This window comes from Nymphaea colorata, chromosome 4 (genome assembly GCF_008831285.2).
Source record: "Nymphaea colorata isolate Beijing-Zhang1983 chromosome 4, ASM883128v2, whole genome shotgun sequence".
Classification (NCBI taxonomy): Eukaryota; Viridiplantae; Streptophyta; class Magnoliopsida; order Nymphaeales; family Nymphaeaceae; genus Nymphaea; species Nymphaea colorata.
Window position 1 is genome coordinate 21686211 of NC_045141.1, and position 121896 is coordinate 21808106.

At 39.1% G+C, this 121896-nt stretch overlaps 11 protein-coding genes and 2 long non-coding RNA genes across 17 annotated transcripts in view; 7 read left to right on the forward strand and 6 right to left on the reverse strand.

The window, feature by feature from the left end:
* The window catches only part of LOC116253395 (DNA repair endonuclease UVH1), an 8693-nt gene extending 6527 nt beyond the window's left edge, over positions 1 to 2166 (forward strand). For both annotated transcript variants that reach the window (XM_031628190.2, XM_031628191.2), the window contains exons 7-8: positions 247 to 470; positions 1900 to 2166. In XM_031628190.2, coding sequence (XP_031484050.1) covers positions 247 to 470; positions 1900 to 2110 — 435 coding nt within the window. In that variant the 3' untranslated portion in view covers positions 2111 to 2166. The remainder of the gene's footprint in view (positions 1 to 246; positions 471 to 1899) is intronic.
* A 4699-nt stretch (positions 2167 to 6865) lies between these two features.
* LOC116253546 (phospho-2-dehydro-3-deoxyheptonate aldolase 1, chloroplastic-like) lies at positions 6866 to 9952 on the forward strand. The gene is made up of 5 exons (XM_031628406.2): positions 6866 to 7394; positions 8165 to 8442; positions 8591 to 8867; positions 9166 to 9411; positions 9521 to 9952. The coding sequence occupies exons 1-5, from the start codon at positions 6936 to 6938 to the stop codon at positions 9776 to 9778; spliced, it is 1518 nt and encodes a 505-aa protein (XP_031484266.1). The 5' UTR covers positions 6866 to 6935; the 3' UTR covers positions 9779 to 9952.
* A 6222-nt stretch (positions 9953 to 16174) lies between these two features.
* LOC126409978 (uncharacterized) lies at positions 16175 to 18052 on the forward strand. Its single transcript, XR_007573112.1, has 2 exons — positions 16175 to 16311; positions 17579 to 18052. It is a non-coding gene; the product is annotated as an uncharacterized LOC126409978 (long non-coding RNA).
* A 27686-nt stretch (positions 18053 to 45738) lies between these two features.
* Positions 45739 to 53669, forward strand: LOC116253323 (polyadenylate-binding protein 2-like). The gene is made up of 6 exons (XM_031628095.2): positions 45739 to 45957; positions 46038 to 46140; positions 51096 to 51166; positions 52205 to 52396; positions 52477 to 52601; positions 53436 to 53669. Exons 1-6 carry the CDS (start codon positions 45847 to 45849, stop codon positions 53482 to 53484), a joined length of 651 nt encoding a protein of 216 aa, XP_031483955.1. The 5' UTR covers positions 45739 to 45846; the 3' UTR covers positions 53485 to 53669.
* Positions 53670 to 57034: 3365 nt separating this feature from the next.
* On the reverse strand, positions 57035 to 59217 carry LOC116252238 (trihelix transcription factor ENAP2). The gene has a single exon (XM_031626372.2). The coding sequence runs from the start codon at positions 58659 to 58661 to the stop codon at positions 57846 to 57848; it is 816 nt and encodes a 271-aa protein (XP_031482232.1). The 5' UTR covers positions 58662 to 59217; the 3' UTR covers positions 57035 to 57845.
* A 1988-nt stretch (positions 59218 to 61205) lies between these two features.
* Positions 61206 to 63696, forward strand: LOC116253435 (uncharacterized). 2 transcript variants are annotated; one of them, XR_007573261.1, is made up of 4 exons: positions 61389 to 61437; positions 61541 to 61655; positions 61765 to 61898; positions 62008 to 63696. It is a non-coding gene; the product is annotated as an uncharacterized LOC116253435 (long non-coding RNA). The 2 variants fall into 2 exon arrangements; XR_004172435.2 differs by having other exon boundaries at positions 61206 to 61655.
* A 585-nt stretch (positions 63697 to 64281) lies between these two features.
* LOC116253008 (nucleolin 2-like) lies at positions 64282 to 72706 on the reverse strand. Of its 2 annotated transcripts, XM_031627695.2 has the most exons (23): positions 72560 to 72706; positions 72348 to 72441; positions 72219 to 72264; positions 71990 to 72129; positions 71405 to 71488; positions 70617 to 70751; positions 70353 to 70466; positions 70098 to 70238; positions 69869 to 70009; positions 69668 to 69778; positions 69454 to 69567; positions 69164 to 69283; positions 68883 to 68939; positions 68706 to 68798; positions 68046 to 68144; positions 67476 to 67535; positions 67288 to 67379; positions 67080 to 67197; positions 66827 to 66915; positions 66196 to 66277; positions 66025 to 66116; positions 64990 to 65294; positions 64282 to 64587 (listed from the first exon to the last, which is right to left on the reverse strand). In XM_031627695.2, the coding sequence occupies exons 2-23, from the start codon at positions 72378 to 72380 to the stop codon at positions 64559 to 64561; spliced, it is 2295 nt and encodes a 764-aa protein (XP_031483555.1). In that variant the 5' UTR covers positions 72381 to 72441; positions 72560 to 72706; the 3' UTR covers positions 64282 to 64558. The 2 variants fall into 2 exon arrangements, with proteins under 2 accessions (XP_031483555.1, XP_031483556.1); XM_031627696.2 differs by lacking the exon at positions 68046 to 68144.
* A 2965-nt stretch (positions 72707 to 75671) lies between these two features.
* On the reverse strand, positions 75672 to 81006 carry LOC116252216 ((S)-ureidoglycine aminohydrolase). Its single transcript, XM_031626337.2, has 13 exons — positions 80693 to 81006; positions 80420 to 80539; positions 79975 to 80062; positions 79783 to 79859; positions 79566 to 79605; positions 79043 to 79109; positions 78612 to 78697; positions 78367 to 78448; positions 78104 to 78160; positions 77147 to 77185; positions 76870 to 76940; positions 76067 to 76120; positions 75672 to 75968 (listed from the first exon to the last, which is right to left on the reverse strand). Exons 1-13 carry the CDS (start codon positions 80751 to 80753, stop codon positions 75899 to 75901), a joined length of 912 nt encoding a protein of 303 aa, XP_031482197.1. The 5' UTR covers positions 80754 to 81006; the 3' UTR covers positions 75672 to 75898.
* An 8083-nt stretch (positions 81007 to 89089) lies between these two features.
* On the forward strand, positions 89090 to 90543 carry LOC116252995 (UPF0481 protein At3g47200-like). The gene has a single exon (XM_031627679.2). The coding sequence runs from the start codon at positions 89205 to 89207 to the stop codon at positions 90402 to 90404; it is 1200 nt and encodes a 399-aa protein (XP_031483539.1). The 5' UTR covers positions 89090 to 89204; the 3' UTR covers positions 90405 to 90543.
* A 791-nt stretch (positions 90544 to 91334) lies between these two features.
* LOC116253245 (homeobox-leucine zipper protein ROC7-like) lies at positions 91335 to 93795 on the forward strand. The gene is made up of 7 exons (XM_050077601.1): positions 91335 to 91610; positions 91889 to 91990; positions 92083 to 92295; positions 92469 to 92652; positions 92818 to 93071; positions 93304 to 93420; positions 93526 to 93795. Exons 1-7 carry the CDS (start codon positions 91335 to 91337, stop codon positions 93793 to 93795), a joined length of 1416 nt encoding a protein of 471 aa, XP_049933558.1.
* Positions 93796 to 96094: 2299 nt separating this feature from the next.
* LOC116252169 (cyclin-U4-1-like) lies at positions 96095 to 99215 on the reverse strand. Its single transcript, XM_031626273.2, has 2 exons — positions 98723 to 99215; positions 96095 to 96435 (listed from the first exon to the last, which is right to left on the reverse strand). The coding sequence occupies exons 1-2, from the start codon at positions 99094 to 99096 to the stop codon at positions 96132 to 96134; spliced, it is 678 nt and encodes a 225-aa protein (XP_031482133.1). The 5' UTR covers positions 99097 to 99215; the 3' UTR covers positions 96095 to 96131.
* Positions 99216 to 103591: 4376 nt separating this feature from the next.
* On the reverse strand, positions 103592 to 109935 carry LOC116253397 (WAT1-related protein At4g19185-like). The gene is made up of 7 exons (XM_031628193.2): positions 109456 to 109935; positions 108543 to 108605; positions 108331 to 108447; positions 107963 to 108248; positions 106445 to 106600; positions 105963 to 106114; positions 103592 to 103864 (listed from the first exon to the last, which is right to left on the reverse strand). The coding sequence occupies exons 1-7, from the start codon at positions 109638 to 109640 to the stop codon at positions 103702 to 103704; spliced, it is 1122 nt and encodes a 373-aa protein (XP_031484053.1). The 5' UTR covers positions 109641 to 109935; the 3' UTR covers positions 103592 to 103701.
* Positions 109936 to 112863: 2928 nt separating this feature from the next.
* On the reverse strand, positions 112864 to 121154 carry LOC116252698 (GATA transcription factor 26-like). Of its 2 annotated transcripts, none has more exons than XM_031627141.2 (8): positions 120671 to 121152; positions 118145 to 118513; positions 116969 to 117404; positions 116634 to 116706; positions 116374 to 116477; positions 116108 to 116294; positions 115858 to 115972; positions 112864 to 113701 (listed from the first exon to the last, which is right to left on the reverse strand). In XM_031627141.2, exons 1-8 carry the CDS (start codon positions 120708 to 120710, stop codon positions 113331 to 113333), a joined length of 1695 nt encoding a protein of 564 aa, XP_031483001.1. In that variant the 5' UTR covers positions 120711 to 121152; the 3' UTR covers positions 112864 to 113330. The 2 variants fall into 2 exon arrangements, with proteins under 2 accessions (XP_031483001.1, XP_031483002.1); XM_031627142.2 differs by lacking the exon at positions 112864 to 113701 and adding an exon at positions 113708 to 115542 and having other exon boundaries at positions 120671 to 121154.
* Positions 121155 to 121896: the final 742 nt, after the last annotated feature.

Here is a 121896-nt window from a genome sequence, read left to right on the forward strand (position 1 = left end):
TGTTGTTTCCTTGTGAGTTGTGTGTCTTGTGACTAGTACGGAAAAGGTTTCTGATCTTGTTTGATATAGTTAGTGCTGTTGTGCTTAGTTTGCTGAAAGGTAAATTCACGCTAAATATATGAATGGTACCTTTGAGATGCATGAGAAACCACAGAGTATTTTTGTAAATTTATTTTCCAATGTGTTTTCTTTTTTTTAATTTTTTTTCAATCTCATTTTTTGTTTGATATGCTTTTGCTTATGCAGTCGGCAAGTGATATTGGTGAAGACGTTGTGCCCACAAGCATAATTTCTAAGCTTTCTTTACTGGTCCTGCATTTCCCTCGCCTTCGTCTTGTTTGGTCCCGCAGCTTGCACGCAACTGCTGAAGTTTTTGCTTCCCTCAAGGCTAACCAAGATGAACCCGATGAAGCTGCTGCCATGCGGGTAGGCATCCCTTCTGATGAAGGCATAATCCAAGATGACGTGAGGTAAGCTGCAAATAAACAGCACTCAATGAAAAAAGTTCTGAGAAATATAAGCTGCATAAATAATTTGTGCCTCTGATCCGTTGGGCACCAGATGCTTCCAGATGCTTTTTAACATATACTCTTCATGGATGTCAATGTCCTTTATATTTAGATAGATGGAAAATTGATGAAAAAATCTCATTTGCACTAAGCTTTTCAGCTGCATGATACTGTAGTTTAATTCCATTGGAGGACTTCCAAATAAGTTCCTTCCCGTCCTCTATACCCTCGGTGGTAACAGGCATATGCAAGGGTGCAGTCTCCTGTCTGCTTGTTCAAAGTCCATTTTGCTCATGGGGTTGCCTTTGGCAGTTGGGTCTGCCTTCCTAGTGAGGTTGATACTAAGAAAAAATTTTCCTGCTTTTTCCTTTTTTATGCTTATATACTTTACTATGTAAGCTTCTTTCCTAGCCTATCTTGGACGCGTTATGCTTCTACTCGAGCAAAGTTTGTCTTCTGTGGACGAGATCATTGCTGGAATGGGCTATAGAGGATTCTTTGATGGGATCCTGAAGATCTTTCTGAGAAGCTTGTTCAGGAAAAAAAGGAACAGAAAAAAGGAAGTTCCTAGTTATCGTTTTGTCAAGCACAGTTTGCACTTTGCTCCAGCAAAACGCATTCTTCTCCATAACCATTAGAAAGCCTATTAAGTTCCTAGACTTCTTGTCTTCTCCCTCCTGTTACCACTTTGGTATTTTCCTGTTCTCTAGCCATGCCTTATCTGACTTTTTTCCTTTTGATGTATTATCTGCACAGCCTTTTCTCTCATGTGAATGTAACAAAAGATTTATCAAGTAATCACCTCATATAAAACACCTGCCACCCGGTGATGGCCGATTGAAATCAAACCAGTGGCAAACCAATTTGATTCATTGGGCGACACATGGATGTTACATGTACACATACTTTTCATTTTTTTTTATTTTTAAAATTATTTTTTTATTTTAATTATTTCTACATATTTTATTTATGTAATTGTTCAACAAATGACCTTTTTTTTTGCCCATTCACAACCGGTTCATCTGAATCACTGTATCGGCAATTTGGCCGATTCAGTTCAACTGCTAATTTTTATTCCACTGCAAGACAGGAGTGGACTGGTATGCAATATTTGGAACGCGCGTGGATTTACTGGACCATCTGCAGAACATTGACTCTTTATTGCTTCATTTTCTTTCCCATTATGGTGCTGACAACTGACATCTTCGATCGTTTCTTTTGCATGTATAATACTGAAGTGCTCTACGCTTGCCATGTACATTAGATTCAATAGCTTTTTTCTGCTGCATATTTTGCTGTGCATGTGGACATGTTTTTCTATAATGGTCACATGATGAAGTGGCAGTACACGTCCATCTGATTTGGGTTATGTTGTTTGTTGCTGCTCCAGAGCCGAAAATTACAACACATCTGCCGTGGAGTTCCTAAGAAGTCTCCCAGGCGTCACTGATTCTAATTATAGGAAAATCATGGACGGATGCAAGAGCCTGGCTGATCTTGCCATTCTTCCCGTGGAGGAGCTTGCCGAGCTCATGGGTGGTCAAAGGGCAGCTCACACACTAAGGGATTTTCTAGATGCCAAATTCCCAACGTTGTTGTAATTATCAGAAGTACTATTTATATTGCTGAAGCATCAGGTAGCTTCCTCGACATCTCATTGTCAGTGTCTGTAAAAGCAGTCTGTGAGTTACCGCACGGTAGTGAGTTGGTGCTACGTTCGAACCGTTTCTTCTGGAGAGAGAGAGAGAGTTGCTTCTGCCATCAGAGAGAGGTGCTCCTGCCATCGCCCGTCGTTTTCAGGTAGGTGTATGGTACTGGATATGGCTGCTTTTAGTTTAGCCTTTCTTACAAAGTCAAGGTGATGAAATTCTTTCTAAAGCGAGCATTTCCTCTCCGCGTAATTTGCAGGAAAACTGTCAAACGCAATGACTGAAACGATATACGGCGTCATATATAATCCTTGTGTAGACCTCCATAACTTTTTAACTATTGGTAAGAATTCGTTCATTAAACAACCTACACATGCTTAATCAATGCCAACATCTGTCTAGAGCCTGCGTGAGTATATATCATAAGCCCATTCTTGACATGATATTTAAAGTTCAACCAAGTGACATTGGTGATCTGATGGTCACTTCAGAAGTCGTTTGGCTGTAAGAATATTAACATGTTTCATGTACTTGCTCTAAGATTCATAAAAACATTATGATACAATGTTTAATGAATTTATCTCCGCCTACCTCTGAAAAGATACATGGAACTGTATGTTTTTGTTCTCATTATCGAACAGCCCTTAATCATGCTTCTGTTTTTTTTTTGGGTGACAAACTTTTTAATGAGGCAGACGAGGCCGTATATGTGAGACAGAATTGACCTAGTTTTTCAATGGCATTAGAGAAAAACCCGGGCCACTTGGGTGTGTCTCCTAGACTTCAAGTACACACTATGATTTGGCTTCCAAAAGGAGGTGATCTATAATTTTAAGATTATATTATGCTTTGGCTTCCGAAAGGGGTTGACTGTCTCCTATCTGTCGTGCCCTTCCCTTCTATGTTGACCCCCATTTTTTTCCTACTCATTATCTAACTTTACACCTTTGAACTTCAGGGTCTAGAGTCTAACATACTGATTAACATGCGGCAAAATATGTCTTGCTTTATGTAATTCGTCCTTCAGTGTCCACTTGTATTTTGCATTGTATTATTTAATTCAGATATTTAGAAGACTATTGTTAATCTTCTATTACATTATAATAGCTATAACAAAGCTATTACTTGTTTTTCAGAAGGATGTAGGTCAAAGACACTCATATTTTAGGGTTATAACAAATTGTATAGATAAGGTTGTTGTATTTAAATGTACTGCAAAAAAAAAAAAAATCTTCGAACGAACTATTTTCCCTTTCCAAAGTGTAATCATACTTTCCAATGACTTTAGAATTTTTTGTTTTTCATGATAGGTCATATTGCAGACACTATTCCTTCTCAGCTTATGAAACATTAATTGTATTATAAAAAAACATGACTTAGAATTGATTTCGAGATCGCATTAAAGTCTAGTAATCTTTTGGGACCATTTGGATGACAGCGCAAAATGAAGGACGTCCAAGGAACGTGACGTTTCTCAACTTATTCACAAAAAATTGTATTTTGAGCATGTCCCTAAACATATAAATTATTTTTAATAAGTCATTAAAAATATTAACTTTCATAAAACTAAATTTTCTCATTCAAATGCCCGATAACCAGTCTTGATAATTTTGTAATTTGTGTGGGAGTGTTTTTTTTTTTTTTTTTTTTTTTTTTGTGTGAGTGGTTCATCTTCGCCGAAAGAGGCAACTGCTTTCCCATTGTACCCATCACTTTTACAGTTCATAAAGCTTGTGTCAAAACTTATTATTGTCCAAAGGATGAGTGCAAATGCAATAAGTTGTGGACGGGATTTAAACTCAACCCTTAATGTGAGGGAGTAAATTAATAAAGGGGCAAAACTACTATAAAAGAGAGGTTGCCTCATCTTACTACTACTGTTATTAGAGAATGATTCCTGTGTTATGTCTTAACAAACCTGTGTCCCCATAGTTTAAAGTCAAGGGGTTCATTTAAAAAAAAAAATTGAGACTCACGCCGGTTTTTAACTTCATATAGGCTTGTTACGTTTAGTCAATAAAAATATTTTAATCATTTTTAATCCATAAAACATGATCGCTATTATGAGCCGTAACGTTTTTCATTGCAATAATGAAATGTCGGGCCGGGACCCAGCCCGGGTACCGGGCCGACATCCTTCAAACCAAGGCCCGGCCCGGCTGGAGTAGCCATAACCACAGGACAGCAGGTTTTCCGGCGAGACCACCAGCTGCCAGTCACACGCTTCTGATGGGGCATGTCGGTGGAAACAGACTAGAGCAACGTCAATAGCCACGCCTTGCATCGAGGAGCTATCTCCTGATCTGCTCCTGCGTGGTGCGCAAAGAAGATGATGAAGGCGAAAAGGGGGAAGACATGGAGGAAGGGATCGCCCATCACTCGTTCTTCATCAGCATCATCTTCCTTCTCCTGCGGTTCTCTTAATTTCTGCTTTCTTCTTCTGCTGTAGGTAATTAGGTAATAGATGGAAGCTAGAAGATTTGAGTGCCCCTGCAAGTCGGCGGCAGCAGGGAAACCCTGCTCTCTGAAACGGTAGGTCGAGTTTTGACCTAACGGGCCAATCGGGCCTCCGAGTAGCCGGTTCTGCTATTTGCCTGGGTCAGACTGAGTACCGGGTACCCGGTGACGGCCCGACTCAAGGCTTACGTATTACGAATGACCTATTTGTTATGCCGTTATTTTCAATTGTTTTTAATTAATAATTTTGAACCCTGATTCCCACGATTAGAGTACGACAAAGTCTGACAAGGGATGGATTTCAGGCATAGTAGCCGCCGAGTACGACCACCCCAAAGTTACGTCAAGCTCCCAAATCTTGACGTATTTATTAAACGCGGATGAATATTTCGGAAATATTCATACAAGTGCTCATCTTTACATAAAATTATATTCATGTGGAGCCCCGATTTGAGTAAATTCAAATACTTCATCTTTTCCCGTGTCTCTCTCTCTCTCTACACATGTAATATATACTTTGCAGATTTGAGTAAATTCAAATACTTCTTCTTTTCCCGTGCCCCTCTCTCTCTCTCTCTCTCTCTACACATGTAATATATACTTTGCAGATGTATATGTGTATTTATTGGTATATTTTAACTTTTCATACTGTGTTGTCAATTTTCATACTCGTGGGAAAAGCGGTTTAAGTCCGCGGTTGAGTATATTTTATCTTCAAATATTTGATTGTTTGTATATACATATCGGTGTTCATAAAGACATTGAAGCTGTTGAATTAGTACCCAAAATTTTTAGTTCTGCTAGTCGCTTGGTCTTTGTGTTGCTCACATTAATGGGCTGTTGCCTGACAAATCACATCTGAGATGGAATTAAGGGCGATGACTGCTCTTTATTAGTATTAATGATTTTACCTTTTTGGAGGGCCCTCATCCTTTTGGCTTGGATGAGACCAGCTTAGAAGCATTATGTGACATATAATATATTTGTAGCGGAGTTATGATATTTCTGGTTGAAGGGCACTTGAGTCACTGATTTAGGTTTGGTGCGGGCACATATTTAATTTTTGAGTTATCACTATTTCATCTTAAGCTCTTGGCATGAAATCTTTTATAGTTAGTGTACGCAGTATCCCGCACTAGTCCTTATGTATCCCTGTCACTATTGGTATATATGTGTATAAAACTACTTTTAGATAAATTAAGATTTTTGGAAAACTGTTTTAAATATAATAAATAAAAGTGTGTAATGTTGTCTTTTACTTTTTTTTTTAATTACTTTCTTCCACTTTAAATCAAAAAATTGAGCTATGTCATGATGCATCCATAATGAAAAAATTTTGAGGTGAAAGCCGAAAAAAAAAAGATTTTCAAAAATCTCAATCTCAATCAAGATGAGAACAAAGCAGAGAATGATCGACCTTTCCTGATGAGTTCAATATAGCTCCATGATGGGATGCGCAGTAAGGCGACCCACGTTGAATCCGTGGGAGAGGGCCAAGGGATGTCCCCTTTTTTGGATGTGCAATGCCGTCGAAAAAAAAAGTCGAAAAGGATGGTTCTCTATCTGGAATATCAACAAAAATTTAGGACTTCAAATGAAAATCCGTATCTACCTACCCCTTCCAATTCCGTTTCTCTGCTTGAAAGATTCCAATATATTTCCAACGCGCCATAAACCCTGCAGATTCATGTGAATCCGGATCATTATTTCCAGATACGAATTTAAGTACATTATCCAAAGTTTCGCGTGCACATGACAACTAAATTATTTTTGGGATTGTTATACAAATAAGGATATGTAGTTTGGAATTATATGAATCCAAGCTTTGACATTGAAGAGAAAATTGACATAATTAACAACTATATTAAATGAGGTTTAATTTAAATAGAACCCACCGGGTCGGGTGTCTTTCAAAATCACTTACCCAATTAGACAAATTAGCAAAGGCAAATGCAAACTGGATTAGTATCTAATCACTGCGAATGAGTAATGAAAATTTGGATCCGATATGAGTTGGATGGTGAAACTGGATCTAGGTTCTATTTGGTTGCATAAAAGACGTGTTCAATAGTCGAAAACCGAATTGGTAATGCATATTTGGATTTTTTTCTATCTAAGTCAAGGACAGAATCAGAACCCAAACCCGAGCCTAGTCCGCCCCGATTAACGTCCCAGCAGTGGCTTGCTCGAAAAATTTTTCAGAAACAATGGCGATGAAAAATCTACGAAGATATAAAGGGTGAGAAAGCGAGTGAAGGCGAGAGAGACCAGAGGGCGGGGAAGGGAGAACTCGCTGTTGAGATACGAACTTTGTGGGGGAATGGCGATTTCTGCAAATGGGTGCCTCTCAAAAACTCCTCTCATGCCACAAAGCCCCAAAATCCGGCCTAAGTCCGTCGTTTCCGTCCGGGCCGTGCGGTCGACTGAACCATTGAAGCCCGGGACGGCTGATCTGGGAGGGAATAAGGGCGGGAATTGGACGATCGATAGCTGGAAGTTGAAGAAGGCACTCCAGATTCCGCAGTACCCCAACAAACAAGAGCTCGAGGAGGTTCTCAGCCGCATCGAGAGCTTTCCCCCCCTCGTCTTCGCTGGCGAGGCGAGGAAGCTTGAGGAGCGCCTCGCGGAAGCGGCCGTCGGGAGGGCGTTCCTGCTTCAGGGAGGTGATTGTGCCGAGAGCTTCAAAGAGTTTAATGCCGATAACATCCGGGACACCTTCCGGGTTCTCCTTCAGATGGGGGTCGTCCTCATGTTCGGAGGCCAGATGCCCGTCATCAAGGTTTGGTATTTCTTTCGTTTTTTGCTGATTTCCGTTCCGATTTAGGATGGTATTCTTTTCGTTAGTAAATTTTGTGTTTTTTCGTCGATTCATTTCTTTGATCTATTCAATTTATTTTAGTACGGATAGGCCGTGTCTTGGATTCTAGCCAGGACGTTGGATATTTAAACGTGAACGATTTGATTTTTCATTTGGTTCGCGTTTTCGGTTTTCGAAAGGGAATTTGCTTTTTCATTCGTTTTATGTCTTCTGTTTTTTATTGGGTGGGATTTTCGGCAACGTATTCGACGTTTTCTAAGGTTGACAATTATTTTCTAATGATCTCTTTGTATGCGATTATTCTTTTGCTTCTACTTTTGATCGCACATCGTTGATGGTCTTTTAGAGTTTTGATCTTGGTCTATGAATTTTCCGTTTATGTTTTCTGCTGAAACTTACTAATGTACAGGAGATTGTAGCTTGTTAACGTTTGTAAGCGTTCAGTTGTACATACCTTTTGCAATCTTGGACAAGAAAAACCTTGCACTACGGGTGGTTGTCGACTTGCCTTTGATTGAATTTGTGTACCATCTTCTTTTCTTGGGAAGTGGACATATATGCTCCCAGTGTGTTCGTTTATCACTTGGTTTATCCATTTTCTCTCCTGTGCGAGCAGTCTTTCTTGCAATTCTCGCAGCTGGATATTAGCACAACCTGAATCGTTTTATTTCCTTTGGGAGTTGGGACGCCTGACCCTGGATACTGAAATGTGGTTTTTTACTGAAGAGCAGGTGGGACGAATGGCTGGTCAATTTGCCAAGCCCAGATCAGAGCCCACCGAGACTAAGGACGGGGTGACGCTTCCTAGTTACCAGGGAGATAACATCAATGCTGATGCCTTCGATGAGAAATCTAGAATCCCAGATCCTCAGAGGTTGATCAGTGCCTATACCCAGTCTGCAGCTACCGTGAATCTTCTTCGTGCTTTTGCTACTGGAGGATATGCTGCTATGCAGAGAGTCACCCAGTGGAACTTGGATTTCACTCAACATAGTGAACAAGGCGAGAGGTATCTGATACTTAATGGCTTATGCCTCTCATACTGGAGATTTCCATTCGGATTTTGCTAAGACCAAGAAGTTAAATAAACTACCTTTTTCTTTATGAGTTCATAGTGTTGATATTTGAGTCTTATGGAACTTACCTATCTATAACAGGTTTATGGAGCTTGCCCAGAGAGTGGATGAAGCTTTGGGATTTATGGCGGCTGCTGGTCTGACCATGGATCACCCCATAATGACAACCACCGAGTTCTGGACTTCCCATGAGTGTCTTCACCTCCCCTATGAGCAATCCTTAACAAGACTGGATTCCACATCCGGACTTTTCTATGATTGTTCTGCTCACTTCGTTTGGGTAGGGGAGAGGACAAGACAGTTAGATGGCGCTCATGTAGAGTTTCTACGGGGTATTGCCAATCCTCTTGGTATAAAGGTGATGCCTTGGTCATAATATTTTCTACCTTTTCTTTTTCCCCTGGTTCTCTTTTAGTTGCAATCGTCATGTTCTTGCAACTTTCATGTGGTTACGCTGGGTGTCGAAATACTTTATATTATGAATACCTTTTTCATTCTTTGGGCACTTCTTTTTCGAGCACATCGCCGTTTTGGTGATTTACTAATTCAAGAGTTCGTTTGAGAACTTTTGCTTGAATTCCATTATATATTTTATCGAATTTCATTTTGCTCAATTATCTGAGCTATCTTCTCTGTAATTCGTCTCTGGTGTACAGGTAAGTGATAAAATGGATCCTAAGGAGCTTGTGAGACTCTGTGAGATCCTAAACCCTCATAACAAGCCTGGGAGGCTTACCATAATCACTCGGATGGGAGCAGAAAATATGCGTGTCAAGCTGCCACACCTGATCAGGGCCATGCGTCAGGCAGGGCTCATCGTGACCTGGGTCAGTGATCCAATGCATGGAAACACAATTAAGGCGCCATGTGGCTTGAAAACACGTTCCTTTGATGCAATCAGAGTAAGTTAAACATGGTATTTATTAATGGTTGATGCTCTTTAGGAATCACTGCCTTTCTATTTCCAATCTTATTTAGAAATCTAATGAATTTCTTTCTTTCCTTGTGTAGTCTGAACTTAGAGCTTTCTTTGACGTGCATCAGCAAGAGGGTAGTTATCCAGGAGGAGTGCATTTGGAAATGACCGGGCAGAATGTCACTGAGTGCATTGGAGGATCAAAAACAATTACTTATGATGACTTGAATTCCAGATACCACAGCCACTGTGATCCTAGGCTTAATGCTTCTCAGTCTCTAGAACTGGCGTTTGCAATTGCTGAGAGGTTGAGGAAAAGAAGGATCAAGGCTGGCATGTCTCTTTTCAAATAGACAGATTCTTCTCTCCTTGATGCTAAAGAGATGTTTGGTTTTCTGACTTTCCATCCTTTTTGTCGCTGTAGTGGCATTGTAATATGAGAAAATAAGCCTATGATGTCTTATTGGGTTTGGGACTACAGGTAGACTCCATCCTCTGTTTAAACATTTGATCGTACTTACTATGCAGTGAAGATGCAATGTTTCGTCCAAGTAAAACTTTATTTTATAGTTATAAATAAGCTTTCTAGGGCCTCATTCATGCTTTTAAAACATACAATTAGATGGCAAGAAAACTTGACGTTTTACTGGTAAAAGGCAGCTTATTATTCAATTCTTGATAAGTGCATTCATATAGGTTTGTGTCGCAACAGCAGCAGCTTTTCCCTCTTTATAAAGTACAAAGGCCGCATATCACTTGTCTACAAAAGGCTGCTATCCTCTAAATATTACATAGGCTCATCGCTTTTGGCATCCAAACCTACTGTTGCTTCTGCGTGTTCGGCAATATTGACACCTGATCAGCCAGCTAGTTCAGTCCATCAGGGAACTGCTGTTCAGCGCATCCAACATAAGACTGGCCTCGACCATTAAACAGCCAGCCCATGTAACAAATGTGGGAGGACCTTATCCCAACAAAGCCACCCCTTTAGATGTCATCGTATTATTTTCATTATTTGATATATTTACGTGTCACTGTTTTCCTTAGTATGTTTAAAGATTCTCTTAAGTCATGAGAGGAACATACATCAATATCTAACCAAGTTGTTAAAGCAATAGCTACTAACAGACCCTATTTGCTTCCTTGATGCTATTCTTTCTTCACCTTCTTTGTGGACTAAAATCCTGTAGATATGATCTCTACAATTGTATATGCGAGCAACTTGTCCTGGATTGTCTTGGAGTGAATAGACGGTTTGTAAGAATTTCAAAATCAAGGGCCACATTGCACTGACTTTTCTATCTTAAAAAAAAAAATCAAGATCTTAAGATAGCACACTTCAGAGTGGCCTCCTTGTAAGAATACTATGCTAAATGGATATGTGAGGTTAGGTTGATCAAGCAGCTAACAAACAGCTTTCTACTAGATGATAAAACACTGAAAACCTGTTTAACTTTCATCCTCATTCACGCAAATATATGCATGCTCGTATGCATTGTGTATTAAAAATATGATATAACTATGCATGTAGGTATGCAATATGCTTGTGTATGCAAAATACTACATGGCAGACAGATAGACAGGTATCATGCACAAGTAGTGAATATTAGAAGTTAGAACCTTTGTTATTATCTGTCTTTAGTTTCATGGTTTCCTAAGTTCAACAAAGAATATACCTTTTTCATGTGACTGCAATGTGTAAAAAGGATTCGGAGTAAGAAAAAAACGATGGCACGAAATTCGTTGACTTCAAAAAATCGTTATTTTTACAAAGCACAATATGAAGTATATTTTATAGCAAACAATCTCATGGTAAAATGTCCTTGGATAGATTGAAATCAATGAGAGATTTTTTGTCTTCATGCACAATGAATGCACATTTACATACACACACACATGTACATGCACATTGGATATGAAAAATATGTTCATATAGTATCAAGTAGCTCCAAAGTTGTTTCCATATGAGCATTGTCTACGTTCCCTCCATATAAATTAAAAAGAAATGGCTCCTTCAAATCCCAAAATATAACCTTTGCACTTAGAGATTAAAAAAGGAAAGCATAAGTTGTTAGAGATTTTTTGTCTTCATGCACAATGAATGCACATTTACATACACACACACACATGTACATGCACATTGGATATGAAAAATATGTTCATATAGTATCAAGTAGCTCCAAAGTTGTTTCCATATGAGCATTGTCTACGTTCCCTCCATATAAATTAAACAGAAATGGCTCCTTCAAATCCCAAAATATAACCTTTGCACCTAGAGATTAAAAAAGGAAAGCATAAGTTGTTGCTAACTTATAGACAAGAGACAAACTAGAAAAAAGATAGAATTTGAACCGTGCATAATATGTCAGAGAGAGTTACTTTGTCATAAATATTTCCTTAAGGGACTGTTTGATGGCATGGAAATCTGGAATTGAAAATATATTTTTAGAAATATATTTTCTAGAAAAAATGAAATGAGAAAAATCTTTTTGATTCCCATTTTGATTCCCATTTTGATGTGTTTGTGTGATGACTGAGAAATATATTTCTAGAATTATATTTCTTAGTTTGATAAAAAAAACAAATATATTTCCTATTTTTTTAACAAGAGAACCACATCCTACTTTGGCCGTTCAACTGCTTGCTTTTTGTGGATATTGTGTAGAGTTACTGAAAGCAAAGCAACCAAATAAAAACCCTAAACCCTAACTTAAGATAGAGAAGAGGGAGCAGTCGGAGAGAGCAATTGACTGATCCTTTCAGACAAGGAGAGCCGGAGAGGACGAAGCCTTGCAGAGAGAGAGAGAGAGGGAGAGAGAAAAAGCTCGAATGAGATATGACTTTGGGAGGGAAATGAGTCTCTCTTTTTCCTTCCCTTTTCTTTTTCTTTGTTATTGTTTTCGCCTTTCATCCCTCCTCCTTTCCTGCTTTAACAGAATGAGAACAAGGCAGCGGTGGAGGACGAAGATTAGAAGAGGAAGGTGAGGCAGCGGTGGAGGACGAAGAAGAAAAGGAAGATGAGGGGAGACCGAAGCGAAGAGCCCTAACGAGCAAAAAAATAATTCCGAAAATATTTTTCCACCTCTCGCGGTGGAAACATATTTCTGGAAAAATCTTTTCGATTCCAGCCTCAATGGTCTAAAAAAAAATTCCACGTTTGATAAACCAGAAAAAATTTAAAATTTTGAATTTTTTTTTCCTGGGCTACAATAGATTTCCAGCCCATCAAATGGGCCCTAAGAGAGTACAAACTATAATATGTAGCAAGAATAAGATGTCCTTGTAATTCGAGTAATGGGTTCAAAATTTTCTCAATGCGCATAGCACATTCATTTGGAAAAAACAACAGCATTATTTCCTTAGAATGGTTACTGAAGTTCAATGAAAAGAGAATCCTTCACCATCCAGCAAGGCAACACGAAAACCAGTCATTTACAATTGCCGCTTCTATTCAATCATTCCTTCAACTTTAGTTTCAGGGCTTCCTTATTTGTTGCTCAAAGTGGAGCCCCTCAAATATGACATATCATCGACTGATGTCAACAATGAGAAAGTTATGCACATGTATTATGTGTGGTACCTGCTTTATACATAGTATAGACTACATAAACATATATATTTTTACCCTGTAATTCATTTTCTTTTATACTTTTATTTTTTCAATTATAAGGTTTTCAACTAGTTGTTGCATTTGCCAAACGTTTGTTTATAGCTCTTGAATAGCCCAATGGCTATATTTTGTCTGCCATTCGTTGTACATAAAAGTTTCTGAACCCACTTTATACATTTTCTTGTGTATCTTATGTCAAATATATATTTTTCTATTTTCATGTGTTGTGCACTCAAATTAGTTTTTATTACTTGATGTACAAGCACTTGTTCATGAGGTTTTACTTTTTGTATAATATTTTTTCGGATTCCTTGAGCATGTTAATTTGAGCTCTTGCTTCATTATACATAAGCACAAAAAATTATATTAAACAAGACTGCAGAAGATACAAACTGATTAGTTCACAAACTTACCAACAAAGTCGTATATTTGGTTGGTAGTATCATTTGCAATTTTCTTGTGCCCGATCAAATGGATCCAAAAGCTCTTGAATGAGTTTATCATGTGATAGTAAGTCCTTATCTCAACCTTCCACAGGATGACAAACATAGATAGAGTCAAAATTCTCAGTAGTCAGTAATGAATAAGACAAGAGAAACTTGTTATTGTGCTTCTGCATCTCAACCAACATAAAGAAATCTCTAACAAGGTCCGTAAGTCAAACACACATACATGTTTAATAACATGTAAAGTTAGAAAACAAATAGATCATAAGGTAGTGCAAGATGATTAGATTACTCAGCAGAAAAGTAATGTGCATTAGGCAAAACACACTGCACACATCGCTTGCACACATGCACACAATGTTAAATGAGGTACTTATATGTGCTACATATGTACATTGTTATAACACTACATATAAAGACATAGTATATATCATTTATAATCAGCGTTTTTTCTGTTTTTTGGTTTTCTGTACTTTTGTTCTGATTCTGCTTTTTTCTGGTCTGTTAAACAATCTGTTTGGAGGATCCAACAGATAGTTAATAGTCAACCGAACTACCCATCAGAGCCTCCAATGGATAGCTTGCTTGGGGCTCATTCCTGCTTATATATATATAATTATATATATTCCCTATTGAGCGTTAATCTACACCCGGCATCTCCTCCTTCCATTGATGCCTCTTAGAATTTCTTCTTCAGGCTCAACATGACACAGCACAGAAGCAGATGTCTGGCAGTGGGGGGGCTTCACTGACCGGCGGCAACCGGCAATGGATGGCAGCAGTCTTCAGCATTGCCATTTGCCGGCAGAGGATTTTTTTTTTGTTTCTATTTTTCGTTTGATCTCTTCAGAGCATCTTCTCTTCATCTCTTCAGAGCATCTTAGAGCAATGGACTTGTATGGACAGGTATAGGGAGCCTTACTGGTTTCCTTCTCCTTCCATAAAAGGGTTTGCAGGGTCAAGGTCGGAGAACATACTGAAATATTCGAGAAGACGAACTGCAGAACCCAAGTCATTTGGGTCAAGGTCGGAGAACATACTGAAATATTCAAGAAGACGGACTGCAGAGTCCGTCTTCTTGAATATTTCAGTATGTTCTCCGACCTTGACCCAAATGGCTTGGGTTCTACAGTCCGTCCTCTGGAATATTTTAGTATGTTCTTCAACCTTCCCTGCAAACCCTTTTGTGAAAGGAGAACTCCCTGTACCTGTGGATACAGGTCCATTGCTCTAAGATGCTCTGAAGAGAATAAGAGTGTACATTGCTTTTCTTTAATATAAGCCAAATGTTTGGTAATAATTACAAAAACCGGCCTTCACTTTTTACGCTTCCAATTAAAACTTATTCCTCTCTATAAACTCACAACTCAGAAGCATTTGATTGAAACCATAATAATGTAGTTTTTCTGCTATTATCAAAACTAACAAGCATTTTAAATTAAAAAAAAAAGAAACAAATTAACGTTTTCAGTATATCAACCTTCTAATTCCATTTCTAGCAAAATACAGTTTTAAAGTTTGTAATCTGAAGTCTAATTTATCATTACGATGAATATTTGGATGAAAAGTAAAAAGTTTTAAAAATAGAAAAAGTCTTCCGGTAGCCGTCCAAAACAGCCAGGCTCCTGCTTCAGAACTATAATATTTAATAGTGGTGTAACCATGTGCTCATGCCCCCTTTCCCTTGGGAGTTTTGTGGGAAGGTGGAACTGCTCCGGTTCCACAACTCCAGTCAGATATACCTTTATTAGATTCGATTTTAGTTGGACCTTTCTCGATTGGGTTTGGATTTAGATTTGGACTTTGACTTGTACTGGGATATTAAATGTGGCCCAGATCAGATCCAATGGCCAGTCTCTACAACTATGATTGTGTTCTTTTTGTTTTGTCTCAACCAGGTCGGGCAAACTTTTTTCTAAGGAATAATCCATTGGATTCTGAGTCCAAAAAACACAAGTTTGATTCCTCAAGATTTTCTTCACAGAATCGAGTTTTGCTTTGGCGAAGAAGGCAGCGATGTATTTGGTCATGTGCAGTCCACTTATGGTCTTCATTCTTTTTCATCAGACATCCTCCTGCTTTGATGCCAAATTTAAAAATAAAGAAGAAGCAAAACAAATAAAAACCAACAACGAAAAGATTCTTTTCGTGCATGGTTTTTTACCATGGAAGGCCACCATAGTTACACAATGCATAGAACGAGCTTAAATAGTTGAAGTTCCTATAATCTTGATAAAAATTAAACATGAGAAACTAATTCAATAAAAATACAGATATTGTATAGATGAGTATCAATATTGAAAGGAAAAAGAAATTAACATAACATATATAGGCATAACGACATCTTATTATTTTAACTCAAACTTTATTAATATTTATGTTTTACATGGAAATCAACACAAAAGTCAATTTTATAAACTTAAAAAGGATGTTATTTATTTTTAAAATATCGCAATGTCACTTTAGGTAGATTTCTATTGTTTTTAAGGGTGAACAACGAGTCGAGCAACTCGAGCTCGGCTAAAACTCGGCTCAAAATCAAGTTCGATTCAGCTGTTTTAGTACACGAGCCGAGCTCACAGTCGTATTTCGTCGAGCCAAGTTGAAGTTCACTGAGCTCGACTCGGCTCGAGTAAAAATTGAATAGCAAAATGCAATTACTACTTATTTTGTTTCTTCCATTTTGAGTTTCATTTCTCGACGTGTGTTCTCTTTCCTCACTTTTCTTTGTTTTCATCCAAATGGGAGGGCGTCACCGTCTCACCAACGACGGGCGATCGGTGAGGCTGCAAATCTCTTCTCCTCTGCTGCAGATCAGCCAATGCCCAAGGTGCTATACTTCCTCCGTCTCTCAATCTCTCTCTCAATCTTAGGGTTTTAGAAGTCCTCACTCAACCAGGGTTGAGTGAGTGAGGGTTTCTCTCCGCTACCCTCGCTTGCTTGAGCGAGGATTTCTAAAACAGGGTTTCTGAAACCCTATCGCTCAAGCGAGTGCGGGTTTCTTGAACCCCTTGCTCAAAGGGTTTCTCTTTCTAAAAGCCTTAAAAACTCACGCTTGACAAGGATTGAGCGAGCGAGGGTTTCTTGAAACCCCATTGCTGGAGCGGGTGAGAGGGTTTGAGAGTCTGAGCTTTTCCCATTTCAGAAACCATCATGGGAGGGAGTGACAGTTTCTGTTCGTAGAGTCCTTTGGATTTTTTTTTTTTACATTTATTTTTCTAAAGTTAGATTCTTCCTTCTTCCTCTGCAAATCGACCTTCCCCTGTTGCTGTAAACGAGTTTATCGAGCCTTAGACTAGAGCCCGAGCTGAACAAGAAACTGTTGAGTCGAGCTCAAGTAACTTCATCTAGCCATTCTCAAGCTCGAGCCGAGCTCGAGCTGGCTGAACTTGAGCTCGACTCCGCTCATGTTCACCCCTAATTGTTTTGATGACTGAGATTCATGTCTACATTTTGTACGAAAACAGTATGAAATGTTAAAGAGCGCAACACGCTGCTTATAATCATCTTTTGCAAAAGACCTTATGGATTCCCCAAGCACTAACTTCCAAAATTTATGTCCAAAGAAAACAAAAAGTGTGACATGACAGGTGCAAAAAGCAAGAGGAGAGACGACTCCACCGCTATACATGTCGATGATGCAATTCAACGGAAAAAAAATAAATGCAGATGGCAGATCCTCTAATAATTAAAATCATTTTACAGATCTCGTGGATCTAATAATCAGCTCTTGCATGGCTGCAGAATTTTATTTTCCTCTAGTTTTGGCACTTCTGTTTTCTTTTCTCCATGTGTTGTGCATTTCATGTTTCTCTCTCTTAATTTGTTGAAACCAATATTGTCTAAGATCTTAAAAACATGCCTGCAGCATTTTTCTGAGATGATTTTTCTTTGATACATGGATATTACTGTGGGTGTTATCAACGGAAGCATGCGACGTTTAAAAAATGGAGTACCACTGTTAACTTCTTTAAACTTTTGGACCGGAAAGGTTAAGTACATAACTTAGTGGCTTATCACTTTTTTTTTTTTGGGTACGTATCCTTCGATCAATCCACACTGTGTCCATCTATTCAAGTAAGTACTTTTGTTGGCAGGTAGTGCTTGAAGAAATGGAAAACGAAATGAAAAATCAGGCGCTTTCAGGCAAAGGAGAATGTACATCTGAAGAACTTGATCATGGAGCAAATCTGGTAGCCTGTAAGGATGAACGATCTTGCATGCAGCTACAGGATTGCATGCCAAAGGGGGCTCGGCGGGTAGCAGACATGTGCTTAAGGACGTTTGCTTTGTGAGATATAATCGGGCCTTTTCTTCTAGAGTATAGTCTGATTGCTTGTTTGATTGTGACATGCCTATAGGTTGCCTTCTAGAATGGTGAACCTCATGATGTATGCATAACTCATACTGGAACTACACATAGTTTTACATTGCATGCACTGTAAAATTATGGATATTGGATGCCATATGCAACCAAAAAAACCAGTTATTGTAACATACGTACTTCCGTCAGGTGTACGTTTGCATGCAGATGGTGCTCTCCATATAAAGTATGCTCTGAGCTCTTTGAATTCTGGTGTGACATGGGGGAAAAAAAAAAACTGCTGGCTGTCTTGTTGTAATGCATTCTGTGTATACATCATGAGGTACTCTATGTGGCTTGTATGCATTGTGTATTAAAAATATGACATAACTATGCATGTAAGTATGCAGTATGCTTGCGTGTGCATAACACTACATGGCAGGCAGATAGACAGGTATCATGCACAACCTATGAATGTTTGATCTTTGTAGTAAATAGACTGCATTAGACAATCGTACTTAAAATCCATTGTCTGAAACCTTTAATGCATTCTGTTTTCTGGGTACTTTCTCGAAAGGGTCCACAACAACATCAACTCCAAAAGCCACATAGAGTTTTGAAGTTAATATAAATTCAAAAAGATGTCTCACATGTCCTCCTTTAACATATACATCAGCTTCTTTGGGCTGATGAGTGCATTATTAAAGGAGGACATGTGAGACATCTCTTTCGGTTTATATTAACTTCAAAACTCTATGTGGCTTTTCGAGTTGATGTTGTTGTGGACCCTTTCCAGAAAGTACCAAGAAAGCAGAATGCATTAAATGCTTCAGACAATGGATTTTAAGTACGATAGTGTTTGCAGTTGGTGGAGGGTCTTGGGCTTGGGCGAGCACATTAAGCAACAGACTACCTTCTCTCATTTCTCTATGAACATGGCTCTTAACATTGCGAGGATCTTTCAATACATATGGCGTCGATGTCTTGGAGCATGACTACCAGTCGCTGTTTTTCACTCGATCAACCATGTTGGTGCCCATTAACTGAATCCTACTTATAATGTTATGTATCATCATGTAATAAAGTGGATACATTAATATGTCTATCTCTGTTTCTCTGTTTAAAGATTGAAGCAATCAAGCACCGCTAGCAATGGGGGTTCGAATCCTTTTCGTTCTGACACTTTAATTGATAACACTCTGTTTTAAATCAACCAATTGGTTCGCTCATAGCAAAGCACTAGCGCGTGCGAAAATGGGTCCAAGGTATTCAGATGTGACCTAATCGAATTGTATTTGGGTACAATATCAGATGTGATTATCTGAATCTTATTTCAATGTTCTACCATCGTTTCACAGATGACGGCATAGTGAAAGTCATGTTTTTTAATTTGGTTTTGCATGTACTGCGCTGAGGAAAAATTGATCCCTTGGGACATTGTTTGAGCAGGCTTTTGTGTTTGCTTCGGCAGAATCTGATCAATCGCACTGGTACAGAAGAGAGAAAAAAAACAGTTTACGTTCTCAATCAAACACCTCAACGAAAGAAAGAAAATCAATTTGTTCATGTCCTGTTCTTCAAAAAAGAAAGGCACGAGACCGAATCAGTATTGTATTTGGAGAGTGGCTGTGACTAGTTCTTGACTCGAGGAGACACCAAGGAGAAACGCTCTGCCTCTCCATGACTTGAATAGCAAGAGACAGAGGGGAGCCCTTTGGTTTGGTCATTACCGGGGGCTCACATTTAACAGTTTACCGGCTGAAGGGTAGTAGTGCAACACTCTAATTGATAACAGTACCATAGGTTCACGTAGGTCCCAAATACCAAACCTGATGAAAGGAAATGCATGGGAAGGGTTTTTGCCCTTTTTTCCATAGGCAAACTCACAAAAAGTGCAAAAACATGAGGCTTATAACAGCATTATTCTATTCTATGGCCCTTGATTTTGAAATAAAAGAAAATTTATCAACTTCCTCACGTCGACGCAGTTGGTCTTTGATTAGCTTTTCTCATGAGGCCACAGTGGCATGAAACATGAACTTGATTAGCTTTTCTTATAACGTCTTTTAATATTAAATGCATTTTGCAGCAGGCAAAATGGTATTTCAAGAACTTGCGGTGGCCTTTCTTTTGGATATGAATGTTGTCTGGATCTGTTTTTTTGGGTAATTGCAGTAGAAAGCTGGAATCAAGAAAATGGAAAATGCAAATGTGAGTTTTGGTTGTACTGAAGCAACGTTTTGCCCTCGGCTCTTGGTTGTCGTGGGGGTTCGAGTCCTTCTATCGACTTTTCATGTAATGAGAAAAACCGTGTTAAACTTTTCATCATCCTCGTAGTCGTGCTCCTTCCTTTCCTTCTTGTTACTACAGATCCATCCCTTATTAGAATTCCATCTTTTGCTGTTTTAACTTTGTGAACTCAATGCACAATGTGTTAGAATTCTCAAAGAATTACTAGTGGCTGATGTGCATTGGCAAAGCCCTATATTACTGCCAACAGCTTTTGCTGTTGGAAATTGAAATTGAAATTCCCCATGGACGGCCGTGGATCCATGGGAAATTCATTTTACCTTGGGTTTAATAAGGAGGTTTGCCAATGGTTCAAGCCTTTGCTGAAAACCAACATTGTTCTTGTGAGTGTTACATGAGCCTGCGTCAATCTTATCTTTGGGTTTGATTCAAGAGACACTCTCACAAAGTGTTCCATCTGCCAGACGACCCCTACTTAGAATGTGTCTTTCTTAATTTGTATGTTAACTATCATATATTTGAAAATCGAGAATGCTTTTGAGCAATCAAATGCAGTCAAATTTTTTCTCAAGTTTACTTCCAAGTTCGCCTGAATGGATTTTTAATGTGTCTGCCTAAATGGAATATTTACAACATCCTCAAAGGGGGAAAGATTAATGTGGTAGAGTGCCTAATGAGGTAGTCCTTGTTATTAAAAACTCTATTTGCTAAATACTTTACAAAGGCTTGAAAGTAATTTAATAACATAAGCAGGAAAAAGGATTATACCAATTTGCTTGGTGGAGCTGCACAGACCAGGACGGCAACCACAGAACGGATACCTCCCAGGAAAACATGTTTGCTTTTTCTTTAGAGAGAGAGAGAGAGAGTGTGTGTGTGTGAGAGAGAGAGAGAGAGAGAGAGAGAGAGAGAGAGAGAGAGAGAGAGAGAGAGACTAGTAATATTCTAAAAGCTACAAGTTCCTTTTCAGCCATTTCTGATCACGTAAAAGGGACTAAACTTGTTTGCAAGCTTCTTCACAGCAAGTCTGAACAGTGAACAGGCAAGATGATGGCACACTTTGGAAGGTAACAAGTAGAATGACAAAAGCAAACACATAGACCCTGAAAAAACTAGCTTTGATACCATGTGATGAAGTTGTCCTTGCTCAAAAACTAATCTTACAAGGTTCATAGGAGTAGGAAAGGAATAACTAACAAAAGCACTCACTCGACACACTCAAGGTAAAATAATTTTTTTTAATTATATTATAGCTGAAAAAACGTAAGAACATGCCTAGATCGTTCGTACGTCTTAAGTCACATAGTTAAGCGTATGGGTATGGGTACGTTGAAAAGTGTATATATATATATATATATATATATATATATATATATATATATATATATATATATATATATATATATATATATATATATATATATATATATATATATCATCGTCACAAATAACATTTCAGAGTTTTAAACGGTGAGGTTTTTCTCAGATATAATACGGCAAGCTTGAAAAAAATGAAAAAAATATGGTAAATTTTTAAAAATTAAAAACAATGAGTAAATAATAGTACCAACATTAAAAGATAAGTAGATTTGCAACAGATAAAAACAGGAAAATGAGAAAAAAACTTTTTGACACTAAAAAGGTGAAAAAAGGGAAAAAAACTAAAAAAAATAAAAAAAACGTGTTAAAAACGCTTTTTTCGTTTTTAACATTTAAAAAAAATTTTTTTTTTTAAGTTAAAAACAGTCAGTTAATTTATCACATTTTTTATTTTTTTACAAAAGAACGCATTTTCTATGACTATGATATATATATATATATATATATATATATATATATATATATATGGGGTTCTGGAAGCTTGTGTAGTTCATACTTCATACTCGTCTCATTACTAAGACACACAAAGAATATTGAAAAAAGAAAGGGAAAAAATTACAGAAAACAATCTACACAGGCCCACACATAGCCCCAATAGGCCTCCACACGGTAATAAAATAGCTTTCTTTGACAGGTAACTGCTACAAAACAACAGTATCTGCTGGTCCACAGCTTCCAAACCCCAGACCTCAAACAATCATTTTGAAGTGATAAAAAATTTATTGTTTAGTATATATTTGATCTATAAAATATTTAGCTACAAGAAAAATATACGGTTATATTTTACCTTCCCCAATTAAATATAGCTGTATATTTTTCATGCCGTTACTAAAGAAAAGGAAAATTAATCTGAAGGGTATGAAGCGACAGACTTTGGATCAAGTCTCAGCAACCTTGCTATGTGTGTGCTATATAATGGCGATGAATATGGTGATCACTTGTGGAACATTTTTGAAGTGCATAGAGGGAGGGATGAGAGGAAGAGGAAGATAAATATGTATATATATTCTGCAACACATCCTACGAGGTTAATAAACATAATGGGCATGTTAACACCCTTTATAAGCCACCCATAATGAGTGATAGTGACAAGTGTTCCTCTTTTTCACTTATGAGAAGTCGAGGTTTCAGCATCACCCAGATGAATTTGCCAATAATTTCTTACCTTGTTAGTATTTGCTCTTGTTGCCATATAGCCATTTGAGTATCGTTGACGCCTTCCTTGTTCGTCTTCCTCTGCGTGATAAACATGGGAAACGTCGACTATAGAGGGTGTTAGCATGCATTGTTTTTCACCATGGAAGGCCACCATGAGCCTTAGTTACACAATGTATAGAACAACCTTAAATAGTTGAAGTTCCTATAATCTTGGTAACGATAAACATGAGAAACTAAATCTGATTTTTGTGGAAAGATTTTCTTTTCCCTTTATCATTAACTTGCTGAGATTTTTTCCTTGAATTGCTCTAGAACAGTTGCCTTTCAACATTATCGTTAACACACTATAATCTTGGCAACGATAAACATGAGAAACTAAATCTAATTTTTATGGAAAGATTTTTTTTCCTTTATCATTAATTTTGATTGATCTTGTAAGAATTTTTTCCTTAAATCTCTTTAAAACGGTTATCTTTCAACCTTGACATTAACAGAACGAGACAAGGGTAGTGGAGGAGCAAGGATGACAACACATAAGGGACTTGCTAAAGTATGCATGGAGGATGCTGAACACGGAGCAGCTCACGTCATAGTAGCAACAATAACAAACCGTCTTCTCTCGTTCCTTCATGAACGTGGCTCTCAACATTGTGAGGTTCTCCCAGTGCCTGTACGACTATGAACATGGCCTTGGTGTCTTGGAGCATGAGTCCTTGTGCCGTGTCTACTCTCTTACTGCTGAGCCCATCCAAACTGCCTGAGCAAATCACCAGGCGTTGTTTCTCACTTTCAACCATGTTGGTGCCCATCAACTGAATCCTACTTATGATGCTATGTATCATCATGTAATAAAATAGATACATTAATACATTAAATTTTGTACTCTCTCTCTCTCTCTCTCTCTCTCTCTCTCTCACATGTATGCACACTGTCTTAATTTGTCTGCGTACGTGCTTCCAATCTCACCTTTACTGTCATTAGAACTATTTGGATTTAAATGAATGGTGTTCTTGTTTGGCACCTTGAACAAAAAACTAATTCAGTAAAAATACAGATCTTGTACAAATTGGTCTAGGTTTATATCAATATAAAAGGCAAAATTAACAAAACGTATATATACGTAACGACCACTTATTATTTTTACTCAAACTTTATTAATTTTTATGTTTTACACAATGGAAATCAACACAAAAGTGAATTTTATAAGCTTAAAAGGATGTTATTGACTCTTAAGATCTTATTTCCACATTGCTACGCCACTTTAGGTAGATTTCTATTATTTTGATGACCAAAATTCATGTCTACATTTTGTCCAAAAAAGGTATAAAATGTTAAAGAGGGCAACACTGGATTTCCCAAGCATTAACTTCCATAATTCATGTCCAAAGAAAACAAAAAGTGCCTCTCCAAAAGAACTTGACAGGTGCAAAAAGCAAGAGGAGAGACGACTCCTTCACTGCTACACATGTCGATGATGCAATTCAATGGTAAAAAAAAAATGCAGATGGCAAATCCTCTAATAATTAAAATCATTTTACAGATATAGACAGTTCTGAAACTACATTACACAACACTCTCCCTTTAGCATATGTGCAGAAAAAAATGATCTGAACCACCCACCTTTCGTCGGCGACCGGACACCTCCTTCTCCACCACCATCACTACCAAGGTTCACAGCGAGACTCCCCCCAAGACCTCAGCAATAATGGTAGGAGTCTCGGCGTGGGAGTACACCGCCTCTCTCACCCTCTTTAGCACCTCCAACTTGAAGGCCCTCTTCTCCCTTTGCCTCAGCCCCTGCTCCACATCCAACTGTATAGCAAACTTGGCCACGCACCCATCAAATGGGTGTTGCTCCAACCACCCCTCCTCCTCCTCCTTCATAGAAGGGTCGCCACCATCTCCACAAGGAGTGAAGAAATCTTGCATTTCTTCACCACTTGCACTGTCCAGCTCTTTCTCTTTACCATGCCCGCAAGATTTTGACCTCTGCAAGAGCACCAGCTTTCTTACCAGATCCTCCTCCATCATGGCCTCGATTGCCTCCTTTCGCGGATCTAATAATCAGCTCTTGCATGGCTGCAAAATTTCATTTTCCTCTAATTTTAGCACTTCTGTTTCTTGTCTCCATGTGTTGTGCATTTCATGTTTCTATCTCTTAATTTGTTGAAACCAATATTGTCTAAGATCTTAAAAACATGCCTGCAGCATTTTTCTGAGATGAATTTTCTTTGATACATGGATATTACTGTGGGTGTTGGCAAAATTTATGTTATGTTATCAACGGGGGTATGCGATGTTTAAAAAATGGAGTATCACTGTTAACTTCTTTAATCTTTTCGACCCCAAATGTTAAGTACATAACTTAGTGGCTTATCACTTTTTTTCTTTTGGTACGTGTCCTTCGATCAATCCACACTGTGTCCATCCATTCAAGTAAGTACTTTTGTTGGCAGGGAGTGCTTGAAGAAATGGAAAACGAAATGAAAAATCAGGCGCTTTCAGGCAAAGGTGCTTTCTCAAATTTGCTTCCAAATCTGAGTTCCTGGTTTGTGTAAGGTTTGGCTTTTATGATCTATGGATTGCTCAAGTGTTGTTTACTCTAACTGGCAACTGTTGTTATCTTATAGATTTCTGCTGTGAGAAACTGTCAAAGGCTCGACATTTTTTCGATGAATTATTAAAACCTTAAAATTGTTGAATGCGAGGGTCAGTTAGAAACCAAGAATTTAGGCTGTTTGTCTCTGACTCCATCTATCATTGATCTGCAAAGGGAGTTGCTTTTGCATGGTTTATCTTCTTCATCTACGAATCAGTTTCATGCTGTGGGTAGGAGTTCTAATTTTTTTCGGATTTGTAGGTCATGAATGAAGAGTGGGAGAAGTATTTAGCAGGAAGGATAGAGTTGCATGGATTAAGAACACAAAGCAAAGGAAGAAAAAACCTGCAGGGCTTGGCATATTAAATGGGACAGTCCCAGCAGGGCCAATCCAATGGAAACTACTGAAACTGGTAACCCTAAAAGTTCGAGATCGCATTTTGTGTGCCGAATAAGTACACTGGATCAAACTGGTAACCCTAAAAGTTCGTATTTGGATGATTAAAAAAAAAAAGGACTTAGAATTGAGTTCGAGATCGCATTAACGTAACGTATAGTCATCTTTTGGACCATTTGGATGACAGCTCAAAATGAAAGACATGCAAGCAACATGACGTTTCTCAACTTATTCACAAAAAAAAAGTATTTTGATCATGTCCCTAAACACATAAATTATTTTCAATAAGTAATTAAAAATAGTAACTTTCTTAAAACTAAATTTTCTCATCCAAATACCCTGATAATTTTGTGATTTGTGTGGGAGTGTTTTTTTTTTCTTTTTTTTGTTTGAGTGGTTCATCTTTGACCAAAGGAGGGGCAACTGCCTTGTACCCATCACTTTTAGGGTTCATAAAAAACTTATTAATGAGAAAGACAAAGGCAGACAAGGAATGGATTTCAGAGCCATCAGTGGCCGCGGAGTACGACCACCCAGAAGTTAACATCGCCAGCCCAAAGTTACGTCAAGCACCCAAATCTTGACGTATTTATTAAACGCGCATGCATATTTAGAAAATATTCATACAAGTGCTCAACTTTACAAAAAATTATACTCATGTGGAGCCTCCATTTGAGTAAATTCAAATACTTCCTCTTTCTCCGTCTCTCTCTCTCCACATGTAATATATACTTTCTCATATGTATATATGTATTTATAGGGAGAGAAAGAGAAAAAAAAAAGTCAACATAATTTCTAGCTAATAAGTATATTTTAACTTCTCATACTGTGTTGTCAATTTTCATACTGGTGGGAAAAGCGGTTTAAGCCCGTGGCACAATTGAGTATATTTATCTTCAAATATTTGATTGTTTTTATATATATATATATATATATGTGTGTGTTCCTATGAAGCTATTGAATTAGTGCCTAAAATTTTTAGCTCTCCTAGCCGTTTAACATAACTTGCTTGGTCTTCGTGTTGCTCGCATTAATGGGCAGTTGCCTGACAAATCACATCTGAGATAGAATTAAGGGCGATGACTGCTCTTTATTAGTATTAATGGTTTTACCTTTTCGAGGGCCCTCATCCTTTTGGCTTCAACTGGGAATGACTTAGACGAGACCAGCTTAAAAGCATTATGTGACATATTATATATTTCTAGCGGAGTTATGATATTTCTGGTTGAAGGACACTTGAGTCACTAATTCAGGTTTGGTGTGGGCATATATTTAATTTTTGAGTTATCACTATTTCATGAGCATGAAATCTTTTATAGTTAGTGTATGCAGTATCCCGCACTAGCCCTTACGTATCTCTACCACTATTGGTATATGTGTGTATAAAACTACTTGTAGATAAAATTAAGATTAGAAGAATTGATTTAAAGATAATAAAAATCTGTAATGTTTTCTTTTACTTTTTCAATTACTTTCTTCCACATTAAATCAAAAAATTGAGCTATGATGCATCCATACTGAAAAACTTTGAGGTGAAAGCCTAAAAAAAAAGATTATCAAAAATCTCAATGAAGATGAGAACAAAGCAGAGAATGATGGACCTTTCGACGTCTGTCCGCATGGCTCCATGCCATGATCATTATTCCCAGATACGAATTTAGTACCGAATAAGTACATTATCCAAAGTTTCGAGTTCACACGACAAAGAATTTTTGTTTAGGATTGTTATACAGATAAGGATATGTCGTTTGGAATTATATGAATCCAAGCTTTGACATTGAAGAGAAAATTGACATCATTAACAACTATATTAAATGAGGTTTAATTTAAATACGGATCTGAAACCGGAATTACTTACTGCAACCAGGCACGCTAATGCAGTTACAAAATTCATAATGTATCATCTACGGTCATCGACGGACCCACCGGGTCGGGCGTCTTTCCAAATCTCTTATCCAATTAGACAAATTAGCGAAGGCAAATGCAAACTGGATTAGTATCTAATCAGTGCCAACGAATGAGTAATGCAAACATGACGTGCACATTCCTGAAACTTCATTTGCTGAAAGGGAGAGTTGAGTGGGCTGATGCGATCCGAAAGGCAAGCTATTATGGACCAGAGGATGTATCGACTGCAGGTTTCTTTCCACAGAAAGGTGAGCAGGGTCAAGGTCGGAGAGCATATTGGGACATTGAAGAGGACCGACTGCAGATGCTAAGTGCAGCAATGAGTGAGTGAGGGTGGATTATCTGCACCATGTTGAAGTCCAGCCTCGCAAACTCATGCTCCACTTGGCATCTGCAGTCGGTCCTCTCCAATGTCTCAGGATGCTCTCCTACCTTGACCCTGCTCACCTTTGTGGAAGGAAACCTGCAGTCGACACATCCTCTAGTCCATAATTGCTTGCCTTTCCGATCGCATCAGCCCACTCAGCTCTCCCTTTCAGCAAATGAAGTTTCAGGAATGTGCACGTCCCCTCAATCTCTCTCAAGGAATTGTGATTGTCCCCAACACGACATCTCATTCCTTCTCACTTAACAGCATCACTCTTTCCTGATATATTTTCACCCTACCCATTTAAAAGTCTTTCCTTATCAAGAATGCTTCTCTTAGGACGCAATGAGACTCTTTAATATGACAGATAGACACCTCCAAGAGCAAAAGTTGCCTTCACCAGAGAGAAAGGTGTAGGGTTCAGACTTTGAGTTTAATTGAGATTGAAAACAAACCAGTCTCATTTTTTTGTTAGTTTTCTTTTCTTCTTGTTCGTTTAGTCCTTCTGCGAGAGATCTGGTTAGTTTTAAGCTTAGTTTTACTTTAATCGTGAATTACGGTTACAAATAGAATGCAATAAGGATAGCATGAGTAGAAAAAGATTTCGAAAACAAAATCCCATCTAACTCTACACAAAACGAAGGACAGAGTTAGGAGGTTCACCGGCTCAATCCTTCAGTTCAGCCACGGGTCCAGGATAGACAATCTACAAGATGGACATTCAAACGGAAATACAATATCAGAAAGCAAACCGAATCAAACGTTGATGTGAGCACCTTAAATGCGATGTGAGCACATTGCCGCCCGATGTAATATGCTATGCCTCTTGAGTCGAGTCATATATACATTGGAGGAAAACGTTGACACAAGCTGTCGCTTGTTAAAACAAAAAACATTAGTGTTGATGCGGCAAAGGTATCGTCGGTGTAGATAGTCTTTTCTTTTCTTTTAGGACCTGCAGGAAGATCAGCCTACGTCCTTCAAGTTGAAAGAGAATAGTGTAAGCTTATTGGAACAATGAAGCTATCCCTAACTTGCCAATTAGGAAAAATTTGGAGAAATATCGGTTATTGGATGTATTGTATCGGATGGACGATTTTAGCGTGGTGTCTGCAGCCCACTTGTGGGCTTCATTCTTCTTCGTCAAACATATACTCTGATACCAAGTTAAAAATTAAAGAAGAAGCAAAAAAAATAAAAACCAACAATGAAAAGATTTTTTTCATTAGACGTGCATGGTTTTTCACCATGGAAGGCCACCATGAGCGATGATTACACAATGCATAAAACAAGCTTAAATAGTTGAAGTTCCTATAATCTTGGTAACGATAAACATAAGAAACTAAATCTGATTTTTGTAGAAAGTTTTTTTTTTCTCTTTATTATTAATGTTGATTGATCTTGCTGGGATTTTTTCCTTGAATTCCTGTAGAACGGTTGCCTTTGAACGTTATCATTAACACTATAATCTTGGCGACGATAAACATGAGAAATTAAATTGGAAACTAAATCTGATTTTTGTGTAAAGATTTCTTTTTTCCTTTATCATTAATTTTGATTAATCTTGTTGGAATTCTTTCCTTAAATCTCTCTAAAATTATTGTCTTTCAACCTTATCGTTAACAGAATGAAACAAGGGTAGCAGAGGAGCAAGCATGACAGCCCATAAGAGACTTGCTAAAGTATGCATGGAGGAGGCTGAACAAGGTGCAACTCTCGGCACAACAACATCATCAACAAAACGCATTCTCTCGTTCATTCATGAACGTGGCTCTGAACATTGTGAGGGTCTCTCAATGCATGTACGATTATGAAGATGGCGTTGGTGTCTTGGAGCATGAATCCATGGACTTTGCCGAGTCCATGGACATTGTGAGGGTCTCTCAGTGCATCTACTCTCTCTTTGCCGAGCCTAAGCAAACCACTAGTCACTATTTTCCACTTTCAACCATTGGTGCCCATTAATTGAATCCTACTTATAATGTTATGTACCATCATGTAATAAAATGGGTACATTAAGACACTAAATTCAGTACCCTCTCTCTTTCTTTCTCTATCTCTCTCTCTCTCACACATGTATGCACACAATCATAATTTGTCTGCGTATGTACTTCCAATTTCACCTTTACTATCATTAGAACTGTTTGAATTTAGATGGATTGTGTTCTTGTTTGATAACTTGAACCAAAAAACTAATTCAGTAAAAATACAGATATTGTACAAATGGGTCTAGGTCTGTATCAATATGAAAGGCATAAAAAATTAACAAAGCATATATATACATAACGACCACTTATTATTTTAACTAAAACTTTATTAATTTTATGTTTTACATTATGGAAATCAACACAAAAGTGAGTTTTATAAGCTTAAAATGATGTTATTGACTCTTAAGATCTTATTTCTGCATCGCTACGCCACTTTAGGTAGATTTCTACTGTTTTGATGACCGAAATTCATGTCTACATTTTGTACAAAAAAAGGTATGAAATGTTAAAGAGCGCTGTTGATAATCATTTTTTGCAAGAGACCTTCTGGATTCCCCAAGCATTAACTTTCATAATTCATGTCCAAAGAAAACAAAAAGTGCCTCTCCAAAAGAACCTCACAGGTGCAAAAAGCAATATGAGAGACAACTCCTTCATCGCTACACATGTCAAAGATGCAATTCAATGGGAAAAAATAAATGTAGATGGCAAATCCTCTAATAGTTAAAATAATTTTACAGATCTAGATAACTCTGAAGCTACAATTACACAATACTCTCCATTTAGCATATGTGTAAAAAAAAAGATCTAAACCACCCACCGGCTGCCTGTGACCAGACACCTCCTTCTCCACCACCACCACCACTAAGGTTCACGGTGAATCTCCCCACAAGACCTCAGAAATAATGGTAGCAGCCACAGCGTCGGAGTCCACCGACTCTCTCACACTTTTCAACACCTCCAGCTTGAAGGCTCTCTTCTCCCTCTTCCTCAGCCCCTGCCCCACATCCAACTGTATCGCAAACTTGGCCACGCACCCATCAAATGGGTGTTGCTCCAACCAACCCTCCTCCTCCTCCTTCATAGAAGGGTGGCCACCATCTCCACAAGGAGTGAAGAAATCTTGCATTTCTTCACCACTTGCACTGCCTAACTCTTTCTATTCACCGTGCCCGTGAGATTTCGACCTCTGCAAGAGCACCTGCTTCCTTACTAGATCCTCCTCCATCATGGCCTCGATTGCCTCCTTTCGTGGATCTAATAATCAGCTCTTGCATGGCTGCAGAATTTTATTTTCCTCTAATTTTAGCACTTCTGTTTTCTTTTCTCCATGTGTTGTGCATTTCATGTTTCTATCTCTTAATTTGTTGAAACCAATATTGTCTAAGATCTTAAAAACATGCCTGCAGCATTTTTCTGAGATGAATTTTCTTTGATACATGGATATTACTGTGGGTGTTGGCAAAATTTTTGTTATGTTATCAACGGGAGTATGCGATGTTTACAAAATGGAGTACCACTGTTAACTTCTTTAAACTTTTCGACCCGAAAGGTTAAGTACATAACTTAGTGGCTTATCACTTTTTTTTTTGGTACGTGTCCTTCGATCAATCCACACTGTGTCCATCCATTCAAGTAAGTACTTTTGTTGGCAGGGAGTGCTTGAAGAAATGGAAAACGAAATGAAAAATCAGGCGCTTTCAGGGAAAGGTGCTTTCTCAAATTTGCTTCCAAATCTGAGTTCCTGGTTTGTGTAAAGTTTGGCTTTTATGATCTATGGATTGCTCAAGGGTTGTTAATTCTGACTGCAACTGTTGTTATCTTATAGATTTCTGCTGTGAGAAACTGTCAAAGGCTCGACATTTTTTCGATGAATTGTTAAAACCTTTAAATTGTTGAATGCGAGGGTCAGTTAGAAACCAAGAATTTAGGCTGTTTGTCTCTGACTCCATCTATCATTGATCTGCAAAGGGAATTGCTTTTGCATGGTTTATCTTCTTCATCTACGAATCAGTTTCATGCTATGGGTAGGTGTTCTAATTTTTTTCGGATTTGTAGGTCATGAATGAAGAGTGGGAGAAGTATTTAGCAGGAAGGATAGAGTTGCATGGATTAAGAACACAAAGCAAAGGAAGAAAGAACCGGCAGGGTTTGGCATATTAAATGGGACAGTCCCAGCAGGGCTAATCCAATGGAAACTACTGAAACTGGTAACCCTAAAAGTTCGAGATCGCATTTTTTGTGCCGAATAAGTACACTGGATCAAACTGGTAAGTGGTAACCCTAAAAGTTCGTATTTGGATGATTAAAAAAAAAGACTTAGAATTGATTTCGAAATTGCATTAACGTAAAGTCTAATCATGACGCTTCTCAACTTATTCACAAAAAAAATTGTATTTTGATCATGTCCATAAACACATAAATTATTTTCAACAAGTCAGTAAAAATATTAACTTTCTTAAAACTAAATTTTCTCATCCAAATACCCTTTTTTTTTTTTGGGTGTGAGTGGTTCATCTTTTACCAAAAGAGGGGCAACTGCCTTTCCCTTTACTCATCACTTTTAGGGTCATAGAAGACTTATTATTATTAAACGCGCATGCATATTTAGAAAATATTCATACAAGTGCTCAACTTTACACAAAATTATATTCATGTGGAGCCTCGATTTGAGTAAATTCAAAGACTTCCTCTTTTCCCGTGTCTCTCTTTCTCTGCACATGCAATATATACTTTTGCAGATGTATATATGTATTTATAGGGAGAGAGAGAGAAAAAAAAGTCAACATAATTTCTTGCTAATAGGTATATTTTAACTTCTCTAATAGGTATATTTTAACTTCTCATACTGTGTTGTCAATTTTAATTTTCATACTGGTGGGGAAAGCAGTTTAAGCCCGCGGCAGGGAATTGGTGTCAACAGTTGATTTATCTTCAAATATTTGATTGTTTGTATATATATTGGTGTTTCTAAAGACATTGAAGCTGTTGAATTAGTACCCAAAATTTTTAGCTCTGCAAGTCGTTTAACATAACTTGCTTGGTCTTTGTGATAACTTGCTTGGACTTTGTGCTGCTCACATTAATGGGCAGTTGCCTGACAAATAAATCACATTTGAGATAGAGTTAAGAACTATGACTGCTCTTTATTAGTATTTAATGGTTTTACCTTTTTGGAGGGCCCTCATCCTTTTGGCTTCAACTGGGAATGGCATAGACGAGACCAGCTTAGAAGCATTATGTGAAAATATATCAGGAAAGAGTGATGCTGTTAAGTGAGAAGGAATGAGATGTGGTGTTGGGGACAATCACAATTCCTTGAGAGTTGATGATTAGTCAGATTGAGGGGACGTGCACATTCCTGAAACTTCATTTGCTGAAAGGGAGAGTTGAGTGGGCTGATGCGATGCGAAAGGCAAGCTATTATGGACCAGAGGATGTATCGACTGCAGGTTTCTTTCCACAGAAAGGTGAGCAGGGTCAAGGTCGGAGAGCATATTGGGACATTGAAGAGGACCGACTGCAGATGCTAAGTGCAGCAATGAGTGAGGGTGGATTTTCTGCACCATGTTGAACTCCAGCCTCGCAAACTCATGCTGCACTTGGCATCTGCAGTCGGTCCTCTCCAATGTCTCAGTATGCTCTCCAACCTTGACCCTGCTCACCTTTGTGGAAGGAAACCTGCAGTCGACACATCCTCTGGTCCATAACTGCTTGCCTTTCGGATCGCATCAGCCCACTCAACTCTCCCTTTCAGCAAATGAAGTTTCAGGAATGTGCACGTCCCCTCAATCTGACTAATCATCAACTCTCAAGGAATTGTGATTGTCCCCAACACGACATCTCATTCCTTCTCACTTAACAGCATCACTCTTTCCTGATATATTTTCACCCTACCCATTTAAAAGTCTTTCCTTATCAAGAATTCTTCTCTTACGACGCAATGAGACTATTTAATATGACAGATAGACACCTCCAAGAGCAAAAGTTGCCTTCACCACAGAGAAAGGTGAAGGGTTTAGACTTTGAGTTTAATTGAGATTGAAAACAAACCAGTCTCATTTTTTTGTTAGTTTTCTTTTCTTCTTGTTCGTTTAGTCCTTCTGCGAGAGATCTGGTTAGTTTTAAGCTTAGTTTTACTTTAATCGTGAATTACGGTTACAAATAGAATGCAATAAGGATAGCATGAGTAGAAAAAGATTTCGAAAACAAAATCCCATCTAACTCTATACAAAACGAAGGACAGAGTTATGAGGTTCACCGGCTCAATCCTTCAGTTCAGCCACGGGTCCAGGATAGGCAATCTACAAGATGGACATTCAAACGGAAATACAATATCAGAAAGCAAACTGAATCAAACGTTGATGTGAGCACCTTAAATGCGATGTGAGCACATTGCCGCCCGATGTAATATGTTATGCCTCTTGAGTCGAGTCATATATACATTTGAGGAAAACGTTGACAAGCTGTCGCTTGTTAAAACAAAAAACATTAGTGTTGATGCGGCAAAGGTATCGTCGGTGTAGATAGTCTTTTCTTTTCTTTTAAGACCTGCCAGGAAGACCAGCCTACATCCTTCAAGTTGAAAGAGAATAGTGTATGCTTACTGGAACAAAGTAGGTATCCCTAATTTGCCAATTAGGAAAATTTTGAAGAAATATCGGTTATTGGATGTATTGTATGGGATGGACGATTTTAGTGTGTGTGTCTTGAGCCCACTTATGGGCTTCATTCTTCTTCATCAAACATCTACTCGACTTTGATACCAAGTTAAAAATTGAAGAAGAAGCAAAACAAATAAAAACAAACAATGAAAAGATTTTTTTCATTAGACGTGCATGGTTTTTCACTAAGGAGGCCACCATGAGCCATGATTACACAATGCATAGAACAAGCTTAAATAGTTGAAGTTCTTATAATCTTGGTAACGATAAACATGAGAAACTAAATCTGATTTTTGTAGAAAGATTTTTTTCCCCTTTATCATTAATTTTGATTGATCTTGCTGAGATATTTTCCTTGAATTTTTGTAGAACGGTTGCCTTTGAACGTTATCATTAACACTATAATCTTGGCGACGATAAACATAAGAAACTAAATTGGAAACTAAATCTGATTTTTGTGAAAAGATTTTTTTTTTCCTTTATCATTAATTTTGATTGATCTTGCTGTGATTCTTTCCTTAAATCTCTCTAAAATATTGTCTTTCAACCTTATCGTTAACAGAATGAGACAAGGGTAGCAGAGGAGCAAGCATGACAACCCATAAGAGACTTGCTAAAGTATGCATGGAGGAGGCTAAACAAGGTGCAACTCTCGGCACAGCAGCAGCATCAACAAAATGCCTTCTCTCGTTCCTTCATGAACGTGGCTCTGAACATTGTGAGGGTCTCTCAGTGCATGTACAATTATGAAGATGGCGTTGGTGTCTTGGAACATGAGTCCATGGACTTTGCCGAGTCCATGGACTTTGTGAGGGTCTCTCAGTGCATCTACTCTCTCTTTGCCGAGCCTAAGCAAACCACTAGTCACTATTTCCCACTTTCAACCATGTTGGTGCCCATTAACCGAATCCTACTTAAAATGTTATGTACCATCATGTAATAAAATGGGTACATTAAGACATTAAATTCAGTACCCTCTCTCTCTCTCTCTCTCATGTATGCACACAATCATAATTTGTCTGCGTATGTGCTTCCAATTTCACCTTTATTATCATTAGAACTGTTTGGATTTAGATGGATTGTGTTCTTGTTTGATAACTTGAACCAAAAACTAATTCAGTAAAAATGCAGATATTGTACAAATGGGTCTAGGTTTGTATATGAAAGGCAAAAAAAATTAACAAAGCATATATATACATAACGACCACTTATTATTTTAACTAAAACTTTATTAATTTTATGTTTTACATTATGGAAATCAACACAAAAGTGAGTTTTATAAGCTTAAAATGATGTTATTGACTCTTAAGATCTTATTTCTACATTGCAACGCCACTTTAGGTAGATTTTTATTGTTTTGATGACCAAGATTCATGTCTACATTTTGTACGAAAAGGGCATGGAATGTTAAAGAGGCAACATGCTGTTTATAATCATTTTTTGCAAGAGACCTTTTGGATCCCCCAAACACTAACTTCCATAATTCATGTTTAAAGAAAACAAAAAGTGCCTCTCCAGAAGAACCTCAGAGGTGCAAAAAGCAATAGGAGAGACAACTCCTTCATCGCTACGCATGTCAAAGATGCAATTCAACGGAAAAAAATAAATGCAGATGGCAAATCCTCTAATAATTAAAATAATTTTACAGATCTAGATAATTCTGAAGCTACAATTACATAATACTCTCCCTTTAGCATATGTGTAGAAAAAAATGATCTAAACCACCCACCGGCTGCCTGTGACCAGACACCTCCTTCTCCACTACCACCACCACCAAGGTTCATGGCGAGGCTCCCCACAAGACCTCAGAAATAATGGTAGCAGCCACAGTGTCGGAGTCTACCGACTCTCTCACCCTCTTCAACATTTCCAGCTTGAAGGCCCTCTTCTCCCTCTACATCAGCTCCTGCCCCACCTCCAACTGTATAGCAAACTTAGCCACGCACCCATCAAATGGGTTCTGCTCCAACCACCCCTCCTCCTCCTCCTTCATAGAAGGGGACCCTCCATCGCCACCATCTCCACAAGGAGTGGAGAAATCCTACATTTCTTCACCACTTGCACTGCCCAGCTCTTTCTCTTCACCATGCCTGCGAAATTTTGACCTCTGCAAGAGCACCAGATCCTCCTCCATCATGGCCTCGATTGCCTCCTTTTTGCCAAAGTACTTAATCTCCAAAATACAATCCAAAGCAGACGATTTCAACCCCTGGTCTTCTGAATCCAAGGCCTTTATGATCTTGGGGTCCCTGCTTTGATGGATCTAATCGACAAAGGGGCTTTTAATGGCAATGATCAAGCTAAAGAAGACCCTGAGGCCATCGGCGGAGCCCAATTGCACCAAGATTGTAGCCATTAGGCTCATCACCACTTAACCCACAAACACGTCCTTGTTGATCCTTTTCCCATGCCTCCTTTTACCGTCTTGAGAAGTCCCATATAAATATATTTTTAGATTTTTTTTAGGTTAAATCGATTGAGAAGATAGTCAAAAATTGTAATTGTTTCATAATTTAAAAGGAGCATGAGAAATTAACATATCTGCATTTTAAATGCACCTAAAAGGTCCTTTCACAAATTTATAGATCCAATATAAAACATGAGGGAAATTGGTAGATTACATGCCGCCAGGTTAGGATAAAAACCAGACCCTCTAATTTTTTGCTAAAATAAAATCATCATAATTTGTTTATGAAAACTAATTTGATATAAAACATGTTTTATTTTTAATTGTTTTTACAAACAATGAAGTTTTTTCCATGGTTAAAATTTGGATGTTATGTTAGCCATTCAGTTTTATGTTTTATCAATACATGATTAAATTCAAAAAATAGTTAACTTAATCTGAGTTTATTCATGAGACCATAGCAATAAGTAAGTTTAGATCACAAAAAGGAAAAGTACTCTAATCATTGCATTTAAGCAGTCTCGTTTTTATCCCTAACCTAGTAATATAGGACATAAAAATTGCTTATGTAGTTACCTAACTAATTTTAATATTAATAAAAATAACTAATTTGAATAGTTAAAAAAGAATTAGTAATCCTATATTGTATAATTATAGAGGCCAATGAAAATCAGTCAACATACAACTTGTTGATATATATGTTATTTTAATAGAATTTTCCATCAACCCAACTAATTTTAGCATAACCTTGGCCTTAAAATCAATATTAAAATACATTAATTTATTTGTAAAACTCATAAAATCTAAAAATAGGCAATATGAGCCGATTCCTAGCCGAACAACAGTACTACTTGACAAAAAGTTTATCCCGGTTGACAAATCCAAAATTTATGTGTATGGTTTTAATAATATCAAGAGGTGAGGCGTGTTTTCTGTTATTTTAACTTTTTATGTGTTGTTCACCAAGACCGACTATTGCACAATTAAAATATCTCACAGCAACGACGTGATCGATATACCTCACCTTGTGGTTAAATATTTTTTAACATATTGTTTTAAAAGAATTAACATAAATTTTAATTGACTGAATTTACTGAGTCAATTAAAAGACGCCATTTACTTGGTTGACTCTTGGACAATTCTTACGCATTTCATCAGTAAATCAACTTTGTATTTGCCTTCTTTTACAGAAAGTAAAAAGAACTAGTGATCAAGCTTCCTAGCAGTTGATCAGGCCTTGATCACTTCAAGAATCTTTTAGCAACATGCTTATAATTTGTTGATGGCATTTGAATCATGTTAGTAATGTGAAAATGGTAGTTATTATAGTCATAGACTATGTTACCAGGGTGTGGCAGGAGAGAACACGCACCCGCGTCTATGCGACGCAGGTTCGGGTGCGACCCAAATTCGCACCCAAGCCGCACCACATTAATTTGAGTTTATTTTTTTGGTTTTTTTTAATAAATTTGATATTATTAATATATTATAATAATAAATTAATAATAATAATAAATATGTTTGCCACACCGTCACACCTAAATTTTTGAGATGTGCCAGGCCAACACCCGCCTGCATCTTGGTGACATAGGTCATAGATCTAGTTACTGACCAGTCGTGTCTGGTTTAAACAGGAGCTACATAGAGATGGAGAAGATGCTGAAGATAGGATCTATAGGGAAGGGGAGCCACCCATTTTCCATGACGGGTCTAGCATGGGAGTGTACTCGTTCGAGGGCCATTTCATCCAAGAGATGGACAAGCAGAGGCTGCCCTTTATCACCATTGATCCAGAGCAGGCCTTGCTCGACTTCCTCCCTTTCAGTGTTCAAAGAATGAGAAGGTTTGTCGCATCCAAGGCCGGCGTTGTGGATCTTCATCGAATGTGAGCAGTTATCAGTGACTACATCCAAATCATAGCAAACAAGTACCCATGTTGGAACAGCACAAATGGTGCAGATCATTTCATGGCCGCCTGCCATGACTGGGTGAGTAAAAATCTCCACCACTTTCCTTCAGTTTTTCTTTACTTCTTCACGCATTATTCCAAGCCATTGAGAAAAGCACATTTGCACCTGCCATTATTGCTCACGTAAACAGTGATTGGAAGCAGTAAGTTTGCATGTGCTAATTCCAATGCTACATTCTGCAAACTATAAAATATTAATATCAAAATCATCCTTCAGTCATGCACTTAATTTAGTTTTAATGACTAACCACTGCATCCTTGTCATTGCACTCGTGGTGGTGAAAAGGAGGTTAACAATCCACCACCCAAAAAAGAGGCCCAAAGGTACCCTCGATTCTCCATACCTTCAGGGTTCTAGACTTCTTTAACATCACCGACGGTAATGGTGCCCCCTTCAACTTAGATACAGTGTCACATCACTTATAACACAAACGAGAATCAAAATAGAAACGTACCTTTCACATGCCCTTAACTCGACCAACTATGTCCTATCTTATAATGCAATTTAATTGCACTCTTGAGGCAATAAATTTTTAACTAAGATTCGCTTAAGTTGTACGATCAATAGAACAACACAGGACCTCATCCCTCCATAAAGACATTGATAAAGTAGATTTGCGCCCTCACAGAGTCACCAGCACGAGCATAGTCTCCACCTAACCGGGCTACTAAAATCCACTCATTAATTAATGTTGATCTCAATGAATTCATCCTAAAATCACTTTTCCCAATGGGTATTATGGTTTCCTAACATAAAAGTATGAGTTGTCCATCCATTTTTCTAGAGCAGGCCAAGGAAGGCATTGCGTGCACATTCAGATTCAGCTATTATTTCAATAGTATAGTGGCCTATGGCTGATTCAAATCAGTTGTCCAACATGAACATAATATGACTATATATATATATATACATATATATATATATATATATATATACATGGGTGCATGTTGAACTTATTATCTTGAATACATTTTATATATCAAGTCGATATCAATATGAATTGGGCTATTTCTGGTCATGTTTAGGCACTGTATGTCCCTATAAAGCAAGAGCTCGTCGAAAGTTTGATCAGGGTGTTGTGCAGTGCCAACATCTCAGAAGGCTTCAATCCAAGAAAGGACGCGCCACTCCTAGAATTCTACTTCAGGTTTCGTCTCTGAAGAGCCTTCAGAACCACAACTCCACCTTCCTCGAAAAGGATGTTAGCATTTGTTGCCAAAGGCAACCATGGCTCCATCAGAAAGTTCCTCTTCAAACAGTGGGATGGCAACGACCCCCAAATTCAAATCTTTCAACGCTTGTCTAGAGGCCAAAGCTATAAGGAGCACATGATGAAGCCAAGTAATGCCTCTGCCCAAGTGTGTATGAAGTTGCCAGTGCAGGCTCTGAATCCATACTAGCTGGTTGCGTGCCGGTGCCGATTTTTGATGGCTACGTGCTCCCCTTCAGTGATGTTCTAGATTAGTCTCATTTTTCAGTTCAAAAGATACATGAACTTAAAGAGATTGTAACTAACATTCCTGAACATTCATACTTAAAGTTGCAAGCAAATGTTATGATGGTTCAGGTTTGATGTCGTACATATGTTGTTTCATTCTATATGGATCACCAGACTTAATGTGAGGTTATATTCTTCACTTGTTTGTCTATTCTCTATTGTTAGCATTCCCTTCCAACACCGAAAAGCAAATCAAACGTACCTCATCAGTTCCACCATTGAGACTTTCTTGGGAAAGGCATAGTGATTCACCTGAATTAAATAATAATAGCAGTATTAGTATGTTAAATGAACGGCAATGCAAGAAGCAACATGATTCATTCCTTTTTATCAAGAACATGACATAAAATATGGCTTTCTTCCATTAAAAATAAACTATTTAAGTTTAGGATTTGCATGCTACCGTTGACCTAAAGCAGCAACTCTAGATCCTCGAATGTTTGGAAAAGCTGTCAAGAGCTCTAGATCCTCGAATGTTTGGAAAAGCTGTCAAGAGCTAAAATAACTAATCTGATCACTTGCCCTAAACTCTCAACTCGATGATGGGTGGAAGAAAAGTGGATCCCTAGCAGTCATCGGCAGAGGGAGCCACCGTGGTTGTGGGAGGAAGAAGGGGAGAGGAAGGAAGAACAAGAGAGGGACATAGAGAGAGAAGAGGGAAGATTTGGGTGACTTGATTGCATATCAAATGGTTCAGGTTTGATGTATATTAAACCTATAGTCATCGTTCAATATATATATATATATATATATAAGAGGGTGGTGGGGAGAGAGGCAGAGAAAAAGGAAGATTTTTGATATATATATATATATATATATATATATATATGTGTGTGTGTGTGTGTGTGTGTGTGTGTGTGTGAATCTTATGTAATTATATAAACATTAGAAACATGATGGAAAGTTTTAGAATTAGCTGAACATTACATTAAGCCCCAAATGGGCGCAACTTAGAGACCGATTGCAAAGTTCAGTTCCGCAACATTCAGAAACCTTCCAAAAACCCAATGGCTGTAACTCAGCACGCAGTATACATCTGATCCAATAATTAATTTTACAGACAGAAACCAAGTGAAAAATAAAAAAGAGGAGAGATGATCGACTTCATGAGGAAAGAACAGTAATGTGCGGAGATGTTACCAAATGTTATGAGGAAAGCAAAACCTTTTTTTTTTCTAGCAGCTTCTATTATATTGGAGAAACCTTAATTTGGAAACTATTTAGTGGAAGCCAACGGAAGAAGGGACCAAAAGCCTCCCCTATTTCTTCCGCTCCAAGGTGCAGAGCAGCTTTGGGATTTGGGTGATCTCATGGTACACCGATCAACTAGATACCGATGTTAATTTTTCCGATTTGGATTGGATATCATATCAACATGTTCTAAAAAAAGACGTAGAAAAGAAATTAATATCTTATTACGAAGTTGGATCAAATTCGGACCTAAGAAATGACATCCGATTGTATTCAAATTTAGATTTGGATATATAAATACCCGATTGGATTTGAATTCAGATTCAGATTTGAGCATGAGTTAGTTTTAAATAAATATCACATATTCAATGCTCTTATATTTTGAAATCAGCTAGTCTCGGTTCAAAATTTGGATTCGAACATGAATACAAAATCAGATTAGGATCATATTTGGATAGTGAAATTTGACTTCAATTTGGATATAACTTTTCTTTGTTCGTATTTGAATCTGAATATGTGAATATCTGAACAAGCATATACGGTATGTTCGAATCGAATCTGATCTATCAACAGCTCTACAACTAGAGTACCTCGTTGTCACTGTTTGCAGTCTAGAGAAATAGAGCTTGTAGGAATCGAACCGAAGGTCAGGTACTCTCGCCGTCCTGCTAGCCCAACCATGAGATGCCCCTCGGGGCAAATTTGACAAGTGTTTAGAGATCCATTATGAATAAAAAGTTATTGTACTAAGTCTAATGGTGGCCTTCATGTGTAAAGAAATTGCTCAATGCAGGCTCCCCTTTCCCTCTGGCCCTGTGCCCCATATTTTGGGATGGATTTATGAGACCATAACAAAGTGTTACCATTGCAAAACTGCTCCTTAAGAGTTGTATAACATTAACAATTTGTTACTGATCCATGAATCTATCATAAAGAACCAAATTGTTATACGAATCTTCTTCTTTACGGTAGATTCATGGAGTAGTAACAAACTGTTTTGATTGTCAAACGACCTCTTAACTCCCCATCTCCATCAATTGCAAGACAACTAACATATTGCTCAACCAACATATATATACTGCGAAGTGAGGCATAGCTGGCTAGGATCTTCAGCCTCCATCTTGATTTACTCTCTTGAAGTAACCTCTTCTCTGTTTGCTTTATGCATAGCAAATTAAGTCGAACCACATAATCAAATTAACTTATCAAACATGCAATTTTCTTGATTTGAAGCATATTATCTCTCTTGATTTCAGTATTGGAGATAAACCTAGGCATGCTATTTTTCTTGTTTCTGATTAATTTATATCTATAATGATGCCTTGGAATTTACATGTAGCTTGTGTATATGTGATCTACATGGTTGGTTTTGTAAGAATCAACCAACAAATCATTTTTTGTGAATAAACATGCCAAAATAAAAACAAAAAGGAAAATCGTGGGAGTATTTGTTACGGTCCACTCTTTGAGGTGTTGTCAACTTCGTACACCAATCATGCAACTGGCGTTTGTCTTATGAGATGAACCACTAAGTGAAATTATACTGCTATAATTGACGAAAACAACTTGCACTCTTGAGATTTGAGATAGGGCTAAATCCTGCACCAACTCCTAAGTGTGTGTCTCACGATTCAATTGTTATTGGAACTCGTCTTTCAATAATATCAATTTGTTGAAAGCCTGAAAAATTCCTTTCCAGGTGCTCAACAATCAGCAGGATAATGAAAACCTTTTTTTCCTAATGCAACCAATCCTATTATAGTACAGTTCTTACGATCCAAATCCGGGAAACAAGACCCGGGATCTTGCTTATTTCACTAAAGAACCAAAAGTTTGGGTATTTTGCTACCTAGCATCTTAGAGTATGTTTATTTTGCAGAATAGGACATCGATCTTGCATATTTTACTACAGATATCAATATTTGGGTTTGGGTATCTCTCACTCAGGCTTTTAGAGTATGTTTGTTTCACTAGTTCTCATAATAGGACATCCTACCCCAAGGGGCATGTCGTAGTTGGGCGAATTGACAAAACAGGGAAGCGGCCGGTCACCATTTCGATTCCTTTAAACACTAAAAACTTCATTGGACTGCAAACGATGAATATGTGCATGTGATGCTTAGTTGACAGGTGTTCCGCTTCCCACCAAGGACCCTAAGGCTAAGGAAAAAAGGAGAAAAAGTTTCAGTCTTTTCGAGAGATCTCTCCCCAAAAATAGGACATCATGTGCCTTCATTCACCAAAAAGAGAAAAGGAAAAAGAGAAGGTTATACCTTTTTCTTGAGTAAAAAGTATAATTCAACGCACCAGCTTTTCTTGAATTGCACTTGATTTCTTTATTCAATAGTGCTGGTGTTCCATTCAAACACCCTACAAGAAATCAAACATATTGTCACTACTACAGGACACCTTTGCTCAACCACTTGGATCAACAGGAAGGAGGCATAATTTTTGGAAATGTCTTGTAGTTTTTGAACATATGGATGACGTACAGGAACTTTTTTCTTCTAGCAAAAGGGTGAAGTATATTATATGGGAAGCTAGATAAAATCAGCCGGACTCCACGGATTTAACAAGAACATTTATACATGAATTGGCAATTCTTTTTCTAAGAAGAAAGGAAGAACATGATATGAAACATAGAATATGAAATTTCAGTGGCGCTCATCGGAGCGTTACTCAAAGTCTTTAGAGGAGTACATGCTGTGTCACATAAAGTGCCACTAAAAGTGGTAGCGGCAGTCCTTTCCTTCCATATCATTATTTGTATATGCCAAACTTTTGAAAACCTTCCAGTGACGCTCAACACTTGTCATTATAGATTCCTTTACGCCTTTGAAATGTTCCAAGACTGAATCAAATTGATTGGCCAAGGATTCCATTTGAATGGACCAATTTTGGAAAAATACTTTTCTACAATTATATCATATTCCATTGCTTTAACGAAATGTTTGGTTGGACGAAAAGGAATGAAAAAAGAGGGAAATGGTTGTCAATCCGGTGTTTGGTTGGTTAATTAAGAATGAGGGGAAGGAAAGCAAAGCAAAAAAACCATGTTAATTGGTTGCAAAGGAAAATAAAGGAAATGAAATAATAACTCAATGCAAATCCAATCCCTCCAAAATTCGAGAGATTGGGATGAAAAGAAAAAGTATCTAAACAAGTTTTATAATCATCTATTTTCTTCCTTTTTCTTTACTCTCATTTCTCTCCTTATTTCCTTTTCCTCCTTTTTCATTTCTTTTCATCACTCCCTGAGGAGTCCAAAGCTTAATTAAAACATGTTCTCCACTTTCACATCTTTCAAGCAACATTTAGTTAATTCCTCTTAGATTTTTGTTAAAGAAATGGTTTTTGTCTAAAATCATTCTTTAGAAGAATTTAGAAGACATTAGTGATCTGGGATATATATATATATATATATATATATATATATATATATATATATATATATATATATATATATATATATATATATATATATATATATATATATATATGTGTGTGTTTTCTGCCCTTGCATCCATCAAAGTGGTTGGAAGTCTGCCCATTATCGAGCCTCAACCCAGCCAATCTCTTGAAATCCAAGTTGGACCCGACCGTATCCATTTCCCCTCTCACTACGATTGCGATTTGTGAATCGATAATGATTATGTCTACATCAATCTGCGGCCACCTTCAAACGCGAGAAACAATTTAGTGTTCATTTTCAGACGCAAGACGGCTGGTACTCTCAGATCCGGATAAGTTTTCTATAGTCGCTTTGCGTCGGAGAAATTATTACAAAAACCGCTCAACTTATTCACTTTTAACCAACGCCTCGCAGATTTTGGTTCGTTATCGTTTTTGCGCTTCTCTTCTTTTGGAATGGATCACATCTTCTATCTTGCTGTCATATAAAATGTCATTTTTCTCTTCTGAACCAAACACACAAATCAAGTTTAATATATACATATATCATATGTATGTGTGAATATGCTAACCAAAAAATGAAAGAGGCGATTGCTTGTACCCTCATTTACATGTGAGGGGGGAAACAAACTGACCCATCGTACCTGCACACGCAATTTGTGTTTATAGAAACTTTTTGGGGGTCAAGGAATATTTCTCTTGGTTTAGAGGTTATTTGAAATTCATAGAAGAGAACGAGTTAAAGGGAAAGGACTTCAGCCTCCGCTGTCTCCCCGCCTCCCTCTCTCTCTCTCTCTCTCTCCCCACCCCCACTTCTCTCTCGCGCGCGCGCTCTCTCTCTCTTCTGAAGGTTGAAGCGGAGGCAGGTCGGGGCATGGAGGGGCTGCCGGAAAATGAGGTCTATAGCGAGGACGGCGTGCAGGAGGAGGGCGAGATGGACGCGGATATGGTCGCAGCTGAAGACGGCGAGCCTTCATTTTCCAAGGTTAGAGTTAGGGTTTCTTTCATTTGCGACTCTTCGGCGCGGTTTCACAACACGGCAGAAATTGGATTTTTTTTATTTAGGAATTGGGTCAGATGAAGAGGAGGCTTAAGGAGATCGAGGACGAGGCCGGTGCTCTCCGCGAAATGCAGGCCAAGATAGAGAAGGAGATGGGCCCAGGGCAAGGTGTGAGCAAATGTGTCGTTTTTTTTTGCTTATCCTGCGGAGATCCTTTTTCGTTCAGTTCGTTTTTGTAGAAAATTGATTTTTGAAATTTTTGTACACTTTAGTCTTGCTGAATTCCTTGTCAAGTTGCTTTTTGTGTGAACTGGTATCCTTTTTAGTGAGTTGAGATGTTGGTGTTTCCTAATTTTGTGTCAGTACACACTTGTTTAAGTTCAATACAATACTTTGTGATGGTGACTATTGAAAACAAGTTACAATCTGCATCTTTTTCTAGCTTGGTTGTGTTGTTTGTCAATGGTTTTAGAGCTGCGATACGTGAAATGGTCGTTCTTTCCGCAAGCTAATACGCCGTTATATTGGATTTATCTTCCCCTAGATATTAACACAATTGATCCTCCTATTGGTTTTGAAAATGTGTGGTTGATTGGTATACGAATTTCCTGTAATCAAAAACTAAGTAGCTGTATTAAGACTGACTATAATAAGGTAAGGATTGGACATGCCTCTCTTGATTCTCTGCAGTTCATTTTCTCATCGTTCTTGCCACGGTCAATCTACTGGATCATAGGCACGTATATGTAGGTTTTCTCTATTTTTCCTAGAACTAAATAGCTCATTGGTTATATAAATTTTTTGTTGCGCTTTTTGCTTCTAGGCACTTAGCTTTTTGAGAATCATAAGCCACCTGAGTATTTGTCAAATTTACGGTGGGATAGAAATCTCACTGGTGCATTTCCGTGTTAGGTTTCTCAATAGTTTTGATGGGCTTGGAGACTGATGACCTGGCTGTATGCTGATTTGTTTGTGTCTAATATCTTCATTACTTTACTCTAGCATGACCTAGCTATTCTTTTGTAAAGGCTGGAGGACTGGTTTGCTGGTCGGCCTGATTCTTGGCCAATGGCCAGTAAAGGACTGATTTATCACCGAGAACTTCAAGAGGTTGACCTGATCATTATAGGACTGGGGCTGGTGCCAGGAAATGAAATTTTTCCAAAGCTATATATATGAAACTATCAACTGATCAGAATAACAAATAAAGTGTGTGTGTTTTGGTTTTAAATATCAAAAGCAAATAAAATTCGGAGATGTTAGATGGAAAAAACATAAAATTTTTTTGCAAGAATGAATTATTAAGGTATGAAGCTTATACCAATTTGGCTGCAGTCAGCTTAAGTTAAGAGATAAGACTCAAAGGTAAGCTCACCCCAACATGGATGAGTTTGGATGGCTGTGGCTGATTTGACCTGCATAGTTGGCTACTGAATTTAGCGAGCTGGACTGCCTTACGCACCCTTGACAGTACGCAGTGCTTGCATGATGTAGGTGCTGAGAACAACTTGAAAAAGTATGTCATGTTTGCCTGTTTATGCTAGGTCTTGACGTGCAGATGATAAATAATGAATAAGCTAGTGTCCAATGCTAATCTATATTAGTATATTCTAGGTCTACTTTGGGCTGAAGGACAATGTTTCAACCAGTGGCTTTGAATAAATGATGAACATTGACCAAAATTTTTTAACAACTTCGGAAAATAACATTTTGAAAAAACGTGATACATTAATAAAATAACTGAAGATATTAGTGCATGGTATTTTTTGGTTATTTCTTTCTCGCTTGGTGGTGGAGTGCCAAGTACTTCAGCTTACATATGTAAAATGGCCACGTCCTAATTTTGGCAATATGTATGCGGAAAGTGCCATAGACAAATGTCAGGAATCAAGGTGAAAATGAAATGCTGTTCTATTTTTTTTGTTGATGAGCATTGTTGTCGTCAGTATTATGCTCAGTGGAGCATTCAGATCGTGATTAAGCTTTTGCTTGCATAAACCTTCTCTAGTGAAACCACTTGTTCTTGTTAAAACATTTGAAGCCATCAAGAGGTCACTGAACATCCTGGGCAAGTAAGAGTGCCTTTCCAGATGAACCTTCTTTACTTACTCCAAAACAAACATCAAACATCAACTTCATCTTAAGTAGTGACCATGGACCACTGGTTGCCATATGTGGGTCTAGCTTTTTATTTGAGTTGGCATTGAATGAGGTTTCATGAGATTTATTAGACTTTTAAGATTTATTTTGAGCTAATAGTTAATTCATTTGTCAAGTGGGAAGAAGAACTATCAGAAATCACAATCAATCTCAGTTAACTTAACCTGCCAATCTGCTGGTGCTTGAAGGTTTAAATGCAAGCATTATTTGATTGCCAACGGGAATTTCCTCTGACTTCCCTTGTGATCTTCTTTTGGGCGAACTGAAACAAGTTTGTTGGATCTATGTCCAATGGACGATTGTGATTAAATTATTTTTTGATGGAGCTAACTGTTATCATTTAGTAAACGTTGCTCCATGAAATCTCAGATATGTTGACATCCTGTTCAAAAGATTAGTTGCTTTGTAAAATTTTAGACGTATTGTTAGTTTACATCAGAAATCACCATCTTGGTAATATGATTATGCTTGCTGACATAGGTCTGTATCTGTTTACCTTAGGTTGCATCGTCACTGGTATACTAGTGCAATTTCGCAAAATGCCTAATGTAATCCTTATCAGTTGGATACATAATGTAACAAAGATTTTTTTTTATTAAAAATTACATAAAAAAACTCAAAAGTAAGAAAATTTCATGGAAAAAATAGAAAAAAAAAATCTCTTTATGAAAACAAAATCACTGGTACATGTTTCCTACAACATGGGTGTGCTCTCATTAGGAACAATTAAAATTGACTGCTTGCACCAATGTTATAAAAGGCGTAGCGTATCGCGTATCGGTCGGGCTGACCTATACGCTGTATCGTAACGTATCGTAAACGTAGCGTAGCGTATCGTAAAATTAATTTTTTAATTTTAAAAAATATTTAAAAATCAGAAAAAATAGAGAAAAATTATTAAAAATCTGAAAAAATAAACAAAAAATCAGAAATCAAGAAAAATATATTCAAATATAAAAAAGATCATACATAAGGAACATTCATGTGTGTCAACAACGCATTCAAAAATTAGAAATTAGATATTCAAAATAACATAATAAGCATCCATCACAATTTTAAACTTGAAAATTTTATAGAATCTTAAGACTTAGAGTCTTAGGACTTTGAGTTTTAGGACTTATATTACATCACAATTTTATAAGTTCAAAACATATAGTTATCAACTTATCATCTTTCATGATTTAACGATAATATTTTCCAAATCGATGAATCCTTGGTTATTTTTGATGAAAATGTGCAAAATCTCTCCCTCCTACGTCTCTTGGAGTCTTTAAATACAAGAAGAGAGAGAGGGAGGAGTATTTTAACTTTAAAAAATAAAAAATTTTGTGTTTTAACCCGTATCGTACGACACGGGGGTGTATCGCCCGTATCGTACGATACGGCCCCCGTATCGCACGTATCGTGCGATACGTGTACGATACAGACGCGTATCGTCTTTAAACAGCGTATCGTATAGGTTTTCTTGACCTATACGATACGTATCGTACGATACGCGTCCGTATCGTACGATACGGATAACATTGGCTTGCACTATTCTCAATACTTAAATGGGTGTCAAAATAAGTAAGTTTTTGTAGTGTATAACGTAATCCTTGGAGTCTTGAAACAATTTAGTGGTCATAAAATTTGGATATTTTTCTTTTGGAGAAATAGACACAAACAGTTGTAAAAGAACCACGAAAGTACTAATTTGTTGCATGAAGTCAACCCTAAACTTTATTGTTTTACTTTGAATTGTTCAAGAATGCCTTTTGTTACAAACTTAATGTGCAACTTGAAAAAATTATGTAACTTTCAGTTCAAAAAGAACTTTTTTTGTCACTTTCTTTTTTCTTTTGAAAGTGTAATCTAAGTTACAACCCACATGGTACCATATCATATGATACATGGGCATATCGTGAGTTACATAGAAAGTATCATATTGTTACTTTGAAAGGTGTATCGTTTCATTTTTCTTCATAGTTATATTAATTAGACAACATAATGTATCATGTTTCATATGCTATGTTACATACAAGACCGACTTAATGAATTCACTTCACATGCTTAGCCATTACAAGTCATTGAATTATACACTATGCTCTGTACTTGATCATGCAGCACCGTGGACACTATGAATACTTGTGCAATTTGTGAGAGGTAGGGAACATGGATGAAGGTATGGATGTGGGTGTGAGTACGGATTATGGATTCTGACATAACAATTTTGGAAAATGTGGGTATGGAGCATGACGGAGTATTTATAGATATATCATACGTAATCCACGCAAATTCAAAATTTATTGCTGCTGAGGAAGGAGGAAGAAGCCATTGATTGAGGAGGGGGAATGAAGGCTTCAAGGAGACAAAAGAGGGCAGCGATGTGTTATTTTAATACTTAAAAGTGATCATTTTTTATAGGTCTGTGCTGGACCTGGTCCAACATGTACCCAATTGCCCAGTCTTTCCTGTTGTAAAAAAACAGCATGCCACCATGGGTATGCCTAGGCAAGTCCTATTCCGATGGTACTTGGTGTAAGAGCCTTATTGATAGATGCCTTGATGCTCTAGTTCTGACTCTGTATGTTCTTTGGGGTTTTGACAAGGAGAATGCTTTAGGCCACATGTTGATGGGATGAGTTTGTTCAAATGAAAAGAAAGTTCTCTATTATGGATCTAAAATCTTGTTTTTCTTATGATTAGGCTTTTATGATATATAAGAAGCCTGTTGGTTTTGAAGGAGACTGCATTTACTTCTAAAAGTGGACATTTGCATGCTCATGCACATCTTTGAAATTGTCTCCAAAAGATTCACTAAAATGTAGTCATACATGCTCATGTAAATTTGCAATCCCTGCTTTAGCAGTGGTTGTTTGGATGCTAGACATGTCTGCACATGCTTTCTCTGGGGATTAGATACTGAACATTCCTCAGTAGTTTAATTTCTCTTTCTGACCATTGACCAAGTGATGCTTTTGCAGATTCTTCTAGTGCTGCAGCAACACAAGCAAGCAAAGAGGAGGTGGATGCCAGGTCCATCTATGTTGGCAACGTGAGTTCCAAAATGTGTCTCTCTCTTGAATCTAATTGCTTATCAATTTGTTTCTTTGATGTAGATCTATGTTGGGCTAATGAGTTTTGCTTATCTATTGTTTTAAAGTTTTTTAAAGATATTTTTTAGATACGGTTGGCATAATAAGGTTTATGGGGAACTTCTCAATTCTGGTGCTTATAACGTATGAGGATGAAATTGGGTTTGTAATGTGTCTGGATTTGCTACAAGGACAAAAGTGATTCATGTGAAGCCAGTACGACATTGTCCAATTCCCTTGTGTTGTATATACTCTCCTTTCTGAGGTGACACATGGATCTTTTCTTGGTTTTGTTGGACTTGCCAAACTATCTATACTGAAAATAAAAAGGACATATATGGATATGGTGAAACTATAAGAGCAAATGCTCTTATTATTTAGTTCCTAATAGGAAGGTATATGACCAGGTATGAAATAAAATCATATATACCAAATCTGTTCATCTTAATACCTGACCACCTAATTGAAGCACGTCAAGAAGTGTCATCCTGTGCCTATACCTGAGGTGATTATCAGAGGATTATACTTACTGTTGTTTGTGCTAAGCAACAGATGCCACCACATCGTCAAAGGCCATCGCCAGTGCATAGGAGACGGAGAAGTGGGATACAATCAAGAGGTGCTGAGGTAGTGGTGTTGTGGTCATACCATGCTTGATTTAGGAGCGGTGGAGAATCTGTATATGAGCTGAACAGATGGTCAGGGTTTCTGAAGGCTCTGCTTGTACAGCAAGCTAACTCAAAGCCCTTGGATATGAGGTATCCTGAATGCTGATTTTGTTGTGGAAATACCTATCCAAAGATCACGGCATGCAGAAAAGGGTGAAACTAACTTTTTTGTTGTGATGATATTCCATGCTATCTAACTTAGCAATTCAAATCCAGCATATAACAGGTCTTTTACAGAATAAAAAATTATCATGAAGTTCATGCCGTTGATAAAACTTCAGTTTATACAAATTCACTATATCGAGTTAACTTGTCGTTCAAAAATGTCAGGTGGATTATGCTTGTACACCAGAGGAAGTCCAGCAGCATTTCCAGTCATGTGGTACAGTCAATAGAGTGACCATTTTGACAGACAAATTTGGCCAGCCCAAGGGCTTTGCTTATGTTGAGTTTGATGAAACTGATGCTGTCCAGAATGCGCTCCTCTTAAATGAGTCCGAGTTGCATGGCCGCCAGTTAAAGGTTCATTTTGGTTTAGCTTCCATGTTACTTGATGGGTATCTATTATGCTGGTCTTCAGGAGAGTTTCTATTTGTTGGCAGGTGTCAGCAAAAAGAACAAACGTCCCTGGAATGAAACAATACAGAGGTCGGCGGCCAAACCCATACTTTGGTTCTCGATTTCAGAGGCCCTTTGCGCCGGCTGTATATTCTCCTTATGGATATGGGTAAGCTCAGCTTTTTATTTTCCCTTTTTGTTGGTTAGTAGGAACTCATCATGCATTTTATGTCAAGTGATAGTGCACTAGGTGATGCGGTCCTTTTTGAAGTGTTTTGCCGACCTCTTATTTTCTTGTCCCTTTGGATGCATCCGATAAATGTTGGAAGCTTCGTTAGATGATATTACAAACTTCTCAGACTAAGGACAGGACTTCCCACCCTATCACTGGCAATGCTGGAATGCATGTGCTGGTAGTAGTAAACTGCACAATTGGCACATCCAGCTTTGATTGTGCCTAGAATGAGCAGACTGTTAGTTGCAGAATGAATATGTTAAGTCTGTCTGCCTCAATGGAATTCAAAATGAAGTGCTGTTTCCACAATGGGTACACGACGACACATACTTGTTTCACAAGATACTCTGTGGGTTGTTTGAAGGTTATTAACTTTTGGTACCCTTGATGGTGCATACTCTCTAGCGGTCTGATCAGTTTTCCAATTTCCACTGGATGTTTTCTGGATAACTGTAGTACTGTACATTTATCATCTCCATCTCTCCTACTGAGAACATACATCAGACTGCAGAGGAATTTCTGATGAGTGATGACCACGCCGGGTTTGTAAAGTCATCTAAGATTCTAAAGGCAACTGCTCACAGTGTGCCAAAGCTACAAAAGGTAATAAAAGAAAATCATTAGGGTTATTTAACGAAACAATAGCTGCAGCCGGGTTGTTGGATGAAACAATAGCTGCAGCCATAGCCCATAGGTTTCAGCCGCAAGTATCGTTCTCTTAAGTGTAACAAAGACAAGTTCCTCACAATTCAATTGTCTTGTACACAGGAAGGCTCCTCGATTCAGGCGTCCAATGAGGTACAGGCCTTACTATTGACGACAGTTTTCAAGCTGACAGAATTCGAATGTATTGTCACTTCAGCAATTTTACATCATCTTGTAAACACATTATTATGCCCTTCTACTTGGATCAAAGTGATTTTTTCGGCTTTTGTAACGTGCAACTTAAGTCTAAGATGTTTCACTGATTAATTTACAGTTGAAATGGCTTTTTCTTCAAAATTTCCTCTTCTACAGCAGTGTTTGGTTAGCATAATACGTGTCCCTATGTTCAAATTGCTCCTTTTTTTTATTTTGCTGCTAGTTTATGGCAATCATTCTACTGAAGTATTACTAAATTTTCGATGAAATCTGGTCGCCGAGAAGACTACTGTGAAATTGCCTATTTTTACTTGTTCCCCTTTATCTGGTCTGATTAATCTTAGACCAACATTTTAGGTTCAGTTAATATGTTTGGCTGGTGGTTTTGGAAGCCAGTTGGTATCGCTGACCGTGACTGCTCATCCTACCTACTAGGCAACTGTACTTTCACTGGTGGATGAAATCTTAGGTTCCATCAGCCTCCTGTTAAAATATCCAATTAATAGGAGAACATAGTATACTAGTATTACTTATCTTTTCCGTTTTTCATTCCTCCTGTTGTAAAGAAAAGAAGAAAGATTCTCAACGCCATCGGTTGCATGTCGTCTAACGTTGATGGGTTTGTGCTGGCTGTGTTCGTAGAGTGATATTAACTGGATCGGACTTTTGTATACAAACTCAACTTCAGATCCTATTGGGCTTTCCATGAGAATGCAGGAATGTAACTGGACTGGATACAAACGACGGTTGATCTCATTCTTTAATACGTTTAGTCGAATCTGGTAAGGGAGTTCAGATTTTATTAGATTCTTGTTACGGATGCAGTTTGAATACCAAAATTCAAATTTGAGTCTGAGATATGACTGGTCCAATAAATATATGACCTGGTTACATATAAATATTAAATCTCATAATAGTTGGATCTTGAAAAAAGGAAGGTCCATATATTAACCAAACTCCCTGCTCTCCTCCTTATCTATAATGATGCATGCAGCAACTGTATCTCTTGATCTAGACCATAGAGGGGCCATCAGGTGATAGATGTTTTTCAGTATTTGGCTATTATTTTAGTCATCATACCTTATTCGTCGTTTTCATTGTCATCTCCTACGTATTTCAACCGGTACCTGTCAAAGTTATCACAATCATCGTTTTTTTTATTTATGTTTTCTCCCGTTCACTTCCTATACGCCATCTCTTATTACAGTAGGGTCGGTCGTTCGCCAAAGTTTTACCATCGTCACCGCCATCCATCGTGATCAGCTGCCATTTCCTATCCACCTCATTTCCACTACTGAACGGTGTCCACTTGATAACGCTCCTTTCCTTCGCGCCGTTTGTTTTTTTGGTTCACCGCCTTGAATGTGCTGCAATCGATATAACAAGTGCGGTTGGATTGGTCAGGTAGAGTTTGCCGAGTGGCGCATCAAAGAAGGTGGTGGTCGTGCTGATGGTGGGCAGCGGAATGAGCGAGGTGCCTGCCATAGCAAGTGGTGAAATAAACGGCGAGGAATTAAAAGGTTTGGTAGTGGAGATGGTGATGGACGAGAAGTGGTGAACAGCGAAAAGTGGTAGTAAATTCGAGGGGCTGATATATGATATAGGGGAAGCGATGAACAGTAAAAAATAGGCTGTGGGAAGAAATTGCTGCCGGATTCATATGCTTTCTTTGTGTCGTGGTTGGCCTATGTCCATTTTTACAAAGTCACGGACCTTACGGCAGCATTAAACCACAGACAAGAAGCAGGAATTTCGGAGAAGCCACCGCACTGCTGACAACCGCCCACCTCCACCTCCACCTCCACCGCCTCCTGCTCCTCCTCCACCACGACCACGTGATTGTACCGGCCACCACCACCGACGCCACGCTCTCCACCATTCCCCTTTTATGCTCCACCACCACCAAAAGGCAATGCGCTCACCACTTACTGTTTCTTTATTTCTTTGTTTAATATCGCCACGACAAAACAAGCTCCGTGACCAACCACCCACCATCACCACCACCATTATCACCACCAAACCTCATCCCCCCTACCACCTCCACCACTAGACGCCATCTCAGCTCAACCGCCCAAGCCCATTGCTCATCTCCCCACAAATAGCCACCTCCACCGGTCGCATTCACCACACTTCCGTGCCCCACCCTCTCCATCACCACGGCCATTATTCATCCCATTCACATGGTTGATGCCGTTGCCACCACCCCCCACCTCTCCTCAGCTAAACCCACATCCTTCCCCACCTTCCTACCATCAGTGTCAGCACCTACGCCCACCAACAGCAACCACCAACTCCAATATCCAAAAGAAGGATTACCATAGAGAGATACGCAAGAACATGTGATTAGAAACTTCTTCATTACGGATAATGAGAATGGTCATTCTGCATATCATCCCCGAATTAAGATATGGTCAAAATCTGTGTGTTGCCCATCAAAATCCAGACAAAAGGCTCTTGTAGCCGAGCAATTAGACGAGGTGAAATGAGTGGTGACCTGATTTCCACTCATGATATCCCTATACTAACCAAACCATCTCTCTCTCTCCCCCCTTCAAATTCCCTGAAAGGGGGCAAATTACCTTCATATTTTACTGGAAGCAGATGATAATCAAGATTTCCAAAAACTCGGAAATGAAACATGGGAAAACTTTATCATACAACAATTGCTTGGTAATCGCAAGGTTGCAGACAAGGAAAAACCTCGTCATATAATAATTTTTTTTACAATAACAACGGCTAGTTGCATCTACAGCAGTTACAATCATGGCTGACTTGTGCTGTTTACTTGAATAAAGCGACCACCACCAGGACGTAAAACTACCAAGAGATTTACGGAAAATATGATGGACAAGATTCAAGTCACGATTTGATGCCTAGCATTACCACTAGATCCTTAATTCCTGCTGGCAAAAAATAGAGTCAAATCTCATCGGATCTGTTCTTGACCAAAGCCGCATTCTTGAGGACGGTATCCAATGGCAAGATGGTTTCACCCTCGCTAGAAATTAAATTTCATATTACCAATTGATAATAATTATCATGTTATTATGGGCAACTGAATAATCCACCAACTAGAATCTTCAAGTCGTTGGTCACCACCGCGGGTGATGCATGGAGATAGCATGAACTGAGTAGCATCTGCTCCTGCTCAATCCATAGCAGAAAAGCAGGCTTATCTTCAGATACTTCAGAAAAAGATTTCGTGTAATATGACAATTTTGTTTTCAGGCACTCTTCGATAATATCCTCGTATTTTCAGTTACCACTTCTAAGTCAGGACACAAACCTGCAGTCTCGACTTTACAACTTGCAAAGAGTAGTCAAAACCAAGACAAACTTCTCAAACCTTGTTTTTTTTTTTTCTCAATATAATTGTTTTGAGGATCACAGCGAAGGTTTTCCTTACAGGATTAATGCAAATGAAGAATCACAACAGTCATCAAAATTATGCAGCAGGGCGTCTACGATGAATAACTTTGTGCTTCAAGGAGGGAGGAAATGACCGTGGACAAACTACAGGAAAAGCAAACTGAAATTAGATTCTTCATGAGGAAGAATTATCAACCTGGGCCATTTATGCATCAAATTGGTAGAAAGGTTAACAATGTGCAAGATATTTTATCATTTGAACGTCAACATTTAGTTGCGATCAAGCACACGATTTCATGTTCGAAGAACTTATCCACTAGAATTAAGAGGGCAGATGGCAACAGCATATTCAGCCTTGCAAAAACTAAAGATAGCTCACATAAAGCATGCTGCTGGGAATTTATCAAACAGAAAAGGTACGATGGTTTCCACAGATCAAATAGAGATTACGGGAACTTGGAAAACCAAATTATTGGATGTTTCAACTCGATCTTATTGGATATGCATGGCTGAATTCACATTGTGGCATCAAATTTCCCTCAGAATTGCCTCTGCTGACGGGAAAACAGGAAGAAGAAAAAAAAGAAACTGGTGTGCCATCTTTTACCGCTTTTGTGCAACAGAGCACTTTCAAGTTCCTCAACCGCTCTCAACTCGTCCTTCACCTTCATCATGTCCACCATAGGGCAAACGATAAACACCACTCCTTATATCGATTTCAAATGCCATATCGATCTTATCCTTCCACTCCAAAATAATCGTGTTTTCGCCAGCAAAATCCCGATAGAATTCTGTGCCAGGGGTTCAATTTCCTCGAAAGGAATCAGCAAGAAGGTGGCAACTTTCAGTCTCTGCGAGAGCACCTATGTCAACTTCTCACCAAACCAGCAAATGGCGACAGGAGACACCAAATTCCAAAAGATTCTAAACGCACATCCAGAATCTCCCTTATGAATCAGGTGAAGACATCCTCTTGAGCTTCTTTTTCGCGTAGAGCGCGTCAGCGAACACGTCTGCAATCTGCTGCTGAGACTCAATTATCATCTCCGTCCGCTTCATCTCCATCTCCATCCTCATCCTTTCCACCTCTCTCATCATCTCCATCTTCATCTGCTCCAACTTCATGAATCCATCGCCCAGAGACTTGATCGCCGACGTCAGTTCCGAGATTGGGTTCGTTTGCTTAAACCCCAACTTCGACGAGGAGCAGCTCCGAAATACCCTGGGTAGGAAGTCGGTCTCTCCGGGATCGGGGCAGTGATCGCCAGCCGTCTCCCGAGCCGCAGAAGCAGTACGGCCATCGAGCGGAACCCTGAGTTTGCCATTAGACATTAAGAAATGGAGGCTTCTGGTGTTAGCGGTGCCATTCTCCGTGGTGTTATCAGAGTCTTCCTTGGGCGGCGGCAGCGAGACCTTGGGGGGTCCGTTTTCCATGAGGTCCATCTTCTTGAAGAAGATCCAAGGAGAATTGTCGGTGAAGCCCTTCTGTTTGTCCGTCCTGTACCTCTTGCGGAGCTTCTCCATCTTGTGACGGCATTGGGTGGAGGTCTTGGTTTGCTCCGGAAAGCCGCAGCGGAGACGCACCGCCTCCGCCACCTCCTCCCAATGGGAGGCCCTAAGTTGCCCCCTCTTGAGGGAGTACCACTTCCCCTGGTAGGCGTCGATGAGGTTGCTGGTTTCCTCGTGCGTCCATGGACCAGGAATTATCCTCCTAGCTTGGGCCGGCGGTGACGGCTCCCCCCCAGATGAAGAAGAGGCAGCCATTCTAAGCGGAAGCGGATGGTAGTGCTGGAAGTACAAGGAGGTTCGCTTCTTCCCTCTCTCTCTCTCCCCCTCCCCTCAGGTAACAAAGTCCAATGGTAGCGATCCTGTTTGCTCAAACCGACTCACTCTCTCTCTCTCTCTCTCTCTTCCTCTCTTGGTGAAAGAGAGAATATACAACAAATATATAGCGCTGCCTGGCTGTTGGTCCGCTTCCCCCCCACCGCACCAAGAAAACTTTTTTCCCCCTCAGGGCCAGGTGGTGGCGGTGGGGATAGGGATTGGGTACTTATTTGGAGGTCGCCGCCTATAGTACTACCAACCCTCTCTCTCTCTCTCTTGCTCTGATCCGTTTAGTTGCATTTACCATCTCTACAATCCCATCTAAACATGACTGCATGAGGGTAAACAGAAAAACTTTTCCGGTAGGGAAGACCTGAACCTTTGCTGTTTCTGGTTCACCTAAGAAATTCTGTGTCATGTATGCTGCTCTGTAATTAATATAAAGCAGCTTAGCGACCTAACAGATGGTTTGCTGCTCTTAAACAATATCTTCGTGTACATTGAGCCCTTGAGGCGGCTGCATTCGTATAGAGAACCTTTTTCTGTTTCTTTGTTTCTCCAGGAGGGTCTGGCCTTTTCTGCTGCTCTGTAATTAATATAAAGCACCTTTTAGCGAACTAACACATGGTTTTCTGGATTTTCGGTCTTGTACGCGGAGGGTTGGCAAACCAGGACGAGATCGGAAGTGACAGTCGTTCGTCGATCTTAATTATTACAGTAATGTTCACTGTTTGAAATTAAAAATGCTTACCGATGTACGATAACGAAGCGTCTTCTGGCAACTTTTTTCTAAAGTTTTCTAGCCCATCGGCGGTTATTAAAAGTAAAATAGCACTGACTTGAAAATTAACGTGTACCTGCTGCACCCCTCGAGGGCGACTTATACGACCTTCCACCATCACAGTGAAACCCATAACAAACAACCTGCTCCAGCACAACCCTGCTTGAAAGCATTTTTTTATGTTATTTTATAATTATCTGCATTTCCATGAAAAGTGAACTCTTGTTTAAAATAAAAGTGGACATTAGTTGGATGCACTTTTTTGAAATTTTACATCGGCACTTTAACCACCAACGAACGCATAAACTTAAAAAGACCGTGTTTTTCCTGTAAGCAAGTTGGTTTCACAAGGATTTAGAGCCAAGCTTTGTGTCTTTTTGCCTAGGATATCCATGGGGTTGTTTGCCAACCAGGACTGATGCATGAACCTTTTCCGTCATGGACCACTAATTGAATCTGCTTCATCATGGAACTAAGTTACTCTATTCTACAAATCTGCCTTAATTTTTCAAGGTAGATTGATTGAGTAGTTTGTTATCGTTCTCATTGTTAAATGGTTTGTATAAAATGCTAATAGTGATGGTGGTGGTAGCTATGGAGTGTTCAACAGATCAAATATCTATAACTAAAATTTTTACCATTTATGATGTTTTTTTCTAAATTTTGGTGTGAGCTCTATGGTGGTTCAACATTGATATATTGGAAATCTTGCAGATCTTTGGCTCATACCCACTTCGCCACACGAGCTTCTCAGATCTTTGGACTTGGTAAGGTTAAGAGGGGTTAGATGTAGTGAGCAGGTTTTTCTGTTACTCTTTGAAAGCCTTACATTCAAACGGGAATATGTTATTAAAATATCAATGTTGCAGAAATTTCAAATTTGTCAAGTTGCAAACTTCTTAAGTACTAGTTGCGACATAATTTTGGCCTATAGAATTTCCAGGCCTGCAGTCAAAGGGAGTTCCGTAGACACATTCTTATTCTTTTGAGCATTAAGCCACATCGAAGCATGACAATGACTACTAGTTCAGGATGGCATTGAAATATGGTTTCGATGATGAAGTGGCATTGGCAACTTTATTTACAATGAAACGCCGCTTACAAGTAACTCTAGGAGTTGGCCATACTTCTTGTGTCCAGCTCGTTTCGACTCAATTCAATAAGCTAACAAGCTGAACATGAGCCGGATTGATGGAGGTATATGCTTTGTGGGAAGACAAACATATTGTGTTTGGAGATTTTGCTCATTGAAGCTTGTTGGTCAAACAATCTGTTAAAGAGGTGTTCATGGGGAAAAATTAAATTTTTTCTAGTCTCATGGGTGCAAAGCTTGCTCGTTAAAGCTTCTTAGCCAAACAATCAGTTGATCAGCAGTTGTTCATGGGGAAGAATTTTCTGTCCTCATGGGTTCAAAGCCCTCTAATTGAAAGTGATGTTTGGATTTAGTTTTCACAAACTGAACCATGCAAAACTGTTTGTATGTCTTAAACATGGCAATCATTATGTTTTTTGAACTCAAAAATCAGATCCAGATTTTATAAGCTAAAAGAGTCGGCTAAGCTGCAAGCCAATCTGGCTAAGCTACACGGATATTTTTATTAGGCAAGTTCAACCGTGTCTTGTTTGGTTCATTCAGATCATTTCTCGGTCCTACTAACTGGAAATTGAACCTTACTGTTCTTGACTTGAGAAATTTTGTTTACATAAGCTCCATGCTTTTTTCTCGTCAGCGGAGCCTTTATGCTTTTAAGATGGAACAGGCCTGTATTCCACCGATTCTTTTTCTTTTGTTTATGCCTTTGGATTCCATGTTGCCTTTTGATTGCACCATCTAGCGTGGTGGACATGATGGTGGTAGTGACGGTGATTGGCAGTAATGCCGGCCACGGCGGTAGATGTGGTGGTGGTGGCGGTGGTGGTGGCGATGGCAGACAGGTGGTAACCGGCAACTGTGCTTGATGTAGCATGGATGATAATGCAGGTAGTCGTGGCGACGACAAAAAGTATCTTTGATCTCATGTGCTTCTTCTTCCTGCAGAAGAAAAATCCTGTTCATGCCTTCATCATCGGTAAAACATGGAATATGATTCCTCCATACGAAAAAGCACATTGCCATGCTCAGGTCCTGGACTGTCGACCAATGGTTTGTGGAGGTAGGCAGACCGTTGCCTGTTTAATTTTAGGAGATGCGTCTATACATTAAATTCATTGGCATTGAATTACGGCTTTCTTTGCTGATACTGATGCAGTTCTGAACACTAGATGCAGGAGAAAGGTAGGCAGACCATTGCCAGTTGAATTTTAGGAGATGCGTCTATACATTGAACTCATTGGCATTGAATTACGGCTTTCTTTGCTGATACTGATGCAGTTCTGAACACTAGATGCAGAGAAAGGTAGGCAGGCCATTGCCAGTTCAATTTTAGGAGATGCGTCCATACATTAAACTCATTGGCATTTAATTCCGGCTTTCTTTGCTGATACTGATGCAGTTCTGAACACTAGATGCAGGAGAAATAGGGGGGCCTTGGGTTCTTTGCTGAGAACTGGGTTGCATTCCTCTCACTCACTCGAAAAAGATGGCAACTGTCCATAATAACCGCCATGAGTAGTTGCTTCTACGGTGGGAAGCCCGAAGGCTTAAGACACATATTGTTTCCTGACATTGATTAGGATGTGTCCGGATTTTCATAGGAATTCTGGAGAACAGCTTTTGGGGGTAGGCTTCTTGCCTTTATCAAGCAAAAATGGGGTAAGTATATACATCAAGAAATGCAAAATATCCCACTCTCTTGCTCTGGAAACAGAAAAGGTTGGATGCAACTTCCTTTGGGGTGATTATGAGAATGTCTATGAATTTCATTTAATTAGTTGGTCTAATCAGTATTCCCCTTTGGAGATTGAAAAATTTGTCCCACTGAGCAAAGCATAAATGATCTACTTGTCCGATAGAGCATGGACAGAAGTGAACCGTGCGCAGATTTTATAAGAAGCACTTAAGATCTCAAATTACTTTTGGTCTTGGAAAGGAATGTTGCGGGATGGGAAGATTGGGAGTGATTTGATTTCTCGAAAGACTGGAAAATAGTAAGCTTGGGGTTGGGGCATCCGGCTTTGTGCTCCGAATGGTCTCGATTTGAAGACCCATGCCTCTTGTCGATCAGCGTCAATTTCCCATATTCCAATCGCCGTCCGATCCTTGGAATGCCCCCTGTTGTTGCTCGTGTTTCTCTTGAAGGGTCCAAGAACACGGTGATGCGGGCGGGTTTAAGAGGGCGAAAGACATTACTAGAAGTGAGAGAGATGTTCAGATGGTGGTGCGCAAATGTCTGCTCAGACATTTGGAGCGGTCCTAAAAGGCATCGTTTTCATCTCATACTGGGCGAAAGCTGTAAAGGGGGAATGAACAGGCTTGAGTTCTGACCCTTGGCTGCCTTCGATGAAAATTGAGTTTATAGCTTCAGTTTCATCCATTTATAGTGCACGGAAGGTTAGTAGGGAAGAAGGAAAGGAGGCTTTCCTGAAGGTGGAGATGTCCTTCCTTAATTCGGATTTCCTCTGGGCTGAATTTGTTACGTCGCAATCCATCCAGTTGATTACCACATCCGAAGCATTTTGGGCTTTTTTAGTGCGCATTGTGGACTCCTGGCACTAGAGAACCGTTACGCAGAGGGTTTAGAGGTTGTTTCTCAGCGGTAATGGGATGTTTTTATTCCATGTATCTGCCCCAAAATTGATTGAGGCAGATACCTTAAATACAGAATTGTCCCATCAATCTGCCCAGATTGATGAACCAATGCCTCGCATCTAACATCGCTTACTTTCACCCTATCAGTACTCCGTTTTGGAGGACAAGCGCTGCCATTATCATCGCCTAGACTTGACGGCCTTCATTTTCCGGTTGCCGGCTTACCTCATTATCAGCCTTCAGGTCAGGCTTGCTGGTTTATCGGCTTCATGGAGGAGAATCCTTCCCTTCGAGTTCTTGAGTACTAAAAAGTTCGTGCGTCAACACCAAGAAAGGGACTCGATTTTTTCTTTTATGGCATGGGCTTCATCGGTTCGCATGTGGGGAGATGGCGATCTTCTTCAACAAAGCTGAATATCATGATACCGATGTCTTCAGTCGCATGTTTCCGACGCTGCACAACTGGAATCCCTTTTCAAGGAATGTAATTGGTAAAATGGATTTAGTTTCTCTTCTGACCACATGTTTCTGTGATTGGACAGTATGATTCATGGGAAGAAGTGGTTTCTATAAATTAAAGGAAGAACCAATACACCCTCCCACTTAATCAACATATAAATTGATCACACGATGTATTAAGAAAGAAATTATGACATGCAACCTCCCACTCAAGGAGATGTAGAACAACCTTCCTCCCAGGTCTAACGGAGACAGTCGCTCTAGGCCATCGGCTTTCTGGATCACCGATCGACCCGTCCAGGCAAGTAATCACATTTATTATTTAGCTTTCACGGAACTTCAATGGTTTTGCACGAACAGTATTCCCAACTGAACATTCGAAAACCCAAAATCCAAATGCAACGAATACTTTCCAAAATTACCAACGGAATATACATAATACATATATATAAAGGGGGAGACTAACCCGTAGTAGAAGCTTTTGCCCAGAAAGAAAATTAAAAACCAATTAAAAAAATAGCTCATTATCCATCACATTAAATACCAATTAAAAAAATATCTAATTCATTATCGATTCACATTCCCATCCGGCGAAACATCCACCAGTCTCGCATCCAACCGAGTAGAAAGAATTCACGATGCAAAATGCATATGCTGCCATAATCTGGTAAGTAGTACAGGGTAATGTCACTCCTATTGAAACACGTAGGTTCGAATATAATTAGCAAACAGACCTTCCAACAATTTCCCAGGTTACCTCGTAAAAAATTATCATAGAAACAAAACAGCTCAACAGTTTGCCTCAGATATCCAGTACGTCAATACTTAAAAGGGGGGGAGAGTAAAATGTGAACAGAAGTAATAAAACTACCCAAAAAAGATCCCAACCAGCCATCCTCTTTGAACCACTCAATCCTCATCGAACGTTGTCTTCTTTCCTGCATAATGCCAATTATTACATTAGACAGATTTGCAGTTATTTTGAAGAGAAAACTAAAGAAAATGCATACAATGGGCTGGAATTGGCTCCAACAAGCACTCCAATAGTCCAATCCGCAAATCAAAGTGTATCACCATATATGTACAAAAAACATGAAATTGGCAGGTGGAACAATTTCCGTCATGTCACAACCCAACCTAGTGTTTCTAACCAATTTCATACCAAACTGATGATAGTAAAAGAATGTTTTCCTTTTTATGTTAATGCTTCTATGGCAGAACAAAATCCCTACAAAGTGGTGTGCAGCAGACCCGCATTTACACAAGGCACTCCGATGGTACACCTACATGCAACAGCCTTTCTCAAACTGCTTTAGTTTGAGAAACAAAATGAAACTAACCTGTACCAGCAGCAGCCAGGTTTGGCTTATTAGGAGTACCACGTCCCCTGCCTCCTCCACGACCACCGAAGCGACCACCTCTAGGAGTGCCACCTCTCCCACCACTGCGACCACCAAATCGACCACCACTATCAAAAGATCGCCTTCCACCGCTCCGGCCCCCACCATCACCACGACCACCACCGCCGCCGCTACTTCTAGGATTTGCAGCATCCACTGATAAGGTGTAATCACCTAGGTATGAACCATTAAGTTCTAATGCTTTCGAAAAGGCATCGCTGGATGCAAAATCTATGTATGCAAACCTGTTCACAATAACGAGCACACAAAAAGCTCACCATCAAAAAGCAAAAGATGCACAGAACAATGGAACTTCAGATGGAATTGACCTATCAAAAAAGTGCAAAATTCATAATTTTATAATACAGGCCCGACAAAAGAATTCACTGCAATCCTGCAGTGTTATTGAGTGATATGACGATAGGACAATGGACAGGTAAAAAATGGGCCAACATTCATGCCTTACTTGTGATGTCGGATTAGTCACAAAATCAGACTACCTCATTCAATATTTGGTTTATGAACGTTTTAGGCTTTCATACAAACAGCATAGTGGGAATACATCACTGATTGGAAACTGCAAGCTTGAGGTAAGTTTGGCATCTGGAGAAAAATAGTTATAGAAGGCAAAATTTTTAATGAAAATAGAACTTTTGAGAATAAAACAAAAAATAGGTACTAAAAAATATTTGCATTTAGCCAGCTCATTAAACTTAAAATTATAAAAACTGGAGCATAATTTTTGAAGTGCATTAAAATTAGTTGTCCTTCCGTGCAATATTATTCTTGGAACAGTGACAGCTGCCAATTGCTGGACGTAGCAGCCTAATAACTAGTGGTGGCAACTTGAAGAAGATTGTGCGACCTTTCATGCAAAACCAAAACATATTTTTAGTTCAACACCAAATGCCTATATCATTTGTCATCCATAAACGAGAACACACATCTGTGGAACCTTGTAGAAGTAAAGATTACCCCTTAACACCACCAGATTCATAATCCTTGGGAATAGAAATCCTTGTAACCTCTCCACATTCCCCAAAATGCTCTTGTAGATTGTTCCGGATCTGCAGTTGGCAGTAGAAGATTAAGGGGAACCATGGACAAAGTCGGGAAAAAAATGTAATAAAGTAGTAGCATAAATACCTGGTCCTCCTCAAGGGACTTATCAAAACCTTTCACAAAAATGGTCTGTCCATTCGATGAATTCTGGAAAGATCTTTCTTTCCTGAGATTGAACATCATTTGAAAAGTTATGAAGCAGGAAATGAACTGATGAATCTGTAGTTACTAGGTGTAACTGAAGCGACAGATTTTGTACAAGCAGCAATGATGTCACAAAATGTGCCCAAGCCTTTTGTCATTTCATTTGGTCCAGATCAGATAGGTGACCTGCTTGAGCATGATTGATCAGGATTTCTCTATGGAATCAAACTAGGATTTTGGTTTCCCAATTGAACTAGGTCAGTTTCTTACAGATAATAAATGAAATTTTTAATAAGTGTAATTTACCAACAGTTCTACAAATTATATAGACATGGTCGACCACACTTGTACATTAAGATAGACTTCAGGCCAGTTTCAGTTGTTTTATTTACAGTCAGTACACGATCAGTTTAAGAACCCCTTGTTCAAGTCTGCATACAAATCAAATTAAGATGCAATAATTGGTCACACATGAGCAATCCTGAATTTAACCCTCATTTAAGGGGTTGAAGAGTGTAAGTAAAAAAAATCCTCGCATGGTAAGCATGTTAAATATCAGTTTGAGCTATACCCGCTGCCTGGTGTCTGTGCACCCCTTTCAAGGGCAAAGTCAAGCCTAACAGGACGTCCAAGTAGTTCTTTGCCATTCAGTTCCATAGCCTACATAGAAGATAGAGAAACAATAAAGCGAATGTGAAGAAATCAGGATACACACACACACCAATATATATAGAAACACTCGTATAAAAGCTCATCACCAGCACAGAAACCCTATACTTAAAATACACAAATTAAAGCAATTATGTTGAAGTAAAAGGGCTCACCTTTTGAGCTGCAGATTCAGTGGCAAATTGCACATGTCCGAAACCCCTGAATTGGCCATCTTGATTAGAAGCAAATCGAACATCAACAACCTCACCAGCGTCCTGAAAGAACTGCACCCTAAATAATTGCAAAAGGTAACATCTTAATAGTGAAAGAGGGCAGGTAAACTATTGAATAAAGGATATGGAAGAATACGACAGAACATACATGTCTTCTCTTTCAATGGAGAAAGACAAGTTCCCAACAAACAAGGTCTTTGACCCAGAAGCAGTAGATTTGGGAGTAACTGGAGTCTTTGCCTGCCAAAGAACAATTAAAATAAACATAAGATAATTACTATTTTAAGATAATTAAAAGAAATGGGGTTGAAATAACTTTTTGACGAGCTTATTTACCCCTTTCTTATCAGCCTTTGATGCAAGTTCTGTATCTTTTGTCTTGACATCAGCCTTGCCCTATAAATCATCAGGTGATAGCATAAAGACAAAAGGACAAAAAGAAACCATTTTCAGTTTCATACGACCAGGAATCAGCCAATCAGCATCACATAAATAAGAGTTACAGAAAGATTTAGATCTAGGATGCACTTTTATCACTCAGCCTGAAAGGTTTCAGCAAAATATCCCCTCCAAGGAGAGTGAGAATAGACATAAAATAAAAGAATTATCATCAGTGCAAATATATCTAGTATGAAATTCAGTAAGACTGATAGGAATATAAAAATATGATTATTGCTTATTAAAGACTAAAAAAACACCTTTAAGAGTATGAAACCCTATAAAAAAAATGTGGGGTGGATATGTTAGAACTTACAACTAAAAGAAAGAACCAAAAAGGGCTTTTTTACAGAGAAAAAAACTGTAAACTAAAATACAATATATGGAACTAAAACCAGAAAGCACAAAGGCAACAATATCTGCCTCCATGAAGCATATAAAACAGAGACGTGTAAATCATGTACGCACTCTCTCTGTTGTGGTTTTAGGAGGTTGCTCATCCTCACTCTCCTCACTCTCTTCCTCTGACGAAGAATCATCCTCACGGATAATACTTGCCTTCGGTTTCTACACATGCGGAAGGGAGAAGAATATGAATAAATACCACAATGTAAACTTCATAAAGCAGCTATCATTAAACTAAAGTTCAATGACAGGAAATGCATGCTTTATAAACATCAATAACATGCTGGGCTGATGAATCACACATCAAACATTAAGGTTGTGTCTTGTCAAACCAAATGAATAATACAATCACCCTAGGCCGAGAACTCATAGAAAGAATAAAGAGCAGGACTGAACATAGGAATACCAAATCAAGATCACCCGTCCAAGTGCATGCGTTATAATCTTTAGCATTTTCCAACACTCACCCATAAAGTGTCTGATACTGATACCAAAGTGTGGTCAGTATCCGTGTCATAGATACGAAGCATATGTCTATGCAGAGACAGACATTGATAAGAACATTCAACCAATGGTTATACTGGACCATAACCATAATCAGGACAGATTCAACCAATGATTAAACGAGCAAATAAAGAACTAAACTTTTAAACAAGCATGTACAAAAATAAAGAAGCAAAGGAATAAGCACAGTTTGAAAGGATGACATTTCAGAAAAGATACCTTCTTATCATCTTCACTTTCATCTGAACTGTCTTCATCACTGCTACTCTCCTCTTGAACAACCTTTTTAATTGAGTTTGAAACAGGGTTGACCTGAAATAATAGCACTTGTGTGAAAGGAGAGTGATAAGGCAGTAATTAGGCATCATATGCAAAGAATAAGACAAGAAAACTAACTGGTGTTTTCATCTTTTTCTTAGGAGATTCTTCATCATCACTTTCAGAGCTTTCCTCCTGAAAGAAGCATGACTATTAGACTGAGACAACAAACACTAGTCAAGGATTTAATTTACCAAAAAAGTCAAGGATTTAATTTACCAAAAAAAAAACACTACCAAGTAAAACCACTTAGTTTAATATATTGGTGATCAACAAGACGTAACTATGTAAATGTTACAGGTACTATTAGCTTTCAAATTTCATGGTCTGCGGAAAAGCAAAAAAAATAAGCTTCCAACCTCTTCAGACTCATCTGATGTCTCTGAACTTTCATTTTTCCCTTGCTTGGCCTTTTGAGATGCAGCAACCTTGGCCATTTCTGTCTCTTTTTTGGCTGGTGCAACTTTGACCATGGTTTCCTGCAAAAAAAAATTATATAAACTTGAGATAAGTTCAATAATGCCACTAGTCTCCATTTACGAAAAATAGAAACATCAACCAACATCTGTATAGCAACAATAACAAACAATTTAGCACAGAACTTGTATAGTTGTATGGTACAAGCAACAGCTGAGTATCATTAACTCACGTTCTCATCCTCAGAATCACTATCTGACTCTGAGGTTTCGCTTGATTCTTCAGCTACCTTTTTAGAAGCAGGTGGCAAACCCTTTCCAGGAGCAGAAACTTTGGCAACTGGCTCCTAAACAAGAACAAACATGCAATTTTCCACAATATCAAACATAAGCCACTGAACTGACTCAATAAGCATATATTTGTTAACTATCAAGTTCAATACTCACCTCATCCTCATCTGAGCTGCTTTCTGAACTTGAGCTATCAGTTGATTCATCCTTCTTTTTGGAGGCAGCAAGAGGCTGTGTAGATGAAACCTTCTTTGAAGGCAGAACCACCTTTCCATATAAAAAATGTACATCCTGATTAAATTAACACCATTCATGCAGGATGATTTATAAACAGATAAAAGAAAAGCTGCACAGTACCTCATCCTCATCAGAGCTGCTCTCTGAACCTGAGCTATCACTTGATTCAACTTTCTTTTTGGGTGCAGTTGCAGGCCCAGTCTTTGCAACACTTGCTGATGGAGCTTTCTTTAGAGGCACAGCAGGCTTTCCTGCACCTACCTGTGCAGATACCAATATTATCATGTTACCTAACCACTACATAATTTTATAGTTTTTTTATTGCAAATTAATGAAAAGCAGCATATACCTCGTCCTCTTCTGAGCTGCTATCTGAACTTGAACTATCACTGGATTCATCCTTCTTTTTGGAGGCTGCCCCAGCCCCAGTCTTTGAGGTGATTGTTGATGGCACCTTCTTTGAAGGCACAGGAACCTTTTTTACATCTTCCTGCACACACAAAGATATTGCACTGACTGTGAAACACCTCACAAAGATGGATCATTCACCAGATATTGATTAATAAAAGCATATGATTTAGCATTTCAGAGCTCTCTAACTCACCATATCCTCGTCTGAGCTACCATCCGTGCTCGAACTATCATTGGTGTCACGCTTGCGTTTGGGACCTGAAACAAGCCCATTCTTTGAAGAGGCCACTACCTTAGCAGCAGGCGCCTGCAAAAGAAAACCTTGATAAACTAATCGCCAGACAAACAATATAAAATGTCAAACATATCTTAAAAGCATCGGCAACCAATATAATCATATGTGCTTATCTTGGAAAAAAAATTATTTCATCTACTACTAAAAATATTATCCATGCACCTTATCCTCATCTGAGCTATCCTCTGAGCTTGAACTATCACTTGACTCATCTTGCTGCTTGGAAGCTGACAACGTCCCATTCCTTGAAGCACTCTGAGGCAATTTCGTCACAGAAGGTGCCTTAGTTGCAGGTTCCTGCATAGACAGGATTCAAAACTAGTGGCGTATAATGACCAAAAACAGATGACAAAGAGAAACGGCACTCATACAAGAAAGGAACCCATTTAAATATCATAAAAAAAAAGAAAGGGAAGGATCTTCGTTATAGTACATCACTTATCATGATCACTTCCATTTCCCCTCCTTAGCAACTTGTCATGAGTTATGATAAGACTAATGTAATGTACCACTTAATGCAGGTCAAAGCATTAAGTGGATGCACATTGCATTAACAAAGGTAACGATGTGTTTCCTAAATAGGGTTTCTATAGAGAACAAAAAATTCATGAGATAAATGAAACACATCATCAAGAATCCGAATTAAGTTCTGTACTCCTGTTAGAACTTAGACCCTCTCCTGTTGGTGCCAATCCAGCATTTAATTAAGCAGCCTTAGCTGAAGCAACAGCTTCAGTTTTAAGTATCAAGCTCTCAAAAAATAGTGCATGGGGTTTAACTGTAACATAAAACTCAAAAGAAAAATGATGAAACTGACATAAACAAGCAAATCAGAAATGGCAGAATCACAAAGTTACAAGCAGATGATATGAACCTCCATTTGCCTAACCTTCAGACAAAGTTCAAGACCTGCAAAATAAAATACGTGCTGATAAGTGGAAGTTTCTTACCTCATCGGAAGACGAATCATCACTACTGCTCTCCTTAGCTGGTATTTTAGCTGGAGCTTTAACCTTCTTCACTGAGATCTTCACCTGGATTACACATAACCAAATCATTGAAGGCCAATAATATATATATATATATATATATATATGTGTGTGTGTGTGTGTGTGTGTGTGTGTGTGTGTGAGTGTGTGTGTGTCAAAAAAAGTTAAAAACTGCTAAAATAGAATCAGGATTTGTAAGCAGATGTGTGCACACACCTACACATGCTCGTAGATTCAACAGTGGAGAAAGACACTTGGCAGGAGATTTACTAAAGCCTATTGAATAAATGAATATTTTATAGTAAATCGAGGAAAAGTAAGCTAAAATGCTTGTTTCAATACAAAAACTAAAAAAAAAAAGATACGCTTCCAGAGTATGGTGCCGGGACTGGAAAAAAGATTGCCCCTGCATATTGAAGAATGAAGCTGGAAAAACATGGTTTTCATATCGAAGAAACGGAGATTTAGAATAAAGTAGGGGAACTTTCTTTCAACCACTCGTTATAATAAAATGACGTTAACGGGAATGGCTTATAAGTCAATTACCTTTTCTTCAGACTCGGAAGAAGAAGAATCCTCCGAGGAACTCGTTTCCTCCTTCTTCTTCTTCGGCACATCAGCATGATTAACTTTCAATTTCTTAGCACTAGCTTGTTTCTTGACCTCTTCCTCAGCCTCCCTCTTTCCTGTGAACATCCGTACCCATTCTAAGATACCGCCTATGAGAAACCCATAACCCAATAAGCATTAAGGAAAAAAAAAATGGCTCGCTCACCTTTTTTCAAAGCTTTTTGCGGAACTGCAGCAGGAGCGACCGCAACCTGATCCGACACTTTCACATAATCAAATAACCGAACGCAATAACAACAAACAAATGATTAAAACATCACCGCAAAAAGAATACCGTAGCGTTTGACTTCTTATTGGATTTCCCCATTGCAACAGATTCACGAAGATGGTCCAAAATAAGCCTGAAAAAATCGCAGAGCTACTATACCCTGCAAACACAATAAAATTACTTCCCCACTGGACGAAACAAAGAAACAAACGCAGAGATGAAAAACTGAACGGACAAGTGAAGTGAGACGACCGACAGAGGAGAAGAACAACGCTCACCGATCGGAAGGTAGAGTAAAGAAGAACCAAGGGAAAACTGGAGCCGTTCTAAAACCCTAAACCCTATGGTTTCAGGGTTTTACGAGATGGGAGACGCGGGCCACTTGGAGAATCGCACTTATATAAGTGGAGAATCGCTAAGAAACCCTAAACAGTCGCACAATCGGTCCAAATTTTGATCTTCGGGTTTGGGTCTTCACCGATGTATTTGACCCGATCCCTGCTAATAACCAAGTTCGGGTTTTCAAAAGAAAAAAATCTATCAAGTCAGATATCCGGTTTTTCGAAGAAGAAAAGAAATCCCAAGACGTGATGTGGGTGACAGGCTTAAACGTTGTTTTCATTCTATTTAAGGCTTCTTTGTATAAGGGCCGAAATTGAGTTTGTGAAAAGGTTAATTCTATTAAAATGATGTTTTCATTAATAGTCTAACCTTATGAAGCATTTGAAAATAACAATACAGATACAGTTTTTTGTAAAGTTATTATAGTAGATTTTAGAAACATTATATTAGTATTTCAGTTGTTTCGGTCACCAAATGTCTCCTGAGTATTTGCCATCTAATAGACTAATACACTTTATGATTGAGAGACAGGTTGGGATATCCGTTCTAATGTCTGATGTTTAATGAACCTACACTTATTATATTTGTGGCATATTCATAAGAAACTCACAAAATGTTTCTATTATCAAATGATCATTTCACAACAGCAACAAATTGTTATTGTCTCATAAATCTACCTCAAAAATTGAGATACATTCATGCACTATTGTAACATAGTGATTTATGAATCTACCTCAATTTTTAAAAGTATATTCGTGAAACAATAATAGCTTGTTACTATTGTCAAACATGTCTTTTGAGTTTTTAGAGAAAACATTATTTTAGTCGTGTCACATAAACATACAAAATGTCTTTGTTTAAAAACGAAGATGCCAAAGCAACTGAATTTTGCATAATGTTTTATTTCTCTTTTTTCATCCTAACACAACCTTAATAGTTTTGTGTTTTTAATATTTCCTTTCACCACATATCAAAATTTGATTGCTGCCTCTTTTGAGGGGCTTCCAATTGATAATTCTTACAAACTAAAATTATTATTTTTTAATATCACAAGAGTAATGACTAATCTTAAACACTCTCACTTGATTGTAGTTGAAGAAAGTCGACATTTTCTTCACTTGCTTTACTTTATTTCAGAGGGAAATACTAGTGAATACATTTACTGGCTTGTTTGTTGAAGGTGTTTGGATGACACTCTAAAATGATGTTCTGGGGCCTCGTTTTACTTCCAAACAAAGGTTGTGAAGTGTTTCTGTGAAGGGAAAGTGAAGGAAAGAGATGGGTAAAAAGAAAAGAAAAAAAAAGAGAGGGAAAGAGAATGAGAAATGAACGATAAAAAATGAAATGAAAGGAAAGAGGTAATTATAATGCTTGTTTGGATAGAAATGAATTAATTGTTGAAATCATGTTTATTTAGACTGCATAAATAAAGAAAATGATATAATTTACATTATTTTACAATAATATTACTACACAAGATGATGAAAACGAAGAAGGGGGCATCGTGAAAGGTGGTAAAAAGATAGATAGAGAAGAGAAGAAAGACGAACCTGAAGAAACTTTTTTGTTGTGATGATTCACATGAACGGTAGCAAAAAGAGATTCTTGATCAAAAAAGATGTTGTGATCATGTAAAACCATGTTTATGCATGCACTAAAAGAAAAAAAGGGCATATACAGTAGACAGTGATAACCCTTTCTTGTCCTTCTCAATCCCTTCAATTTTGGATGGATTGGATTTACATTAGAGCATCATTTCCATTTCCATCTTTTCCTTTACCTCCCTTTGCAGCCAAACAAGTTTTTTACTTTCCTTTCCTTTCACTTATTTTTAATTAATCAACCAAATTGTTCTCTCCTTCCCTTTCCCTCAATCCAAATATGGCGTAAGGTTATTCACATAAAACTTTGTTTTGGGTGTCACCCCAAAAACAATAACCAATCTTTAAAAATTCATTAAAAAATTTGGTAGTTACGTTAAACTTTACAAAGGTTATAAAATCGACAATATTAACCTTATGAATTCGTTTAATGTAATTAATCACTAGACAGCACAGCCAAGTTGTTACTTTCAGGTTTATTTTTTTCGTGAGAAGATCTGAAATGCAGTTCAGTATGTGGTGTTACTGAGAACGGGTTTTAGTTTTTTACAGGCCAAAACATCATTTTAACATTTTTACCTGTAATAGTACTAGAAATGTTTAGCCATAAAGTGAGAAATCACGTGTATGAACAAAGCTGAATCCGGATCCAACCTTGAATAGACCCGAAACCAATAGTGGAGTTCACCACATCTAACCTGCTAATACTCGACCATGCTATAACTTGAACTTACCACATTGGTCAAACTTTGGCTATATTCAGATGATTCAAATGGAAATAATTTGACATCAGATCCCGACCTTGTATGACATGTATATTCGAGTGACACTGTAATATTGATTGGGTATGAGTCTTGTTATGAGGTTCAAATCCGACAGAAATCTACCATGAACCTGACCAGAATCAGAGTCACTTGCCATGGTGCAACATGCTGCAACAAGGCAGGAATCAACGCATTATTCGACCATAGATTCGACATTGAAGAAAGATCATTATTTTTTGTTATTTTTTGGTTTTTCCACAAACCAGAAAAGGGGTTTCCTGGTGTTTCAGGAACGAGAATCAAACACCTTCTTAGAGGAACCAAGAAAAAAGCATTCCCTAACAGGCAACAGAAACCAAACTGCTAGAGGCCTTCAAATTTCTTCACCACAGTATTGAAATGAAAGCAAATAAACTGTATTACTTAATTTGGATCCATTTTTTGCTAATGAACAATAATTGCACGATGTAAGGAGGTCAAGAGTTCAATACCAAGATCATGCCTGAACCGGTAAAGTACAAACAAGCACACTACAAATAGTGTCTCCTGAAACTGTTGCTGCTGCTGGTGGTGGTGGTAGACGACAAAGGAGGGATAGGGGCAAGGTGGTGGTAGAAGAGGAGGAGGAGGGAGTGAGAGAGGCATGGTAGCAGTAATAGCAGATATTTTTAGAGAATGGGCGATTTTAGCAGGTGAAGTTTGGATATATCAGAAAATAGTTTGCACTTAGCAAATTGAATCACTCCACCAAATTATACAAACACAGAGAAAGTCAGGAGAGTATTATTAACCGTGGAAAACTTTTTTTGGTCCCTGCTCTGGCAAGTGACCATATTATACAAGCACAGAGAAAGCCGGGAGAGTGTTGTTAACCATGGAAGTCTTTTTTTCAGTTACTTCCCATTTTCAATCATAACGGGTCCCTGTTGACATCCTTATAAAGTAGATACCTCGACCTAGTCTTCCCAAGCGCCGCATACCTGTAAAAACATTGTGACCACGGTAATGTAATAAGAACCAGCCTTCTTTATGATCAGACAAACAAGAAAGTTACATTGGCCACATATTTTATTCTTACCACTGAGGTACAAATGGTGCCATCCAGATTGCATCCCCAGCTTGGATAGGGTACCTTTTCCAAGACACAGTGACAAGCTCATTAGATCGTCGGAAGCATTAACATGCATGTATAATAAACAAAAAATGGAAAAATAAGGATACTGATGACAAAGGAATAGTCAATCACCACAAAAGGATCACAGTTTTTGTTCTAATAACCAGAGACAAACTCTCAGATCAAGAGTTCAAATTTTTTCAATCATGCACAGACATGTAGATAGAGAAAACCTGTGTTAAATCCACCAGTATCCCATGCCATATCTTGATGTGTGCAATAATAAGATAAACAAAGGTCTGACAATTACAGATTTGTTGAAAAATCAGAATAATCGTAACAGATCTAATGAGTCAAATGGAAAATGTGAAATACCAAGACATGCAGGGAAAGTTCTGCCTAACACCCAGCCCAAAATTTGATATGACTTTGATGTCCTAACATCCAAAGCCACTTGAGAGCTTCCCTCTTGGTCCCATATAAACTCATTAAATTGAAAAGGCCAGCAGGAAACTAGCACGAAATTTCTCATGTCAAGTTAGCAGTAAGAAGCGATGGCAGTGACGCCATAGGGCTATACACGGTATTAACTATTAAGTATTAACCATCAATGCACCGGCCATACGTTGATGTAAGCTCACCACTCTCAAAAGGCTTGTCCCTTTGTGAATAAAGAATGTAACATTATTTAGTTCACAAACCTCTAAGTAATATTCTTCTCATAGGGTGACAAATGCAATTAGGTGTCATGGATAGAAAACACTAACCAGCTGTCACCGAGCCGGTATATTCCACGGCCCTCTAGCAGCAGCAAACCATGTTGATTATAATGAACCTCCTGTGCCATTGAATCACAAAAGAAAGTCAAACAATTTCCACTGTGACATAAGAACTAAAAAACATCCAAGAAACAATGTATGGCACAAGACATGAGAAAAACAGAAACAATACTTGCAATTGACTAGAGCATGATGAAAATATGAATGAGTTTGGTTAAATAATCAAAATAAATAGATATACAGGAAAGCTGTTTATCCTACAGACCTTCACATTAAGATACTCCCCTGGCTGAAAATCCATAATCTGCAAGGCATGCATAACATTTCAGCTTATTGTAGCACCAATAACTTTTTGAAAGACTCTAAAGCTATCTAAAACAACCAGCACCGTGAAACCAAGTTAGCCTTAAGATCACCGTGAAACTATCTCTATTTTTACAGGAGAAATAGCAAATACGAGAGGTTTGCAAAGGAAATGTTACTAACAAAGATCAAAGTACTGCAGCAAGTTGGTGTCATATGCTTCAAAGAGACGCAATTAAAGGACATAAAGCAAGGAATCTGCTCTTCAACAAACTTGAGATGCAGGAAATAAATCTTTCTGAAAAGGGAATTTGTATTTCATTGAACAGGCTAGCCAAATAACATAGCAACAGGGAACAACTAAATTATAAGCAAGCACCTAGAAAATAATTCTATAATCTACAAAGAGACAAAAAAACACAGCCACATAATTCGTTGTTATCAGAGAATAACACAAGGACAATAAAATAAAGAAAAAACACGTCAAGAATGAGATATACTGCAGGGCACAGGATAGACGCTTGGACTGAGAGAAAGAAAGGGCGAAACAAAAAGCTTGACAATACAAAAAACAGCTGGAGGTAAAATGCACACGTCTGAGCAAAGAGCTCTGTGAAACTTCTGGGCACACATCCAAGGTCCTCAGTCAAAAGCTTCAATCTTTAGCCTTCTCATGGAAGTGGAATAGAATAACAGTTTGCGTCAGCATTATTAAATCTAACACTTGGGAAGAAAGTACAAAAAGGCTCCTCCAGATTAAGAAAATGAGAATATTCTGAAGTTCACAGTTAAAAGACTTGCATGATCCCACAAAACATAATTCAACCAAATCAATGACATTAATATAGAGATAATGCTGATAGAATTCAATTGTTTAACTATCAGATTTGAAATAATCAATGTCCTTCAAATGTCTCACATGGATGTTGAAGTCATAAGCAGCAGTTGTTGGCAGCAGCTTCCGCAGTTCAAACACCTGAATTTAACCAGTAAATATTACTGAACCAAATGGTAACTGTGACTATCCAATGTAATTCCATAGAAAATGGCTTAAGCAATATGCATCAATGGGATTTTATCATGTCATGTGGGTAAAAAATTGATGAATTGCAAACTAAGGTACCAAGGTCACATGACATGTTCCAGCTGCTAGAAATAAAGTACAATGACAGAGTAAAGTACCTCTCCTGGGGTCTCCAGAAGTTTTTGTAATTGTGTTGAGCTAACGACAGCCTCAGGGGAATGATTTTCCAAATATTCATACCTAAAATTGAAAACATCTGGATTCTAAATAGATTATTTTAATAAATAAACCAACCAAAGTGACTTGAGAAAGGGATAAGATAAAATGAGAAGAAAAAAGGCTAACAGGACAAGATCAGTAACAAATGTGCAGCACATTGCCTCTCAAAAGTAGAAACACGAACCTGCGTTCAAAGACAACTACAAAAGCTGATGTGTCACATGTGAAAGCATGCACATAGTTGGCTGGTAGATATGCATAGGAGTCTACCTACAATCAACAAAAGGAAAAGCAATAACTGCAAATATAGAAATATCAAATAGTTACAGGAGGTGGAACCCATGTGCACAGATTAATAAAATTAGAGAAACATATGTGAAGACAAATAAAGCCATATGTTCCAGGGAATGAAGTTTCATAATATCTTGCCTATGCCCTTATTTGGCCATCGATATAGGGACATAAGAACCCCATATGGGACATAGTCCATATATAATTATATATTAATCAAGTTGCTCCTTACAAAACAGACAGCTGAATCATTGTTCATCAGTCCTAAGCTACAGACATTTTTAAGAGAATTCATGCCAAGAAAGATGCTCATGTATTACTCACATCTAGAACATGTCTCATTCCTGACCCATTTGACATCATCAAATTTCCTTGCAGGACAAACACGAACCTGGATGCCAAATCATCAAATTATGTGGTATAAGATGAACATATATATGAAATATCTGCATGCTGCAAACAAATGTTGAATGAGCAGAAGAAATGTTGCATCCCAATGAACAGGAATGAAAGGAGATACAAGCATGAGCTGGACCAAAGGTCGAAGACCAACCAGCATGGAGTTGAGAGTGAAACTGGCTCAGTTTGAAATTTTGAATAAATTAAGGGACTTGGTAGAACAACGATGAAAAAGAAAGTGACAGTAAGACATCCCTTAAATAAAATAAAAGAAAATTACTTCGCAGGCTAGAAAAATCAGTAGGAAACTCCACATCTCTACAATGTTTCTGTCAAAGCAAAACATGTGATGCCCTCATAGAGAACAACATTTTTCCAATTACATAGACAAAGGTATACTGCAACAGTGCAACGACAACCATTTGAAGTAAGAAGATAAGTTATGCACCTTTCGACATCTTTTGCAGGTAATGCAGACTCCGAATTCACTACAGCAACCAAGATAATGAGAACCCAATGGTTAATCACAAAGAGAATGAAATAGAAAGAAAAGAACATGCACCAACTAAGATCAACTAACAAACGTTCTTCAGTCGATTTCTTGTAATTGGCAAATAAGCCGAACTGAAAAATACCACTTTCATGCACATATAAGTAAATCGAACCTGTCATTTTAGCCAAATACATTACAAAATGTGCACCCGTGGCTGGGGTGATCAAATAAGCTCCCAGAGTGTTCTTCCTGCATGTAACCACAATTATGCCAATAAAGCAGATCATCCTAAAAAACAATAAACATCTAAACATGAAAAGCAATTCAATTAGATTGGCTCCAGCAAAGATATTGCTCCACCTACCAATCAGGAAGAGGGCTAAAAACATGGCTTTCAGGGGTAATTACAGCGTGGTCTCTTCGGTAGACGCTGCGGGTGAAGCCCGGCAAATCTGCCATCAGAGAGAATAAAGTTTATACTCAGTTATTCAAATGAAACGCGAAAACGGACAGCTTAAAACATGAACTAGGACATTCTCTTTAACCCACCCCCACCTTTCCCCCACATTCAACCTCACCACACAGATTTAGACAAATTATTGCCATAGATTAGTCACACAAACTTATGTAACCGCGAGTTGCGTTTCACATACCAAAGCATGTCAAAAATTTTACAAACAAAACGGACACTTGACGTCGGAGGACATATGCGTATTGAACTACTAACCAACCAAATTACAATTAAAAACTATTTCCAGCAAAAGAAGGCTCTCGCCTCTTCAAATTGCTTCAATCAATTGATCTCTCACCTTGGAGATGTTGGGGCGACAGGGTAGGATTCACGACTTTGGCATAAAGAGGGTTCTCAAAAGGAGCAGCCAGAAGGGAAGCAGATGAGCAGAGGCCCTCGTGGCCATATTGGCACCGAACTGTACATGCATGACCAACGAGTTGAGTGGCAATCGTGGAACAAGCAGATTATGTCAAGATGACCACCAATAATGAATTAAGATATAAAATTCTTTGGTGGGGAGATGATTAAGTGAATGCCCGAAAACAGAAGTTAAGAGACGATTGAGTACCGGAGCGATGCAGGTCGACAAGAAGAACAATGAAGAAGGCTGTTTCAAACACTTTCCGCATTGTGGGTTTGCCGGAAAAGGACTGCGCCTGCGATAGAACTAACGATACTCCTGTTTCAGGCCCCTACGGTTGCCCAAATGGGTCTCCTCCTAGGTGGAACTACTGCTGGAAGTGCTCCGTCCTATCTGATCAGTGATTACGTTTTAGTTTTTGATTTCTTGCAACTTTCCGTTCAAGTATTTTATCAGGAGCATTGCTGGACATGCTTGTCGCTAGCAGGGGCTCGCCGTCCCAGTTTCACCGTCAAGTGCCAACTGCCCAGAAATCGCGTTTATGGCTCGGATGTAAATCCGACGGTAACCAGAACCGGCAGGTGCAAACTTTTTTTTAATTTTTCGTTTTGTTTCCTAGCGCGTATTTACTCAAAGAATGCGCGTTTGCAGTGTTGGTTTTATCTTCGCTGTAAAAACTTTGGGCAAAGATAGAATGGGTGGAGGAGCTGACCAACTACTGATATGAATGGGCTCAATTGGACCTGGGTAGCTGTCTGAAACTTACTGCATTAACGCATCTTTCAAAGCGTAGGTTGGAAACGAACGAAAGCCATTTTCCCCCAATACCGTGATCAAATTGTGTAATTGAAGAAAAAGCGAATGATATAGTTCATTATCAAATCCATTATTTATATCCAAACGATCAAGATCTTAAGTTAATTCTTAATTCTGAAAGAATGAACAGACCATATTCATGTGAAACAGTCATGCACGCAAAATTATCTAAACAATAATACAGTTTAACATTGTGGCAAATGGGTCGCACCCTACCAATATTGGACCATGCGCTTGCTTCAACTTCAATGCTTCAAGAAGAGCAGTCGAACTAAAAAAATGGATGGCGGCGCCCATGCCATTATTTGCAACATTGAAAAAGAGTGCTGTGAAAAGGCAAACTAAAACAAATACCATTATCGATCAATTGAATCGGTTGAAGAAGAGGGCTATCGATTAATGGCCATACTGAAGTCACAGGGATGGCAGGACTAAGGTTGAGGTCCTTGAGAAAGTGTCTAGACAGTTGAGTGTTGACTACCAGTTCAATTCGATTTTCTGTTTTAGCTAAATAGATCTAATGGGCACATACCCATAAACACATGTTTATTTGCGGTGGAGCCACATGTGGGCAGTAGCCCACACAGTCTCACAAAATTCTCCAATTTATATAATAGTTGACCCCAACCATGCATTGGCATTTTCATATATAGTTAACTTATTTATACGTGGTGCCCTCAATCATTTTGCTATATATTTGAAGGGTCTAAGATATTTTAAATTAGTGCTCCTCAGCCAAAGTTTCTAACTCTCCCACTGATTCTTTGCATGCAACTTTACCATGCTCTTGCTAGTTGGTATTGGCACTTATCTCTCAAAATTCTTGATTGGACAAGAGAGAAGGTATATTCACCATAGTTCTGCAATTTCTTTCATGTTTTCAGTAACAATCTGATTCTTTTATCAAAATCACGTTCGTGTAACATCATGCACTTGTTTAGGACATATCTAAGTTTAATCTTCTTGAAGTCATGCTTGTTGTTTGAATCAAACACCATCTCCCGGAAGAAAAAAAAAAAACAGGTGAAAGAGCGTAGATTCCAAACATTGAGCAGACCAAAGAAGTTGTTGGTTTATGTAAGGGCATATATGTTATTTTGTATAAATGCGGGTTTGCCTTAATCCTTATGTTTTGAGGATGACCGCCGCTTGTGAGTGTCTGTTTGTGTGTTCTTCTTAGAGAAAGAATACAAGAGATCTGTGCGACCGTGGACGTTCCTGATTATTGCTCCGAACCACGTAAATCGTTGTCTTCTTCCTTGTTGCTTCTAACCCCCTCTTGAGAGTGTGAGATGAGAGTTTATTGTGCGTTGTTCCTAACAGAAGTTTGAAACATATAGTTTCGAGTAAAAAATTACTGACAGAAGGCTACACAAAGAGCGAAAAGCTGCGGAGTTTGGCCTAAGAACTGCAGGATAGCGCAGGCTGCACGGCCCCCTGGCTGGTGGTCTGGGCACTGAAGCAGTAGGAAGAAGCTGTTGTTCCTGTGGTTGTCTCCGCCAGGTTGACGTCGTTGAAGACAACGCCGGTGCAGGGTGAGCTCTTGGAGCAGGCCAGGTTGATGGAGACGTCAGCAGCAGAGGTGCCCCTTAGGCCCATGTACCTCACATCGCTCACCTTCACAGCTGAGGTCTTCACCATTTATGAGAACAAAAAAATATCAGGATTTATGAAAGCTATATACCGAATTGTTCAGACAAATCAGTTTGGATCGGTGTTGGCCCGGGCAATGGCAGAGAGGGTGTGGGCAGTTGCCCACCTTGTCCCACATTGTTTATTTTCTTTATACATTGTCGCCTTCACATAATTGTAGCTTATTACATAATTTTGGTGCTCTTCAAATCTAAAGTTTTTAAAGGAACTAAAATCAGGTCACCATATATTTGCGTCCCTCTGCCAAATATTTCAAAGGACATTCAATCTTGGCATTCTCACCAGCGGAGAATTAATGCAGATTTCAGTCTGGCTGTGCATTAGATTGAACTTCATAAGGGAATACAAGCTCCTATTGAACGATAAACAGGGATAAAGAATATTCATTCATAAACGACGGTTTTACCCGTTGGAAAGTGAGAAATATAAAAAATATAAGGCAACTGCTCCATCTCAGTGAAGTCCATCTTTAGAAAGTTGGATTGACCTTGCACTGGCTGAGAATCGAACATAGTAGTGTTTGATAGTCTCGGATCTCAGATTCTAAGTGTGCATTGTAAGATCAGCATTACAATTAAAAACCATTCCAACTTTAAATTCATAGATCTGAGATCACTGTGGATCTCAGATATATGGTGAAACAAGCATAGGATGTCGATGGCTGGTCAGATTATCTGATTGTAGATTGAACTCGAGATCCTGTAATACAAAAAAAGTCAGGATAATAGCTCATTTTTGTAACTCAATTTGGGTATGAGTTGAAGATCGGGCCGGATTACAACTGAGTGCTCAATGTTTTGTTTGTGACTTCTTGTGTTAATTGACACGTACTTCGACGAATGCACGTGTATGCCGTCGGTGTTCGGACTGCCGCCGGGCGACGAGATGTGGTCGCCGGACACGTGGACGATGTCGGGATTGTATGAAAACATGAAACAGTAGGTGATTCCACTGAGAACGGCGTTGCTGCATGCTTCTAACGTCAGGGCCTTCCTTACACAATCAAACTTCTTTCAAGTCTCAACTCTGCACTTTCACACACTAAGAATGTAAGTGATTCAAATTTGGATAACTTGGATGCATATCAAATTACATCTACTCCAATTTTGTATAACCAAAAGACCAATCTCATTGTGACATACATAAGAATAGTTGGCAAGTTAAAAAAAGCCTAATATTTATGAGTGTGTATATATATACATATACACACTGGTACTGTCGCCAAACAATCCCTAAAGGTGCCAATTTCGGCAAATAAGAAACCAATAGACTTGATCTTGGTCTCGATCAACAACACAAAGTAAAATGAAAATTAACAAGATAATAAAAGTTTGAAGAGAAAAAGAAGACAATTAAAAGAGAGAAAGAGAAGAGTTTAGTTAATTGATCACCTGGACATGAATAGTCGAAGCAGTGCAAGGCCCGTGGAATGCTGATGGGCCTACGAGAAATGTCTTGCCTTGAGGAACTGTGAGAGTACCAGTGCCAGTAGAGCTGCAAGCTGCTTTCCATGCAGCCATGAACGCCTGCACACAAGCAGATCTAGCAGTTCTGTGGTTCTTTTATTTCGATTGTATTGAATAAACATATATGTATGGTACCTGAGTGTCATCTCCATTACCGTCACCAACGGCACCGAAGCTGAGAACGTCGAAGGAGCTTCCATGCAACGGACGACCTTCAACCACATTCCGTAGACAGCCTCCTAAAGATGTCAGTGAAAGCAGCAGGCAGGATCACGTTACTGATCGAAGCAAGTCTGCAGTGAAACAGTGATGACGAAGGCTCAAACATGTTGGCTAGAGAGAGAAAGAGAGAGAGAGCCGATAAAATGAGAATATATAACAAAATTTGGGGACAAGAGGTCCCCTAAATATAAAAACAATCCGCAAAGAACAAAATTACGCAAGCAGAAGGAACAAATAAACAATACAATGTACAGAAAAATAAGAGAAAAGAAGAAAGACGAAACGGCACAGTCACCCAACCGCAGTCAGGCGGCGGCGCTTTATCCGAATGGCGAACTGGATATCCCCTTGCACAAGACGAGCCATAAAATCTGGTGAAGAGAAGGTGCTCCTGAAGACCCTGTTGTTGCGCTCCACCCAAATGCGCCACCAAGCTGAAATGAGCCACGGCCTCCAGACATGACCCCAAGAAGCAGTCAGGTGGGGGGAAGGACAAAAGAGGACAAAAGAGAAAGAGAGAGAGAGTAGATATTTCCATCTCAGTAATTTTCCTGCCGTCTTTATAAACCAAGCTAGTGAGCTCACCGTACTCCAAAATCTTAATTACATTTACCTGGGTTAAATATTTTGGCCTTAAAAAGATTAGTACGACTTTATTTGCCATAATTTTCTTTTCTTTCTTGGAGATGTTGTCGTGGCTATTGTGATTGGAATCATTCTATAAGATTTTCTTTCCTTCTTTCCTTAGCAGCTTCGTCCGTTTCCAAATGACAAAACAAGCACTGTGGTAGTTTCTAGGCAATCTCGATCCTTCAATATATATATATATATAGAATGACAATTTTTCTTTTTGAGAGTTACCCAGTCATCTACTCAGGGTCTTTTAGAGAGTTACCCAGTCATCCACTCAGGGTCTTTTAATCTAACCTGTGAAATAGTTAGAATAAAAATAAAGAGAAAAAAATGATGAATATTTTCGGTATTTAATATTAGTTCACACATTTTTTTCTTGTTTCTTTTTACCTATTCATATGTTTCAATGAATAGTCCTAATTAGATGACTAAATGACTCAATATACATAAAGTTTTGCTTCCCCTAACTTAAATTAAACTGCACCTAGTTTTAAGTTTTTTGCCATGGGTTTAATGTCATGTTCATCATGCTGCCCAAGAGAACATTTGATGTCACGATATTATACGTTGGGCCACATAGCCCATTTTTAGTTATTTTCGTAGCCCATTATATATGTATGAAAGTTGAATGACCACTCTAACTTTTCTTAACATCAGGGACATCAAATTTGATCAGTCTAATTTTAGATTGGATGACACATGTCTCCTCTCAGCCTCTCCTTCCTCTCTTTCTCTCCCTCTCCTCCTCCTCTTGCAAGGGAGAGCTGAGATGGTTCTCTCTTGCAGGAAGAGATGGTTCTCTCTTGCAGGAAGAGGAGTGAATGAGAGGGAAGAGTTCATGGGGAGAGAGGGGAGATCTGGACAGTCTAATAGAATCAGATGGCTCATATTTGATGCCCCTGAATGTCAAAGACAAGCTAGAGTGAGGATGTAGCTAATTTACTAATCAAAACTTGACTTACAAAAATCCAATTTACTAATGAAATTAAGCCCACAAGCGCTACAGATGGGTCGGGCCTCCTCTCCCCACCTGTGCCTTCGTGTTCATGCTCATCTTTGACGGCTACTGCTAGCTGGAGTTCATCGGCGGCAAGATCCTCAGCTCTGTCCCTTACTTGAAGCTCCAACAGCTTCTGATGGACGTGCTGAAGCTTGAGAGACAGATCCCGATGTTAGTGCTGCGGGAGCACTGTAAGTTGGAGCACGGCTACAACCCGGTGCAAAAGTTGCTTCTCAATTTCATGTTCACGTCCGCCAACTTCTCGGGAATGCAAGCTGGTCTGCTTCAGAAGATGCGCGACGCGAGCCATGTTCTTGACGCCATGAGAATCAAGATGTTTCCCGGTATGATCGTGACCAAAAGAGCAGAGCCCCATCTGTCGTCTCTGCAGAAGAGCGCTTCCACCAAGCCAGACTTTGCCTTCGGCGCCCTCCACAGTGCGACGGAGATCCTCGATGCTGGCATCGTCCTGTCTTTCGACAGTTCCGGCGCAGTAGAGTGGGTAGAGGCCTCCTCTACCCTCAGCCTCCCTCCCGTCACCGTCGCACCGGCAATGGACGTCCCGTTTCTTAACATGGCGGCTTTCGACCGCGGCGCTGGCGACCTCCTGCTTTCGGCTCTTCAAACGGCTCATGCGCACCGCCGATGACGTCGGGCTCTGCGCTGTAAAGACGTATAGGATGGCGTGGGCAGTTGCCCACCCTACGTACAAATTTTATTTATTTATTTTTATATATTTTTATATAAATTTCTTACAATTATTTACTTATTAATATATCAAAATGAAAATTTCTATAACAATGCCCCCTGACAAAAAAACTTGTGATGGTCAACTTGTTCCAAAAGCTCAAGCTCAGGATCATTGTTGGGAGAATTGCACCTGGTTCCTTTCTCTACTATTTGGCCTACACTTATTTTAGCTTATTTTGGCTTTACCGTACCCGTTAAGGGTGGGAATTTTTTTTTATGGACAAAAAATGGAAATAAAAAAATAAAAAAACTATAAAAGACATTTTTTTTTTCAAAAATTACCAAAATACCTATTTCTCTTGAGCCCAACTTTTTCTAAGGGCATTACAGTACGTGACTTTAACTCATCCGAATGTCACCTTCATTGTTAACCTAGCTTGTCAATTAATGCATAAATCATTGGAGGCCAAGCACGGGGTCGGGTACTCAGTGCTCGGTCTGACTCGAGCTCAAAAATTAAGTACTGGTCCAGCTCGATAACTTATTGATTTGGGCCAGGTTGACTCAACTAGGTCCGATAACTTAGGTTGACTCGACCAGGTCCGATAACTTACTTTTAATATTATTTTCACTAGGAACCATAAAGTTGGAAGAAGTTAGAAGCAAACTGGGCATTGTCCCAACCACACTTAGCTTGAAGGGCTGATACAAGGACAGCACTCATGGCAACGGAAAAGTTAAAGGAGATGTTGAAAGATTCATGGAGATAAACAAGTCAAGGATACATTCTGATTGTAATCGTGAAGATACGACTGTATTAAATGCATTGTAATTACCTTGGATTCTCACGAATCAATATGTGGTAACTAATGTATTCGAATTTTGTAATTCAGCTATATATCTCAATGATTCATTGCTTTAAGAAAAAGAATTTGCATGTGCCATCCATAGCCAGCAATGTGATTTCAGTGGGAAAATTTATTTCATAAAGCAATTGTATTTTTGAGTTCATGCCATTAGAATTTCTTATTAAGGATCTCAAACTGGCATGGGTGCTGCTCAAAGGATCGAAAAAACACGACAAGCTGTATCTGGTACATGTGACCTTTAGATTTGATGAAGTTTTCAAGAAGGGCTACTTGGTGCAGAGAGCAAGTTTGGATACAAATATTTCTTGCTTGTGGTGGATAATTTTTCTCGATTTTTCTTGGTTTTTTCCATTGAAAAGAAAATCAGATGTGCATCAATATTTTGTGAATTTCAAGTGGGTAGTGGAAAAACAATTGGGAGAAACCATTGGTGGGGAGTTTTGAGGAAAAGAATTTGAAGGATTTTTAGAATCCAATGAGATTGTTCACAGATTTTTGTGCCCTTGAGTGCCTTCCTTATCAAGAGAGCTATCTCCCATAATCCTGTTATTGCCCAAAAAAAAGGGAATAAATGTACATAACTTGGTACAAAAATATAAAAACTGAAAAATAAGATCTAGTTAACAATTACCTTTTCCTACTCAACTGCTATGCACTGCCGAGTAACAATTCAATCTTCTTGCAAGATTATATGTATGTATCATCATGCACTTCTTTGTAACTCACCTATCTAAAGTGGTATCTTATTGAAGTCATTTTCATTGATTTTTCTCAAAAACCGTCTCTACAAGTTCGATCAAATGACAGGCAAAAATGAAGATGCATATTCTAGGTGTTTTGCAGAGTGCCAGTTGTTGGCAGTCTGGAATCTTCAGTATATAGAAATTCAAATAAACCAGCCCTTATATATGCTGCAGGGTTAGACGATTGGATTTTTAAGATTTTTTCAATCAGCTTAATGACACATTCATCTTGAGCTGCCCAATCGATCTGCGGCAGTTCCATTGTACAAACGACAATATAATTCAAATGTACTGAAAGACCATGTTCCGATGTATATTTAGTTTCATATGAGAAAGAAACAGAGATAATCTGATTCCAAAGGTAAGAAAGAAGAGGAGATCAGGACGACAGGATCAAGTAAGCCAAAAATTCTTCAGCTTTATGCCTTTTCTTGTTTTCAAGCTTAATCAAAGCACATAAACCTCTTCCATTTTAGCACTCCCAATGATAGGATGTAATTAAGACTCTCCCCTTCTAGCTACCCCTGCCACTATATAGCTCGCCATGGTGGTTGCACTGCAGCAGCAGATCACAAGACGCTGTAAATCAATTCAAGTTGAGGGCAGCCATTAATTATAGATCTAACCATGGAAGCTCCTTCCATCTTCCAGGTCGACGATCGCATGCGCTCCAAAAGAAGAGAAGCGTTCGAGCCTCAGAAGATAGCGTTGGGGCCCTACCACCCTTCCTGGCCACCAGTCAACCAGCTGAAGGACCAGGCGTGCAGGAAGCTGGTGGACAGAAGCAGATGGAGCCGCGACGCCTTCACCAACGCCGTGCTCAGCAAAGAAGCGGAAGCGAGCAAGTGCTACAGATGGGACGGCGGCCATCCTCCAGCCAGCCAGGCCTTCAGAGACATGCTCTTGTTAGACGGCTGCTTCTTGCTGGAGATCATCAGCGGCAAGATCATCAGCTCCGTCCCTTACTTGGAGCACCAGCAGATGCTGATGGACGTGCTGAAGCTCGAGAACCAGATCCCGATGGTGGTGCTGCGGGAGCTCTACAAGTTTGAGCACAGCAACGACCGGGTGGAAGAGTTGCTTCTCAACTTCTTGTTCACGCCCGCCAACTACTCGGGAATGTTCGCTCGTCTGCTTCAGAAGATGCACGACGCGAGCCATGTTCTTGACGCCATGAGAATCAAGATGTTTCCCGGCATGATCTTGACCAAAGGAGCAGAGCCCGGACTGTTGTCTCTGCGGAAGAGCGCTTCCACCAAGCCAGGCTTTGCCTTCGCCGCCCTCTACAGTGCCACGGAACTCCTCGATGCTGGCATCGTCCTGTCGCCCGACAGTTCCGGCGCAGTAGAGTGGGCGGAGGACTCCTCCACCCTCAGCCTTCCTCCCGTCACCGTCGCACCGGGAATGGACGTCCTGTTTCTGAACATGGTGGCCTTCGAACGCGGCACCGGCGACTGGCGGCAGCCGGCGACCTCCTGCTTTCGGCTCTTCAAAGACCTAGTGCGCACCGCCGACGACGTTCGAGCTCTGCGCTCTAAAGGCGTCCTTGTCAACGCCCTCCCCACGGACGACAGCGGGGTGGTGGACTTCTTCCGGGAGCTCAAGCTGGGCGACGACACCTACGACGTCGATATGCTGTGCGGCACTAAAATGGCGGTGAACGCTAAAGTGGGCTCGAGAAAGATGGCTCGATATTCTTCCATCGGCAACGCCTGCTTCAAAATGCCAAGCCCTTCCGAGTCCCTCGCCTTTGCCGCTGGCCTGGTTTTGCTTCTGCAAACGGTTCATCTCATCCAACTTTATACCAACTCTCCTAAGAGCACTTGAAAAATTCATATACATCTATACTGTGATACCTTACGACTGTATACTCCCATAAGTCATATGCATTTGTTTTACTTGACCGGTTGCCATGTCAATTGGTTTAATGACTTCAAATAAATCTTGCAAATATTGTTCTTGATCCCATGACACGCCATTGGCTCACAACTCCTCAATCTGATCTGCTTATACGAGTCACGACTGTGTTTTTGTGCGAGAAAATAAGAAGTGAATTGTATAAATTAAGCATGGAGCAAGTGTGACTTTTTGTTTGTTTGGGATTGGAATTATGAAAAAAAAATTGTGTATGTGTGTGCATGTAGCCACTCTCCTTTGTATCTTAATTTGTATTCTCCAATAATATTTGATACACTTTCAGGCTTATCACTAATTATTTCATTCAAGTTTGTCCTAATAACTAAATGTCGTGTGTTTACGTGTCAAAGATCTTAGATCTCTTTTGTAATATTTGGACGGCTAGGATTTTCGTTTTTATATTATTTTTAAATTATTTTTTAAACTCATTTTTTTTTTTGAAAAATAAGCTAATAATTGGGCCACAGAATTCGTTAAGGAGCCTGACTCTACGCAGTGGCCGTCACATAATGATACCAACATCTGTATCTTATTAAAAAACTGTTTCTCATAATTATTTTCAATAATTTAGGAAAAAACAAAAAACCACTCTAAATATGTCACCTGTCCGTTAACTTTGTGAAATCGATGACTAGTGACAGTCCCTAATGTCGAGATCATGACTGACACTTGCGTGTGAGACCAAACAAATTAATGAGAAAGAAGATCCTCTTGATTACAATGCTACTATTCAAGATCACCAGAAATATGGCGTCTGCATATTTGCCAATACATAAATAATCTCCACTCCACATACAAGGCAAGGCAGGGGAAGGTCTAAGATCATTTCCAGGAGGAGAGATGGGGAAGGAGAAGGGCCGCAAGGGAAGCATGCTGAAGCTGGCAAAGGCAGCACAGAAGGACCTGTTGGCTATGGCCAGGGAGAGAAGTTTCTGGGCTCCAGCCTGCCATGGATGGATGCAGGTGCTCTCGAGAGAGGCGCTCACCATGGCTGGCAGCAATGCATGTCCCCTGGGGTTGGCTCCAGCCAGGCCAGGAATGAGAGTTGAGGCCTCCTTGGCCCACTTGACAGTCCACATGAGCCCTTATGCGCTCGTTGAAATCCTGATGAATACTGTAAGACTTTCCACTCCCGATCTTCTTTCTTTCCTTCTCCTTTTTAGGAATTTCGAAGCGCCATGCCACATGCATGTTGGTGCGGGAGAGCCCTCCTTAATTGGCAATTCTTTGAAAAGTACAGATGTTTCTGCATCTTGGGACGCATGATATCGTATTAATTTCCCTTATAGCTCCAGTGAAGTTGAAGCGAAGCGTACTTGTTGCATGCTACATAGAAACAATTAACTCCGATTATTGTCGTGCATTAACTTCGATTGACCATCTGCTGTACGCAGAGTCTGTGGGAGAAGGCCTTCTCGACCATGGTCGTCAAGGCACAGGAGAGCACCCTCCAACAAGGCGCAGCCGATGACAATTACGATGGCGCACTCAAATGGGTCTCGTCTCTCTCCCTCTCTCACACAACATACTCAATCTGTTTCCCATTCACCACATCCTTAATCACCATGAATTGGACTCTGTTCTTCAGATTACTGCTGAATTTCTGACGCCGGCGCCAATGGCGCCAAGACGGCACTTCAGCTTCGTGAGATTCTGCATGAAACTGATCACCGCCAAGAGTGAACACCACACCTGGGTGGTGGTGGATGTCTCGAAAAGAAGCAGCTCCCTCCTTCACCTTTCCCATAGGAGACGGCCATCCGGATGGATCATAGCGGTCGACCACAATGGCTACACCGTGGTAAGGCACTACCCATCCCGCCAGTTACAATATTTTCCTTCGCCTGAAAGAAAGAATCTTCATAGGCATCACCGATTCTTTTGCAGTCTTTTTGAATCCTCAAGATTCTGCAGTCATTTTTCCCCTTGCTAATCAGGCGGTCATTGATCTCTTGCACTTGTAATATGTATAAGGTGACGTTGGTGGAGAACGTCGAGGTTGAGGACATCAACGGCGGGGCTACTGAAGGTGGGTCGTCGGCGTATCAGAGCACGGTAGAAAGTTGTGTAGCTTTCGGTGCCAGGCGATGGGCCTCCGCTCTCGAGCGGTACGATGGGCGTCGCCATAGCTTCTTCCTCGCCGAGCTCCCTTGTGGAGGTGAGCACCATTCATGTTATTGTCGGGAAAAATCTCTCCACAGACGCAGAATTTAGGTGTTTTTTTAAGCACAAATTGGTGGGCATAGTAGCTTTTTGTGACCACCAGGAAAGTGCATGCTGCCATGGATCGATTATTACTATTATGATGGATGGATTGTTGCAGTTGTGCAAGATTTTGAGATGCTGGGAAGAATGTCAAAGCTAGGGGAAGATATGGTGACTGCACTCTACAGGAACCTGAACAACTCGCCGACTCAGGGGACGCGGTCGGCTGCAGATCATCATCGTGGGTCCGAGCACATGGTGCTGGTAGTGCACGGTCCAAAAGATAAGCCCGTGTCCACCGCTGTGGTGACCCTCCCCTACCGGCCCATCGACGTCTTCAGGTTCATCATCACCAAATACATGAAGATTAGAGTAAGTCGATCCTGACCGTTTATTTTCTGTCATCGACGGCTGAGACAACTGAACTCTCATCGATTGGTCGCTGCTCTTCCAACAGTGACTTGGATCTAAAGCAGAATCCAACTTAAAATGCTGATCCGAATCCAAATACAGTCGAGAATTGAGAAATCTGATCCCAACCAGCATGCATTTGGATCTCATATCTAGTTAATGTTCTTCTTGACCTTGTTGTTTGGTGAAACAGACGGGAGGGGAGGTGGAGGTATTGGCTCATTTCCCTATATGTGTGGAGGGCAGATCCTGTCTTTCCCAAGGACCAACTAATCTGTTCCATTTCATGGATCTTCTGAGAACCACAAAGGTTCTCTCTCTCTCTCTATATATATAAATGGTAGCCCACAGTCTGATTGTTATTCTTATTGCTTCCCTGAATGTCTCATACGTATACATCTTTTAATTTTGTTAGGAAGGAAGCATTGAAACCATAGTTCAAGAAGCCTTCTTCAATTCATTTGAATCCTTTGTGGTGTACAATCGAGTTGCTGAGAACTTTGGTAGCATGGGAGATGCCCCTGTTTCTCCTTTTGGCTTCATCATCTTTCCTTGCGACATGAACATGAACAGATCGATTTTGACCTTTAGTACACCAATCGTTCGACCGGTGGACAGCAGCCCGGAAAAGCAGCTAAATGAGGAGTTGGCAAGAATTGTGAGTGGCATCAAGACGGGACTTTGATCAGCATTTCAGTTCACTGCTACTGATCTGTTTATGCTTTTTTCTGCTAAAATATTTTGACATTGGTAGTATCCATGTAGATGTTGTCCTAGTATTCTTCTTGGCTCTTCAGATGAAGAGTCAGCGAGGATGATTTATTGATCAAGCACAACTTGCTTTATCATTGACGCCATCAGCCTCTCGATTCATTTACCAGTCCTGATCTTGATTCTCAACGCCATTCCTCTCCCGTTTAATTTGACGAGAGTGCTTCCTGTAATAGTTTTATGGAGCTACAAAGTTCCATATATCCTCAAGAATGATCATGTACATATAAATTAACATCCTCCAGCCATTTCTTTTAAACTTCGAATGAAAATTAAACGATATCACAACTGTTGAGATTTTCTTAATATCATAAACAGGTTTGGAACTACACTGCATACAACCCAAAACTCTCATCCGATTTCTCCCACATCAATAGAGAATTCATGTCTAACTTACAAAATCCTGAACCTGATCCAAATGAACAGTTAGTCTGACAATTCTTTGAGTCCAAAAATGCCACATTAGATTCAGATCTTCTGGTCCAATCCTTTTGCCACCATATGAGTTGATAGAGACAATGAATTAAAGAGGGTGGGGCTGACCACCAAGCCTTATGGCTTGGGGTAGGGGCTGGTAAGCGGCTAGTCTTTATTTCAAGTGTCAAGGACGTCAGGCAACCTTCTATTCTGGATCACAATCACAGTGGAAACAAACCCTGAAGAACAAAAAATAAACCTTATACTCTCCAGAGAGAAGGGATTGAGTGAGAGTTTCGACTCTTTGCTGGGTATTGGTTTCCTCCGCTCAACCGAAGAAAAAAGAGAATGACAAGACACAAGCTTGAACCAATGTCTTCAACTTGACACTTCTCACATTCACCTATTCATGTTGGTGGTATGTGGGTAGGCTTGCAAACAAACACGCAGTGATCTGTGGGTAAGGTTTCAAATCTTATGGATTTCGTATAACTAAAATATAGTAAATACCAAAATCCTACACAATAAAATTATTGGTGGAACTTCAAGTCCATTTGCAACCTATTGCTGGTGGGCCAAGTTACTTGTTGAGATGGAATGTCAACCGCATTGCACGTAACCAATAGCATAGCCAACTACTTAGAGGCTACCGCTCTACTATCTTATTTAAAATATGGAGGCCAATATGGGGCCGAGTTGGTTTATACAAGACAAAATTTAGCATATAAGCCCCCACGTTGCGGTTGCAGTGGTATGACCTGTATTGGCTGATGTAGGCCGATACTGACATTGATAAAGTCTTTTTTTTCAAAGTTGTTCGAATATAAACTAATGCCTTTTTAAATTTAAGGGTCTATGGCCCCTTGTTTTTCGCCCCTAGACACAGAATCCGGCAAATCTACCTCAGATTGCTTTATTTGGAAATACGGACACAGTTTTCATAGAGGGTGTTGGATAACACGGATGCTGTTTTTTTTTTTACAGTGTTTTGTTTTATGAATCTGTTCACTCTTTTATAACACATTTGTATAACAATATGTTCCAAGGATGCAACATTCCTGTAAACCAATACCAAATACCCTTATATGTATTAACATGTTTGAACTTTCACAAGTTCTGTAGTCTATATACGTGCCCAAGTAAATCTTATGACCAGACTTTTGAAAACAAATGACTTCAGAAAATGCAAATATAATTGTACAATCGTCTGCAAAACAAATATTCTGTATGTTTATATGGTGATTGTGAACTTGGAGAATGTGTTTGGGTTGATTCTTAGATGACGTTCATATGCAACTATCTTGTCTATGAAGTAGGAGATTGCGGTGTAATCCAAGCAAAGCTGCCCTTTGTGGTATGAATGGTTTGGATATAATCCCTTGACGATTGAAGTTTGAATTCAAATAGTCAGGCTGGATATCAAACTTTTACATGAGACAGTGATCAGACTCACATGCTGCATATGGTTTTGCTCACAAAGCCATTGGATATCCAAGTCTGACCCCCAGCCATACCAAAGCTATCTCCAATTTGATCCGAATACATATAGGATCATTCCCTCTGCAGACTCTCTCTCTCTCTCTCTCACACACACACACACACACAAAACCTAGGGGCAGCCCAGATATCTCCGGAAAGGAGGACATTGAGAAAGAGAAAGGGTTGGTTGCTTATACTCCAAGTCCCCATGAGCACCGAATAAAGAAAATGCATCCGAGGAAAAGTTGCTAGCTTCTCATCCTTTGGAAACAAGCAATTCACAGGCAAAAGGAAGAAAGGAAAGGAAAAGGAAGAAAGAAGAAAAGAGAGAATCAATAACCATAAGCTGTCTATTTACACAGACTTGTTTGTACAGCAAGCAACTAACTGTTGGGTACTCTGAGAATTGGATTCATCAGAGCTGGGAGAAGAGAAAGGGAAGCGGCCATGGATCTTGAGGGGCCTCTGTATACAAGCGCCAAGACTGGCGGACTCAAACTCTAGCATCTCCCTCTGCAAGTACTTGCAGTAAGCGTGGAAGGTGGAAGGCGTGACATTCAATTGGAACCCAATTCCGAAGAGGAAATCAATCTCCAAACAGTTCATCTCTTGGGTGCTGATCCCACCCACTTTCGCATAATATGCATTGTTGTAATACCTGCAACAGGCACCATTTTCTTTGATCAGAAACTGCAAATGATAAAATCTTTTATTTAGTCACTCGCTGTCGTGTAACCTAAGCAGCCAAATGGAAGAATTCAAAATCTAAACGAGTTTCTGTAAAACTATGAGAGATGAATAGTCCCCAAGTAGATGTGCGGTGGTGATTGAAAACAGATCGTCGGCAAAAGTATAATATGACCAGATCAGCCGTCGGTTGGATTTCTAATGCAACACGTGAGTGCATCCTTTGCCGACAATTTATATGGTGGCAATTGCTGCTCATCACAACACACTTTTTGGCGCTTTATGGAAGGGCCAAGTAGCGGCGATAAGGACTCCGGTTGTTTGGTAGGAGGAGACTTGTCAATGCCGCAGAGTTGATGTAACGTCACAGAATATAGAGACAGACTTGTGAACATCACCATGTTTGATCCAATGCGGAGTTTGAAGCTCACAGGAAAAGTGTTCCGTTGCCCAAGCGAAAAGCTCATTTATTGCCAAGAAATCAAATTACTGAAATTGACGTATCCCACTATAATTTTCCTAACAGGTAATCTATTAAACCGATCGAAACAAAAAGACTTGCGAGTTTTCCAACAGATGATGGAAGAAGAGAAAGCAGAGAAGCAGCCAATTGGTTAGTGACTGTGGTAGACAATATAATATGCTAAATCATCTTCTCAAGAGAGATTTATAGCTTCAACCATTCACTTTTTACGGTAGACAGGCGCCACTGTATGCATTAATGGCGTACTTTCGTCTGCATTATAAATGATTGCATGAGCCCCACTGGCTCCAGTTGGTGGCATGAATTTCTTTCCCCTTATCATGCTAAAGCAAATAACGTAAAATAAAGAACAGAGCTTGCAAGAAACGAACCCTATTGAAATAAAATAAATTCTTATATTGAATGGCTCCATTGACAATGCAAATATAATATGTGGAGGTCATTAGAAAAGAAAAACAATAAAAAGGGCAAAGCCTCTCTGCCATGTGCCTGGGTTGCTGCACCAGAAAGGCTACAACCCAGACCAGGCTGACGTCCCACTTCAGACTCTCACCTCAAAAAACCACCGGTTCCAGACGGGCCAACTCTACCGAACCTGCGCCATTAATGTTCTTAGTCACCGCTTATCACTTTATTAAAAGTGCAGGGTGAAAACTGTAGATCTCTTTGCAAAGGCGAGTTACAGATCAACTTCAAAATTACCAAATTGTCCAACCATATTTTTTTGCCTCATTCTTTTTGCATTTTGACACTAAGGGGCGGAAGTTGATGCATTTTGAGATTGCCAAACTGACTAAATGTTTTAAGCAGTTTTACCAACTATAATATTTTCGAATAATGACATACATAGTGCTCTGTTGAAATAAAATAATGTAAGTGACGTTGACAAGGAACCTGAGTGGTTGCCAGAATGGCAGGCGTCGTTTGGACATGAAATTGACCCCACGGCCACATGGCTCGCCAACAACACACCATAAGTACCATTTACTAGAAAAAAAGATGCTAACATGAGAATTCAGCTTTAGAAAAGTAATAAATGTTAAATAATGAGTATCATACGTTTAGAAAAGATGTTAATGTAGTTTTAAGTGAGATTAGTGCTGAATCTTATTTTCATATGAGCAAAAAATGATTAAATAGATATACGGAGTACAACTACTATTGATTCTAATCATGGGACATGAAATGCCAAATATTTTAAGGCTTGGACAGCTGTGGTTGGGTAGAAAGAGCAACAACACACTGGGCCATTTATTTATTTTCTTGTGAAGAATGCGATTTTGTTGATGGTAGAAATGCAGCGGTTCATGGTTGGAAAATTGTACTTGAATGATACATCTCCTACACTATATATCAGTTTCTGATTTGGGATTTGGCCCTTTCTTTAGAAATTATGCTGCTGAAATTAAGTTCTGTAAACTTTCGGCAGAAAAGTATAAAGGAAATACAAAGTTAACGCAAAATTTCTATCTTTTGTTCCTACCGACCACCTGATGAGTAATTCCATCTATTCTACATTCATTAAGTGCTTGGCAGAAAAAACAGAGCGAAATTCCCTTGTCATTTCCACTTTCTAATAGGTATGGTACTGTGACTACTGCCGACGGCAATACCACGGCTATGGACGGACGAGCCAGGCACTGGCTCTGGCTAGGAAGCTAACGACTCGTAAAGATCCGAGACAAAAAGGCAAAACCCGATAAAGAAATCCGAATCGTTCACTATCCAGTAATGAGAAAGGGAAATGAAGGGCGGGAAGGGGGAATCTACTTACAGGTCGTCCATGAACTTAGCTGCGACCAAGACGCTGGTGATGAGGAGGCGGTGGACGTTGTAGGAGGTGATGGGGATGGCCGGCTGACGGCTCACGAAGCGATCGAGGTAGATGTAGGCGACAATGAAGCAGGATGGACTGCAATTGGCATAGCGGAAAATACGCTCCAGGTAGCTCTGGATGGAGATCACGGGCTTGCACAGGCCGTGGAAGACGGAGACCTTCTGGGGAGGCGGAGGGACCGAATCCAGCGGCGAAGTGGGGGAAGTGAGGGTGGCGGCCGACGAGTCGTTGGCCTCCGCCACTCTCTGCAACAGGGAGGAGAGGTAGGTGACCACCTTGGGGATGGCCTCCGGTTGGTAGATCTCCGCCATCTCTGCCCCAATTTTTGGCCCTCTCCCCCCTGTTTAGTGAGAGAGAGAGAGAGAGAGAGAGAAAGGGAGAGAGAGAGGGAAGGTGAGCGCTACGTGGAATAGGAAAAGGCGGGTTCGCTCCTTATATGCATTGTCGTGTGGCCTTACTTTATGTGAATCTTTCTGGTTTTTTTTATCCACTCAGTTCACACACAGCAAGTGTCGGCATTCTCATTTTTATCAAATCCACCTTTCGTTGTTAATAGGAACGTACCAATTTGTTCAAGTGTCAAATCCTAATAAGAATATATATATAGTTATATATATACCAATGTCAGTCTACATCGTCCACGAAATTAGTCAAAACATTGACAGATCCTGAAAATTGTGAAAATTACGAAGATGGTAAACTGTAACTTGCAGTAAAACCTGTTTAAAAGCTCGCTTCAAGTGAAGTAGACGACCGGAGAATGAATGTTCAAACGAAAAGTGCGATTGGTAAGCAAGATCTTCTTTTTTTAAGAAGCTGAAAGGCCAAAACCAGACAGAGAGATGAAAGAATAAATTTTAACTTCAGAACTCAGATCTCGGTAGCTCCATTTTTCTTCGGTGCAGTTTTCAAGGTAGAAGTTAATGCACTTCTCAAAATCAATGTCTTGGTTTCAAGGATAACTCTTCTTCCCATTCGTGCTTAAGTGGCGGAAAGAATTGTTCCACAAGCTTCATTTATTATTTTTTCAGGAGTTGCGGGTTGAGATAACTTTGTTGGCGAAGCTTCATGTTCAAGCGAATCCGGCTTGATTTGATATTTACTTGAGGAGCGTGGGGCGGATCGAAGATGGGCCTGTGACCCGCCTGCATTTTGGAACTTCGAATCTGTTATGGTTACGGATCGTGTTGTCGGTGGCATCTTAGGCAGTAATCAATAATGTTATGTTATCCGGTTTAGCATAAAAAAATCGGATCCTTTCACGCAAATTTTTTTATAAAGTCGTCTATTTGAGGATTGGTATTGGTTATTTGATTCCGTAAACTGAATCTGAATCTGAATCCAAGTCCAATATCCAAATGAAGAACGATAAAAATCTGACCTGGTTCGTATAATTGTAGGATCTTATGCCCAAAACATAAAATCTAATTAAGTTTGGATCCGACCCGAATCCGAACTAGGGTCAATCCTGCAACAGGCAAGGCAGTAGCAGCAATGCTGGCAGTGAGCAGGCTACGGCCACAGCTATGTTGTTGCTACACTCGATCGCCTGTTTCCCATTTGAAAAATACACACACACACATGGGCCTGCACAATTCACAGTTGTCTCAAACCAACAAAGACTTTACTGTTTCTCAAGCAGACCAAGATGACAAACTGGCAATGGCTACTTTATATCAAAAGAACGTGACCCATCTCTCTCTCACATTCATATCTTTAAGGCCAATGCAACAGTTGCTGTGATAATAATGTAAAAGGACAAGGCAAAGGAGAGAGTGAAACTCATCAGTAAATTTTCTTTACCTTGTGATTTCTGAGCTTCTACATGTCCCTGTAATTGCTCATCAGGAACATAGGAAAGCCATAGTTCAGAAAAGCGTGAAAAGTTCAACACGTTATTACTCTTCAATAGAAGTCGTGGGCCTCGTGGATATTGGCCTCAGGCGTGGCCCTGTGGCTGAGAATCACAGGCTGACCAGATGTGACTGCTCATCATGCTTGATTGCCAACCCGCGATGAAAACAGTGGCAGAGCCGCAGAAAGCAGCATGTGCTAAAGCATTTTTCCTGATAACCAAATTCATTGCGAAAAGGGTAAACATATCTAAAGAGAAAAATACTAATCAGCAACCACATATCGACAGGGCTGGAGTTGGAAAATACTGTAGAAATTAGACATGCCAAACTCGAATCTTTCAGCAGAGAAGCCAGTGCCATGAGTTGAGCAACTCATTGCACCGCACCAACTTGGTGGGATTCAGAAGCCACCACTCTTTTTCTGTAAGTTAATGAATGAACTTCACTTCAGTTTGCATATAATTTTAATCTTGTTCTCTCATTAGAAGCAGGACCAACCGGCTGCAGAAGATGGCAATTGGCAGAAAGACTCATCAGAGTACCACGAAAAAAGCTAAAATGAACAAACAAATCAACAGATCCAAACAAGGACGAAAAGTATTTTGGTGATCACAGGATGACACGAGAACAAATTCCTTCTAGTTTTCTTGCAGAAAAAAATGGCAGATAGTCTTGCCTATAACTGACAAAAGATGGATGGAGGGTGAGATTGTGTTGAGCTGTGAACTCAGCATTGAACAAGGCATGTGAGAGGATGGGGGCAACAGTTGGCTCCCAACAAGGCTCGAGCCACACCTCAAAACAAAAGATCAATGACCCTGTTACTAGAATCCAACTTCCATTCACATTGGCATAGTGCCAAACTGTGGCAGAGCTCTCGGCGAAGAACTCGGGGCCTAACTGCGGGCCCAATTTGACCTGGATCTTATTGTCATTAAACAAACAAGATCTGAGTTTGGCCATAAGGGGAATTTCCAAGCAGTATCCAGGTCGGATCCACTGGGTCCAAATTAAATTATATGTATGGAATTGCTTTGAGAAGCTTTACATCAGATCTAGGTCCCATTTACAGTCAAGAAAATGGGTCAAGTATGAAACTGGGTTACAGTTTGCGTCTGTCGCTTATGATCGCCTCTAGCTGTTCGGTTTGAGCATGAGCAGATGCCAAATATATTTTTCTCGCACAAGATTGATTCATCTCTCTGTAACTCGAGCTTTCAGATTCTATCCAATCACACAGGGCAGGTCAGCCCTTCATCATCAAGTGGGCATCTGGAGAAAATGAAGGTGTTTAACAGTAGAGCTTGCAGAGAATGGTTCTTTTGATGTCTGTTTCACCTAAAAGATAAATCAAACTATAGCTAAACAGTTTTAGATTTTGAAAGAACACTGAAACGAACGAGACTTAAACAAAGCGAGAAAGTAAAATTCTGCAGCGAAAGAGTCTCTTTTCCACCTAAAAGCACGAATGAAGAGGCCAAGTTAAGAATCTAGTTTGTCACATGGCGTGATCGTTGAGATTTGAGAGGCACCACATAAACCATACACGTGAAGAAGACGACACCGGGGAGGGTCCATAAACAATACTTGCTGTAAGCCATTTAGGAATATGGAGGGGCATCTTTGCGAACTATACAGCTAGGCTTCCGCCTCACAAAGGTCGCCGTTCCTTACTAGGTAGTTTTGAATGTCACGGTTCAATGTCTTGGCAATGCCACAATTCAGCTGATCTGCAATAGCAGACTTATTGATCATCTGGTTCCCCAAGGACCAATGTAGGTTCAACTAGGAAACTATCAAGTATAAAGCGCAGAGAAAGTAGAGTAACCGCACAGTGCTGCTCCGTTTACTGTTTTCATTGTGTGAGTCCTTCAGATGCCAAATGCTGATCTTAACCAATCAGATGAATCTGCGGGAGCTCTCTTGAAAAGCTCTCCCGGCTTTATATATATGTTCATTGATAGGCAACCTGGACTAGGTAAGCCTTATCATTTTATGACAGAGACACCCGGCGTTCCATACTCTCCATCTTTTTCAACTTGAAGATCTTAAGTCTAAGCCTAGCAAGGTGGGTGGATGGAGCTTTTGTTGGCATCTACTAGTGTTCTCGATAACTAGGCCTACTATCACAACATTGTATGATGAATTGAACTGATCACAACATTGTATGATGAATTGAATTGGAGACTCGACCGAATTATCTTAATCTCACATTTTTGGATGCTACGTACACATTAAAGGCAAATAGCGTAGACCAAAATCACATCCTCAAGAAAAACCCCGTACAAGCGAAGAACTTGTGGTATTTTTCAAAACATTGTTTTTTTCCCAGAAAAAAATTATGAGAAAAGTTGGTATCATGTTTTCTGGAGATGATATTTGATATAAATCATGTTATTTATTATGTTTAAGACATCAAGTCTTTCTCATGTCATATGGGTTTCCGGAATCTCCAGAGAGAATTGGAAGATTTAAGAAGAATTGCATGCGACTAGAGCAGACACCGGTACCAGATCAAACCCACTCCTTTTTGCCTCCCTAACTTCCCACAAGTCAGTAGTAGTTGGGCCTCGAGTCTTTAGGCAAGATGACTGAGACTGAAATGCCCTGCGACACAACATCCTCAAACAAATGAAAGTAATTTCTCTATCAGAACTTTTTCGTTCACCATCTTCGACGAATCTTGCCTCCTGGACTCACATGAAATGCTCAGGAGGACTCAATGGGGGTTCTGGCAAATGACGCACATCTGGGCCACTCTCAAGGGAGCCCACAACTATAGTGTGCAAAGAAAAGGAACGGAAGAGCAAAGACTAAAGCAAGTTGCAACAAATAATTTTCATAATAGAAAAAATTTCAGTATTACTGGGAAAATCATCTGTTCAATACAGGTATAAATGACTCTCTCTCTCTCTTCCCCCTCCCCTCAAACCCACCCCCACCCCCCCAACCTTCTTTGAATCCCGTCCTTGTCTGTGCTTGTGTCCGCATGCATGTGGATGTGCTCCTCCAACGGAATCGAAAACCAGAAACAAGAATACATACGCTGTCTGCCAACATTCAAGTGATTCTTTTTTCATCCATACTGTTGCCCGTGGGTGATGAAATTTTAAGTAATGGTGCAAGTTCATGAACATGTAGCCCTACACTTGCAAGTCGCTCTCTATAGCGTGCCCATGTCACAATATATAAACCAGCGACTATAAGAGATCCTCCAAAAATACTGTCACAAGCAGGAAACGAGATTAATATTGCTTTTTTTGTGTTTTTATTCCCTTCAGTAGCCATGAGCAACTCAAAAAGCAAAGAAGAAAGTTTACTCAAATGCTGTTTGAATTTTGAAAATGTTATTCTTTGTATATCAAATTTTAATTCTTCATCCTGAATTCACTACCACTAAAAAGAGAAGGAAAGACCAAAAATAATAAACCACAGTAAAAAGAATTCCCTATTAGTCCCATTGGCACAAAGTGATGGGAGAACGTCATAAACGGTCAGTGCACCAGGCATATTACATCTCAGTATCTAGAGGATTCGGAGAAATCCCAAGACCATTTTGTCATAAATACTCGTCTATGACAGAAAAAACAATAGAACATGTGGAAACAAAAATTTCTCAATTACATTGTCAAACAAGAGCAGAAAATCACGTCAGAGATCACCAGTAAGCAATCACGAATTCAAAGAACCCCTACAGTACCTCTGCTGTTCTCAAACATAAGTTTCAATTTTTCTATTTTACAGTTGTCTGTCTACTAAACCATATGTGTCCTAAGTACATACTTAAACCTTACTCCAAAGTTTTAGGACTAACAAAACATGAAACCTATTAGCAGCATGCAGGCCTTTCAAATTTTCATTTTCTTCCATTTTACATATTAGCCAACATTTATCCTGGATTTTACATGCTTCACCATGTCCATGAGAAAGGTAAGACGCAATCTGCTAGTGGGCAACACAAGCAATGAATTCGTCTTCAAATAGCCCACTTATTGACAAATCCTATAGTGCTAAAATAAAAATTCAACTGTTACCAGGTAAGACAATAGGTAGCAAGCTTAGTAATAGACCACTGACTCTTCAATATGTGTGTTTGGAAAAAATCCAGTTACCATGACCAGAGCCTTGCCATCAAGTTACATCATAATATACATAGGCTTTCTGCATCACTAATAGTCACTTGGATGTAAGCCTGGGCATCGGGCCGGCCCGACACCCAAAACCCGGCCCCAGCCCGACCAATAAAACTCGAGCCAGATTAAATTAAAAAATATATATTTAATATAAAATATTATATAAATGTAATTAATCGTAATAAAATATTATATTTATATATACAAATTAATAAAATAAATATTAAAAAAAATTATCGGGCCCACCCGGGCTTATCGGGCACAACCGGGCTGGCCCGATAAATTATCGGGCCGAACCGGGCTGGCCCGATAAATTATCGGGCCGACCCGGTGCCCTTTTTTTTGGGCCCGAGTCAGGCCGACTTGCCGGTGGCCCGGCCCGGTGCCCACCCTTACTTGGATGCTCATGCACTAGTTCTTCGTCCATATGGTCATTATCCATAAATATAACATGTTAGGGACCCTATAGTCGATCTGTAATTTATTGGCACCTACTGAGACTGAAATCATAGTTTCTAGTGTTTCCTTCGAACTATATCAGCAGATTACAGGTTGGTCCCAGCTCATATTTCCCATCAAATCTGTAAATTACGTAGTCAACCTAACTTTAGTCACTGAAATTCATTCTAGAAGGAATGAACACTTCGAGGAGTATAAACAAAGAGATATAACTACTTCAGCAAAAAATCATTCATCAAAAAATCAAAATGATTATTTTATCTGATGTAATTCTCAACATAAATGGATTATGGACATAAGCAGATTTTAGAAACAATAATAGGATTTCATGCCATCTAAAAAATTGTTCCATCGCATAATAGCACCAAATTTCTAGCATAATGAATCGTTTACATGATACGCATAGGATAGCAATACAATGATCTCAATATCATGGAATAGACTGGAGACTCACACACATGCACACAGGAGAGAGAGAGAATGTGAGAGATAGAAAGAGGTCAACTGTGATGCTTCTAGTTGACTTCAAAAAGAAACTATGTTGACCTTCAACAATCTGTGAATAGAAATATGAGTCAAGTATCACCAGCAGTTGACAGATCATCCAGCAGTACTTTGACATAAGAGATTCGATTAGTAGAAAATTATAGCAAACAAAGATTTACAAGGAGCAAATTTGATGCATTGACTAAACAAGTTGATATTATCCAGTTAATGATGAAGCCCTACCTTCCCATATATATCGTGCTTCCAAGGAAAATTCTTGACAAAAAGGCAGATGCAACAGGTTGAACTGGGTTATACAATGCCACTAATGTGGGACCGATGATCTTATTAGCCCAAGTCAGAAGCCCATAGTTGATAGCAGATGCAACAACTCCCTGTGAGGTATTTCTGTCACATTTTAAACATAGTAGCATAGAGAAAAAAAAATGTCTAACAACTGAATCATTCTTTGGACCAAAGAACTAGGACTGCTAAAGCTAAGATCACAAGAAAAGCATATTTCGTAGATTTTAGAAGTTAGGAATTTTATCACAGAGAATGGCTTTAGCAAAAGAAAAGTACACTAAAAAAAATTAGAAATTCAGGGTTTGATCATAAAGGACCTTTGGTAATGTGAATATTTGACAGCAAAAGCTGTCCCAAGGATCCTTTAGATATTATGTTTACAAGTTAGGACTGTAGATGAAATGCAGGTTGAAGCTTACAGCATATATCACTGTGCGTATCTCAGATTGTGTCAAGACCCAATCAGCATAGCCATTGGTTGAAAATACTCCAGTAAAAGTCATGAAAAGAGCACCAAAGAAATAAGAATATGCTGTCAATGACAAGTTAGCGGGGTATCTCTTTAAAATTGGAGCCTGCAAAAATTAGCCAAGTCTTCAGTGAGTAGTGAAAGCATTTGCAGCAGCAGAAACAACTTAAATTTCACAATCATATTTTCAAGTATAATACCATCCTCTTGATTAACAACAATATCCCACCAAAACAGGGCCACTAGTAAATAACTATAATTAAGTTTTTAATAGTTTATTATTTTATCAGAACACAAAAACAGAACAAATAAAAGCAAAACCAATATAACCACATTAGGAGTGACACATGAAGATGGTAAATAAAAAAAAAAAAATTGACAAAAAAAATGTTCACACTATAGAAAAAGCAGCAAGTGCCTAATAGTTGCACATTAACACACCTGTTGGACACAAATTATGCTACCTTAACCTATCCCAAATTAATAACAAGAATATGGGAGAAAGACAAGTTAAAGCAGAGACCAGTTACAAAGTTAACCTCAAGCATATACTAAGCAGTGAAAATAGGACCAACTTCAACAGCCAACATTTGCCGGAGAAAAAAATTTAAGCCTAAAGAAACTTCATATCTTAGCACACAAGTAGACATAGCTAGAGAGAAATATTTTGATAGAGAAATATTAATCGATCACTCTATCCATATAAGCCAGAGACCATAGCAAATGTATTTCATCTGTTGCTATGGAAAAGTTTCATGAGTAGCATGTCCAGAAGGCAAATGAATTACCAGCTGGGTATCCTGGGATGGAATCAAGAAGAGTAACCTCACCCATTCAACCAATATTTTGAAACTTCCAGCAGCCTTTTTGTGAGACATGGACTAATCATCATAAAATAAAAAAAATGGACGCTATTCATCCTGGCCCAACACATGGTTTATTCCACAGCCAGGTGGACTGCCATGGCAGAACCTTCTTTGAATGCATTGTAATTCCTTCCTGTTCCAGTCCTTTTGATGGCCAGATCTGACTGTGTTACAACCTGTTAACAAGTTAAGGTGAGCCAGCCCATTGTAGCCAGTTGATGAGACCTAGGTTATTAAATACATTAAAAAAAAAAAAAAACCGATTTGTCCCCTAATCAAACACTTGAATTGCCTTACAACCTGATGGACTGTCACAACACAACCTTTCTTCAATTAATTTTGAGGGCTGATTGTTCCAGTGCTCTTGACAACTGAATCCCATGAAGTTACATACCACTGACAAGCTAAGCTGAGCCTGCCTATTACCACGATACTACCATAGATGTCAAGACAACGGACAGGGTTTGGTAATGTAAAAGAAGATACATCATAGCAGTCAACTAGAGTTTTCGAGTTCATTTGCATTGTAAATCCTCAGAAAGTACAATAGTGTTGTAAAAGCAATAACAAAGCAAGAGTAACCGATAAAATTCCAAACACACCTGTAAGGCCAGATATATAGACATGCATAAGCAGTTTCCTATCAAGCACAGGATACCAATGTGCCATCTTTCAAGCCCAAACTCCATTAGACGAGGAGATAACCACCCAATAGGCTCTGGTTGGGCTAGCACATTTATCTCACTGTGAGCAGCAAGGTCCAGAAACCCACTTCCAATAACTGCCGGACCCCTAAATGATGCCATCAGCATAGCTCCAGAAACACAGATAAGGGTGCCTAGAACTTTCAACTGGCCTTCAATTGTTTTTAAATTAACTGTCTCTGTGCTACAAAACAAAATTCACCATATGAAATTAGAGCGGACAGAAACATGAGGCACAAAAGATGTGTAAAATAGACAGCCCTTACCCCATTAATGCAGCCAAAATAAATGTAAATACTGGTACAGCAGGCTGTACAGCTGCAGCATATGTTGGACTCGTATATCCAAGACCAATCAGAAACAGAAGCTGATTACCAAATATACTGAGAAGGCATAAAGGCAACATATACCATAATGTAGTCAGTATTCAAGCCACAGCATTTGAATTTCTGGAGAAAATGCAGATAGAAATTCTTACCCCGTTAGACCAAGAAAGAAGAACGACACAAGAAGCTGACGAGATATCGGCGACCGGATCCTTCTGAGTAATAAGAACCATAATAATGGTTACCCATTTCATTCTCAACTCTTAGAGACATTAAATATATATAAGAGTGTGCCCAACTCTAGAAACGATTATCATCACTGACGCTTTTATTATTATTATTATCGTCTATGACAAATGACAGAAAGAGAAGACCTTCTTCCATCTTTCACCATTTGAAGAGAATAAAATAGCTTCAATAGAGTCCACAAGATTGTTACGTACTCAGCACATATTTGGAGAGAAAACAGATAAAAAATGATCATTCTACAAAATTGCAAGAGAAAAGTTAAGCAAACACTTGAAACACGTTTAACCAGACACAAAACAAAGGAAATTAAAAAAGCTTACATACATAAAAAAAGTAAAAAGAAAAAACAAATCGTATTTTGGAGGAGAAAGAAAAACGCAGGGCATTATAACACAATGATCTTTCTGGGAATAGTTGAAAAGGAAATGAATCTAAAAGTACTGCTAGACTGATCTCGATAAGGTATTTAGGCCCGCTCACATTTCACAATCTCCGTTCTACCTTTCTCTTATGAAGATTGCATCCAAATACAACCTCAAATACGGTATAAGATAGCAGCGAAAAATGCCAAAATTCTACCTAAAACCGTCGATCAACTAGAGCAGAGGACGGAGTTGAACACAGAAGAGAGCCAAATAAGCGATTCGAATAACAATTGTAAAGAAAAAAGGAAATCAGTCAAGAAATTGGATTTGCAAACAAACCACGTCCTCCACTTTTTTTCTTGAGAAGCAAAACCCGGAAGGAAAACCAAGAAATGGTAACCGAGAAGGACAAGAACAAAAAGGGCAAGTAGAACCTGGAAAGAAGTCACACTTTTCTCGGTAATAGGCGATGGGGGCGAGCAGGGCGAGAGCCAGCATGTCCCTGTAGACGCAGAAGACCACCTGGTTCATTCCAACATTGAGGGCCAACTTGGCGATTACGTGGTATCCAGCATAGTTCATCTGAACCAGTACCATGGCTGCATGAGCCTTCCAAGTATCGGTTCCCACCATCATCTCTTTCGTCGCTACTCGATCTATTGGCTATCTTTCCGTTATTTCCCTTCACTGATTCCTATACCGCGACACCAACAAATCGAGAAGCTGGATCATTAAGAATGAACAAGTTGCTCTCTTTGAATAGTAAGCCGCAGAACCTTCAGACTCTCTCTCCGTCGCTCCATGTGTGTGTGATGAGATTCCCCGGCAAGGCTGCAGCCCGTAGTCGTGCCGACGTTTTGGTATTTACCTCGGTGATTAAACGTTGCACATTGACATCAAGCCAGCACGCCCCATTTCCAGCAAAAGGATGTCGACGGTCGGGTCAGAGTGACTTTTCGATCACAAAAAGGGTCTCACGTTTGTGATTTTTCAGGTAACTTTTAAATCGATGACGCCTCTCCGATAGATCGTTTGCAGTAGAAACAAAGCGTTTTGTTTTAGGAATCTACCCCAGTTTTTGAAAAACATATTACAAAACGTCTCTACTGCCAAGCAACTCCTAAATTTATTAAAAAATTATTACGATGTTTGGTCATAGTTAGTCTGAAAATTTTGATCTTTTGTTATTGACAATGAAAACACTATCCCTTATAATGTCTTCCAATCGGAGATCTCTATTCACAAGGAAAGTTTTCCAAAGCAAACTGTATCGATCTGATCCCTATGTTTGAAAGCAAAATCGAATTTGTCCAATGAATAGGTCATATTTTATAAGGACTTCAAAATCAACGGTTTGCTCTCTCATTTTATAGAAAACTTACTCTTGCAGCCAAGAAAAAGTTTTTCAAGTTGTCAGTTTTCAGATATGAAATCATATTCCTATATTTAGTTTTATAAAAATGTATTCACTGCAAAAAAAGTTTAATTAGAGCTCATTGAGTTCAAGTATGCCATAACTTCTCTATATAGGTGCATATTGTGTAAACTTGAGTACAATATCCTCCAAATGACTATTCGAGTTATATATGCACTCTTCATAAATTAGTCAGATCTTCATCTTTGGAAACCTCAGAATGAAACAATGGTCTTTCTCTAGTTATAAAATTACAGAAAATTTCAAAATCACATATTAAGAACTGGCAATAATAAAAATGACATACTATACTTGTGATATGTGAAAAACACCGAATTTGCACCATTTATTAAGATTTCCTTCCTATATCAAATATTAGGTTGTGACTAGCTTAAGTTGAGGTTAACGTGATAAAAAAAAATCAAAGGGGCTTCAATAAAGACAGTTTCAAATTCATCAGTTGCAGCAACCTCACTATATCTTTGAAAATCACTCTTTTTTTCTCAACTAACGGGAATTGCACGTCTGCGTAGTTAGTTTTATAAAGATGAATCTCTAAGCATACGGTTTGTACAACCTATTCCTGTTCATCAGGTAAGGTCGTGGAGAGTCTCTAAGCATACGGTAGCACTTCTCTGTATGTGGCAAAGAAAGACTTTGGCCGTAGTAAACGGATTCTTCCTTATAATCCAGCATTTAAATTGAATATCAGCAAAGGCGAAGATAAAAAAGAAAGGAATCTCTTGAAAATCTTCCATTTTCTTTAAGGGGCACAACATGACTCGTTCTGCTAACAGCTTGTGAAGAAACATGTCTCTAGTTTGATTCCGTGGCCATTATGTCTCTCTGTTTTAAGTGGTATGACACAATATGAAGTTAAAAAGTGAACTGCTGCTGACACAGCCCAAGACCCCAAAAGTGGGTGACTGAAGGGCTCTGAGAGCTCTTTTTTGAGTAGTGGGTTGTTAACCTCTCGCTCAACTGAAAGATCTTCTATTTCCTATTTTAAGGAGACATTATGGATAGATGCCTGCACTTTTCAGCAAAAAGGTGACACGGCCCAGACCTCCATGCTTACCCAAATAGATCAAAATCCATACGCACATCCATATGCTTAAGAAACATCAAATTCCAGAATATCTATAGACATTATGAATAGAGGTTTTTAGAAACGGACCTCACTGTTCAGTGTTCTACCTAACCCAGTTTTCCCAACAGAAATAAGAAAAGAAAGAAAAATAAGGCAGCAATTGGACACATGGATTCAAAATTATGGTTGTTTCCATTTCCATGGAAGTGGATATAAGAAGCAGACGAGGCATGAGACGTCCCATGGGGAATTCGGAGGACATGGAAGTCCATGACCATTATTCTGCTCTGTGCTTGAAACTTTCCTTAATTTTTTGCGATTTCTTGTCATAGTTGGAGAAAAGTCAGATGAGAAAAGTATAGCCCGTGACTCTTTAATTTCTACAGATATTCTGGAATTTGATGTTTTTTAAGCATATGGATGTGCGTATCTCTTGTGGAACTTCATCGAAGGAACAGATATGTGGACATCTTTTATCCTGCCTTGTTAACTACCTGAATTATGGCATAGCATCGTGAGCCAACGGAGGCCTCAACAAGACCTGTTCTTTAGTCCTTGCATCCGGGTTTTTTTGTGCATGAAGGTTCTACTATTTTTTTTTTGGTACTAGATAGTATTCCAGACTGACTTCACGTGTCTAGCTGTCTCGAATTCCAGCCGGTTGCGTTCCAACTTCCTAGTAGCCTGCAAGCAATGTCTAGAGATTTGCAGCCTAACAAATCTGTCATCCAGGACAATTTTGTAGCCGTAGGGAAGCAAAGGTCAGAGGCCGAGAGGATCAGCAACTTTCCTAGAAGAGTTATTAAAAGTGTTCTTCAAATAGCGTTAGACTTAATTTATATAGTGTTTTCGTGACAAAGTTCTAAATAAACTTCTATCATTGGTAGACAAGTTTTTCCAAACGGAAAAGATGTCATGGCCATCAATGGTAGGGAAGCAAATCCGTTGAATGCTGAATGAGTTTTTTGCTCCATTTTGGGTCCTCATCCGTCTGAATTACAGTGCAACTCAGCTGTACGGAACCCCCTCTGTGTGTCCCCAGTAAAACAATCCATTATGGCCTCTGGATGCATGTAATACCACATACTGAAAGGCACAACTAGGTTCATCGAAGAAGATCAGGTTAATGGTTGTTTGGGCCTTTACGCAACCAACTTTAGTGATGAAGAACATGAGCCGCTTATGGACCCAGGCCAGTTTGACCTCGACAAAGATGCAGTCAAACAAAAAAACAGCACCATGACCCGCCCTGGATGATGGCACAGGAGTTTTTGTAATAAGTATGAGATCCATCCAAAATTCCAAGGTCATCTGTGGAACAGCGTTGGAAACAGATTGCAATCAAGAAAATAATGTAAACTAGAAACAAACCCAGGCCCCCATGATAGCAATTCACAAATTAACCTTGAAATTTGTTCACAACCCGAATTTTCAACGGCCAACAACTGGAAGCAGTGTTACAGAAAACAAGAACCAGAGTTTATCCGTCAACAAGCAGGTGAAAAGAATTTACAAAATTGTATCCTCGTGTGCGACCACCTTTTCTATGAATAAGCCTAGCCTACACTAGAAGAAAACTTTACAAATTCATCCATCTCCATTCCTGAATGCCGTCCCAAATCATACGCCAGCGTGTTTAAATTTTACAGGAAAATTGTTCACAACAAGCCTGATCTTGCATGTAAGCATGTTTTCTAAATTTTTAAAGTCATGCTTTTAAAACACTAATGCTTCACACTAGTACCTATAACATCACCAAAATCCAAGGTCTACATAGAGGCGAATGCACGTGGCTTCTGCTGCAAAGAGCAAATAGGTCTCTCTATAATGGCAATTGCTTGTTAGGAGTTTCGATCAAGGAACCAGTAGCAGATGATTTCTGCTTCCAAAAATTGCAATCAAGAAGCTCAGCCTGCTGCAATGACATATTGGAAGGGACATCAAGTAGTAGATCTTGTTCAGATGAGTTGTCTGTGAATTGCAAAGAATCCATCGTGACTGGGCTCCTGCCCGGAGGAGAAGCAAACAGACTTCTCGGACTAAAGCATGATGCATCATATTTGAGAGCTTCATTTGCTTCACAGGTGCTCTGACCATGCTTAGCGTAAGAGTATGCTTGCAATTCAGCATCACTCATATCCATGGGGACACATTTTTGTGACCTGCTGACAGCCCTTATTTTGTGTTTTGGCTCTGAAAGCAGAAATAGCCAATCAGAAGAAATTGATAATTCCAGCCAGAGGAAAGTCAAAGGAAATCATTCCCAAAATAATCAACCATATCCAAAACCATGAATAGCATATTCTACACACGAATTCTAAACACTAGTAGAAACACAAACACGTGTTAGCTTATGTATTAATTGCAATTGCTCTATTATGCATATACACATTGCACTGTCCATGTTGGTAAAGGCCTTTCACAAAATTTCCTTTTCTATAATCTGCAACTATGGTGTACTTTTTCCTCAATTGACGGCTTTCTTCAAATGTGCTTGTTAACTGGTCATCCCTGGCAGGTCCCCTTCAAGATTTATAGGCGATCTGATGCCTACTGCACATTGACCACTGGAAGAGTTTTAAGTCTAGTTGTATTCACCACATTAACAATGACAAAAAGGAAAAGTGGAATAATGATATATTTATGCATCTTGGATGACCTACAATATCAACAGCTGAGGCACCACTGGTTGAACCCCATATCCCATTTCTGAACCACAAAAATAAATTGTGTCCTAGAACTTACATTCTTCAATAAATTTAACTTCTGAAAAAGAAAATGAGAATGAGGCCAGGACTTGCACTTTCATTTTGTATGGTTTTCGAGTATCTGAACAATAATTATTTTTTTCACAAATTTGACAATGTCAAATCTTCCATGCAATCTACCTTCCAGCTGTTTTCCATAGCAAGACAGGCCACATCAGCTTGTAAAGGGTAGCTGTTCCATGTTCTACTGTTAAGACCCTGTTTTTAGTGTCAGACTAAATTGTGCCACTCTTAGCACCTAAAAGAAGCTCTGGATCTTAGTAATTTAGCTTGCCTTTTGCCTTCATGTTCATCTTTACCATGCTGTTTCAGTCCTTTCTACCCTTTCGTATTTGTTTTTGCAACTTTCACCTAATATCTCCACCTGAGCAAGTCTTCAATGTGTCAATCCCTCTTACTTCTGGACCTTTTCCTGTCCAAATGGGAAGCTTCTAATTTCATGTCTTATCCGTCATTGAAGCAGTTTCAACAATTTTTCCTCTGTGAACCATGGAGATGTTGACCAAGAAGAAGGTCTTTTTGTATCATCTAAATTTCCAGAATAAAGGTTAACGGCCAATGTGGTCAAAAGAGATAGGTGGACCTGGGGCGGTGGACCATAAAAAAGGACTAGATGGCACCTAGGTGGGGGCCTACGCAGGCCAGAAACAGTAAAATAATAAAAAAAAGAGGAGGATGATTAAAAATCAGAAGAAAAAAGAAAAAAGGAGAACAAAAACCTTTTAAGACCTTTTCAGGTTTTCTTATGATTAAGTGCATTGCCAGTGCTTAGGTCCTACAGTCTAGTAAAGAAAGTGTTTGTCCAGCATATACACTACCTAGGTGCACCTTTGGACTGGACTAACACTTCGCCTCAATATCAGGAATCAAGCATATTGTATTCACTTTCAGATGATTGCTATTATCATGCCGATTAATTGTTTCTACCATTCAACCTAAGCAGCCATCTGAGCTTCATCTAACACAAATGGCTGTCCAAAAGGATGTGCTGCTATTTCTTTGGCAGCATATGCTGCCTAAAATGTTCTGGTCATGTTCAGACAGTCCCCTCAGATATGCCCAGAGAATTATGGCTTTCGGCCCGCACTTGTTAGCCTTCCCTGCTCCAGTCAGGCAATTACAACAGCGGGGTGAATCTTCTGCTATATGAGCATAATATGATGAATGCTCCAGGGAAGTGTTTCCTAAAAGTTGAATCCCAGCCTCACATTTCTCACTAGATCTTTTTGAACTGACCGTGCTTCAGCAACAGAGAGAACTGAACTCCTACAAAAATCAAAACCAAACAATGACTATGCTGATGCTTATACTTAAAGAGTATCAGTACGTGGATAGGGATAAAAAATTCTAGGCAACCTGGTTTGAGTTGTTAAACACCTATCAGACATTATTACCCATATATCTCCTCATCTTCTTTTGAAGAATTAATCTCAGTATGAATTCTATCAAAAGTGAGCATTCTTACAAAATGCCATTATAGGGAAGAAATGGAAGTTATTAAGAAGATCCACTGATCACCTGTATACACTTGGAAGCCATTGCTTCCAGCAAATTTCACAAAGCAGCATAAAAATTTCATACCTGTATTTTTTTGACTGAGGTCATAATCATGAGGTCGCTTCATGGATATTGATTTGGAGAATTTAATGTTACCACGTGACAAACTTTTATCCTTTCCAAGGGCTTCGCTTGAATTCTAATGAAAAGAAAGAAAAACAATTTCAAACTAGTGGTGCTGTAGATTTATCTTACATGATCAATATGCCAAGAAATGCAAGAAAAGCAACATGATGTTCAGAAAGCCTAGAGAAATTTCTCAAGAGCAACTGACCTTCAGCTGTGCATATTGTTCAACCCATCTGGATTTGATTGTTTCGCACAAAACAAGTCTTTTTGTAGCTTTGCAAGATTCAATATCTATCCCTTGGAAAGAGAGATCAAAGATGCCATTAGAAAGCAGCCTCTGGTACACATACAGGGCCTCCTTAAATGATGGACTGTCAAATGCATTTCTAATGCTGCATACAGGATGACAAGATCAGAACCAGGAGATTAACGCAGCCACATGGAAAATAATGAAGAGTACGTGTTAGTAACCTGTCAGGATTTTGGCAACTATCAACAGAAGAAAGGTGATTTATCAGCTGCTGTTGCTCCTCATGAGAGAAGTATTCCATGAACTTCTCATAATTAACAACAGCCTGATACCAAAAAGAACATCAATCGCATTAGCTGCAGGATGCTTCCTCATGAGAAATAACCGACTGCTTCATTTGGTTTTTCTATGAGACAACTGAACCACACACATTCAGACTATATATTTTCATGTCCAATTTAGGATTCAGTAATTGAAATACCTCCAGATCTATGAATTGCAAAGGTGATGAGCTACTTTGCAGAAAGTGAAATCTGTCAGAGGGTACCTTATCCCTATAAAACCAACAAATAACAGATTCAGAAAAAAGGGAACCTAAGCCATTTCCTCCATTCTCAATAGCATGTTGACAAGGCAACATATACTATTCAAAAACAGGACAAGAGTAGAAACGCCTGCACCAAGACCAGCTGTGGATCCATATTTTCAAATAAATCTTATTTTTAGCAAGAGTATAGAGCAGCAGAAGTGCCAATTTCAGCGACTGAATTCTAAAGCAGAAGCAGAATGTCACATGAGTTTTTGCTCAGAGAGCACCTTTTTGTATGGTCATATCTTCCTTGGCTCATGTTATGCTGCATTTTTTCATTGTTGACTTCAGATGAATTTATTCCTTTGCTTTGAGTATGTACAGGAACGGATGAGGACATTGAATAAGATTCACTAACAGAACATCCTTTGTTCTGTATCACAAGTGAACTTGCTTCTGATTCCTCATCTTGAGCTGTTGAATGTGGATGCTTTATAAGAACACCACCATGACCAATCTCAACAGAAACCATAGGCTTTTCATTTTCGAAAATGAGATCCTCCTCTGTGGATCCAGATGGATAGGACAACTCCTGCTCATGCAATATGCTATACAAATCTTTTGTCAGTTTCTCAACAGGAGATGGCTTGGGCTTTGAACGACTCAGGCATGTCCGCCTTTTTGATGGGACAAGCGAATCCCAGACAATGGATTGCGATGAACCTGAATGAAGAAAATGTCACTCACATAGTGAAACAGTACTTACATATGTTACTTGGAAAATAACAATTGGTTTATAAATTAAACATATAATATTAAAATGTACATGCATCCACATGAGAGAGACAGAGAGAGCTATACCATTCGGAAATCATGTTTTCTGAGGTTTTACAGGCACAAAACTTGATAGCGATCATTTTTTTGGCATTTATGGAAACATAATCACTTTGGGTTCAGTAAAGTACTTAAATCCTTTGATTCTTAAACACCACTACCATAAATTTGAAACACAATATTGCAGTTAAAACTTAAAAAGTTTAAAAGTATCTTGAAAGAATAGTGTCAGGCATCGGGTATAGGATTAGATTGGATATTGGATTGGTTCTCCATGGGGGCTGATTCAGTAGGCATATAAATAAGGGTCGAAAGGACCTAAGTGGGATTACGACAGGTTTTCAGTGTGTGGCCTCTGGTGAGGAAGAACCCTAAACTGGAATGAATGCTGGGCGTGTACGTGTAGAATTGGGTTTGCCTTTGTAAGGGTTCCCAAGCTAGCAGGTGGCTGCTAACAAATAGCTACCTACATTAGCAATAAGACTTTTTGCAATTACCACTTTGAATCTTTCCATCAGAAAAAAAAAAACACGTAGAGGTGCTGAAGTAAGTAACTCCTGTCGAAGTCTTAAATGCATAGGGCTCCTATGCAAACATAAAAGAAAACAAGGGCATAAGCAAAATAAAACCTGTGAAATCACTTGCATCTGTACTACCAAATTGAGTACAGCTCTCAGAATATGATATAGCTGATCCTGAACTAGATCTATTGCTTGACTCTTCTTCCAACAGCTTCTCGCTTTGAGGGTCATAATCGCTAGTTGCATCTTCACTTTCTTGGCTAACTTCGTCTAACTTCTGCATATGAAGTTTCTGATCTTTGGCCTTACCAAGCACATATTTCAACTTGGGAGTTTTGCTTTGTGGTAGGGCAGCAGGCTCCCCACGGGAATGCAGCGGAGTATAGTTAGCAAGTGAACCCTTTGTTCTCCATCTTGAGCCACATGCATTGCATAAAACTGGCTTTTCTGGTGGTCCATTTCTCCAAAGAGGAGTACCTGCTCCATTGATCAAATGCAGAGGTCTATAAGCCAAGCCACCATGGATGTGATTGTTTTAAATACTATAACAGCTTGAACCAAAAGTACAATCAGCGTTCTATACTCAAACATAAAAAATAGCATCTGAGATTCTGAAGCAAACTGTTGTAGGAACTCCCTAGTAATACGGCTTCATACATAAATCAACTCGATGATCACGGGCAATCCAGGACAGCATGTATGACAAAACTTATACGTACAGGTAGGACGATATATATTCCAATTTTAAGCAAAACTGGTAAATTTGGGTCCAAAATCATTAAAAAAAAAAATTAAGGGAACCTTCAAGTTGTTACTGCTCCTTCACAGACAGCAGAAGGCAGAAAGATAGCCATTCACGAGTTACCCCAAAGAATAGTTCAAATGGTCTCCTGCACTGAGATTTAAATACAAATGCAACCAGTTTATTTGCATTGTTTGCTGGTGATGCTGCTTAAGATTCAATCAAGGGGAGAACCAAAATTATGCTGCATGAAATGGTTGCATAATTTCCACAGTAAACAGAAAAGGAAAAACATTTGATAGCTTAGCTGCATATTTCACCATGATGCTTTAAAAACCTTCAAATCCACAGATAAAATAAAATAGGGTGCATAAAGTAACTCAAAATTTTATTTAAGACAATGAACTCTCATGTAAGCTCAATTATTATTTGCAGCAAGGCAGAGTTTAAGAGGATACACTTGAAACACATTAGGACAACATTTCACATGTCATGGACACAGGGCTTTTAGGAAAATTAGAAAGCTGATTCAATAACAGAATTGGAATCAGTATTTTGTCGAGCTAGATATTTTAAGAAACATAAGCAGCTAATTTGGAAAGAGGTCCAGATCTTGCAAGTCTATGAAATCCAGAATGCACGAATCACCTTCCTGTTAGCTAAATTTGACTAGCTAGAACTGCTTTCACTTTATGTTAAAACTCCAACTGCTCTGCAGCAAGCAGCTACACTGCTTTCAGATAATCAACTAATTAATTGACAACCAGCTCATCAGTTCAAAAACCTTCACAAGCACTGTATGCAATTCAAAGTTCAATTATAGAGATACGTTTTTAATAATCAATATGCCTCTAAACCAGCTCCCTTTAGTGCCTTTTTCTGCATGATTTTGCTACTAGAACTCAAGACAGCTGACCTAAAAAACACATTACAGAGGAAATTTTGAAGAGAGACAGAAACAGAGGAGAAAAAAAGAAGTAGCCATTCAAGAATGAAGATCAATATTCATTCCAATAAGTTCGCTGAAATTTCAGTTGTTGCTGCTTCAAAGGTAATGCACATAGTCGAATATGCAGCAGATGAGGACTTGAAAGTGCAAGGTAACGACGTCCTTTGAGTAGAAAAGATCAGCTAGAAGAAAATAAAGTGTTAACAACAGAAAGAATTGCAACCTCTGAACGTTTCTGCAAATGTTTCAGCAGCAAAATATACAATTAGGTTATTCGTTTAGGCTGCAGCAAAAATTACTCTCTTAAGGCCGAAAAGAAGATCACATAAAAATGGACTTGAACTTAAACACAAATAGTACTTAGAGAAGCATAAATTAGTATTGATTTTTTATGTGCTAATAAAGCAGGTTCGGGATATTCTGCAACACTTCCACAAGCATCAACAATAAAAAAAAAAAAGGAAAATCCAAATAAGAGACGAGGCCGAATTGATTCAGGTTTCTTACGTAGTTCAATTTACAAAATGGACATTATTCTGGAAATCAAATCAATCAACCAACCAGATGAAGTAAATGAAAAGGTGAATAAACAGTACAAACCCGGAAAAGAGACACAAAAAAATTACAAGATGAAGCTAGAAATGAAGTCCAGGTTACCAACTTTTCCACTACAATCGAATTGAAACTAATAAATGAAAAAGTTGAGCAAATTTTCTCCAGACTCCAATGAAGTTCAACCCATTCCTCGCCTCGGCGAATTTCTTCATTGTTCAAAAATGAATAGTCAACAATTGGTGCTTCCACACCAATCAGAAGTACTTAAAAGAAGACAACATAAACAAGAAGAACCCAAGTGCTTTTTCCGCCAAAAATGAAGCATAACACACAAAAAGATTCACAATACCATCTAAAAGAGAAAAAAGGAGCGAGAGAGAAGACTCACTCGTAACACCACAATGGTAGCAAGGCCCCTGCTTAACCATAGGCTTCCCTCTCTCAATCCCCGGTAGATATATAGAAATTTGTATCAGAAAGGAGAAGAACTCGCTAATTCTTTCGACCAATGTCTTCGAATAAAATAATTCAAATACTCAACAAATTCCGATAAAGAAGGCAACACAGTGTCTGTTCGTTCTTGCAGAAAAAATATACACAGCTATACACGAAAGCAAAAAACACCAACCAAGGAAAAACCCAAAGGAAGGAAGCCTTTTATGGTGTCGGAAAAAAAACTCAAAATAGCGGAAACGGAGTGAATGAAAACTCAGTAGATTGAAATGGGTTCCATTAGAGTTCTATCTACAATCCTTGAGAGCTAAAACCCAACAAAAATTATCTCTGAATTCATCCGGAAATGGGTTGAAAATGGAAGCAAGGAGGAGGAAGAGGAGGGAGGCATGACCTTTTCTATATTTGGTCTAATTGCATTACTTTTTTCTGACGTCAAATTTTATGAAATGCATTAAATAAATTTTTTAATTCATTTTCCTGTGTAAATGGATAGCCAAACCGGTGAAGCAACTTCTCATGCATATCATGTTGACTCGACGGCTTGAACCTTCTTTTCTTCTCTTCGTCTACCTTTTGTTTATTTTCCGATGAAAACAGAAAAATATTAAATCTGATAAAAGCGATAGTGCAACGTCAATTCTCAATTACGATTAATTTTATGATTAAATTTTCAGGAAAATGTGCTCACCCTGTCCCTTTTCGTTAAAAAAAAAAAAAAAAATTCTTTTGAGAGCCAAATGTTTGGTAATAATTACAAAAACGGGCCTTCACTTTTCATGCTTCCAATTAAAACTTGTTCCTCTCTATAAACTCACAACAACTCAGAAGCATTTGATTGAAACCATAATAATGTAGTTTTTCTGCTACCATCAAAGCTAACAAGCATTTTAAATTAAAAAAAAAAAAATTAACGTTTTCAATATATCAACCTTCTAATACCATTTCTAGCAAAATACAGTTTTAAAGTTCGTAATCTGAAGTCTAATTTATCATTACGATGAATATTTGGATGAAAAGTAAAAAGTTTTAAAAAGAAAAGAAAAAAAAAAAAAGTCTTCCTGTAGCCGTCCAAAACAGCCAGCCTCCTGCTTTAGAACTATAATATTTAATGGTGGTGTAACCATGTGCTCATGCTCTTCAAAATGACAACTATGTCCC

Excerpts from the sequence above, each read along its gene's own strand:
- LOC116252216 (XM_031626337.2), bottom strand. The coding sequence starts at position 80,753 with ATGCGGAAAGTGTTTGAAACAGCCTTCTTCATTGTTCTTCTTGTCGAC. Across the intron at positions 80,540-80,692 it reads TGTCGACCTGCATCGCTCCG|TTCGGTGCCAATATGGCCAC; the intron begins GTACTCAATCGT and ends ATGCATGTACAG. Across the intron at positions 79,860-79,974 it reads TTTAGCCCTCTTCCTGATTG|GAAGAACACTCTGGGAGCTT; the intron begins GTAGGTGGAGCA and ends GGTTACATGCAG.
- LOC116253245 (XM_050077601.1), top strand. The coding sequence starts at position 91,335 with ATGGGGAAGGAGAAGGGCCGCAAGGGAAGCATGCTGAAGCTGGCAAAG. Across the intron at positions 92,653-92,817 it reads CGCCGAGCTCCCTTGTGGAG|TTGTGCAAGATTTTGAGATG; the intron begins GTGAGCACCATT and ends GGATTGTTGCAG. Across the intron at positions 93,421-93,525 it reads ATCTTCTGAGAACCACAAAG|GAAGGAAGCATTGAAACCAT; the intron begins GTTCTCTCTCTC and ends TAATTTTGTTAG.
- LOC116253008 (XM_031627695.2), bottom strand. The coding sequence starts at position 72,380 with ATGGGGAAATCCAATAAGAAGTCAAACGCTACG. Across the intron at positions 67,380-67,475 it reads CAAAGGCTGATAAGAAAGGG|GCAAAGACTCCAGTTACTCC; the intron begins GTAAATAAGCTC and ends GTTCTTTGGCAG. Across the intron at positions 64,588-64,989 it reads CCTGGCTGCTGCTGGTACAG|GAAAGAAGACAACGTTCGAT; the intron begins GTTAGTTTCATT and ends GGCATTATGCAG.
- LOC116253546 (XM_031628406.2), top strand. The coding sequence starts at position 6,936 with ATGGCGATTTCTGCAAATGGGTGCCTCTCAAAAACTCCTCTCATGCCA. Across the intron at positions 8,443-8,590 it reads CATAGTGAACAAGGCGAGAG|GTTTATGGAGCTTGCCCAGA; the intron begins GTATCTGATACT and ends TATCTATAACAG. Across the intron at positions 9,412-9,520 it reads GTTCCTTTGATGCAATCAGA|TCTGAACTTAGAGCTTTCTT; the intron begins GTAAGTTAAACA and ends TTCCTTGTGTAG.
- LOC116252169 (XM_031626273.2), bottom strand. The coding sequence starts at position 99,096 with ATGGCGGAGATCTACCAACCGGAGGCCATCCCCAAGGTGGTCACCTAC. Across the intron at positions 96,436-98,722 it reads GCTAAGTTCATGGACGACCT|GTATTACAACAATGCATATT; the intron begins GTAAGTAGATTC and ends TGCCTGTTGCAG.
- LOC116253397 (XM_031628193.2), bottom strand. The coding sequence starts at position 109,640 with ATGATGGTGGGAACCGATACTTGGAAGGCTCATGCAGCCATGGTACTG. Across the intron at positions 108,606-109,455 it reads ATCGCCTATTACCGAGAAAA|AAGGATCCGGTCGCCGATAT; the intron begins GTGTGACTTCTT and ends CTTATTACTCAG. Across the intron at positions 103,865-105,962 it reads AGCACGATATATATGGGAAG|TATTTTTGGAGGATCTCTTA; the intron begins GTAGGGCTTCAT and ends TGCTTGTGACAG.
- LOC116252698 (XM_031627141.2), bottom strand. The coding sequence starts at position 120,710 with ATGGTTAAGCAGGGGCCTTGCTACCATTGTGGTGTTACGA. Across the intron at positions 118,514-120,670 it reads CTACCATTGTGGTGTTACGA|GTACTCCTCTTTGGAGAAAT; the intron begins GTGAGTCTTCTC and ends TCAATGGAGCAG. Across the intron at positions 116,295-116,373 it reads AGTTGCCAAAATCCTGACAG|CATTAGAAATGCATTTGACA; the intron begins GTTACTAACACG and ends TCCTGTATGCAG.
- LOC116252238 (XM_031626372.2), bottom strand. The coding sequence starts at position 58,661 with ATGGCTGCCTCTTCTTCATCTGGGGGGGAGCCGTCACCGCCGGCCCAA.
- LOC116253323 (XM_031628095.2), top strand. The coding sequence starts at position 45,847 with ATGGAGGGGCTGCCGGAAAATGAGGTCTATAGCGAGGACGGCGTGCAG. Across the intron at positions 45,958-46,037 it reads GCGAGCCTTCATTTTCCAAG|GAATTGGGTCAGATGAAGAG; the intron begins GTTAGAGTTAGG and ends TTTTTTATTTAG. Across the intron at positions 52,602-53,435 it reads TATTCTCCTTATGGATATGG|GAAGGCTCCTCGATTCAGGC; the intron begins GTAAGCTCAGCT and ends TCTTGTACACAG.
- LOC116252995 (XM_031627679.2), top strand. The coding sequence starts at position 89,205 with ATGGAAGCTCCTTCCATCTTCCAGGTCGACGATCGCATGCGCTCCAAA.